This window comes from Mobula birostris, chromosome 14, assembly GCF_030028105.1.
Source record: "Mobula birostris isolate sMobBir1 chromosome 14, sMobBir1.hap1, whole genome shotgun sequence".
NCBI classification, from domain to species: Eukaryota; Metazoa; Chordata; class Chondrichthyes; order Myliobatiformes; family Myliobatidae; genus Mobula; species Mobula birostris.
Genome location: NC_092383.1, coordinates 94,452,835 through 94,597,013, shown reverse-complemented (window position 1 = coordinate 94,597,013; position 144,179 = coordinate 94,452,835). Strand labels below are relative to the sequence as shown.

At 45.7% G+C, this 144,179-nt stretch overlaps 2 protein-coding genes across 2 annotated transcripts; one reads left to right on the top strand and one right to left on the bottom strand.

Moving 5' to 3' along the window:
• The first annotated feature begins 38,109 nt into the window (after positions 1–38,109).
• On the top strand, positions 38,110–65,583 carry LOC140209562 (calcium/calmodulin-dependent protein kinase type 1B-like). Its single transcript, XM_072277828.1, has 12 exons — positions 38,110–38,305; positions 42,567–42,689; positions 43,720–43,794; positions 45,379–45,517; positions 48,723–48,846; positions 49,866–49,941; positions 52,010–52,122; positions 52,656–52,734; positions 55,533–55,620; positions 58,003–58,409; positions 60,533–60,663; positions 65,409–65,583. The coding sequence occupies exons 1-11, from the start codon at positions 38,220–38,222 to the stop codon at positions 60,621–60,623; spliced, it is 1,401 nt and encodes a 466-aa protein (XP_072133929.1). The 5' UTR covers positions 38,110–38,219; the 3' UTR covers positions 60,624–60,663; positions 65,409–65,583.
• Positions 65,584–71,908: 6,325 nt separating this feature from the next.
• LOC140209561 (laminin subunit beta-3-like) lies at positions 71,909–119,798 on the bottom strand. Its single transcript, XM_072277827.1, has 23 exons — positions 119,742–119,798; positions 119,314–119,393; positions 117,116–117,279; positions 110,164–110,290; positions 107,055–107,128; positions 104,681–104,866; positions 104,139–104,202; positions 101,029–101,228; positions 99,026–99,146; positions 97,023–97,211; positions 95,765–95,920; positions 93,743–93,939; positions 91,867–91,975; positions 88,584–88,947; positions 85,546–85,715; positions 84,552–84,760; positions 83,782–83,970; positions 82,722–82,866; positions 80,563–80,770; positions 79,200–79,341; positions 77,543–77,719; positions 74,172–74,322; positions 71,909–72,265 (listed from the first exon to the last, which is right to left on the bottom strand). Exons 2-23 carry the CDS (start codon positions 119,336–119,338, stop codon positions 72,126–72,128), a joined length of 3,507 nt encoding a protein of 1,168 aa, XP_072133928.1. The 5' UTR covers positions 119,339–119,393; positions 119,742–119,798; the 3' UTR covers positions 71,909–72,125.
• Between the last annotated feature and the right edge of the window lie 24,381 nt (positions 119,799–144,179).

Below are 144,179 nucleotides of genomic sequence, written 5' to 3'. Positions count from 1 at the left end.
AGGATCAGACTCCACAGTTAGTGTGACTGTAGAGCAGTGGTCCCCAACCACTGGGCCGCAAAGCATGTGCTACCAGGCCGCAAGGAAACAATATGATTTGGCGATATGAAACGATAGGAGTCAGCTGCACCTTTCCTCATTCCCTGTCGCTCACTGTTGAACTTGTACACGCCCGCCACCCCGTCGGCCGGTCCGCAAGAATATTGTCAATATTAAACCGGTCCGCGGTGCGAGAAAGGTTGGGGACTCCTGCTGTAGAGGATCAGACTCCACAGGTTAGTGTGACTGTAGGGGGTCAGACTCCACAGGTTAGTGTGACTGTAGGGGGTCAGACCCCACAGGTTAGTGTGACTGTAGGGGGTCAGACTCCACAGGTTAGTGTGACTGTAGGGGGTCAGACCCCACAGGTTAGTATGATTGTGGGGGGGGGGTCAGACCCCACAGGTTAGTGTGACTGTAGGGGGTCAGACTCCACGGGTTAGTGTGACTGTAGGGGGTCAGACCCCACAGGTTAGTGTGACTCTAGGGGGTCAGACCCCACAGGTTAGTGTGACTGTAGGGGGTCAGACCCCACAGGTTAGTATGATTGTGGGGGGGGGGGTCAGACCCCACAGGTTAGTGTGACTGTAGGGGGTCAGACTCCACAGGTTAGTGTGACTTGAGGGGGTCAGACCCCACAGGTTAGTATGACTGTAGGGAGGGGGTCAGACTCCACAGGTTAGTGTGACTGTAGGGGGTCAGACTTCACAGGTTAGTGTGACTGTAGGGGGTCAGACTCCACAGGTTAGTGTGACTCTAGGGGGTCAGGCCCCACAAGTTTCTGTGTCTGTAGGGCATCAGACACTGCAGGTCAGTGTGATTGCAGGGGACATGGGGGAGTGAGCAGGAGCCGGTCAATGTGAGGTTTGTTTTAGATCTGGTATAATCTGGTACATTAACACAAACATCCCAGCAACGTTTAACCTGCGGTGCAGGAGCTGATGCTGGGGTTGAACTATGTCAGTAAAGGAACTTGTTTTTCTGGATGTGCTAAACCTGCCTGAGGAAGCTGGGCCCAGGTTCTAACTGGTTTCGCGTCTCCAAACTGGTGAAGTGATTAGTCATTAATAGTTCATGGCTGTAAACTGCACTGCTTTCCCCCTACTGAAGCTGCAGTCAGAGTCATTCGCAGGAGTGTACAATTCCTCACACCAGTCCTTCCACATACAGCTCTGGGTATCGCATCTTCTGCAGCAGGAGTGAAGCACCATCCTGTGGTCTAATGTGAAGCCCATCTATTGCAGGGACTCGTTGAAAAGGAATGCCATAAATTGGGCAGGAAGCCAATCAAAAATCTCCTGAGTCGTAGAGCTGGCTGCCATGACCTGAGTCGTAGAGCTGGCTGCCATGACCTGAGTCGTAGAGCTGGCTGGCATGACCTGAGTCGTAGAGCTGGCTGCCATGACCTGAGCCCAAGTTGGTGTGGTCTTCCATTGATCCTGCCCTGGTTACTATTCTCGGTTTATTGAGTATGCCTGCAAGAAAATGAATCTCAGGGTTGTGCATCATGGCATATATGTACTTCGATAATAAATGTACTTTGAACTTTGATCTCTAACCCTGAAGAAAACCTACCCAATCCCTATAAACAGGTCATCTGGTTGTAGTATCCTTACCCACAAGATGTCATATTTGGGTTTGGGAATCATGGTAAGTGAGCCACCACAAAGCCAAACAAGAAGGGAAATTAGGTGGGGTCTAAAGAGGCACAAAGTGACTATTTTATTTAACTTAAAGCTTTTTTCCTTAAGACTTAATGTCGAGTTCAAAGTCTTGGGGCTTTCTCTACATGGGTATCAGAGGTGGCTTGCTCTGTCGTGGAACATATCCCTGAGGTATCGGCTCAGACTGCCTCTCCACTACATACAGCCTGTTCGACCTATTTCTTGCTGCTTGGTATTTCAGCTTCTGTTTCCGTCTCTCCGCCCTGATGCCGTACTGGTTACGATCGTCTGCTATGTTCTCCCTCGCTAACTGCTCAGTAACGATCAATAACTTTATCAACAGTTTCTTCCCATGGCATAAGGGAGGCAGGGTGGAGATACATCTTGATCAAAGGAGGTGTAAGGTGCTCCTTCCCTCCGCTAGCCTGCTGGTCACCCTTGTGCGAGGTGTAGCACCTGCTTAGCCCCCCGATCAGGGTCACATGAAGCCATGTTTTTATGAGCAGCTGGTGCATATCACAAGTCCTGGTTATGTAACCACTGACACCAGGCAGACAACCTCTGAAGAGTATTGATAATGGCTGGGGGTCACCCGTCTTGTAAAGACACTGCCCAGAAGAAGGCAATGGCAAACCACTTTTGTAGAAAAATTTGCCAAAGACAATCATGGTCATGGATAGAGAAAAGAATAAGCAGATTAGAGACAGATGGGAGACTGTGATCACCCACGTCATGTGACCCGGCACATAACGATGATGATGGTGACGATCCCCATGGCAACGCTGGCCTCACCTTTTCAGAAATATCCCCCTTGTTTCCTCAACCCCTCCACCACTGCCTTTGCCACTTGAAATTGTGTAACATACACAAGATGCTGGAGGAATTCGCCAGGTCAAGCAGCTTCTGTGAAGGGAAACGATCAGTTGACGTTTCGGGCCAAAACCCTCCATCGGGACAGGAAATGAAGAGTTGGGGTTGGGGGCAGAAGCCAGAATGAGGCTTGTTGGGGAGGGGGTGAAGCAGGACCTGGCAGGTGAGAGGCAAAAGGGGATTCATGATAACAAGACCTGGGTTGGAAAATCACCGAGGGATGTGGGGGTAGGGCGGGGTTGGGGGGAACATGTATAAATTTAGGCAGCAGAGCAAAGGCAGGGAAAGGGTTAATGATGCTGTAGGTTAACTTGGGAACATTTAATGGTGTGCATCTCAAATAGCCTGTTACACCCACGTCCAGTTCCTGGCCTTCACCTGCACCTTAGTTACTGAGCCTGGCAGAGCTGTTTCTACTGACAGGAGAAGGGGCAAAGGTGGAATACCGACAACTTAAAACCGGTCACTTCGGGCAGATGGGGCTCATCAGCCTCGGAGAAGAAAAACTGATCTCAAATATCTGCTGCCTGGAAGCTACACCCACTTATCGGCAAGGCGTTGGGAATAAACCCCCAAGGGAAGATCCGGAGCTGGTGTCTCCAAGGTGGTCCTATGTTGAATTGAACACTGACTGGCAACTCCTGCGACGCCGCTGGTGCCAAGCTGTACCAGCCTCTGCTGTTCCTTTGGATTCATCAGCTGCGTGGAGAGGAGGAACCTGCTCTCCATATCGTACTGCCCTGGCTGGCGTATCTAGACGGCTAGGATGCAGCATGGGGAGCGGTAGTGCAGAGGGTAGCACATCGCTTTACAGTACCAGCGACCTGGGTACAATTCCTACTATTGCCTGTAAGGAGTTCGTACGTTCTCCCTGTGACTGCGTGGGTTTCCTCCGGGTGCTCCGGTTTCCTCCCACAGTCCAAAGACCTACCGGTTGGTAGGTTAATTGGTCATTGTAGATTGTCCTGCAATTAGGCTAGGGTTGAACTGGGGGATTACTGGGCGGTGCGGCTCAAAGAGCTCGAAGGACCTCTTCTGTGTTGTATCCCAATAAATAAATAAACAAACAATTAATTCATTCATTTAAAAAACTCCCATGCTTGACCCCAGCCAACGGAGGTGAGTTTGAAGGAGGGGTTTGTACGACCCAGCAATGACTCCAGAGTGAATGGAGACACCACAGCTTCGATTGGAAGCATTTCTCCAAGTCTAGAGGCAGAGAGAAAGGAGAAGGCCATTTGGTCCCTCATGTTCATTCACCAATCACCAGGATCATGGCTGACCCCTGCCTCAGCACCACTCCCCTGCACTAACTATCGATTTCTTCCAGACTGGGCGTAATTCTATCGATAGAGACTGCAGGCATATGGACGGACACACTGTCTGCTGGAGTTACTCTGTGGGTTGAGTGGCGTCTGTGGGGGAAGGAAGAACTATTGACATTTTGAGTTGAAACCCTGCATCAGGGCTTCTTGTCCTCTGCCATCAGGTTTCTGAAGGGCTGAATGGCCTACTGCTGAACCTATTGTCTATTGTCTATCGAATGCCCCATGGACCCATGAACACTGCCTCACTACTTGGCTCTTTTTCTGCACCACTTACAATATTTTACATATTCTCACTGTAATTTATATTAATGTTTTACATACCGCACTGTACTCCTGCTGCAAGACAACAAGTTTCATGACTTATCTTAGTGATAATGAACCGGATTCTGATTCTGAGTGTGGAGACGGGAGATGGGCAGTGTAAAGATGGGAGTGAGAGGGGCAACACAGAAATCTAACAAAGTTGTTCAAGGTGAGAGGCGGGTTGTGCCAGGGGTGGAGGTGCAGTCGGGAGACTGTGGCATGTGGGTGATAGATGAAGGCAGACAGAGAGAGGAGGAAATGAGAGGCAGACAAAAGGCTGGAGGGTGAAGGTCAGAGATCGCTTCTGGAAGGAGATAAGCAGAACCGCAAAAAATTAGACAAGTGACAGAGGTGAAACTTCGAATGATCTATCATCCGCTTTATTATTGAATCAATCCCTGCCTTAAGCACCTGGGCAGAGAATTCCAAAGGTCCCTCAGCCTCTGAGTGAAGACATTATCCCCTCTTCCTCCTTGAATGGCCAACCCTATATTTTGAGACACCGCCATGTGGGTGGCGGGGTGGAGATACGTCTCTACCAAAGGAGGTGTAAGGCGCTCCTTCCCTCCGCTAGCCTGCAGATCACCCTTGGGCAAGGTGTAGCACCTGCTTAGCCCCCCGATCAGGGTCACGTGAAGCCATGGGATCAGGTGGTGGATGGTCGTATGAGCAGCTGGTGCATATCACAAGTCCTGGTTATGTGACCACTGACGCCAGGCAGACAATCTCTGAAGAGTATTGATAATAACTGGGGTCACCCGTCTTGTGAAGACACTGCCCAGAAGAAGGCCGTGGCAAACCACTTCTGTAGAAACATTTGCCAAGAACAATCATGGTCATGGAAAGACTGTATCTGCCCATGGCACATAATGAACGAACGAACGACAAACCCCTTGGTTTTTGACACACCATTGAGGGGTAAAATCTGCCCTGTCAAGCCTTGTTTGTGTTTTGAAACTTTGATTTGTACACCTACGTGAGATTGTACTCAGTTCACACACACTGTCCGTGCAGATGCACCCGACACTCCCAGAAAAACCCATAAACACAACCTAAAATATGTGAGCTCCACCCTGCCAAATCGTCTCAATAATGCAATTACATTTGATGAAGCAATGTCATATGGGTGTGTGGATTAGCTGGCAGGTAGTTAAATTTAGAATCACGGAAACATGTGCACAAGAGGAGGTACTTCATGCCAGCTAAAACAGGATCTGTAGAAATGCTGGAAATGTTTACCAGCATATTCGTTCCCAGCAGGGTCTCCCACCTCTCTGTGCCATGGACCTGCAGATTGTAGCCTCCTCCCGGACACCATCTGCACACGAGGACCCTCTGCCTCCAGAGGTGTACAGAAGAGAAAAGCAAATTGGGACCACAAATGGCAGCAAGTGCTGAAAGCAGTCGGCAAGTCAGACAGCAGCACTGCAGAGGATCAGAATCAGGTCCGTTATAACGGAGGTGGCACGTTGGTGTAGTGATTAGCTCACAGCTTTACAGTACAGGTGACGTGGGTTCAATTCCCGTCACCTCCTGTAAGGACCTTGTAGCTTCTCTCCATGACCTCATGGGTGCTGCCAGAGAAACCCATAAACCCAAGACATACCGACATACCGGCTGGTAGGTTAATTGGACATTGGAAATTCTCCTGTGATTAGGCTGTAATTAAGTCAGGGGTTTGCTGAGAGGTGCGGCTCAGAGTGCCAGCAGGGCCTGTTTCTCACTGTATCTCAATAATTAAATAAGTGAATCAACAGCTGACGTACGCCAAGAAATTTATTGTTTTACAGCAGCTGTACAGCGCAATGCATAAACATTGCTATAAGTTACATTAAGAAATTTATATATATATAAGATTCAAGATTTAAAAAAAAATTAAATCAGTGCAAAAAGAGAGCAAAAGTAGTGATGTAGTGTTCATAGAAATCTGATGGCAGAGAGGAAGAAGCTCCTCCTAGAACTTTGAGTGTGTGCCTTCGGGCTCGTGTATCTCCTCCCTGATGGTAACAATGAGTGGTGGAGGTCCTTAGTGATGGAAACTGTCTCCTTGAGGCATCGCCTTTTGAAGATTTCCTCGTCTGTGGGGAGGCTGGTGCCCATGGCGGAGAAGGCAGAGTTTAGTGATTTCAGTACAAGCTTAGTGTTTGGGACGTCAGAACTGGGGCAAGCAGATAAGCAAGGTAATTTTAAGTTGTAGAGAAGGTAAGCGTGCATGTGCAGGACAAGGGGAGTATCTGTGACAGGGCAAGGCCTGAGGCATTCCGAGGGTGTGTTTTGAGCTGCTGGTAGGAGGGCTGTGGATCGTGACCAAGAATGTACCAGTGGAGAGAGAACTCAGAAATATCACCCATGGCTCGGGGTAGAGCTACCATGTTCTGATTTGGAAAAGGTACAGTGAGTGAGGGGGTCCCAGATTTGGTGAGGGGAAGCAAAAAGTCTGGGGAGGAGAGAAGCTGTGCATCTTCCAAAACAACCCCAGCAGATGCAAAAGCCTCCCTCTTCCCACCGTCAAAGCCTTTGTCCTGTCTGTCTCTCCAACAAAATGGTTTCCCTCTCCACAGATGCTGCCTGATTTGCCGTGTTTCTCCGGCGTATTCTGTTTAATTCAGGTTTACAGGATCTGCAATTTTTGTTACTTTCATCCCAAGTCAAGGCTCTGTTGCCGCCCAGACAAGGTGCTGGAGGAATTTTGGGCGATTTAGATTGGCCTGGCCTACGGATAGTGCTAGACTAGACTGAACTGAGTTGAACTGAATATGCCTGGACTCCTTCGGTTTTGTTTTTTTTTGCTGTTTGGACAATTTGTTTTTTTTGTGCGTGGAGGGGGATGGGTTCATGTTTTTCTTTGAATGGGCTCCAGGGTTTTCTTTGTTTTCTGGCTGTCTGGAGAAGATGAATCTCAGAGTTGCATACTGCATACATTCTTTGCTAATAAATGTACATTGAACTTTGACATTTCTGTACGGTGCCTGGAATCCCTTCTCTGTCCCTTAACGCTTCCCCATTCGCACTTAATGGGCACCCATTAGTCTACCAACCATCGCATCATTGTGATGTCAGAGGAAATGGGAGCTTGGGGGAAACAGCGAGCGGGTGCAAACTCCACACAAACAACACCCGGGATCAGAATTGAACCAGGGTCTCGGGAGTCGGGTGTCTTCCATCATCACGCGATGTGTTTGAACCAGTGCGAACCAGAGGGCGAATTTATTTATTGGGATACATTGTGCCTTCTGGCCCTTCAAGCCATGCCACGCAGCTTTCCCTGATTTCACCCTCGCCAATAAAGTTTTGGCACAGACTAGAAGGGCCGAATGGCCTGTTTTCTGTGCTGTAGTGTTCTATGTTCTATGTTCTATGTTCTATGTTCTAACCACAATGACCAATCAACCTATCAACCGGTATGTCTTTGGACTGTGGGAGGAAACCAGAGCACCCGGAGGAAACCCACGCGGTCACGGGGAGAACGTACAAGCTCCTCAGAGGCAGCGGTGGGAATTGAACCCGCGTCACTGGTACTGTAAAGTGTCGTGCTGACCACTGTGCTACCATACTGCCTCTCGATGGTAGGATTTGGGATTTCAATCCTGGAACAATGAATGAGTGAAACTGAGTGTTGCGGTGGTGAGAGGGGGTGTGGGGTGTATTGTTTAACAATGAAATAATGCTGATTGAGAAAAATCAGAAACAGGTTTACCATCACTGGTGTATCACTGTGAAATTTGTTATTAAAGTGGCAGCAGTACATTGCATTACACAGTAATAAAAACTGTATATTACAGTAAGGAGTATACTGTATATTAAAAAGTATTAAAAGAAGTATTTAAAAAGTTAAAATAATTAAGTAGTGCATAAAGAGGAAAGAAAGCAGTGTGGTAGTGTTCACGAATTCAATGTCCACTCAGACTTCCGATGGCAGAGGGGAAGAATTGAATTGAATTGAATTGACTTCATTACTTACACCCTTCATATACATGAGGAGTAAAAATCTTCACGTTACGTCTCCGTCTAAATATGCAATGTGCAATTTATAGTAATTTATCAAAAATAGTATGTACAACAGGACGGTCAATATAACATAGAAATACAATTGTATCAGCATGAATTAATCAGTCTGATGGCCTGGTGGAAGAAGCTGTCCCGGATCCTGTTGGTCCTGGCTTTTATGCTGTGGTACCGTTTCCTGGATGGTAACAGCGGGAACAGTTTGTGGTTGGGGTGACTCCGGTCGTCAATGATCCTACTGGCCCTTTTTACACACCTGTCTTTGTAAATGTCCTGAATAATGGGAAGTTCACAACTACAGATGCGCTGGGCTGTCCGCACCACTCTCTGCAGAGTCCTGCGATTGAGGGAGGTACAGTTCCCATACCAGGCAGTGATGCAGCCAGTCAGGATGCTCTCAATTGTGCCCCTGTAGAAAGTTCTTAGGATTTGGGGGCTCATACTAAACCTCTTCAACTGTCTGAGGTGAAAGAGGAGCTGTTGTGCTCTTTTCACCACACAATCGGTTTGTACAGACGACGTGCGATCCTCGGTTCCTGAATCACTGAGTGTGTGCCTTCAGGCTCCCGTAACTCCTTCCTGATGGTAGCAATGAGAAGAAGGCATGTCCTGGGTGGTGGGGGTCCATAATGATGGACACCGCCTTGCTGAGGCATCGCTCCTTGAAGATGTCCTGAGGCTAGTGCCCATGATGGAGCTGATTGAGTTTACAACCTACTACAGGTTACTTTGATCACATGCAGTAGGCTCTCCCCACCCCATGCCAGACAGTGGCACAGCCAGTTGGAATACTCACTCTCCACAGTACATCTGTAGAAATTTGTGAGTGTCAATGGTAACATACAAAATCTCCTTAAACTCCTAATGAAATACAGTCACTGTCATGCCTTCTTTGTAATTGTATCAACATGTTGGGCCCAGGATAGATCCTCAGAGATATTGACATCCAGGAACTTAAAATTGCTCACACTTTCCACTTCTGATCCTCCAATGAGGTCTGGTGTGTCTTCCCTCTACTTACCCTTTCTGAAGATCACAATCAATTCCTTGGTCTTACTGACGTTGAGGCCAAGATTGTTGCTGCGATACCACCCAACCAGCTGATCTATCTCACTCCTGTATGCCTTCTCGTCACCATCTGAGATTCTGCCAACAACAGTTGTGCCATCAGCAAATTTATGATGGCATTTGAACTGTGCCTAGCCATACAGTCATGATTGTCGAGAGAATAGAGTAGTGGGTTCTCCTCTCTATACATTATCTCTATTAAACAAGCAGTGTAAAAAGAGAATGAACGAAGAAAAGCAAATAGTCAGTTAGTATAGTTAGAATTGAGACTCTTCATCAGGACTGACACATTGACTATTGATCTCCCTTCCTAGATGCTGCCTGGTTCCCTAAGGTTGTTATGGCCTGGGGGAGGAGTGGTGAGGAGCTCCCGCTACCTATTCAATGCTCCCAATGCTGTGCGTCTCCAACAGTCTTCGACAACCAAGTCCACTTCCTGGCTTCCACGTGTGGCTTAGCTACTAAGCGCAGCGGAACATCTACAGATTTTCTCATGTTTGTAAGCCCAGCGGAACCGTTTCTACTGACAGGAGAAAGGGCAAAGCTGGGTCACTGGCACCTTAAAACTAGTCACTTTGGGCAGATGGGGCTTGTCAGCCGCTGCTTGCAGCTCATCTAGGAGAAGGAAAACACCGATCTCAAACCTCTGCTGCCTTGCAGCTATCCCACCGATGGGGAAGGCTTCGGGAGTAAACCCCGAGGGAAAAGTCCAGAGCTCGAGTCCCTATCTTGCATTCATTGCTGACTGGTAACTCCTGCGACCAAACTGTATTGGTCTCTGCCATTCCTTTGGATTCATCAGCTGTGTGGCGAGGGGGAGCTTACTACATGGGCAACAGCTTGCTCTCGGTATTGTACTCCCCAGGCTTGCTGATCTAGACAGGAAGGGCACAATATCTATGGTCGAGCCTGACCAATGGAGGCCTCCAAAAGATGCTGCGTGACTTGCTGAGTTCCTCAAATACTCCTGGCCACAAGTTTGATTTTATTTCTGACTAGGCTGTTTCGTTTCCACTCTCAGGAAGCTTTTGAAACTGCCTAGCCCATTCCTCAGTTAGGTAAACCAACCAAATCAGGACGGGGTTGGCTAGAGATATCCCCAATATCCCTCAAGGTCATTTCCAATGGCGGAAAACACCCATGGGCAGGATGGTGAGACTCATCCCTTTTAGTGTCATAGGGTAATGCAGGTAGGGTAATAAGATATCCCCAATGTCCCTCAAGGTCATTTCCAATGGCAGAAAGCACCCACGGGCAGGATGGTGAGACTCAGCAGAAGGGATGGTGAAATTAGTGTCATAAGGTAATGCAGCCCAGAAACTGGCTTTCTGCCCAAACTGATCCATGCTGGCAAAGATTCCCTTCAAAACTAGTCCTGTTTGCCTGTGTTCAGCCAGCTTCCCATCCAATGACCTTATCCATTCAGGATACAGTAGGTAGTAAATCGGATTAGAAATTGGCTTTGTGGGAAAAGCCAGACAGAGGTAGTAGATGGTTGCCTTTCTGATGGGAGGCCTGTGGTTAGTGGAGAGCTGTAGGGATCAGTGCTGGGTCTGTTGTTGTTTGTCATCTACATCAATGACCTGGATGATAATGTGGTTAACTAGAGCAGCAAGTCTGCGGAAGACACCAAGACTAGAGGTGTAGTGGACAGCGAGGAAGTCTATCATCGCTTGCAGGGGGATCTGCACCAACTGGGAAAATGGGCAGAAGATGGCAGTTTAAGAGGAACATGCGGGAAATCTTCTTCTCTCGTCAGAACTCAGACTGGGCAGAAGAAGTCAATAGGAAAAAGACAGATAGGGCAAATTTATGCCCCTCATGAAATTAATTATATTTTTGTCATTTATAATTAGCCAGTGATCTTATAGTAAATTGAAAAACACCTCAGAATATCTGTGAAATAAGGAAGAAAAGTCTTCCAAAAGGACCACAACCTTGTCGTAGGGTTTGGAGGCTTGCGTGTTTCAATGAACCAGAGGGCTATGTTGGCTGGAGTCAGGGCTTTGTGCTTTAGCTCTTGGTAGGGTCACCCATGCCAAACAGGTCAAAGGGTGGAGGTTGGATTAAGAGTGATCCACCGACCCTCCAGGTTGGGTAGTTCAGCTCAGGGCTAACAACCCTGACCGGTAAAACAAAACTGTTACGGAAACAGCAACGAAGAATCCTTCTCCATCTGAATGCAGCAGTATTCCTGAGTCTCCACCCGGATCATGGACAGTGGTGAAAACTGAGAGGCAGCTCCTGACGCGATGAAGGAAGCCCTGAACACTGCCGGAGATGGAGGACCTTCATTGCTGCCCGAAACGCCAGCGGTGGTAACGGGTAGGAAGTAAATAGGGAAGAAAAGTGGCCAAATTTGCGTGAATTCCTGCTCTTTGAAATGTTTTAAATAATCTTGATGGAATACTCTTGTCCTCTCTTTGAATGTGTGTCCCTGTCTATAAAGTTGTTTAAAGCCTGATATCAAAATAAACTTTATTGATAATAATAAAAAATATTTAGAAGACTAAACTGTGCAAAGCCTCATTCTTACATTCAGTCGCGTTATGAAGAAGGGCCTCAGACCGAATCTTCGATTGTTGATTCCTCTCCACAGGCACTCTCTGCTGGTTCCTCCAGCATTTTGTGTGTGTCACAATATAAAGTGTGCTTTACATTCATTCAAACTATTAGGACTGTTGACACTCATGTGCCTCCTGGGGTGGTAATAGAGGGGCTTCCTCATGCAACCCAGCCCCTCCCTCTCTAGCCTATCGTGTGGTCCTGCGTTGAATGCTATACAACGTAGGATGGGGCCTGAAGAAGGGTATCGGGCTGAAACGTCAACTATCATTTTGTATCCTGGACTTCGCTTCCATAGGTGCTGCCGTGGAGGGAATGGAATCTGTCACGCCCCACATTCTACACACGGTGACCCTGGAGATGACAATGAGCAAGCTCGGCCAGCTCAGAGAGACACTCGATCTGGGTGTGTGCAGGGGCCATGGAACCAGGAATGTTCTGCACACACTTCCAGACATGCTTAAACTGCGTTGTTTGAACTGAGCTAAACAGCTGGACAGAATGTAATGCAATTGTTTAAAGCAATCAGTGGTGTGGAATTGTAAATGGAAAGTCCCGAAGAGGGAAGGAGATCACATCACAGCTGATTTTAGCCAGAGGCATTGAAGGTGCTGGAAGTTGATTTGAAATTGGACACAGGAAGCCTTGTTTCTGTAGGTTGGTGTTTCTTTTTAACACTGGGAGTGGTGGGTGCATGGAATGTGATGCTAGGGTTGGAGGTAGAGGCAGATACATCAGGGACATTTAAGAAGCACATGGGTGATAGAAAAAATGGAGGACTATGTAGGAGGGAAGGGTTAGATTGATCTTGGAGTAGGTCAGCACAACATTGTGGGCTGAAGGGCCTGTGCTGTCCTATATTTTATGTTCTATGCAGGACGATGATTGTAGATACACACAGCCATTTGGGAGACAGCTGTGTGCACTCTGGGTCCGACTTCCATCGGAGTCCATGCAGAGTGATAGGGTTCTGTGCTCCAAGCATTGACTCCATTCTCTCTGCTGGGTTGTAAATGCTAAGAGGATGCAGGGTGACTTGGATAGGTTGGGTGAGTGGGCAAATTCATGGCAGATGCAATTTAATGTGGATAAATGTGAAGTTATTCACTTTGGTGGCAAAAATAGGAAAACAGATTATTATCTGAATGGTGGCTGATTAGGAAAAGGGGAGGTGCAACGAGACCTGGGTGTCATTATACACCAGTCATTGAAAGTGGGCATGCAGGTACAACAGGCGGTGAAAAAGGCGAATGGTATGCTGGCATTTATAGCGAGAGGATTCGAGTACAGGAGCAGGGAGGTTCTACTGCAGTTGTACAAGGCCTTGGTGAGACCACACCTGGAGGATTGTGTGCAGTTTTGGTCCCCTAATCTGAGGAAAGACATCCTTGCCATAGAGGGAGTACAAAGAAGGTTCACCAGATTGATTCCTGGGATGGCAGGACTTTCATATGAAGAAAGACTGGATGAACTGGGCTTGTACTCGTTGGAATTTAGAAGATTGAGGGGGGGATCTGATTGAAACGTATAAAATCCTAAAGGGATTGGACAGGCTAGATGCAGGAAGATTGTTCCCGATGTTGGGGAAGTCCAGAACGAGGGGTCACAGATTGAGGATAAAGGGGAAGACTTTTAGGACCGAGATTAGGAAAAACTTCTTCACACAGAGAGTGGTGAATCTGTGGAATTCTCTGCCACAGGAAACAGTTGAGGCCAGTTCATTGGCTATATTTAAGAGGGAGTTAGATATGGCCCTTGTGGCTACGGGGATCAGGGGCTATGGAGGGAAGGCTGGTGCAGGGTTCTGAGTTGGATGATCAGCCATGATCATAATAAATGGCGGTGCAGGCTCGAAGGGCCGAGTGGCCTACTCCTGTACCTATTTTCTATGTTTCTACGTTTCTATGTTTCTATCCTCGATGCTGTTGGCTCCGAGATGGTTCTGATCCCACATCCTCCTCATCGGACTGCTTACTGTACTTCAGTTATCTGATTGGACCTGTGGCTAGTGAAGAATGACAGATCTCTGCCAGGGCCCCGGCAATCACATCCCAGGGTACCTGGGCATTTATCTTTCTCTCCGATGTCTAGCATATCTCTCCTTCCAGGACATCACCACCCTCCTTCATAAATTCTTCAGCTGGAAAGTCCTTCTCCTTAATGAACACAGATGGTAAGATCTCAACTATGTGTTCTACGCCTTTTGTCTTGAATGGTTCCAACTCTCTCCCTAGAGACAACGTTCCCTCTAATTTTTTTTTACAGCTGCGTGGACCAACCGTTGCTCTGAGCAGGAAATTTTTACACGGCCTGAAAACTGAGTGGCACTTTAAATATTTTTCTTGTAGTATGTGTACGATGAATATTTAGAATGAAAATTGGAAAATCACACACTTATTATTTATTAATTGCAGGATATAATGGAACACAGTACAACAAACAAAATCTTTCACATTTCATAAACTCTTTCTCATCTGTCTTTATTTCAGCTGTGTGTCAACGAAGGCTATGTGTGTGGGAGCATTTCAGTTACTGCATGGCTGTGCATCCGTGCTGTTTAGAGGGAACAGTGGCCTCGTTACCCTCCTGCCTTTATTATACATACAGAATGATTTGGGATTCACCTTCAGTTTGTCTGCCAGTGGTATATCGTGCCCCCTCTTTGCCTTTCTCCATCGGTGGTGGAATCAGTTCAGGGCTGAGCTGAGTGAAGTTATCCACACTGGTTCAGGAGCCTGATGGTTGAAGGCCTGCTCCTCTGTCTCCTTCCGATTGTTATGTCTAAAGTACTCCCTCAGAAACATAATCATCCCTGTTTTGTTTTTAAGTGCTTTACCCCAATGAGCTTAATTACTCTCTTGTTACTACTGTAATTAACACCTCAGTGCCAGCTCCCTCTGAAGCTCTGTAGCTTGGACTGTTGATTCACAAGTCAAAGAAATGGTTGTTCATCAGGTTAATGTCCCCAGGAACACAGTGCCAACATGAATGGTTCCCTGTGCTGTTATAATATGCAAGTCACAAAGGTTCTGATGAAATAATCCAGGGAGTGACAGTGGGAGCCCCAGTCGGGAGCTGTGGTCACAGCCCTGAGTATCATTGTCATCGAGGTTCCAGCCACCATTCACAGCAAACTTCCTCTCACTTCTTCAGACTTGAGGACCCAGTCCTGATGAAGGCTCTCGGCCCGAAACGTCAACTGTTTATTGCAGCACACACAAAATGCTGCAAGAGCTCAGCAGGCCAGGCAGCAGCTATGGAAAAGAGTAAACAGTCCATGTTTCGGGCTGAGGCCCTTCTTTAGGACTGAGAGGGAAGGGGGGAGATGCCTGAATTAATAGGTGGGGGAAGGGGAAAGAGGCAAGCTGGAAGGTGATAGGTGAAGCCGGGTGGGTGGGAAAGGTCAAGGGCAGGAGAAGAAAGAATCTGATAGGAGAGGAGAGTGGACCACAGGAGAAAGGGAAGGAGGATGGGCAACGGGAGAAGTAATAGGGCAAGTGAGAAGAAGAGAGAGGTCAGAGTGGGGAATAAAGGAAGGGTGGGGGAAATGTTTTCACCGGAAGGAGAAATCGATATCCATACCGTCAAGCTGGAGGCTACCCAGACGGAATGTAAGCTGTTGTTCCGGGCCTCATCTCGGCATGCTGGAACGGGGATGGGAATGGGAATGAAAATGTTTAGCCACCAGGATGTTTAGCAAATGTTTATTCCTCTCATAGATGCTGTCTGGCTTGCTGGGTTCCTCCAACATATTGTGTTGCTCCTCAACATCCCAGTTTTCCTCTCTCCAACCAGGCAGATAGTTTGTCGCATTCTTCTCTGAAGCACACAATATGATACTTTGAGCAGTTGTCTCAAATGAGGTAACAAGTGCAGAGCGCCTTGACAGTTTCTCTTGTTAAGGATTTTGGAAATGTAAAATGGTGAGAGATCAGAATCAGATTTAATATCACTGACTTACACTCAGTGGCCACTTTATTAGGTACACCTGTACACCTGCTCTTAATGCAAGTATCTACTCAGCCAACCACGTGGCAGCAACTCAATGCATAAAAGCATGCAGACATGGTCATGAGGTTCAGACCAAATAGCAGAATGGAGAAGAACTGTGACCTAAGTTACTTTGACTGTGGAATAATTGTTGGTGCCAGACGGGATGGTTTGAGTATCTCAGAAACTGCTGATCTCCTGAGATTTTCGCACACAACAGCCTCCAGAGTTTACAGAGAATGGTAAGTAAAACAAAAAAAAATCCATTGAGCAGCAGTGCTGTGAGCAAAAACGCCTTGTTAATGAGAGAGGTCAGCACGGTAGCGTAGTGGTTAGCACGACGCTTTACAGTACCAGTGACCCGGGTTCAATTCCCACCTCTGCCTGTAAGGGGTTTGTATATTCTCCCCGTGGTCGCGTGGGTTTCCTCCAGGTGCTCCAGTTTCCTCTCACAGTCCAATGGCACACTGGGCGGCAGATTAATTCGCCATTGCAAATTGTCCTGTGATTAGGCTCGGGTTAAAGCCTGACATATACTTGTGCGTCAACTTGACGTTGTAACCTACGCAAGTGGCCTACACGCGTTGTGAGCATTTATACTTGTGCGTTGGTGTGTCTACGTCGCTCTGCAATTCAGGCACGTCACGCATGCGCACACACCTGCCCACGCAAGGCTTCGTGGTCATGGTAGTCTTTAAACAAGTTTAAAGCAAGCATCTTTTTTTGTAAAAACGAAATGTTCCTTCCGGAATTTCGGAGGTCTGTAAAGCTTTATGGAAAGCATTGCAGCCAGAGTTCCTTCCCTGCCCCTCATTTGCCCAATGGGAAGCTATTGTAGCGTAGGAGGAAATGGATGCTACCAAGCCGACCAATCACAGTTGTTGCGGTCTGCGTTGCTGCGATGCGTAGTTACATTTCGGGAGAGGTGCGCGTCAGGCTACGGCGTAGGGATCTGCATCGGCTCTGTGTAGGGTTCGCGGTGACGCAGTACTTACGGTGTCGAGTTGACACAGAAGTATAAATCAGGCTTAAGTCAGGAGTTGCTGTGTGGCACGGCTCAAAGGGCTGGAGAGGTCTATTCCATGATGTATTTCAATAAATTGATAGGTCAGAGGAGATTGACCAGACTGGTTCAAGCTGACAGGAAGGTGACAGTGACTCAAGTAACCACACGTTACGACAGTGGTGTGCAGAAGAACATCTCTGAACACACATCACATCAAACCTGGACGTGGACGGGTTACAGCAGCAGAAGATCACAACTGAGTGATTCCTTCATTAGGTACAGTGTACCCACTGAATGTATGTCAGGAAATTTGCTGTTTTACCTCAATAGTGCAGTGGAAAACATAAAATTTACTGTAAGTTACAAAAATAAATAAATCTTGCAAAAGAGGAAGAGAATGAGTAGTGTTCATGGGTTCATGGAGCATTCATAATGCAAGCTGATGATGCCCGACTCAGGTAACTCCCACAGATTTCTCTCCAGATTCATTTAGTTCTTTCTGACGTCCCTGGTTATTTTTGTGTTCTGAAACGTCTAACCCTGCCATGGCTCTGGCATTAGCCCACTCTGGCACACCTCCTTAGGAACAGAATCAGAATCAGGTTTATTATCACCAGCGTGTGTCGTGAAATTTGTTAGCTTAGCAGCAGCAGATCAATGCAATACTTAATATAGAAGGAAAAAAGTAATAAATAAATAAATTAATTAATTACAGTATATGTATATTGAGTAGATTAAAAATTGTGCAAAAACAGAAAAAAATATATATTAAAAAAGTGAGGTAGTTTCCGTGGGTTCAATGTCCACTTAGGAATCTGATGGCAGAGGGGAAGAAGCTGTTCCTGAATCACTGAGTGTGTGTCTTCAGGCTTCTGTACCTCCTTCCTGATGGTAACAGTGAGAAAAGGGCATGCCCTGGGTGCTGGAGGTCCTTAACAGTGGAAGCTGCCCTTCTGAGACACCGCTCCTTGAAGATGTCCTGGGTACTTTGTAGGCCAGTAGCCAAGATGGAGCTGACTAGATTTATAACCCTCTGCAGCTTCTTTCGGTACTTTGCATGTTCGATGCTGTTTTCCCACTGTTGGTTTCGGTGACAACTTCAGCTTTGTACATCTTATCTCAATTAGATACAGTAAAAGTATCAGTGGCTGCTGTAATGATCACTCAGAGTTAATCTTGTTCCCCCGGCAAACCTTTGAGCCCTCTGACTCACCCAGTTAATCATCAACAAAAGGGATTCTGCAGGTGCTGGAAATCCAGAACAAAACATACGCACACACAGAATGCGAGAGGAACTCAGCAGGACAGGCAGCATCCATGGAGAGGTTAAAATAGTTGGATGTTTTGGTCCCGATGAAGGGTCTCAGCCTCAAATGTTGACTCTTTATTCCCCTCCATAGATACTGCCTGACCTGCTGAGTTCCTCCTGTGTGTCATCCAATTAATCATCCACTTGTGCTTCGCCCAAGCCCTTTGTTCTTCATATCTGTTATTGTTGCTGCAAATCTATGTCAAAGATGCAGGGTGACAAAACCAACAGGAACTCTTCCAAATGACACCTCATTTCCATGTCCTATTCTGCCAACTCATGGAATTAAAATGGCTGGCCACACATCCCAGAAGGTTTAGCTGGATCAACAGATCTGAACTGAAAACTCCCTGGATAATTACAACACCTAATCTAATTAAAGATATTTGGTTTTCAATGGCTGCTTCGGAATAAACATAACAAGATTTTTTTTTAGACTTTTAAGCCTGTCTTGTGGAAAGTATTGCCAATCAGTAATTAAATAAACTCCTTCAAACGAATGTGGCTTCAATTAAAGAAGGAGAAGCTGCACTTGGGGTTTTATTCTGAAGAGGTTATAGTGGCCCGGTGTGAGTTGAGTGGGTAGGGACTAACTGTGTGGTTGGAAGCTGAGTATTCACTTAAACCAAGGTCCAGCCTGCCCAAACCTGAGTTATGTTGTCAATGGGTTCTCCAAGATAAAGCTGAGAAACTTCTCAAAGTTATTTGCCTGAGGAACTCAGTAAGTCAGGTAGCATGTACTGCCACGATGAGGCCACTCTCAGATTGGGGGAGCAACACCTCATATTCTGCTTGGGTAGCCATCAGCCTGAAAGCATGAACACTGATTTCTCTAACCTCCAGTAATTTCACTCCACACCCCCCTCTCTTTTTCCATTTCCCCACCTCACCCCTTCTCCTCACCTGCCCATCACCTTTCTCTGATGCTCTTCCTCCTTCCCTTTCTCCCATGGTCCACTCTCCTCTCCTGTCAGATTCCTTCTTTCTCAGCCCTTTACATCTTCCACCTATCACCTCCCACCTTCTTACTTCATCACCATCCCCTGGTTTCACCTATCACCTCCCAGCTTGTACCCCACCATCTTATGCTGGCTTCTTCCCCCCGTCCTTTCCAGACCAGATGAAGGGTCTTGGCCTGAAATTTCGAAGATTCCTTTCCATGGATGCTCCCTGAACAGCATTTGTGGAACCTCCTGTGTTTACAAAATATGACAGTTACAGGGAAAGTGCAGAGTCGGTGGGCAAGAAGGTGCCAGGTGGAAACGAGGACCACTGTGAGCTGAGGACTCCACCTTATCGTAGAAGGGGATCTTTCAGTAGTCCTACAATAGTGGGGTAGAACCTGTTGTTGCTCCAGGTGGTATGTGCTTTCAGGCTTTTGTATCTTCTGCCTGATGGGAGATGGGAGATGGGAGAAGAGAATGTCTGGGCTGGGTGGGCCATTGATCACGTTGATTGTTTTGTGAGACAGAAGGAAGTGTAGTCAGTTTCCATGGAAGGGAGGCTGGTTTCCACGATGTGCTGAGTGGTATCACCATGTTGCAGCTGCTTACAGTCATGTATCTGGATAGGATGCTTTCTATGGTGTAAAAACATGGTAAATGGTAGGGCATTAAAGAATGCTTTAGAACAGAGGGATCTAAGAATAGTGGTGCATAGTTCCCTGAAGATGGAATCTCATGTGGATAGGGCGGTGAAGAAAGCTTTTGGTTTGCTGGCCTTTATTAATCAGAGCATTGAGTATAGGAGTTGAGATGTAATGTTGAATTTGTATAAGGCATTGGTAAGGCCAAATCTGGAGTATTGTGTACAGTTCTGGTCACTGAATTATAGGAAAGATGTCAATAAAATTGAGAGAGTACAGAGGAGGTTTACTAAAATGTTGCCTGGGTTTCATCTCCTAAGTTACAGAGAAAAGTTGAACAAGTTAGGTCTTTACTCTTTGGAGCGTAGAAGGTTGAGGGGAGACTTAATAGAGGTGTTTAAAATTATGAGGGGGATTGATAGAGTTGACGTGGTTAGACTTTTTCCATTGAGAGTGGGGAAGATTCAAACAAGAGGGCATGGGTTGAGAATTAGAGGACAAAAGTTTAGGGGTAACATGAGGGGGAACTTCTTTACTCAGAGAGTGGTAGCTGTGTGGAACGAGCCTCCAGCATAAGTGGTTGAGGCAGGTTCGATGTTGTCATTTAAAGTTAAATTGGATAGATATACGGACAGGACAGGAATGGAGGGTTATGGGCTGAGTGCAGGTAGGTGGGATAGGGTAAGAGTTCGGCACAGACCAGAAGGGCCGAGATGGCCTGTTTCCGTGCTGTAATTGTTATATGGTTATAATACAAAATGGTAAGGGTCAAGAGGGATAGGCCAGATTTCTTTACTTCCCAAGGAAGTAGAGGCTTTGGTGAGCTTTCTTGGCTGTGGCATCAATGTAGTCGGACCAGGGCAGGGTATTGGTGATGTACACATCTGGGAACTTCAAGCTCTCAACCACCTCCACCTCAACCTCAACAACTGCTGACGTAGACAGGGACTCATGCATCACGCTTCCTTTTCTGTTCTGATGATATTGAGGCAAAATTTGTCTCTATCTGCTCCTGTACTCCATCTATTCAATATTTCAAATGCAATCCACTATGGTGGTGTCATCTGCAATTTGTAGATGGAGTTGTGAGTATATAGGGAGTAGCGTAGAGGGTTAGGGATGTAATCTCCTGGACACCGGTGTTGAGGGTAACCATGGTGGAGGTGTTGCTCCCTAGCCATACTGATTTATGTCTGTTTGTCAGGAAGTCTGTGATCCAGTTACAAAGAGAAATGGTGAATCCCAGGTCTAGGAGCTGGGAGATGAGTTTGCTTGGAATTACAGTACCGATACCGACTCAACCTGCAAATTAACCTTTAGGGAATCCTGCTCGAGGATTCTCAAATCCCTTTGCAGCTCAGAGTTTTGAATTTTTCTCCCCATTTAGAACTACAGTGTAGATACAAGAGACTGAAGGCCCACACTCAGTGATTTAGGAACAGCTTCTTCCCCTCAGCACCATCAGATTTCTGAACGGTCCAGGAACCCATAAACACCATCAGAGTTCTGAACGGTCCAGGAACCCATAAACACCATCAGAGTTCTGAACGGTCCAGGAACCCATAAACACCATCAGAGTTCTGAACGGTCCAGGAACCCATAAACACCATCAGAGTTCTGAACGGTCCAGGAACCCATAAACACCATCAGATTTCTGAACGGTCCGGGAACCCATACACACCTCCCCAGTGTTCATCTTCTGCACGGCTTCTCTATTTAGGGAGGCACAGTGGCCTACTGGCTGGCGTACCACTATTACAAGGTCGGCAGCCACGGATTAGGGTGTAATTTCCATTGTGGTCTGTAAGGAGTTTGTACGTTCTCCCTGTGACTGTGTGGGTTGTCCGGTTCCCTCTCACATTCCAGTGACATATGGGTTAGAGTTAGAAAGCTGTGGGCATGCTGTGTTGGCACTGGAAACATGGTGACACCCGGTGCACTGCCCAGCACGTTCCCTGCTGATTTGATTTGACACAAACAATGCTGTTGCTTGTATATTTTGATGTACTCGTGACAAATAAAGCTAATCTTTAAAATCTTTATAGTAATGTTTATGTATCGCACTGTTCTGCTGCTCTAAAACAGGAGATTACATGGCAGGTCATATTGAATACTGCCCTCACCAAACAAGAAGCAGTCCACCCAGCTCACTTCACATCATAGTCGGGGGCTTCAGTCAGGGATGTTTGAAGAAATCTCTGCCCATTTATCATCAGCATATCACCTGTAGCACCAGGGGTCCAAACACACTAGACCACTGCAACACTACAGCAAGGAATGCCTGCTGTTCCATGCCCAGATCGCATTTCAGGAAACCTGATCACTTGGCTGTCTTTCTCCAACCTGCAGACAGGCAGAGGCTAAAGGGCAAGGCTCCAGAGATTAGAACAAAGAGGTGATTGTGGGAGGCGGAGGAACGGCCACGGGATTGCTTTGAGTCCGTGGACTGGGTCGTGATCAAGGACTCATCTGTGGATCTGAACTATTACACCATGATTGTCACGGACTTTACTAAAACCAGTCGTACATGAGCGTGTTCCCACAAAAATATTTGGAGTCTTCCCCAATCAGAAGCCCTGGATGAACCATGAAATCCACACCTGCTGAGGGCCAGATCAGAGACATTCAGGTCTGGTGATCAAGGAAGTTACAAGAGGTCCAGGTATGATCTCCAGAAAGCCATCTCACGGGCAAAGTGGCAATTCCAAAGTCAACTTGAAGGATGCTCAACAGTTGTGGTAAGGCTCGAATGCTATCAGCTCTTATAAAGTTAAGTGAAGCAACAAAGGTGACAACGGGGCTTCACTTCCAGACAAGCTCAATACCTTCTGTGCTCACTTTGACTATCAAAACATGGAGGAACCCTCATGAATGCCCATAGTCCCCGATGACCCTGTGATTTCAGTCTCTGAGGCTGACGTAAGACCATCATTCAGGAGGGTGAACCCATGGAAAGCATCTGGCCCAGACAGACACCTGGGCAAGAACTAAAGACCTGTGCTGGTCAACTGGCTGGAGTGTTCACCGATATCTGTAACCTCTCACTTCGGCTGTCTGAGGTACACACTTGCTTCACGCAGGCTTCAATCATGCCGGTGTCTAAGAAGAGCATGATAACCTGCTTCAGTGTCTGCCGCCCAGCAGCACTTACATCCACTGTGATGAAGTGCTTGAGAGGTTGGTGATGAAACGTATCGACCTCTGCCTGAGAAGTGATTTGGATCCACTCCAATTCGCCTACCGAAGCAACAGGTTCCACAGCAGATGCCATCTCACTGGCTCCTCAATCAATCCTGGAATATCTGGACAGCAAAGCTGCATACATCAGGATGCCCTTTATTGACTACAGCTTGGCATCTGATATCACCATCCCCTCAAAACTAACCAATAAGCTTCTTCAAGACCCATGCCGCTGCAATACCTCCTTGTGTAATCGGATCCTCGATTTCCGGAGTTGCAGACCCCAGAGTGTTCCGGTTGGCAACAACTTCTCCACTATCTCCATCAGCACAGGTGCACCACGAAGCTGTGTGCTTAGCCCCCGGCTCGACTCACTTTATGCTTATGACTGTGTGGCTGAGCATAGCTTCAGTGACATATTTAGGTTTGCTGATGAAATCACAATCACTGGCTGAATCAGAGGTGGTGACAAATCAGTGTATAGGAGGGAGATTGAAAATCTGGCTGAGTAGTGCCACAACAACAAATGTTTGCAAGACCAAGGAGCTGGTTATAGAGTTCAAGAGGACGAAACCAGAGGTCCATGAGCCAGTTCTCATCGGGGGATCAGAGGACGAGAGGGATTGCAACTTTAAATTCCTATTGGGTGTCACTATTTCAGAGGATCTGAACTGAGCCAGCGTGTAAGTACAACAATGAAGAAAACATGGCAGTGCCTCTACTTCCTTTGCAGAGATTTGGCATGACACCTAAAACTTTGACAAACTTCTCTAGATGTGTGGTGGAGAGTATATTGACTGGCTGCATCACAGCCTGGCATGGAAACGCCAACGCCCTTGAATGGAAAATCCTACAAAGTCATGGATACGGCCCAGTCCATCGCAGGTAAAGCCCTCCCCACACTGAGCACATCCATACAAAGCAAAATCAGAATCAGGTTTATTATCACCGGCATGTGACATGAAATTTGTTAACTTAGCAGCAGCAGCAGTTCAATGAAAGACATAACCTAGCAGAGAGAAAAAAAATAAAATTAAAATAATACTGTTAATAAATAAATAAATCAATTATGTATATTGAATAGATTTTAAAAATGTGCTAAAACAGAAATACTGTATATTAAAAAGAAGTGAGGTAGTGTCCAAAACTTCAACGTCCATTTAGGAATCGGATGTCAGAGCGAAAGAAGCTGTTCCTGAATTGCTGAGTGTGTGCCTTCAGGCTTCTGTACCTCCTACCTGATGGAAACAGTGAGAAAAGGGCATGCCCTGGGTGCTGGAGGTCCTTAATAATGGATGCTGCCTTTCTGAGACACTGCTCCCTAAAGATGTCCTGGGTACTTTGTAGGTCAGTAACCCAAGATGGAGCTGACTAGATTTACAACCTTCTGCAGCTTCTTTCGATCCTGTGCAGTAACCCCTCCATACCAGTGATGCAGTCTTTCAGAATGCTCTCCATGGTACAACTATAGAAGTTTTTGAGTGTACTTGTTGACATGCCAAATCTCTTCAAACTCCTAATAAAGTATAGCCTCTGTCTTGCCTTCTTTATAACTACATCGATATGTTGGAACCAGGTTAGATCCTCAGAGGTCTTGACACCGAGGAACTTGAAACTGCTCACTCTCTCCACTTCTGAGGATTGGTATGTGTTCCTTTGTCTTACTCTTCCTGAAGTCCACAATCATCACTTTTGTCTTACTGTCTCAGAAAAGCAGCCTCCATCATCAGAGGCCCCCACCATTCAGGACATGGTCTCTTCTTGCTGCTGCCATCAGGAAGGAGGTACAGGGGTCTCAGGAACAGTTCAGGACTAGGTTCAGGGACAGTCATTACCCCTCAACTATCAGGTTCTTGAAGTAGAGGGGTTAACTTCTCTCAGCTTCACTCACCCCAACACTGAATGGCTCCTACAACCGATGGACTCACTTTCAATGACGCTTTATCTCATGTTCTCGATATTTACTGCTTATTTATTATTATTACTTCTTCCGTATTTGCAGTTTGTTGTCTTTTGCACATTGGTAGTTTGTCCATCCTTTCATTGATTCCATTATGTTTTTCAGATTTACTGAGTATGCCTGCAAGAAAATGAATCTCCGAGTTGCTAATGTACTTCGCTAATAAATTTACGTTGAACTTTGATAGTAAACCTGATTCTCTGCACTTTAGCTGATGGTTTCCAGCATTTGCCATTTGTGTTTGTGATCCTGAGCTGTAGGAGTGGCCAGGAAATATTTCTGCAGATTGTTCCCCCGCCCCACCCCGCAATCGAGCCGGAGTCTTGTGGTGCAGCAGGTCATTTTCTGTGTGAAGTATTCTGCTGGTTGTGTCATTGGCTGGAGATCCTGGTAGGCAGGCAGTTCACCATTTTGTCAAGCCTGCCCCCTGGTGGCGTCTGGCGGGTTTGCAGCGTCATCGGGCCATTTTGCAGACGCAAGGGTCTGCAGGAGCTGGGAAGGGAAAGGGATGGTGGGGTTGAGACCCCGGACCAGAACTGAGAGTGTAGAGAGGAGATAGTCAGCGTGTGGAAGTGAGGGAGCAGGTGACAGGTGAGGAGGGAGACGATGGCTGAGGGAGGGGATGGTTGTACTTTGTTGTCCTGCATGGCAGCACGACAGCGTAGTGGGGTTTGTGTAACACTTTCTAACACCAATGGTCTGGTTCCATTCTGCTGCTGTATGTAAGGAATTTGTACGTTTTCCCCGTGACCCTGTGTGTCTCCTCTGGGTGTTCCGATTTCCTCCCACAGTCCAAAGCTGAATGGTTCAGGGCTAGTGAGTCGTGGGCATGCTATGTTGGCGCCAGAAGCATGGCAAAACTTGCAGGCTGCCCCCAGCACATCCTCGGACTGTGTTGGCTGTTAACACGAACCAACGCATTTCACTGTATGTTTCGATGTTCCGCTGTACACGTGACAGATGAAGCTGGGAGTCATTGAGCCTTGGGCTGTAATTTGAATTCTGAAGTTTGCTGAGATCCAGTCAACCAGGTCGACAGGAAAAATTTCCTTCTGGGGGTCTGCGGGCAGCCGGACGTCTGGGTTCTCCCTTCTTCTCCACAACATGGGCTTCTGCAGAACCCCACACCTGCTCTGCACGGCTTTATTCCTGAGGGATCCTACCTCCACGCTCCATCTCTCCCTGCTGGCAGTCCTCTGCCTCTCACACCTACCCCTGCCCAACGCTCTACCAGGGGTTGAAGCAGTGTACAGAACCCAGATATAACCTTGCTTTAAACAGGCAGGCTGCCCCGATCTCCTGCCAAATAGCTTGTTGTTCACTGGTGCTGGATTGCGTTTGGTCAGACCATGTTTGGAGTATTGTGAGCAGTTTTGGGCCCCTTATCTGAAAAGGATGGGCTGGCATTGGAGAGGGTCCAGAGGAGGTTCACAAGAATGATACCAGCTTGACTTATGAGGAGTGTTTGATGGCTCTGGGCCTGTATTCGCTGGAGTTTAGAATAGTGAGCAGGGTTCTCATTGAAACCTATTGACTATTGAAAGGAAAGCACACAAAATGCTGGAGGAACTCAGCAGATCAGGCAGCATCTATGGAAATCGATGTTTCAGGTCGATACCCTTCTTCAGGACTGGAAAGGGGGAAGACACCAGAATAAAAAAGTGGGGGTGGGGGAAGGAGACTAGCTGGAAGGTGTTAGGGAAGATAAAGGGTTGGAGAAGAAGGAATCTGATAGTAAGAGGAAGGGAAGGAGGAGGGGATCCAGGAGGAGGTGATAGGCAGGAGAGATGAGGCAAGAGAACAGAGTGGGGAATAGAAGAGGGAGGGAGGGGATTTTTTTAATCGAAGGGGAAATTAATATTCATGTCATCAGGTTGGAGGCTATACAGACAGAATATATGATGTTGCTGCCCCACCAGAAGATGGTGAATCTGTGGAATTCATGACCACAGGCGGCTGTGGAGTCCAAGTCATTGGGTATATTTAAAGTGGAGGTTGATAGGTTCTTGATTAGCCAGGGTGTCAAAAGTTACAGGGGGAAGGCAAGAGATTGGGGTTGAGAGGGATAGTAAATCAGCCGTGATGGAATGGCAGAGCAGACTCAATAGGCTGAACAGACTAATTCTGCTCCTGTGTCTTATCCCCAAAATGCTATTAACATCAACCTTTGGGAGTCTGGGATACCTGAGGTCTGCCACGTGGTGATGAATGGGTGACCTCTCTCCGAGAACCTGGGGCCGCGGACATGTGCGGACAATCCCCGTCCCATGTGCCTCTGGTGTGTAGGCACAGCACAGTCAGGCCGGCAGCAACGTGAGGGGAAGGCTAGAGCCTGCTGACGTTGGTGAAAGGACCACTCCCACCCCTCACGTACCCTCTGCAGCAGAAGGTCATTAAAGATTAAAGAGGATTTATAAGCTTAACATCAGCTGCTTGTCGTGTTAGTGTTAAAGCATCTCTGTTTCACCCTTGTTGATTCAGAAACCTTGGACATGTTTTCTGCCCATTTCCTATTAGTGAACTACGTAAAACTGGTCTGTGTTCCTTCAAAGTACCATGAGTACCAGAGCTGACAGGGGTTCACCTTCCTCCTCACTATCTGTTAAATGGGTGATATGTACTTGGTGCATCGGAGCACCTGTTGGCGTGTCTGGGTTGAAATTATCAGAGGCTTCTGTTGGTCAGGGTCAACCATGGATGTTGTGTCCTAGCTGTCGAGAAACACAAGCCAGGGCAGTACAATATGGAGCGCGAGCTGTTCCCACGTAGTGCAGCAAGCTCCCACCTCTCCCAAGTCTTCGACTTGGAGGCCAGACCTGTATGCAACATTTCAACACCCCAAACAGTCCTTCCAGGTGAGGCAACACTTCACTCGTTAGTCTGTTGGGGTTGTCTACTGTATCCGGTGCTCCCATGTGGTCTCCTGTGAGACCCAACATAGATTGGGAGACTGCTTTGCCCAGCACCTACCTCCATCCATTAGAAAATGCAGGATCTCCCAGTGGCCACCCATTTTAATTCCACTTCCCATTCCTATTTCAACATGTCAGTCCATGGCCTCCTCTACTGTCGCAATGAGACCACACTCAGGTTGGAGGAGCAACACCTTGTACTCCACTGATGGCATGAATATCGATTTCTCGAACTTCCAGTAATCCACCATCCCCTCAACATTTCCCATTCCCTTTTCCCTCTCTCACCTTATCTCCTGTCCTGCCCGTCACTTTCTGGTGCTCCTCCCCCTTCCCTTTCTTCCATGGTCTTCTGTCTTCTCCTATCAGATTCTCCCTTCTCCAACCCTGTATCTCTTCCACCAATCAACATCCAGCTCTTTACTCCAACTCTCCCCCTCCCCCGGTTTCACCTATCACCTTGTATTTCTTCCACCCCTCCCCTCCCCCCACCTTCTTACTTTGTCTCCTCACCTACTTTTCTCCAGTCCTGCTGAAGGTTCTTGGCCCGAAACGTCGACTGTTCACTCTTTTCCATAGATGCCGCCTGGCCTGCTGAGTTCCTCTAGCAGTTTCTGTTTGTTGCTTGGATTTTCAGCATCTGCAGAAATCTCTACTCTCGCACACACATCAAGTGGAGTTTATTCCCACATGCACAAATCTTGCACTTTATCATTTACCTGCACCGCACTTTCTCTGTAGCTGTCACACTTTATTCTGCACTCTGTTATTGTTTTACCTTGTTCTGCCCCAATGTACTGGGTAATGATCTGATCTCTATCGACAGAAGGAAGACAAGCTTTTCACTGCATCTCGGTACATGTGACCACAAGAAAAACAACTTCATTGAAAAACTTACCTGCTGCAGCATCACAGGCATATCGGATTAGAGACACAATGTTCACAAGAAATAAAACATAAATTAGCTATAAATTGAAGGTCAAAGTGAATTTATTATCGAAGTACATACGTATCTGTCTTCATTTTATTGCGGGTACACTCAATAAATCCAGTAATCATAATAGAATCAATGAAAGACCGCACCAACAGTCATAGTCATAGTCAGACTTTATTGATCCTGGAGGAAATTGGTTTTCATTACAGTTGCACCATAACTAATTAAATAGTAATAAAACCATAGTTAAATAGTATTTAACAGGTGTGGACAACCAGTGTGCAAAAGACAAACTGTGCAAAGACATAAAGAAAGAAATAATAATAATAATAAACAAATATGCAATAAATATTGAGAACATGAGATGAAGACTCCTTGAAAGTGAGTCTATAGATTGTGGGAACAGTTCCGTGTTGGGGTGAGCGAAGTTATCCCTCTGCTTCAAGAGCCTGATAGTTGAGGCTCCTGTATCCTCTTCCTGATGGCAGTAGTGAGAAGATAGCGTGACCTGGGTGCGGAAAGTCCCCGACAGTGGATACTGGGAAGATTGTACAGAATTATACAGGAAAGAACACAATTACAACTAAAGAAACATTCAAAGCTGTTGTGTCTGTACAACTGCATATCAATTAAACAAAAGCACACACGCAGAGAGGTTAACTGGTAGATTCACTTTGGAGAGAGAGGACAACAGATCAATGCACATGGTTAAGGTATCGGTCTACAAGTAGTGCACGTGGGTAAGGTATCAGTCTACAAGTCTACAGGGGGAGTCATAGGACTAAATGAAATAGATCCATACATTACACTTCCTCGCCCTTTAGATTAATGTAACATAAAACTGTACGTGTAACAAAACATCCAATTTCCCTTTAACAAACGTATATTCCGATACACATGCTTTCACAATCACAGTCCATACGTAACTTCACTACACTAAAGGTTCGGTCTTTTGGGTGATAATCTGTTTCTTTCAGGATAGCGCCTCTGGACCTGTGGAGTGGCATTGGGTTTGGCAGGTGTCTTGTCAAAGACAACTTTCTCTGTTGCAGGTGTCATGTTGCCGTTAGTGACATGATCATCACTGAGAGGCAAGTCTGGCGGCTGTGATGTGTCTGTCTTGATGGATGCTGTCGGCTCAGGTGCTGAGCATCCAGCGCCTGGTCCACATGATGTCTCCATGTATAATTTCCAACATCCATTGGGTACAGGTCATGTAGCTATCCTACCGGGTGTCCACTTGTCTCCTTGGTGCTAGAACTTCCTGTCCAAGCTTGAAGCTCCTTGTACTTCCCTCCAGAGGTCTGGTTTCAGGAGATCTCAGATTCCTGCTCGTGAACAGCATTGCAGGTGTTTGATTAGTCATTGCATGAATAGAGTTTCGATACACTAAAAGGAAGTTGTCCACCTTGTGCTGTAGAGAAATGCTCTCCTCGTCCATCACTTTAATGGACTTCTTGAAGGTTTGGACAAACCTTTCAGCTAACCCATTCATTGCTGGGTGGTGAGGAGATGACCTGAAATGTTTGATGCCATTTTTCTTCATGAATAGTCTGAATTCTTCTGACGTGTATTGTGGTCTGTTGTCACTCACAATTTGTTCTGGTAAGCCATTTCAGGAGAAGGTAGTCCTCAGAATCTTCTCTGAAGTGGTTGGAATGACCTCTGGTCACTTCAAATGAGCATCTACAGTAATCAGAAACATGGAGTCCATGAATGGCCCAGAAAAGTCAATATTCTCTCTTTGCCATGGTGAAGATGGCCACTCTTATGGATGAAAATGTGCCTGTAGGGGTGCATTTTGAACTTTTTGGCATCTTGAACAACTTTTGGTCAAGTCTTGAATGTCTATTGATTCCTGGCCACCACACATAGCTCCAGACAAGACTCCTCATCTTGACTGTACTCAGGTGTCCTTCATGCAGATTCTCTAACACTCTGGTGTGCAGTTTAGAGGGAGCCACAATACAAGATCCAGACATCAGTGTTCTTTGACATACAGACAGTTGGTCTTGTCTCACTGAGAACTCCAGAAACATAAGATTACCATGAGCTGGCCACACTTGCAAAGTGATGTCATTGACTTTTGACAATGTCGGGTCATTCCTTTTACTCTTTGTATTTTAGAATTTGTTACCGGCAACTGGTCCACCAATGCGGTGTGGAACACGTCTGCTGGGTCACAGCATGAAGACTTTTCTTCTTCAGTTGCCAACAGTGGAAGACGTGACAAGCCTTCAGCATTGCTGTGTTGTTTGGTACCCTTGAACTCTATGTTGTAAGAGTGGACTCCTGTGAAAAGTGCCCAACATTGCAACCAGGTAGCAGTCATCGCTGAGATTCCAAACACAAGGGGTTGGTGATCTGTCACTGGAGTAAACTTTCGTTCATAGAAGTAGGGATGGAACTTTATTCCCCATACTAGACTATGGACTTCTCAGTCAGCCTGGGTGTAGTTGCACTCTGCGCTCCTCAGTGGTCTTGAAGCAAATGCAATTGGACATTCAGATCCATCTTTCATAACGTGTGACAAAATGGCTCCTATGGCATAAGGGGATGTATCGCACACCAGTCCGATGGGCAGGGATGGGTCATAATGGGTGAGCAGTTCACCTAATATTATTAGTCTCTTTGTTTCCTTGAATACTCTTTCACATCTTTCTGACCACTCCCACTTTGCCCATGTTTGCAACAGTGCGTTCAATGAATGTAGCACTGTAGCAATGTTTGGGAGAAACTGGTGGTGGTAGTTTACAAGGCCCAAGCTTGACCTGAGTTGTGACACATTTTCTGGTTTGGGTGCCTGTAGCACTGCTTCAATCTTCTCTTGTGACTTATGTAAGCCCTGCTTGTCAATGACATGTCCACAATATGAGTTTTCATTCTTAAAAAACTCACACTTCTCTCTCCTTGCACACAGACCACACTCACTCAGCCTGGTAAGCAATCTACCAAGGTTCTGGAGGTGCTTTTCATCATTTTCTCCAGTCACGACGATGCCATCAAGGTAACATTGTATTCCTGGGATTTCTGGGAGCACTTGGTCCATTGCTCCTTGCCAAATTGCTGGAGCTGATGCAACACCAAAGTTGGGTTATTACTGGAACAGTCCCTTGTGAGTGTTGATTGTGATGAACTTCCTGCTTCACTCCTCAATCTCCATTTGCAGATAGGCTTGTAACAAGTCAATCTTTGAAAACCTTTCCTTGCCTGCTAAAGATGCAAAGATGTCTTCTATTTGTGGTAGGAGATATTGCACAGGGATGATACTCACTTTGAAAACCCAGCATATACAAGCAGCTCCAGGCTTCACTTTTTTTGATTACTAGGACAATGGGTGTAGTCCAATTGCTGCATTCAACCTTGGGGAGAAGGCCAGACACCTCCAAGCTCTGAAGTTCACCATCCACTTTAGCATGTAGTGCGTAAGGCACTGGATGCACTTAATGGAATCCTGGTGTTGCTGCTTCATCCAGTTCAATTCTGGCCTTCATGCCTCTGAGTTTACCAATCCCCTTCTCAAACATCTTCTGATTAGCATTAAGCAGCTGTGACAGTCTCTGGTTAGTACCAGCTTGCAGTTGCCTGTTGATGACACTTTGAGAAATTTGATTGTGTGCCAGTCTGGTTAGATTTTTCTCAACTATTCACATCCAAAAGGTGCTGGCTCTTCACATTTTGACACATAAAACTCTAAGTTCTATGTTTTGTCCTTATACATTATATTTACTTCCAGTTGCCTTTGGGAGACATTTGTTCGCCTGTGTAAGTCTTCAGCATCACTGAGGTCTTTTCTAATGGTAGCTTAGAAAACAGTCTGTTGTAGTTAGCCTCTGAAATAACAGACAAAGCTAACCCTGTATCCAGCTCCATTTTCAGTTCTACACCAGACATATCTGTTGTGATCCATATGATTTTGTGATCTGCTTCAATAATGTACGAGGCATGACAGCTCACCTTTGTCAAACTCTGTGTTTTCTGATTCAGTGTCCCGTTCAGTCACTTTGTGCATTTGTTTAGTTTTGAGTTTGAAACTTTTCAGTCTATGTGGTTTTTGTCTTTGGTTGTGCTTTTTGTAAGACTTGCACACTCTCTCTATGGGACTTTAGAAACTTTTTTCCTTTGAACCAACAGTCATTTGCTTCATGGGAGGATTTACCACATCGATAACATTTTGGTTTTTTGCACCATTCAGGTACATTTTCTGTGTTTCACACTCTAAACTCTTTTCCTGTAGTTCTGATGCATCTTTTTTTGCTGTCTCCAATGATATTACAATGGTCAGTGCCCATTCTGAGCTGAGGTCTCTTTCTAACAGTAGCTACAAGCCTGTCTCTTAATGATCAGAAAGTCCATTTCCAAAGTCACAGTATTGGCAAAGTTTGCACGGTTTTGCAATGTATTCGGAAATATTTTTATCTTTGCCTGGTTCCTTTTGTGAAATCTAAATCTCCCAGCTATTACTCACAACACGCTGGAGGAACTCAGCAGGTCGGGCAGCGTCAGTGAAAACGATGAGTCGACCGTTTCGGGCCGGAACCCTTCGTCAGGACTGAAGAAAGAAGGTGGGGGAGGGATGTCATAGGCAGGAAAACAATGGGTAGTAGAAGAAGGAGGCGGAACCATGAGGGAGGTGATAGGCAGCTGGGGGAGGGGGTAGAGTGAAATAGGGATAGAGGAAGGGAGGGGGAGGTAATTACCGGAAGCTGGAGAATTCTATGTTCATACCAAGGGGCTGGAGACTACCTAGACGGTATATGAGGTGTTGCTCCTCCAACCTGAGTTTAGCCTCATCATGGCAGTAGAGGAGGCCATGTATGGACATATCTGAACGGGAATGGGAAGCAGAGTTGAAGTGGGTGGCTACCGGGAGATCCTGTCTGTTATGGCGGACGGAGTGGAGGTGCTCGACGAAGCGGTCCCCCAATCTGCATTGGGTTGAAAACGTGGCCTCCTCTACTGCCATTACAATACATTTCAACCCTCTCAATATAAGGTTCCCAATCCTCATTAGCACTATCAAATTTCCCGACTAAGGCAATTGTCGCTTTATTTTCACTTTAACTTTGCGAGTTGTGCATCTCTCACTGTGTACTGTGCACTATTACTCATGCATCCCTTTGTTAGTGTCTGTGACGGCCTTCTCCACACCCCTTTCCGAATTCTGTCATCTTGTACCTGTCTGTGTAGTTGGTGATATCCGTTGACATTTAGGTTCATACTCATCGCCAATTTGTTGTGGATGTGTAACTACATGTCAATAAAATAAAAGCGCACACAAGGAGGAGAGGTTACCTGGTATATCCACTTTGGAGAGAGGGGGCAACAGATCGATGCACATGGGTAATGTATCAGTCAGTAAGTAGTGCTAAGGGGAGTCATGTGGTAAAAGAAATAGATCCATACCTTGCAAAAACCTCTTACATTACACACCAGCATATTGCTTGCAGCCTTGTATTTGCAGTATAAGTAAAAGTCCTAGGCACATGTAAAAAAATTCTGTAAGCATAAGAAACATAAGAGATAGGAGCAGGAGTAGGCCATATGGTCTGTCGAGCCTGCTCCACCATTCAATAAGTTCATGGCTGATCTGGCCATGGACTGACCTCCACCTGCCTGCCTTTTCCCCATAACCCTTAATTCCCCAACTATGCAAAAATCTATCCAACCTTTTCTTAAATATATTTACTGAGGTAGCCTCCGCTGCTTCATTGGGCAGAGAATGCCACAGATTCACCACTCTCTGGGAAAAGCAGTTCTTCCTCATCTCCATCCTAAATCTACTCCTCTGAGTCCTGAGGCTATGTAAAGTGAACATGCTCGCAAATATAATGAAATCAGAAGTTTCTATATTCAAAAAAATTACTGTAAAGAGCAGTAAACAGTAAAACTCTAAATCAAATCAATGTCTCGTGTGACCACCATTTTCCCTTAAAGCTGCATCAATTCTCTTAGGTACACTGTCGTGAAGTTTTATAAGAAAATCGGCTGGTAGGTTGTTCCAAGCATCTTGGTGAACTTGCCACAGTTGGTCTGCAAACTTTCGCTGTCTCGCTTGCTTCTGTCTCTCCAGGTAATCCCAGACAGCCTCAATGATGTGGAGACCAGGGGTCTGTGGAGCCACGCCATTGGAAGCTATGTAAAAATCGGGGGTGCCCAATACTTTTGCACAGAACTGTACCTGCTCAATGTGGCTGACCTGACATGTTTACTTTCACTAGGTTCATTACACCAAGGTCTCTCTGCACACCAACACATTCAGCATCTCACTATACACTGTTGTATTCCTTTCTGCCAAAAATATATTGTACTCTGGTCATATATTTGGACAGCTTTAGGCCGGAGGCCTGTCCTGGGGTTGGACGATGACTGTGTGTGTGTGTGTGTGTGTGTGTGTGTGTGTGTGTGTGTGTGTGTAAGGGAGGGAGGACTGTGTCTTGCTTTGCTCATGTATTGTTGCTTGTTGTGTTCTGTGTTGTCCATAAGACCTTAAGAAATAGGAGCAGAATTAGGCCATTTGGCCTGTCAAATGAATGACTCCACCATTTCATCATGGCTGATCGGTTTTCCTCTCAAACCCATTCTCCTGCCTTCTCCCCATAGCCCTTCACACCCTGACTAATCAGGAAGCTATCAACCTCTCCCTTAAATATTCCCAATGACTTAGCCTCCACGGCCATCGTTATTAATCAATTCCACAGATTCACCTCCCTCTGGCTAAAGAAATTCCTCCTCATCTCTCTTCTAAATGGATGTCCTTCTATTTTGAGCTTGTGCCCGCTGGTCCGAGACTCCCGCCCAAAGGAAACATCTCCATCACATCCACTCTATCTCGGCCTTTCCTGCTGGGCATTGTGGGTATGCTGTTGGCATTGTGTGACAACACTTGCACCCAGCACAGTGTTAGGTTGTGTTGATTGTTGACATAAACAACGCGATTCACTGTATGTTTTGATATACATGTGTTAAATAAATCTGAATCTGAATCTACAGATGATTAAAAAATCCTTTTCAAGCTGGGGACAGTTGCAGGTCTGTTTCTGTGAGGCTGAACACCCTAATCCTCTCAGGTTATACACAACCTTTCCAGTCATTAAATGGAACATAGAAAACTACAGCACAGTACAGGCCCTTCGGCCCACAATATTGTGGTGACCCTGTAACCTACTCCAACATCAATCTAACCCACCTTTCCTGCATAGGCGTCCATGGGAGAACATTACATAAATTAACAAGTAGCCACTAATCCAGCAAAAATATAATATTATTTTGCCTCATACGAATTCCCAGTATCATCCTTAATATGCAGCAGCTGAACTCCCGTTTGCTTCACGTTCAGTAGTATCTGTATCAAGGATAAATGGCTAATCCCACAGCTTTTTATGTTATCGAATTCTAGGCCGGGTCAGTCAGCTTTAGTTATCTAATTCTAATCCAAAGTATAAGCTATTTGCAAATGAATTTTACAGAGGTTATGGGGGTATTGGATTCTGAGGTTTTTGATTGAAAGTTCTTTCAGAAGTCAAGAAAGAGGCTCAAAACATGTTGCTTTCTGAGTGGTAGTAGATGGTGGCCTGTGATTAGAAGTTTGCAGCAGGGATCAGTGCTGTGTCCATTGTTGTTTGTCATCTATATCAATAGTGTGGATGATAATGTGGTTAACTGGATCAGCAAATTTGTGGATGACACCAAGATTGGGGGTGTAGTGGACAGTGAGGAAGGCTATCATGGCTTGCAGCAGGATCTGGACCAGTTGGAAAATGGGCTGAAAAATGTCAGATGGAATTTAATGCAGACAAATGCGAGGTGTTGACCTTCAGTAGGACAAGCCAGAGTAGGTCTTACACAGTGAAAGGTAGGGCATTGAGGAGCATGGTAGAACAAAGGAATCTGGGAATACAGGTTCATAATTCCATGAAAATGATGTAGACAAGGTTGTAAAGAAAGCTTTTGGCATCTTGGCCTTCATAAATCAATGTATTGGGTACAGAAGAGGGGATGTTATGTTGAAGTTGCATAAGACATTGGTGAAGACTAATTTGGAGTATTGTGTGCATTTCTGGTCACCTACCTAGAGGGGAGAGGTCAACAATGTTGAAAGAGTACGGAGAAAATTTACAAGCATGTTTCCAGGTCTAGAGGACCTGAGTTATAAGGAAAGATTGAACAGGTTAGGACTTTATTCCTTGGAATGTAGAAGAATGAGGGGAGATTTGGTAGAGGTACACAAAATTATGAGGGGTATAGACAGGGTAAATGCAAGCAAGTTTTTTCCACTAAGGTTGGGTGGGACTACAACCAGAGGTCATGGGTTACAGGTGAAAGGTGAAAAGTTTAAGGGGAAATTTCTCAGAGGGAGGTGAGAGTGTGGAATGAGCTGCCAAGACAAGTGGCGCATGTAATCTGGATTTCAGGAGTTCAACGTTTAAGAGAAGTTTGAATAGGTACATGGATGGTAGAGGTATGGAGGGCTATAGTCCCTGTGCAGGTTGCTGGGAGTTGTCAGTTCAAATGGTTCAGCACAGATTAGATGGGCCCAAGGGCCTGTTTCTGTGCTGTACTTTCCTATGATTCTATTATCATTTTATCAAGTGGTAATACAACAAAGGAAATTGGAAATGTAGAGCTGCAAAAGTGTGGACCCTTCCCCAGCCCCTCCCTCTATCTGCTATCCTCCATCCCTCCGTCACCCTCCCCCGTCCCCGCTCTCCCTCCCTCCCTCCCCCTCCCCCATCCCCGCTCTCCCCCTCCCCGTCCCTCACCCTCCCCTTCCCCGCTCTCCCTCCCTCCCTCACCCTCTCTCTCCCTCCCTCACCCTCCGCGCCCTCCCTCTCTCCCACCTCCCTCTCTCCCCCCTCCCTCTCTCCCCCTCCCTATCTCCCCCTCCCTCTCTCCCCTTCCCTCCCCCCTCTCTCCCTCTCTCCCCCTCCCTCTCTCCCTCTCTCCCCCTCCCTCTCTCCCTCTCTCCCCCTCCCTCTCTCACCCTCTCTCCCCCTCCCTCTCACCCTCCCTCCCCCTCCCTCTCTCACCCTCCCTCCCCCTCCCTCTCTCCCCCTCCCTCTCTCACCCTCCCTCCCCCTCCCTCTCTCCCCCTCCCTCTCTCCCCCTCCCTCTCTCACCCTCTCTCCCCCTCCCTCTCTCCCCCTCCCTCTCTCCCCCTCCCTCTCTCACCCTCTCTCCCCCTCCCTCCCTCCCCCTCCCTCTCTCCCCCTCCCTCTCTCACCCTCTCTCTCCCTCCCTCTCTCCCCCTCCCTCTCTCCCCCTCCCTCTCTCACCCTCCCTCACTCACTCCCTCCCCCGCCCCGCTCTCTCCCTGTTGTAATCCCCTGCCGAGGATTTGACTCTAATCCGCGCCGCTCGCAGCCCGACCGGACTCAGCCTGTGGCGGGGATTGCGAGCTCGTTGTCCGGCCAGGCTGACCCCCCGGTGCCGCGTCCACGGGCACTGACCGATGGTCCAGGGCGGTGCGCTCCCCGGGGGTTCGGCTGTGGGAACCCCGCGATGGGTCGCAAGGAGGAGAGCGTGTGCTGGAAAAAGCAAACGAGCAACATCGCCGACATCTTCCAGTTAATGGAACTCCTGGGCTCGTGAGTGTGGTCACTGCGGAGGGGAGGGATAGAGGCGATTGGATGGGGAGAGAGGGATAATGGGGGAGGAAGTGGAGGGAATGGGAGTGAGGAGGAGGAAGGGAGGGTTGATGGAGCGGTGCGAGAGGGATGGGGAGGGATGAGGATAGGGATGGGGAGGGATGAGGCAGAAGGGAGGAGTGTGATCGGGTGGGACAAGCTGGGATGACTAAGGTGGGAGGAATGTGAGGAGGTAAGGCAAGAGTTCTATGACTTTGGCTGTAACCCCCCCCCCCATATCATAGCAGAAAGTGCTGGAACAGCAGGTCTGTCAGCATCTCTGGAGGGAGAAACAGTTGAAGTTTCCGGTTGAAGCTTATTGGTTGGAACTGCGATAGAGCAAACACAACAGAGACACCGGAAACTGCAGGTTCTGGAATCGATCTGCCGGGGAATCAGAGGGTTGAGCAGCGTCCGTGAGAGTCTGATGCAGGGTTTCAACCCAAAGTATCGACAATTCCTTCCCCCCTGACCCCCCAGGGTCAGCATGGAAACAGGCCCTGTGGCCCAGCTGGTCCATGCTGACCACAACATTAAACAGTTGGTAGTTTGGACTAAGATCGTTCATCAGACCACAGGACATAGGAACAAAGTTAGGCTATTCGGTCCATCAAGTATTCTCTGCCATTCGATCAGCCAATTTATTATCCCTCTCCTGCTTTCTCCCCGTAACCTTTGACACCCTTACTAATCAAGAACCTATCAACCTCCACTTTGACTTTGTATGTTAATTTATTTATGGAGATACAGTGTGGAAAATGCTCTTCTGGCCCTTCGAGCCATGCTGTCTGGCAAACTCCAGTTTAATCCTAGCCTAATCACAGGACAATTTACAAAAAGCAGTTAACCTACCAACCAGTACATTTTTGCACTGTGGGAGGAAACCGTAGCACCCGGAGGAAACCCACACAGTCATGGGGAGAAAATACAAACTCCTCGCAGGCAGTGGCGAGAATTGAACCCGGGTCACTGGTACTGTAAAGCATTGTGCTAACCACTGTGCCACTCATATTTGCCTCATATAAATAGCAAATGTAATTATAATAACTTATTAGAACAGTTGAATGAAGGATCAGATAGTTTGCGGTTGTTATTATTTAGATTCTCTTTGGTTTGACTTTGGTCAGACCCCACTTGGAGTATGGTGCTCAGTTCTGGTCACCTCACTACAGGAAGGATGTGGATACTATGGAGAGAGTGCAGAGGAGACTTACAAGGATGTTGCCTGGATTGGAGAGCGTGCCTTCTGAGAACGGGTTGCGTGAACTTGGCCTTTTCTCCTTAGATTGACGGAGGATGGAGGTGACCTGATAGAGGAGTATAAGATGATGAGAGGCATTGATTGTGTGGATAGTCAGAGGCTAACACGAGAGGGCATAATTTCAAGGTGCTTGGAAATAGGTACGGAGGGAATGTCAGGGGTAAGTTTTTCACACAGAGAGTGGTGGGTGCGTGGAATGCACTGACAGTGAAGGTGGTAGAGTTGGATATAATGTGTCTTTTAAGAGACTCTTAGGTACATGGAGCTTAGAAAAATAGAGGGCTATGCAGTAGGGTAATTCTAGGCAGTTACTAGAGTGGGTTACATGGTGGGCCGAAGGGCCTGTAATGTGTTGTGGATTTGTTTAATTCGTTCTGTGCTCGGTTTGTCTGCGTCTGTCTCTCACATGTGAGGCACGTGTTTCACCGTGTGAACCAGCAATGTTCACTGCTACACTGCTCTGACAGCTGTAAGCAATTCCTTTAGGTGAGCGATACCCAGTGCTGGCTGTGTGAAGTGAGATTAAAACTATCGAAAACGTGAGATCCCTTTCCTTTTTAATCTGATTAATTCCTTTCTCTGGGAGTTACGTTAATATTAGAGCATGTTAAAGTAAAATTGTTTTAGTGCACGGAGAGCGAGGATGTGAATTACTTGCGGACTAACCTGATAAATCTGTAGTAGTGACATCAGGTACTATTCGTGCCCCTGGCTACTTACCAATCACTCTGACACTGCAAAATTGGAATTAAATCAACAACACTGTCACTTAGAAATGGCAATAAGCTAATTTGAATTTTCCAGAATTCAGGCACAAATAATTTATTTTCGAGAAGGAGACCCAAGAGGCTGCAGATGCTGTAGGCAACTGCTTTATTTCCAAATTGCATTTGTCAAGAACAATTTGATTTCAGAGCAACACACAAAATGCCAGAGGAAGTCAGTGGCTCAGGCGGCATCGACGGAGAGGATTGGACAGTTGGCGTTTTGGGTCAAGACCCTTCATTCAGACGTTGCCAACCTCGGGTCAAGGGTCCTCTTGCTTAGTGGTGTTGGCCCACGGCATAAAAAAGATTGGGAACCCCTGACAGATGAACCGTCGATTGTTGATTTCTCTCCACAGATGTTGCCTGGAGTTTTCCACACCAGTTCAAGAGCTTGGTTGTTACAGGGTAGTAACTGTTCCTGAAGCTGGTGGTGTGGGACTAGAGGCTCCTGTACCTCCTGCCCGATGCAGCAGCGAGAAGAGAACATGGCCCGGATGGTGGGGGCCCTTGATGGTGGATGCTGCTGGCTATACAGAAACAAGAAACCCTCATGTTACCAGCAGAGCAACTGAAAAAAAGCCCAGAAAACACTGGAAGAGCTTATTAGATACGCAGGCTATGACCAAAGGAAAAATGGCTGGAGTTGCTTAACACTTTAGTGCAAGGGTTTTTATTAGGTGCATCAAAAATCAAACTTACAAAAATACTGAAAAAAAACTGCCAATATTTATAAAAAGATATCTACCAGAAATCACAATAATAGCTCTGGGCTATATTGTCCAGTGTGAATTCCTGGCAGCCCTGATCTCTCTCCCCTTCTGAGGGCGATCAGTTCCTTTTAACACACTAGGACCTACCATCTTTAATTACCGACAAAGTTAACTTAAGACTACACATGAGTTAGAATATGATGCACCCCACAATGTAGTTACAATCATATTACAAAATAAATAAGTACAGTATAAGTTCGGTGGTGAAGAAGGCGAATGCAATGTTGGCATTCATTTCTAGAGGAATAGAGTATAGGAGCAGTGATGTGATGTTGAGGCTCCATAAGGCGCTGGTGAGACCTCACTTGGAATACTGTGGGCAGTTTTGGTCTCCTTATTTAAGAAAGGATGTGCTGACGTTGGAGAAGGTTCAGAGAAGATTCACTAGAATGATTCTGGGAATCAGAGGGTTAATATATGAGGAATGTTTGTCCGCTCTTGGACTGTATTCCTTGGAGTTTAGAAGAATGAGGAGGGACCTCATAGAAACATTTCGAATGTTGAAAGGTATGGACAGAGTGGATGTGGCAAAGTTGTTTCCCATGATGGGGGAGTCTAGTACGAGAAGGCATGACTTAAGGATTGAAGGGTGCCCATTCAGAACAGAGATGCAAAGAAATTTTTTTAGCCAGAGGGTGGTGAATCTATGGAATTTGTTGCCATGGGCAGCAGTGGGGGCCAGGTCATTGGGTGTACTTAAGGCAGAGATTGATAAGTATCTGAGTAGCCAGGGCATCAAAGGTTATGGTGAGAAGGCGGGGGAGTGGGACTAAATGGGAGAATGGATCAGCTCATGATAAAATGGCGGAGCAGACTCGATGGGCCGAATGGCCGACTTCTGCTCCTTTGTCTTATGGTCTTATAGTGTACAACAACGTTACTAAAGAAATGGAATATTCTGCTGCGTATGTCAGGAAAAGCACCATAAAGCCAACCCAAGTGAATCAGCTTGGATTAGGGCCCATTATGAGAATATACCGGGGAAGACATTGAAGTGCGCACACTCAGCACCATGGTGGCAGAATGACAAGGCAGTGTTTGTGTGTGTGAACGCACGTGTGTAAGGAGCGTGTTTACCGAGTGCTCTCTGTCACAGAGCTCATCCATTCAAACAGCATCTGATGAAAGTGAACCCTGTTCTGAAGCATTGACTGGTTTCTCTTTCCACAGATGCTGCTTGACTGCCTGGGTTCTTCCAACACTTCCAGTTCCAGTATCTGCAGTTTTATTTATTTTGAATGTTTTTAAATACTCTGCCTCTTGGTCTGTGGGTTAAGGAAACTGGAGACCAGCAAGGCAGCTCACTGTTACTGAGTGGGCATGCAGAACGACTGGCAGCTCCACAGCTGTGCGTCATATGTTAAGGCCTCACTGTTGCCGATTACAAATGATGTGTGTAACAAAATTGTTCCTTTCCTTTGCAGAGGAGCCTTTTCAGAAGTGTATCTGGCTAAGGAGCGGGCAACGGACAAACTGGTGGCCCTGAAGTGTCTTCAGAAGAAGAAGGATGCTGTTGTGTTGGAAAATGAAATTACGGTTTTGAGAAAGTGAGTGAGGTAGAATGTGGAACTTTACAGCACAGGAGCAAGTCCTTCAGCCCACAATGTACTGCCTAACCAATTCAAATAGCTATCATATGGTCAGCTAAACTAATCCCTTCTGCCTACACAATGTCCATCCTTCCATTTTCCTCATATCCATGTGCCTTTCTAAACATCTCTTGAAAGTTCCTAATGTATCTGTCTCTGCCACCACCCCAGGCAGCACATTCCAGGCACCTGCTGCCACTGCTCTCCGTGTAAATAAAAAAACTTGCCCCTCACAACTTCTTTGAAATTACTGCTTCTCACCTTAAATGCTTGCTGTCTATCAGCCATTTCAACCCCGCCAGAAAGAGCAGGTTTGTAAATCTGACAGGAGCAAAGGTTGCTGGGAATGGCGAGATTGGAGTGCTGCGGGAGGGGTGTGGGACAGGGGGCAGAGAAGGAGTGTCGGGTGGGGGGGTGATGAGGGTGCAGACACACCCACCCCTGAGACACCAGGCAAGGTCATTTGATTCCAAACAATTGGCTTATTGGTCATTACAGAATGTCCCTCTGGTGCTTCCCGCTCCCTCCCCTCTCCCTTCCCCTTTTCCAAACCATGATTCCCCTCTCCCTGTCCCCTTCCCACTCTCAGTCCACAATAGAGACCCAGATCAGAATCAGGGTCATCATCACTCACAAACATCACGAAATGTATTTTTTTATGACAGCAGGACAGTGTAATACATAAAATTACTGTGCAACAGACTTGGGCACCCTACATATGTGCCTGAGCTCTTTGCACAATACTGTATATATTCTACAGTCCAGAAGAAGGGTCTCTGCCCAAAATGTCGACTGTTTATTCATTTCCATAGCTGCTGCCTGACCTGCTGAGTTTCTCCAGCATTTTGTGTGTATTGCACTGTGTGTGTGTGTGAGAGAGAGAGAGAATAAATAAATAAGTATATTTTTTAAATTAAATAGGTAGTGCAATAAGAGTGGAGCTGTAATGTTCATTGTCCGTGCATTCACTTCTGACTTTGGATTTCAGGATCAAACACGAAAACATCATCGCTCTGGAGGACATCTATGAGAGTCCCACCCACTACTACCTGGTCATGCAGCTGTGAGTGCTCCCTCTGGTCCACTAGTTTATAGAGCTCCTCACTTATGTTATGGCCGCAGCCTGGTGTGGAGATCACTGGATTGCATTTATATGCTGCCTGGCCACATCCTGACATGTTTTACAAGAGTCATGTGAGGAGGTGTTGGGAGAAATGACCAGAAACTGGAATGTTTGAAAGTGAGTCCATTGGTTGTGGGGACGGTTCAGTGATGAGGCGAGTGAGGTTACACCTTTGGTTCAAGAGCTCGATCACTGGGGGGGTAATAACTGTGCCTGGACCTGGTGATGTAGGTCCTGGGGTTCCTGTACCTTCTTTCTGATGGCAGCAGCGAGGAGGGAGGACGTCCTGGGTGGTGGGGCCCCCAACGTTGGATGCTGTTTTCCTACAACAGTGTTCATGTAGATGTTGGTATCTTTCCATTTTCCTCACAGTCATGTGCCCGTCTAACTGTCTCTTAAAAATCTCCAATGTATTGGGCTCTGCCAGCACCCCAGGCAGCACAATCCAGGCACTCACCCACTCACTGTGTAAAAAAAAAACTTGCCCCTCACATCTCCTTTGAAATTCCCCCCTCTCATATTAAATGCATGCCCTCTGGTATTAGACATTTCAACCTGGTAAAAAGATACTGTCTACTCTATCTCTGCCTCTCACAATCTTATACCTCTATCAGATCTCCCCTCAACCTCTGCCATTCCAGGGAAAACAACCCAAGTTTGTCCTTCTATGAAGAGGAATAAACAGTCAGGACTGGAAAGAAAGGGGGATGAAGCCAGAAAATGGGGAACACTTCTCCTTTCTGCTGTGCCTCTAAGGTTTCTGCTGAAGTTATATTGGGAAATTAGAAGAATCCATGCAGAAAATTACACCAGAAACTATTTTATTGACACAGTTCTCAGGCAGAAGAACTCCTGTTACTGGAGCTGTGCACTTTGGCGGATGGTGGGGTGGAGATATGTCTCTGTCAAAGGAGATGTAAGACGTTCTTTTCTTCTGCTAGCCTGTAGGTCACCCTTGGACAAGATGTAGCACCTGCTTAGCCCCTGATCACAGTGACGTGAAGCCATGGGATCAGGTGGTGGATGTTCGTTTGAGCAGCTGGTGCAGATCACAAGTCCTGGTTATGTGACCACTGACGCCAGGCAGACAATCTCTGAAGAGTATTGAAAATGGCTGGGGTCACCCATCTTGTAAAGACACTGCCCAGAAGAAGACAATGGCAAACCACTTCTGTAGAAAAATTTGCCAAGAACAATGATGGTCATGAGATCATGATTGCCCATGTCATATGACACAGCTCCTAATGATAACATTTTGATTCATTTTGTGGGGTGGGGTGGCCCTGATACAAATGATGTGAATTCCAGGTATTTTATTCCCTACACATTGTGGTAATTGGTTTGTTAGTGTCACATGTGCCATAATGCCAGTGATTTCTGCAGCAATGCTGGATAAAAGTATGACCTGTGTTCTGTGTCGCGTCTGCCTCAGTACAACGTCTGTGTACTTTTCCACGTGGACACGCTCGTTGGCCGAAGGAACTCCATTCTAGATGAAACATGCTGGTTCACCTTTCTTCCCAGGGTGTCTGGAGGAGAACTTTTTGACAGGATTCTGGATCGCGGAGTTTACACGGAGAAAGATGCCAGCTCTCTGATACGACAGGTTCTCGAGGCAGTACGGTATCTCCATGAGAACGGAGTGGTACATCGAGACTTAAAGGTATGAAATCATTTCATTGTCAAGATATTTGAACCACTAATCATAAATAAACAAGGTTAAAGTTCACAGGATGAATTTTGTACACTTATATTATCACATGGGTGATGATCTTTACCAAAGAAAGTGTAAGGTGCTCCTTCCCTCTGCAACTTCATTTATTTAGAGATACAGCACAGTCACCAGCTCTTACGACCCAGTGAGTTTGCATTGCCCAATTTCACTCATGTGACTAATTAACTTACTGACTAGGTTGTGGGAGGAAACCAGAGCACCTGGAGGAAACCCACACAGTCACGGAGAGAACATACAAACTCCGTAGAGGCAGCGGTGGGAATTGAACCCGGGCTACTGGTGCTGTAAAGTGATGCACTAACTGCGACGCTACCGTGCCACCCAATCTGCGGAATGGATTAAAAACACCCCACTCAGTCTGTCTTGTCCATGCCTCACCAAGTTGCCTAACCTTGCTATTCCCATTTTCCTTGATGCCTCGCTAAAAAGAGAAATGACAAGGTGAACAAATCATTAAAATATTCCAGATTATGTCTCCAATTCTGTTCTTCACAAGTCCATCCCCATGACATCTGAAGACACAGAACATCCTGGTTCCCTTGATCTCCTTCACTTTCTCTGCGATCTCTTGGAACTGCAGAGTTAGGCCGAACCGTTATTACAGTGTTCTGGATGCAATTTTGCTGAGCTTCTCTGGGTTAACGCAGGATGGGTAGTTCCTCAGACTGGTTACTTAGAACCAGAGGTCACAGTCTTAAAAAGAAAGGGCCTGGTATTCAGGACAAAGTTGAGAGAAAGAATTTCTTCACAAACAGGAATGAATCTTTGGAATCTTCCACCCAGCAAAAAGTTCAGTCAGAGTTCAAAGTAAAATTTATTATCAAGATACATCTATGTCACCACATAGCACCCTGGGATTCATTTTCCTGTGGACATACTCAACAAACCTATAGAAAAGTAACTATAACAGGATCAGTGAAAGATCAACCGGAGTGCAGAAGACAACAAACTGTGCAAATGCAAATATAAACAAATAGCAATAAATAACAAGAACATGAGATGAAGAGTCCTTGAAAGTGAGTCCATTGGTTGTGGGAACATTTCAATGTCGGGGTATTTCACTGACCTATAACCGTATAAAAATTACAGCTTGGAAACAGGCCATCTCAGCCCTTCTAGTCCGTGCCGACCTCTTACTCTCACCTAGTCCCACCGACCTGCACTCAGCCCTTAATCCTCCATTCCTTTCCTGTCCATATACCTATCCAATTTAACTTTAAATGACAACATCAAACCTGCCTCAACCACTTCTGCTGGAAGCTGGTTCCACACAGCTACCACTCTCTGAGTAAAGAAGTTCCCCCTCATGTTACCCCTAAACTTTTGCCCTTTAACTCTCAACTCATGTCCTCTTGTTTGAATCTCTCCCACTCTCAATGGAAAAAACCTATCCACGTCAACTCTATCTATTCCCCTCATAATTTTAAATACCTCTATCAAGTCCCCCCTCAACCTTCTATGCTCCAAAGAATAAAGACTCAACTTGTTCAACCTTTCTCTGTAACTTAGGAGATGAAACCCAGGTAACATCTTAGTAAACCTCTTCTGTACTCTCTCAATTTTATTGACATCTTCCCTATAATTCGGTGACCAGAACTGTACACAATACTCCAAATTTGGCCTTACCAATGCCTTGTACAATTTCAACATTACATCCCAACTCCTATACTCAATGCTCTGATTAATAAAGGCCAGCAAACCAAAAGCTTTCTTCACCACCCTATCCACATGAGATTTCAGGGAACTATGCACCATTATTCCTAGATCCCTCTGTTCTACAGACGTACAATAGTATGTAGGACAGAATATCACAGTACAGGCCCTTTGGCCAGAATGTACATAAACCTACTCCATGAGTAATCTATCCCTTCCCTGCTATGCAATCCATAATCTTTCATTTTTCTTTCATCCATGTGCCTATCTAAGAGTTTCTTAAATGTCTGTAATGTATCTGCGTCTAACACCACCCCCTGCCAGCACGTTCCACACACCCAACACTTCCTGTGTATGTAAAAAAAAAACTTTCCTCTGACACCCCCCTATACTTTCCTCCACTTACCTTATATTGATGTCCTCTGGTATGGGCGCTGCTGTCCACTGTAAATAGATAGGGGCTGATAGATTTGTGCTATTAAACGCTTAGTGCAGGGAGTGATGCTGAGGTTAAAGGTCAGGTGGGCTGGGACAAGTACTGGGGCAGACCGGCCTTCTCCAGCTTTACAACTACTGAAGCAGAAGGGCTGAAAATCACAATCAGGACTTTCCAGGGGAACGTTAAATCAATATCAGTGTTGTATCATGAGAGTTTCCTCCTCTTCTGCCTCAATGGGGGCAGAATCAGGTTGGAGGAGCAACACCTCATTTTCTGTCTGGACAGCTTCCAACCTGATCACGTGATCATTAATTTCTTTAATTTCTGGTTATTTCTCTCCCTCCTCCCTGTCTCTCTTTTTCCATTCCCCATTCTGGTTCCCTTCTCACCCCTTCTCTTCTCCTCACCTGTCCATCACCTCCCTCAGGTGCCCCTCCTCCTTCCCTTTCTCCCATGGCCCACTCTCCTCTCCTGTCAGATTCCTTCTTCAGCCCTTTATCTTTTCCACCTATCACCTCCCTGCTTCTTACTTCATTCCCCCACTCCCCCACCCATCCACATCTCCCCCTCACCTGATTCTCACCTATCACCTGCCAGCTTGTACTCCCCTATTTGAGTAATTATATATGATGCTTAAGCATTCCTGTTTATTTAAATAATTCATTACAAGTTATATGTACAAATACGTGATTTTCATATGTCATCACGCTACCATGTGTTATGTGCGCGCTTCACTTAAAGTAAGCACGAAGTTAGACTGCATTCCCAGACTTGCGTGTCTTCTTTTGAATTTGTTTAATGTTTTGAAGTTACAAAACATAACAGTATTAATATTACACGCACAAAATACTGGAGGTACTCAGCAGGCCAGGCAGCATCTATGGGAAAGAGTAAACAGTCGACGTTTTGAGCCGAGACACTCCATTCGGATGCTGCCTGGCCTGCTGAGTTCCTCGAGTATTTTGTGTGTGTTGCTTTGGATTTCCTGCATCTGCAGCTTTTCTCGTCTTGGCTGTTTTAATGTTGCCTTTCTACTTTCAGCCTGAAAACCTGTTATACTACAACTCTGATGAAAACTCCAAAATCATGATCAGCGACTTTGGCCTGTCCAAGATGCAGGACATGGGGGTGATGTCCACAGCATGTGGCACTCCTGGCTACGTGGGTAGGTCTCTGTGGTTACGCACTGAATCATGAATTAATTCTCATTAACATCCACTAAGGCGCACGTGAACGGCGATGATGCATTAGGAAGGAAGAGTACCACTGACATTTAACCTTCTGTTACTAACCTTGTCTCGAGCATTGAGTTATCTTTAGAGTGGAAGCACTCACCTTTTCTCATCGCTTCGTTGAGTGCTCTACCAAGCCGTGATGCATCCACGTAGGATTCTACCTGCGATACATCAACAAATATTGGTGATGGTCAAAGCAGCCATGCCAACTGAGGAAGTGGAGGTGTTAATTAGTTTTCTTGGCTGTTGCGTCAACCTGGGTGGACCAAGGCAGGCTGTTGGAGATTGGTGGGAAAAACAAAAAAAAAACATCCAGTGAGCGGCAGGAGTGCCTTGTTAATGAGAGAGGTCGGAGGAGAATGGTCAGACTGGTTCAAGATGACAGGAAATAAGCAGTAACTCAGATAATCACACGTTACAACAGCGGTGTGCAGAAGAGCACCTCTGAACACACAACATGTTGAATATTGAAGTGTTCAACACAGCAGCAGAAGACCACAAACATACACTCAATGGCCACTTTATTGGGTACAGGAGGTATGTGATAGACTGGCCACTGAGTGTGTATGGCAAATGAAGTTGCTCCCAGATGACAATAACCAATCTGTCTCATAGAGTCATAGAGAAGTACAGCACAGAAACAGGCCCTTCGGCCCATCTAGTCCATGCCGAAAGCATTTAAATTGCCTACCCCCATGACTGGCACCATAGCCCTCCATATCACTACTATCCATGTACCTACCCAAACTTCACTTAAACATTGAAATCGAGCTTACTTGTGCTGGCAGTTCATTCCACACTTTCACGACCCTCTGAGTGAAGAAGTTTCCCCTCGTGTTCCCCTTAAACTTCCCACCTTTCACCCTTAATCCTGTCTCTCTGACTTGTCTCTGTGTGAATGGCCACGACGATTGTTTTCTAAGCAACTAACCCTTTCTTCTCTCCCAAGCTCCTGAGGTTCTCCATCAGAAACCCTATGATAAAGCAGTGGATTGCTGGTCTATTGGAGTCATCGCGTACATCCTGTGAGTACAACACAGAGCTTGGACCATTATGTTAGAAGATATTGATGTACCACCGAACTGTGATTCACTTTACCAGCTACGCAAACAGCCAGTTAGAACACAGGAGTCACAAACAAACTATGTGTAAAACAGAGTCAATAAATCACATAACTATCAACAATATGGAAACTAAACTTCTTCTAATAAAGATATCTTTTTTAAGCTCAATTGGATAGAGATAGCAGGTTGCATTCCTGATAAATTAATTTCTAGAGTACGAGAATAAAAAAAGTAAGGATGCAATTCTGAGGCTTTATTAGGCACTGGTCAGAGCACATTTGAAGTATTGTGATCCATTTTGGCCCTATGACCTAAGAAAGGCTATGCTGGCATTGGGGAGAGTCAAGAGGAGGTTCATGAAAATGCTCAAAGGAATGAAAGGGACTATTGTATGGGTCTGTACGCACTGGAGTTTAGAAGAACAAGGGATGGCCTAATTTGGAGTATTGGTGAGGCCCAATTTAGATTAGATTATGAGGACGCGCAGTCCTCTTTTATTGTCATTTAGTAATGCATGCATTAAGAAATGATACAATATTCCTCCAGTGTGATATCACAGAAACACAGGACAGACCAAGACTGAAAAACTAACAAAAACCACATAATTATAACATATAGTTACAACAGTTCAACAATACCATAATTTGATGAAGAACAGGCTATGGCAAAGTAAAAAAGTTCAAAGTCTCTCGAAAGTCCCACATCTCACGCAGATGGGAGAAGGAAGAAAACTCTCCCTGCCATGCCCGACCATAGTCCGACTCTGAGTCGTCCGAAAACTTTGAGCTCTGATCAGCCCACCGACACCAAGTACCGAGCACCATCTCTGCCGAACATTTCGACCTCAGTCTCGGTTGCCAGCAGCAGGCAAAGCCAGGGATTTTGGGGCCTTCCCTCCAGAGATTCTCGATCGCACAGTAGCAGCAGCAAACTGGCATTTCAGAAACTTCTCCAGATGTTCCTCTGCTTCTCAGGTCTGTCTCCATCAATTTGGAGTATTGTGTGCAGTTTTTCTCACCCACCTACAGGAAAGATGTAAATATGGTTGAAAAAGCGCAGAGAAAATTTGCAAGGATGTTGCTGGGTCTGGAGGACGTGAATTATAAGGAAAGATTGAATAGGTTAGGACTGTATTGCTTGGAATGTAGAAGGTAGAGAGAAGATGTGATAGGGGTATACAGATCTATGAGGGGTAGAGAGAGGGTAAATGCAACTAGGTTTTTTTCACAGAAGTTGGGTGGGACTACAACCAGAGGTCATGGCTTAAGGGTGAAAGGTGAAATGTTTGAGGGGAAATTTCTTCACTCGGAGGGCAGACAGTTATGAGAGTGTGGAATGAGCTGCCAACATAAGTGGTGCATGTAAGCTCAATTTCAATGTTTAGGAGAAGTTTGGATAGGTACATAGATGGTAGGGGTATGGAGGGCTATGGTCTCGGTGCTGGTTGATGGGAGTAGGCTGTTTAAATGATTCAGCATGAACTAGATGGGTTGAAGGGTCTGTTTCTGTGCTGTACTTTTTCTACGACTCCATGATCTCATTAATATCTATCAAATATTGAAAGGCCTAGACAGAGTGGATGTGGAGAGGATGTTTCTAATAGTTGGGAGAGGGAAGAAAGGGGAGGTCTAGGACCAGAGGGCACAGCATCAGGATATAAGGATGTCTCTTTAGAACAGAGATGAGGAGCTTATTTAGCCAGAGGATGGTGAATCTGTGGAATTCATAGCTACAAATGGCTGTGGAGGCCAAGTCAATGGGTATAGTTAAAGTGGAGGTTAATAGGTTCTTGATTAGTCAGGGCGTCAAAGGTTATGGGGAGAAGGCAGGAGAGTGGGGTTAAGAGGGATAGTAAATCAGCCATGATGGAATGGTGGAGCAGACCTGATAGGTTGAATAGCTTAATTATTCTGCTCCTATGTCTAAGTGGAGAGTTGGCAGCCTGACACAATGTGCAGAACCTGAGGTGTATCTGTCATTGGTCACACCCCAGAGAACCTGTAATAATACTCGTGTTTTATTCCCGCAGGCTGTGTGGTTACCCTCCTTTCTACGAGGACACCGACTCAAAGCTCTTTGCTAGGATTTCGAAGGCTGACTATGAATTTGACTCTCCGTTTTGGGACAATATCTCAGAGCAGGGTAATGCGCTCGAGCGTTGATCAAATCTCTGCGCTTGCAAAACTTCTGTTACACCAACGTTCAGAGTCAAGCTCACAAATTAATAACAGAGCAACACACAAAACACTGGAGGAGCTCAGCAGTTCAAACAGCATCTATGGAAAGGAATAGATAGCCGACATTTTAGGCTGAGACCCTTATTCTGATGATGGGTTTTGGCTCAAAACTTTGACTGTTTATTCCTCTCCATAGATGCTGCCTGACCTGCTGAGTTCCTCCAGCATTTTTTGTGTGTTACTTTGTGTTTAAAATTAACAACAGTATGTTTTTGTTTGAACTGCCATTTCACGATTCAAATCTTTATTTAAGTAATTCCAGAACAGCTTGCTCTTTACATTCATGGGAGCTCTGAATTCCACCCCGCCTGCTCTCAGGAGCAGTTTACCAGGGGCTTTCAGCTGGTGAAGGATTTTCCCAAATTAGCCTCAAAGGTGAATGTGAAATCTGCGTGAAAATGCTTCAGTTTAAACTTGCTCTGTTTTTTCCTCAAACAGCAAAAAGTTTTATCCGTCACCTGCTGGAGAAAGACCCGAAGAAACGGTTCACTTGTGAGCAAGCTCTACGCCACCCCTGGTGAGTACATCGGTCAGACCAGGGCTCTTTCAGTGTCAGCGGTCACTAACATTCAGAAAGAAAAGTCAAAAACCAAACTGCAGGGTGAGCTCTTCAGGTGTTAGCTGGTCTCTGGTGAGATCCACCATCAGTCATAGTCATACTTTATTGATCCTGAGGGAAATTGGTTTTCGCTACAGTTGCACCATAAATAATTAAATAGTAATAAAACCATAAATAGTTAAATAGTAATATGTAAATTATGCCAGGAAATAAGTCCAGGACCAGCCTATTGGCTCAGGGTGTCTGACCCTCCAAGGGAGGAATTGTAAAGTTTGATGGCCACAGGCAGGAATGACTTCCTATGACGCTCAATGCTGCATCTCGGTGGAATGAGTCTCTGGCTGAATGTACTCCTGTGCCCAACCAGTACGTTATGTAGTGGATGGGAGACAGGTTGTTCTTTCACTCCGGATTCCAGCATCTGCAGTCCCTTTGTCTCTGGAAGCAATTAGAAATTTGTTGGGGAAGACCAAATAATTGAACTCAAAATTCAGGATTCAAGTTTATTTGTTACGTGCACTTCAAAATATACAAGGTGTAGGAACTGTGTATTCTGTGTTACGTGTTTATTATGCTAAATAGTCACTGTGAAAGGAGGGCACTGAGGAGTGAGATGGGACAGAGGGATCAGGGAATACAGGTCCATAATTCATTGAAATGGTGTCACAGGTAGGGAGGGCCGTAAAGAAAGCTTTTGGCACATTGGCCTTCATAAGTCAAAGTATTGACTACAAGAGATGGGATGTCAGGTTGAAGTTGTGTAAGACTTTGGTGAGGCCTAATTTGAAGTGTTGTGTGCAGTTTTGGTCACCTACCTAGAGGAAAGATGTAAATAAGGTTTGAAAGAGTACAGAGAAAATTTACAAGGATGTTGCTGGGTCTGCAGGATCTGAGTTATAAGGAAAGATTAAATAGGTTAGGACATTATTCCTTAGAAGATTGAGAGGACATTTGATGGAGGTATACAAAATTATGAGAGGTGTAAATAGGATAAAAGCAAGCAGGCTTTTTCCACAAAGATTGGATGGGACTACAACTAGAGGTCACAGGTTAAGGGTGAAAGGTAAAATGTTTAAGGGGAACATGAGGGGAAACTTCTTCACTCGGGGGGGGAATGAGCTGCCAGCACAAGTGATTTCAACGTTTAAGCGAAGCATGATAGGTACACGGATGGGAGGGGTATGGAGGGCTTTGGTCCCAGTGCAGGTCGATGGGAGAAGGCAGTTGAACTGATTTTGGCATGGACTAGATGGGCCAAAAGGCCTGTTCCTGTGCTGTATTTTTTGATGACTCTATGACATGTCCCACTGCTTCCCTAAGCACCTCCGTGTAAATGTAATCCTACTGATCTACAATTCATAAAGTGATATGGAGCTGGGGTCAGAGGGCGGTGTAAGTGTGGATGACAGGGAGGATTGGGGCTTCTGTTTGCTTGTTGTGTTCTGTGTTGTTCTGCTGAGTATCGTTGGCGCCGGAATATGAGGCAACCCTTGCGGTCTGCCCCCAGCATGTCCTTGGGTGGGTATATTGGTTGTTAACGCAGAAGACGCATCACAACGTGTAGCGGCAGAAACAAATCCGAAGATCAAACGAAACAACTGCCGCTGCCTGCGACCGCCGCGGGGTTGTTATACCCGCGTGACATGCCCATAACTCCTTGCTTCCATATTCTAGTTGTATCAAAACGAATGCTAACTATGCATTTGCTTTTCTCGCCACCAACTCAACCTGCAAATTGACCTGTAGGGAACCCTACACAAGGCTTTCCAAGTTTCCTTGCAGCTTGGATTTTTGAATTCCCCCCCCACCATTTAGAAAATAGTCTATGGTTTTATTTCAATACTGTTGACTTTTATTTTAAAAAACAGTCTAATCATCTCCAGTTTTCACATAGTTATCTAGAGTAGAGATGGGAAAGATTTATAATGGACATCACCCATCCATTGACAGTCACCCCCATTTTATTCTCCCACACTCCCACAGAACCTACCCCTCGCCTTACACATTAGGGGACAACTTACAACAGTCAACTACGTCATTGGGACATAGGAGGACACGGGAGCACTCAGAGAACACTCACGTGGTCACAGGGAGAATGTGCAAACTCCACGTACCCAGACAGTGCCGGAGGCTGGGATTGAACCCTGGTCTCTGGGGCTGCGAGGCAGTGTCGCTACCCACTGCTCCACAGTGCCACCTTCTCATGATGCATCTCAGATAGGGTGCTTTCTATGGTGCATCGATTAAAAATGGGCAAGGCCAATGGAGGCATGCCAAATTTCTTTAACCTCCTGAAGAAGTAGAGCTGTTGGTGGGCTTTCATGACTGTGGTGTCTACTGCTTGGCCCGGGACGGGTAACTGGTGATGTTCACACATAGGAACTGGAAGCTCTCAACCGTCTCAAGTTCAATCCCATTGATGTAGACAGCAGCACACGCACCACTCTTCCTCCACTCCTTCCTGAAGTCAATGCCCAGCTCTTTTGTTTTATTGACAATGATTAAAGGGCCATGACACCATGTCGCTACGTTCTCTGTCCCAATACCAGGTGCTGGAGCGTGTGTCAACACTTGCGGGCTGATCCCAACACATCTTTAGATGCCATGGTTGTTAATGCAAATGAGACATTTTGCTATATATTTTAACATATGTGTGATAAATACTTCTGAATCTGAATCCGTAGTTGCTAGCACTTCTTGGAAGCCTTTACTAACCTGCTGCTCTGTGGGCTTCCCTTTGACCTCTGTCTGCGCAGGATTTCAGAGTACCGTGCCCCACTGCGCAACATCTTCCGCTCCGTCAGTTTGCAGCTCACCAAGAACTTTGCCAGGAGGACGTGGAAGGTGAGTCTTTCAGAACTGGTGTTGGTCCTGCCCCTTCTGTGGGCTGGCTGACGCTGGCAGTGTCCGGGGCTTCGTGTGACTGGTAAATGAATCCAGAGCAACACGCACAACATGCTGGAGGAGCTCAGCAGGCCAGGCAGCGTCTGTGGAGAGGAATTAACAGTCAGCGTTTCAGGCCAAGAACACTCCTCAGGACTGGGAAGGAAGGGGGAAGAAGCCAGAATAAGAAGGTGGGAGAAAGGAGTTCAAACTGGCAGCTGACAGGTGAGACCAGGAGGTAGGTGGGTGAGGAAGGGGGGGGGAATGAAGTGAGAAGTTGGGAGGTGATAGATGAAAAAGGCAAAGGGCTGAAGAAGAAGGAATCTGATCGGAGAGGAGAGTAGATCATGGGAGAAAAGAAAGGAGGAGGGACACCAGAGGGAGGTGAGGGGCAGATGAGGAGAAGGGAAGGGGGAAGAGGGGAACCAGAATGGAGAATGCAGAAAGAGAAAAGGAGGATGAGGAAGAAAATGCTGTAAGTTATATTACCAGAAGAGAATGGGAAGGAAATCAGAATGGGGAAAAATTAGAAGGTAGTTGGATTAGAGGGTGGTTGAGGAAGTATGCCTGTTTTCCCAGAGTTTTGAGTCAGGAACCTCTGCCAGAAGGTGTGGTGGAGACAGACATGTTCTGCATTGATGGGAGGTACTTGAGTGTGGGTCGTCTTCTCCTTGAGCCCTTAGCTCCTGGTGGAACATAGTCCCTCGATGGTACATTGTGGGTGCGGGAAGCCGGAATCTGCCGTGGGATTGGGTGTGGGGGCCATAGAGGTGTGACTGGGAGTGCCCGGGGTCACTCGCCCATCAACAGGTCTTCAGGGGAAGGGCGAGCTGCAACACCCTGTCAGCCCAGGGGAGGAGAGAGCTGTGGTCATCCCCAGGGCTTGAGCCAGCCCCCGTTCAATGGAGAATCTCACTGAAATCTGCCACTCACTGACAAACCTGGATAGAATAGACATGGAGAGGATGTTTCCATGAGTGGGGGTCGTATGGAACAGAGATGAGGAGGAATTTCTTCAGCCAGAGGGTGGTGAATCTGTGGAATTCATTGTCACAGACGTCTGTGGAGGCCAAGTCATTGGATATATTCAGAGCAGAGTTTGATAGGTTCCCGATGGCAAGTTGATTAAGGGTTACAGGGAGAAGGCAGGAGAATGGGGTTAAAAAAATTAAATATTAAAGATGAGCTTTATCTGTCATATGTACGTCAAAACATACGGTGAAATGTGTTGAAATGTGTTATCCTCTGTCTGAGGGCAGCCTGCAAGTGTCGTCACACTTCCAGTGCCAACATAGCGTGCTCACAGCTTAGTACCCTAACCCGTACGACTTCGGCATGTGGGAGGAAACTGGAGCACCCGGAGGAAATCTGCATTGTCACAGGGAAAGCAGAAAAACTCTTTGGACACAGTAATGGGAATGGATCCCTGATTGGTGATAGGAGCTGCTGTAGTGAGTGACGTTGACTGCTACACTCCAGTGTCGCCATTATTCACTCAGCCATGACTGAATGGTGGGGCAGGCTAGATGCTGCTAATTCTGCTCGTTTATCTGAGGGTCTAACGAACATTCCCACCCCCTTGCCACAGATATTCTACCAATATACCCTGGACTGGACACATCCTTGACTCCATCCTTTCTGTGACCCTCAGTCCCACTGTGTGACCCAGAGGGTGACTGACCTTGTCCCATCCCTCTCCCGGCTCCAAACTTGCACTCTCCCCCACGTGACTTGGTGTGACCTTTCTCAGAGACTGGAGTTGGAAAAGAAATTGGAATTGGTTTATTATTGTCATATGTACTGAGGTAGAGTGTATAACTTGTATCTACTGTTCATGCAAATTAAATCAGTACATCATCTCTCTGTGTCCCTCTCGCTCCCACTCTCTCTGTCGCTCTCCCACTCTCTGTGTCTCTCTCCTCCTCTGCAACTCTCTCTCCCTCTCTCCACATCTCCATCTATCTGTCTCTATCTCTCTATCTTTATCTCTCCCTCTCTCTTTCTGTTTTGCCTCTCCCTGTCTCTGTCTATCGCTGTCTGTCTATCACTATCTGTCTGTTTCTCTCTCTCTCTCTCCCTCCCCTTCCCTGTCTTTCTCTCCTTCTGCTCCCTTTCCCTCTCTCTCTGTCCCCTCCCCATCTCTCTCTTTTCCCTCCCCATTTCTCTCTCTCCCTCTCTCCCCACCACTCTTTCTTTCTCTTTCTCTCTCCCTCCCTGTCCCTCCCCATCTCTCTCTCTTTCCTCTCCGATTTCTCACTCTCTCTTTCCCCCCATCTGTCTCTCTCTCTCTTTCCCCACCACTCTTTCTTTCTCTTTCTCTCTCCCTCCCTCTCTCTCATACAGCGGGTAATCAATGCTACCCTAATAGTTCAGCACATTCAGAAACTGCATTCAGCTTCAGATCAGAGGGTGGCCAATTCCAACTGCAATCGAGGAGACTCCAAGCTGGCTTCTGCAGACACCTCCAAGGAGTTGCAACAGACAAGAGTCAGACAACATTCTGCTCCGTGCCTTCTGACCAACAGCCAGGAGGACAGCGGGAACTTGACTGCAGACCTTGTTCCAAAAGCGCCCCTTCATCGGGGAGTGAGTGGGGAGGCATGGATCGCAGGTCGGGAGCCAGATGTCTCACCCGAGGAGGACACACCCATCAGCTGTGTAGCACGTGAGGACCTGCTGACGGGAGCGCTGGAGGACGGAGACCGCGCAACCGGATCTCCTGGGCCAACTGAAGCCGGTGCTCGAGACATGTACGTAGCTGGCGCATCAAGGAATTTGGAGAGGCTCCTTTGAGGTCAATTTCTCTCATTATTGTAGAAGTGTGTGAAATCACCTGGTCCTGGCCTGAGACACAAGCTCCAACTTGTGTGCTGGCAGTTTGGTGGGTTTGTTTCTCCCGAGGAGGTTTCTGCACCCTGGTGTCACCTTCCCCCACACCCCAGAGAGGTAGCTACGTAGTATCGCTTCTCATTGAAAGAGAACAGACAAAACTCACAAGGGTGTTTCCAGGACTTGACCTGTTATAGGGAAATGTTGAACAAATTAGGACTTCATTCCCTGGAGCGCAGAAGAATGACAGGAGATTTGATCGAGGTATACCAAATTATGAGGGCTACAGATAGGGTAAATGCAAGCAGGCTTTTTCCACTGAGGTTGGGTGGGACTACAACTAGAGGTCATGGGTTAAGGGTGAAAGGTGAAAAGTTTAAGGGGAAATGAGGGAAAATTTCACTCAGAGGGTGGTGAGAGTGTGGAACGAGCTGCCAGCACAAGCCGTGGATGTGATTTAAGGGAAGAATATTTAAGAGAAGAATATTTAAGAGAAGTTTGGATAGGTGCATGGATGGGAGGGGTGTGGAGGGTGCAGGTCAGTGGGACCAGGCTGTTTTTATAATTCATCACGGACTAGATGGGCCAAAGGGCCTGTTTCTGTGCTGTACTTCGCTATGACTCTATAACTTTATTTTCTGGCATGGGATTTGAGGAAATAAAGCGAAGCATGGACTGTTCATTAATTATTCAAATGTTTTCAAAATATTAGTTATATTTGAGCAAGGTGGGATATTAAATTAAATTTGGTTGGATTGTGAGTCCAGAGGTGTATGAAAGCGGCAAGGGGATTGGGTCATCTTGGTCAGTATGGTCCAGTTGGGCCGAAGGGCCTGTTTCTGTGCAATGTGACTCTGTGAGTGAATGAGCAATGAAGAAGATAGAACATAGAAGATAATGTGGAAAAAGGTTGATGCTTTCCACTTTGTACAAGAAATAGGAAAGCAGAATTTATTTTTAATGGTGTAAGATTGGGATTGATTGATCATTGTAAATTGTAAACCAGGTGCTCTGGTTTCCTCCTACATTCCAAAGATGTTCCAGATAGTAGGTTAATTGGTCATGGCAAATTAGAGTCATAGAAAAGTACAGAACAGAAACAGGCCCTTTATCTCACCTAGTCCATGCCAAACCACTTAAGCTGCACCAGAACCATAGCCCTCCATATCCCTACCATCCATGTACCTGTCAAAAATTCTCCTAAATGTTAAATCGAGCTCATATGCACCACATGCGCTGGCAGCTTGTTCCACACTCTCATGACCCTCTGAGTGAAGAAGTTTCCCCTCATGTTCCCCTTAAACTTCTCACCTTTCACCCTTAACCCATGACCTCTTAGCTGCAGTCCCGCCCAACCTCAGTGGAAAAAACCTGCTTGCATTTACCCCTACCTATACCCCTCATAGTGTTATATACCTTGTAAAGTAGCTCTCAGTTTTTTTGTGATAAATCCTGATCCGTTTCAATCACCAACACCAACCCCAACCCACCACTGTCTGTGGGGGGACATACAGGTCGTCATGAAAATTTCATTTGAGCTTCCCCCCCCTCACCTTAAAGCTATTCCCTCTGGTATTTGACATTTCTACCCTGGGGAAGAGACTTTTTACTAATTTATATAATTATGAGAGGTACAGAGTAGAGAGTCAAAGACTTTTTCCCAAGTTGGGAATCAGAGCCTCTACCTCTGACGCTCCAGAGAAAAACACCCCAAGTTTATCCGCCGGTTCCTTATAACTAACATAAATTAGTGTAAATTAGTGTATTGAAATGTTCAAAGTTCAAAGTAAATTTATTACCGAAGTATGTATGTGTGTGTTTGTTTATGTATATATCACCATATGCAACCCTGAGATTGATGATTTTCTTGTGGGCATACTCAATAAATCCATAATAGAATAATAACCATAATAATAATAATAATTAATAACAGAATCAATGAAAGACTGCACCACCTTGGAGTTCAGCCAGTATGCAAAAGGCACAAACTATGGAGTATCTGAAGTGTTTTCGAGAATCACTTACAGCTTCACCTTTCAAACAGGTCAGCTCCCTGCCAAGGTATGAAGCTGAAGGGATGGAACAGCATCGAACGTGTTGAGGTCAGGCAGACGGGAGTGTGCTTACTGATGTAACTTGGACACGGTGGCTTCACGGACCAGTGAGTGATCGAAGGTGAGACGCGGTGCGTGAGGGAGGGCAAACACAACTGTCTCATTCCTGAAGCCAGCAGAATGAGTGGGTAAGGATGGTTCAACTGACCTCCCTGAAGGCCGGTTCAGCTTGGACACCAGGACTGCAACGTTCCTCAGTGAAGTTTTGGCTCTCTTCAACTTCCCTGAGGTTGGTGTTGGAGGACTCTGGCCCACCTGTAATCAGATATTATATTCTATATTTTACTCTATATATGATACTTTCCCTGTTGAATCCAATGATGATAGTTTGAAACCTGTGTGAGGAGGTTTCTGAAGTGGGAAAGACTTAGTCAGAGAAAAGTACAGCACAGAAACAGGCCCTTCAGCTCATCTAGTCCATGCCAAGCTATTTAAACAGCCTACTCCCATTGACCTGCACTGTGACCATAGCCTCCGTACCCCTCCCATCCATGTACCTATCCAAACATCTCTTACAAGTTGAAACATTGACTTGCTTGATGTGAAATCTCTTTTGCGGCAGCAGTATGGTGCAAAGGCATAAAAAATTACTATAAATGGCAAAAATAAATAATTAGTTCATTTATAAAGGAATAAGGAGGTTGTGTTCATGGGTTCACGGACATTTCAGAAAATTAATGGCAGAGAGGAAGAAGCTGTTTCTAAATTATTGAGCGTGTGTCTTCAGGCTCCTGTACCTCTTTCCCAATGGTAGGAATGAGAAGAGGTCATGTCCTGGTTGGTGAGGGTCCTTAGTGATGGGAACTGCCTCTTGAAGATGTCCTCAGTGATAGACCCCTTGACTATATTGATGTCAACAGTAGGGAGTCTGTTTTTAATTCCTGGTTCAAACGGGTTTATGTGAAGGAAATTGTGTGGAACAATCTATTTACTGTACCACACTGAGCCAGTTTCTCAATGTATGCTGAGATTGCAGTCCACCATTCTGTCTTTCAATAGTTGAGTTTCACCTCATTAAGGGGAAAAGTTATTTTAACACTGGTGATATGATCTGTTTACTGTTCCTTGCTGTGGTTATTCCCAAAAACGGTGCTGAGAATCGATGGCCTGGGTTTTGTAACTGAAATGTCGGTGAAACCATCATCGTCATTACGTCGTGAAACCAGCAGGGACTTCATAGTTTCTGCACTCGTGTCTTTGATTGTGAAAGCTGCTCTCTGTGATCTGGTACCCCTGCACAATTGGAGAAATGAAAGATGACTGACGCTGTAATCTGGAGCATCAAATCCTGATGCAGGGTCTCATCCTGAACCGTTGAGCTTCTTCCCCCACAGATGCTGCTCGACCTGCTGAGTTTCTCCAGAGTTCCTGCACACTTCTGCAGTCTCCATTCAGTTAGGTGATGAAATCGGCACATGGCTACAAACTGCAAACTACATACACTCAGAGTATCTCTCACAAACACAAGAAAATCTGCAGATGCTGGAATTCCATAGCAACACACACACAAAATGCTGGGGGAACTCAGCAGGCCAGCTAGCATATGTGGAAAAGAGTAAACAGTTGTCATTTCAGGCCAAGACCCTTTGTCAGGACTGGACAAGAAGGGGAGAAGTCAGAATAAGAAGTTCTGGGGAGGGGAGGAAAAATAGAAGGTGGTAGGTGAAACTGGAGAAGGGTAAAGAGTTGGGATTTGATCGGTCAAAGAAACAAAGGGCTGGAGGAGGGGGAATCTGACAGGAGAGGACAGAAGACTATGGAAGAAAGGGAACACCAGAGAGAGGTGATGAGCAGGTAAGGAGATAAGATGAGAGAGGGAAACAGGAATGGGGAATAATGAAGGAGAGGGAGCAGTTACTGGAAGTTTGAGAAATCGATATTCATGCCATCAGGTTGGAGGCTACCCAGACGGAATATAAGGTGTTGCTCCTCCAACCTGACTGTGGTCTCATCCTTGCAATAGAGGAGGCCGTGGACTGACAGAATATCTGTCAGTTGATTACATGAGATGCTTGTGAGTCTTCAGCATATTAAACCATAATCCCTGCTTAATACTACCTGTATGTAAAAGAGATCATGTTGTATTTGTGAGGTACAATTCCCTGTGTAAACATTTCAACCTCTGATGGATAATATTTATTCCTAGATATTTCAACTTTCACCCCAACTTTGACCTTTATTCAGAAGGCATATATTTGTATTTTTCTTTATTGTTTGTTTCCTGAGGAAGCCCATTAACATAATAATTGGCTTAATTAATGAGACGACAACACGATGCCAGAAAGGGGAAGGGTGAACAACAAGGAGAACAGAGACACGGGGACGACATCATAAAACATCGAAGCAGAACTGGAGCATTTACTGGCTGATTCATTTTTCCCTTTCTCCTGCCTTCTCCCTGTAATCATTGTCACCCTTACTAATCAAGAACCTATCAATCTCCATTTGAAGTATTTATTTATTTAATGAGATACAGCAAAATTTATTGAGGCCCTTAAGGCTACACTGCCCAGCAATCCCCTGATTTAACCCTTAGCCAAATCACGGTACAATTTACAATGACCAATTAACCTACCAACTGGCCTGTCTGGACAGGGGAGGAAACCAGGGCACCCGGAGGAAACCCACACGGTCATGGGGAGAACGTACAAACCCCTTATAGGCAGTGATGGGAATTGAACCAGGGTCGCCTGTACTGTAAAACGTTGTGCTACTGACTGTGTTACTGTGCCTCCCAGTGACGTGGCTTCCACAACAATCTGTGGCAGTGGATTCCGCAGGTTTACCACCTTCTAGGTAAAGAAGTTGCACTTCAGCTCGGCACTAAAGGGTCGTTCGTGTATTCTAAGGCTGTGTGCTCTGGTGCTAAATTTCACCATTATTAGAAACATCCCCTCCACATCCACTGTATTTAGTACTTTCATAACAGCAGGAGGAACAGAGACACAGGGGATAACATAACACCAGGGGTAACAGAGACACAGTGGGGAACACATTGGTTTATTATTTGGAATCTGATTTTCTCTGTCCAGATCTGTATTTATCATCTGTTCTTACCTACATGCCCTCCAGAAGGGGGTGACTTTCCTGGACAATGCTCTTGTTAGTCAGTTACTAAGGGACACACATCACAGTTGCTGGTGAACGCAGCAGGCCAGGCAGCATCTCTAGGAAGAGGTACAGTCGACGTTTCAGGCCGAGACCCTTCGTCAGGACTTCGTCAGTAACTAAGGGGTTGCTTTGGCACTCTCTGCCAGTTCGGACACAATGCAACATCACAAGGTGGCTCTGAATTCAGCTGATCTTATTTAAAGGCATAGCCTTTCTGTTGGGTAAGGTGGTAAATTGAGCACTTTGTCAAGAGTGTCCTGTCTGGCTGCATCATTGTGTGGTATGGAAACTTTAAGGCATCGTGCAAGACCCTACAGAGGGTAGTAAAATCTGCAGAGAGGATTACCGGGGTCTCCCTCCTCCCTATTTGTAACATTTACTAGGTGTTGTGTATGAAGGGCACGAAGATAAGGATCCATACCACATTGTAGATGATCCCTACCACCCACCCCACAATCTCTTTGACCCACTACCACCAGGAAGGAGGTACAGGAGCATCAGGACTAGAACTGCCAGACTGGGAACAGCTTCTTCCCTCAGACTGTGAGACTAATGAATACCTTGACACCACCGAGATCTCGCCACTAGGACAGTGAGCTGTTTACTGTTTACCTGTGCTGTGCACCACATGCATTTTGAATGATTATTTCTGGTAATACTTTGTTTTATGTGCTGTGTGTGATGTACATTTAGTGGTGCACTGTGGTCTACAGGATCATTGGCTTATTTGGTTGTATATAGTGTATATACAATGAGTTTACAATGAACCTGAACTTGAAGGGCCCCGGCTCCGTGAACTGGAAACATTTCTCCTTAATGCTAAGTCATCCACTTGCAACCTCTCACTCAATGTCAACGAGACGGAGGAACTGATTATAGATTTCAGGAGGGGGAACCAGAGGTCCATGAACCAGTAATCATCGGAGGGTCAGGGGTGGAGAGGGTCAGTATCTTTAAATTCCTGGAGGTCAGTATCCCAGAGGACCTGTCCTGGCCCCATTATGTAAATATAATTGCAAAGAAAGCACAACAGTGCTCCTACTTCCTCAGAAGTCTGCGGAGATTCGACATGTCATCAGAAACCTTGGCAAACCTCTATAGATGTGTGGTGGAAAGTGTGCTGGCCAGCTGCATTACAGCCCGGTATGGAAACACCAATGTCTTTGATGGAAAGTCCTACAAAAGGTAGTGAATTCGGCCTAGTACATCACAGGTAAAGCCCTCCCAACCATTGAGCACATCTACATGAAACATTGCTGTAGAAAAGCAGCATCCGTCATCAAAGATCCTCACCACCCAGGCCATGCTGTCTTCTCACTGCTGCCATCATGTAGAAGGTACAGGTGCCTCGGGACTCGCACCTCCAGGTTCAGGAATAGTTACCACCTCTAAACCATCAGGTTCTTGAACAAAAGGGGATAATTACACGCAGTTAAGGACTCAGTTATATTGTTTTTTCATGCTTGTTATTTATTGCTATTTATTTATATCTCCATTTGCACAGTCTCTCTGCAGTTAATAGTTCCTGATGTTTACAGTTACTGTTCTATAGATTTGTTAAGTATTCCCGCAGAGAAAGAATCTCAGGGTTGTATGTGGTGACATGTATGTACTCTGATAATAAACTTTACTTTGAACTTTTGTGTGAGCACACTGATGCTTTATTCATTAAGCAAAGATTATTCCCTATTTCAGGCTGAATGGACAGATGCTCGATAACATCTGGTTGACATGGAGAACTGACCAGAACTGAGGGACGAGAAATTTAACAACGCCATGGGGTCTTCATTGTTACTGATCCTCCTGGTCTGAGTGAGAGACCTGCACCGTGGAAGTAAGGATTGGATTGGAGAGGATAGACAGCAGACAAGACTGGACCCAATGCAAATACTTAAGTCCATTTGAACTTATTGTTGACCATAGGCAGTATGGTTTTAGATTTTCAAATTATGCATTAAATGGCAGAAGTGAATATTTATGCTCAAATAACATGTTTGGCTTTTGTAGGTTGTTTTTAATTAATGACATAGTCAGTCTAGGTGGAATTCTGTATAAGCTAGTGGATGCCAAGCAATTTGTATAGCCTCCCACAACTGTTGAGAGGTTTGGTTTAATTAGGGACTCGGACTTGCTGGACTTTGCAGAGGTAATATTATGGGTAGAATAGGTCCATCTCTTCACGTCTTTAGGTGATTACTGGGAGTCTGACCTTCAACTCTCTAAACTTTGTCCTTGAGCTCGTGATCACAGCTCGAGAGAACGTCAGGGCTGCCCACTTTACTTAGAAAGGGCAGCAAAGCTGTTTCAGGGATCATGTTCCTCCCACACAACAGAATTACCGTACTGTCATAACTATGAAGTGGAAATGCAAAGCAGGACTGACAGGTGTGTCTCAGCTATCTAGTATAATCGCAGGAGATAATGTTTTTGTAGGCTTCGCGGACTAACTTTGTGAATCCCTACATTTGGCTCTGGTAAGGGTCTGTTAAATGACACAACCCTTGTATATTCTGTGAGTTCTATGTTCCTGTGTTGCTTTGTAAGGTAGCCAGGAGGGCAACATGAGGATTGGACCAACAGTGGATCTGAGGAAGAGAATCAGCCTTTAGTCAAGTGCTCCTGCTTCCTCTCTCTCTGCTTCCACAGAACATAGAGCCAAGATGCTGCCTGTCCCACTGAGTGTTTCCAGCAGCTGTTTTATTTCAGGTTTTCAGAATCTGTGGTTTATTTATTTGTCTTTTGTTTTCATCTTCGGTTTTTGGAATCTGCAGATTTTTACCTGTACACTCTGTTTATATTTCAGGTTTCCAGAATCTGCAGATTTTTTTTCCTTTGTATTTTCTGTTTTTATTCCAGGTTTCCAATATCCGAAGATATTTGCTTGTATTCTGTTTTTGTTTCAGGTTTCCAGAAGCTGCAGCTTTTTGCTCCACACCAGCAGGCTCCATTTGTAAAACTCAAAGGATTTTGTTCTATCTTGTTGGCTTTCAAAGCTGTGCATTAATTTGGATGGTGAATAGCTGTGTAGGGGCTCCTAACATCATGGTCCTAGAAAAGTTCAGCACAGAAACAGGCCCTTTGGCCCATCTAGTCCATGCTGAAACATTTAAGCTGCCTACTCCTGTCAGCTGGCATCCCTCCATAGCCCTCCCATCCAGGTACCTATCCAAACATTTCTTAAACATTGAAATTGAGCTTGCATGCATTCAAGATCCTCTGAGTGAAGAAATTTCCCCTCATGTTCTGCTTAAACTTTTCACCTTTCACCCTTAACCCATGACCTCAAGTTGCAGTCCCACCCAACCTCAGTGGAAAAAGCCTGCTTGCATTTACCCTATCTATACCCCTCATAATTTTGTATACTTCTATCAAATCTCCCCTCAATCTTCTACATCCGAAGGAATAAAGTTCTAACCTATTCAATCTTTGCTTGTAACCCAGGTCCTCCGGTCCCAGCAACAAGGTTGTAAATTTTCTCTGTACTCTTTCAGTCTTACGTCTTTCCCGTATGTAGATGACCAAAACTGTTCTGTGAGCTTAAGAGCTAGTTCATGTGTCTGCATTGCTTCGTAAGGTAGTCAGGTAGGCAATATGGGGATTGGACCAATGGTGGATCTGAGGAAGAGAATTAACTGTGTGGCCAACAGCTCCTGCTTCCTTTCTCAGCTTCCATAGTACATAGAACGTTTAAGCACAATACAGGTCCTTCGGTGCACCATGTCCTGCCAATCTTTAAACCTACTCTAAGGTCAATCTAATCCTTCACTCCCACACAGCACTCCATGTTTCTATCATCCATGTGCCAATCTAAAAGTCTCCTAAAATGCCTCTAATGTATCTGCCTCTACCACCACCCAGGCAATGCATTCCAGACACCCAACTCTCTCTGTGCGAAAAGCCTATCTCTGACACCGCCACCACCCCCCCCGCCAAACGTTCCCTAATATTATGCCCTCTGGCATTCGCCATTTCCCCTGGGGGATAGGTCTCTGGCTGTCCACTCGATCTATGCTCCTTATCATCTTATACACCTCTATCAAGTCACCGTTCATTCGTTTTCACTCCAAAGAGAAAAACCCAAGCCCGAGCCCTAGCTTCCAGTTAATGAATTGAAATTTAGAGAGGAACTCGGGATAGACCACCATTCTGACAATGGCTATTGACCTGAAATGTTGACTCTGTTTCACTGTAGGTTCTGTCCAAAATGCTCAGTGTTTCCAACTTTGCATTTTATTATGGAAAGGAAAACTGAGTTGATGACTCACCGTGTTTCTGGCCCTGAAGTGTTAATTGTTTCTATTTACGAGATGTTGTCTGTCTGTGTGTTTCCAGCACCATTTTTATTTCAGGTTTCTAGAATTTGCAGCTTTCTATATGTATTACCTGTTTTTGCTTCTGGTTACTAGAATCTGCAGTTTATTTACTTGTATTATTTTTATTTCAGGTTTCCAGAATCTGCAGACTTTGATTTGTATTCACAGTTTTTGTCTCAGGTTTCCAGAATCTGCAGACATTTTATCTGTATTCTCTGTTTTTATTTCAGGTTTCTAGAATCTGCAGACTTTGACTTGTATTCAGTTTTTGACTCAGGTTTACAGGATTTGCACATCTTTGCTCCACACCAGAATTTCTAAAATTCAAGGGATTTTGTTCTATCTTTTTGGTTTTTAAAGCTATGCATTAATTTGGTGGATGAATAGCTGTGTAGAGGCTCCTCATATAACTTATATTTGGATTTAGCTGGAAGGTTTTGCATACAGTGTCTTATAAAAGTAGCCAGCCGCCATTACAAACAGGGATTTAACTGAGAATTTTTATTTCCAAATCACATGCTCTATTTTTTCCACAGGACATGTCAGCAGTTCAAAAGTATTCACCCACCCCACCCCCCCCCCCACCTTTGCTCAGTAAGTAGTTGAACCTCCTCTTGCATCTGCTACTGCCAGTAGTCTTTCTGGATAAATCTCAGTTAGCTTTGCACAACATGATGGAGCAAAATTTGCTAATTCCTCCTTGTGAAATTGCTCAGGCTGTGCCAGGTTAGTTGGGGAGCAGCAGTGGACAGCAATCTTAGGGTCTTGCCAGAGGCGTTTAATTGGGTTAAGTTCTGGGATCTAACTGGGCCACTCAAGGACATCAATTTTCTTCATTTGAAGCCACTCTGACAGTGTGCTTTGGGTTGTTATCCTGCTGAAAGATGAACTTCCTCCCCAGTTTAAGCTTTCTGGCAGAGGCCAATAGGTTTTTATTCAGGATCTATCTGTATTTAGCAGCATTCATCTTCCCGTCAATTCTAACCAGATTTCCAGTCCCTGCTGCTGAACAGCATCCCCATAGCATGATGTTACCTCCACCATCATTTATAGTTGGGATGGCGCAACCCAGCTGATGCGTAGAATTAGATTTACATCACACATATCGCTAAAAAAAGCACAAGTTTTCCTGTAAGCACTTTGCAAAGTATCATTTAGAAGATACTGTAAATATGTGGAAGAAAGTCTTGTGGTCGGTTGAGACTAAAGTGGAATTTATTATCCTCAACACCAAGTGTTGCATATTGTGAATGTCTCCATTTATCATGGAGGCATTCACCTGCTCCGGCTAACAATAAATCAAACCCTCGCTAATCGAGGTGCTCAGCTTCCGAGCTGGTGATGGTGGATGGTTGAGAGACCTTGCGGTTGTCTCTGCCTGGTGATGCCCTTTAAATCTGAGCATCGGTTTTAATTTTCTCTTAAAACTGCATTTGAAAACTCAAAGTGAAGTACATTTCGCCTTCCAGTTGCATTCTGTTGAACAAAATTACCAAAATCGCTTCTGAGAAATGTTTCTGTAGATATAAAGATTAAAGTCTGTGTGATGACATTTGCTTCAAGTTTCTGTGTGTTCATTGGATTAGATTACATGTACATTGAAACATTCATCATTTGCGTCGATGACCAACACAGTCCGAGGATGTGCTGGGGGCAGCCCACAAATGTTACCACACTTCTGGCACCAACATTGCGTGCCCACAGCCTACTACACCTTTGGACTGTGGGAGGAAACCAGAGCACCTGGAGGAAACCTACGTGGTCATGGGGAGAACATACAAACTCCTTACAGACAGCAGCAGGCATTGCATCGCTGATCGTTGTAAAGCACCGCTCTAATCCCTATGCCATGGCAAGTCATTCTGCTTGCTTCTGGACACCATTTATTGTTTGAAGGAGGAAGGTTGTATTGAACGCAAACAACAGGAATTCTGCAGATGCTGGAAATTCAAGCAACACACATCAAAGTTGCTGGTGAACGCAGCAGGCCAGGCAGCATCTCTAGGAAGAGGTGCAGTCGACGTTTCAGTGTGAAGGTTGTATTGAATATTCTTTTGCCTTGTGAAAGCCAGGTCAGGTTTACAAGACACAAGAGATTCTGCAGAAGCTGGAAAATTCAGAGCAACACACACAAAATGCTGGAGGAACTCAGCAAGTGAGGCAGAAATCTATGGAGAGGAATGAATAGAACAGTCAGTGTTTCGGGCCAAGAGACTTTGAAATTGTTTTTGTCCTGAAACATTTGACACAATATGAATCATTCCAGTTCTCTTCAGTGTCCCAACACATCAGGGACTTTTAGCAGCCTGGGCAACATATTATCCCTGAGTGGGAGATGCCTCCTTCCCTGCCCACACGTTGTTGATACAGATCACCCTCTGTGTGGAAAAAGTTGTCCATTAGCTTCCTATCAAACATCTTCTCTCTCGTCTTAAACCTACCTCCTCTAGTTCTTGTTTGCCGAACCCTGGGAGCATTCACCCTATCTACACCCCTCATGATATTATGCACCTCTGTAAGATCACCCCTCACTCTCCAATTTTCCAAGGGGGGAAAGCGTCCTAGCCTGTCCAATTTCTCTCTCGAGCACTGGCAACATCCTTGTAAATCTTTTCTGCACTCTTTCCAATTTAACAGCAACTTTTCTACAACAAATGGACCAAAAATGTTGTCTCAGGGCACCAGTGGGATAGAAGATATTTGTTTGCCTACGAAAAAAATCCACCTAGAATAAAGGTTGCAAAATCATTAGCTTATTCTGGTAAGATGGCGGCACACAGGTACAGTGGCTTCTCTGGGTCTGGCAAATAGTGCAAATGTTTGTCTTTAAACATTTTTCTTGTGATCACAAGATCCTGTTGGACATTGGTAATACAAAATACTGAAAGTCTGGTTCATTAATTCATTGGCGAGACCGATGGCAGAAGAACTGAGTGGTCTTGGGTTGTTGCATGGACCAAGCCCTCATACCACAGTGTTGCCAGTTGCAGCCACCCAGGGGAGGAGGTGAGGGAGAGTACAGAGGCATGGTGGGGGCACTGGAATCCATGCTGCTTCTGGGTCTGGGCCCTGCTGGGTGGTGCTCCCGTCAGTGCTACTCTCCTGTATTCGCTCCCTGGAAGACAAGCTATATTGCCTCCCTCTTCACTGACCCAGCCCGAGATGAGTAACCGCCACATGATCGTTCTTGCAGAAACTTGGCTCCAGGACAACATCCTGTGCACTTTCAACCTTCAGGCCATGACACTCAGGGACTTGTAAGAATATTACTCTGTGACAGTATGTGGTATTGTAATGATATGTGTTGTATGTGACTATACGTGTTTTGCATCTTGGCCCTGAAGGAACAGTGTTTTGTTTGGCTGTATATATGTGGCTGAGTGACAATAAATTTGAACTTACTCTCTCAGAGGAGGTGGGACTAGTGTAATACTTTCTCCATGAAAACTGCTGGCCCATTCCCACCACCTAATCAACATTCATAAGCAGTCCCTAATATTCTGTGGAGAGGGTGTTAGGCACCAATGTGTACACAGGCATAGGAATTAATTCAGACTGACTGACTCACCTGATCCTCTGCCATCATTCAACATCAAATGAGAAGCAGTGGTTCAACATGGAAACATCTCAGTTACCCCACACTGCCCAGAAGGTGGCAATGGCAAACCACTTGTTTAGAAAGATTTGCAGGAACAATCACAGCACAAGATGATAACCCCCAAACACCATTGTTGCTTCAGGAAGTGAACTCTACAAGTAAACCAGGGCTTTCGCTCCATCTACTGAAAAGCTGATTGTTTTAAATTTATTGCATTTTAATAAGTTAATACAACACTGTGTAATTAGCTTCCAATAGAAAGCTTTTCATTTGCTACCCATAAAACAAAATTGAACACATTCCAGTTAAAAAAAAGTGGAGAAATGCAAGTGAGAATGAAAATATTCATGATGGATGTTTTTTTAAAAAAAAACTGCTTGGGACAAAGTCATTTTTGAATAAAGCAAAGTCAGAGTCTCGTAGTTCAAATCCTAATCTGAATTTTGAATCTTCAGAAACAAAGAAGCTCTTCAGCAAGCCTCATGCGATGCCCATGTAGTGTTATGGTGTGCATTGTCTGTAGTACCGTGCTTGAGATTCAATATACTCCTTGATCTTGGCTACTTTATTCTGATGATCTTCTAGCTGTGCAGACTTGCTCTCCAGTTGCTTGGCTCCCAGTGCAAGGCTCTGTTCGGTTGCTAAAATGAAAGCACATTCACAGTGTCATCAAAAGATTCCGAACAAGGGCCACTGTACGAGACACCGCAACATCAACTGGACAAGGTAAACCATTGTAAGCATAGCCTTCACTTTCTTCTTCTTCTTCTCTGTCTTGTTTTATGGCGGTTGGCACCCAGCTTAATGGTTCATTACCGCCACCTTCTGCTCCAGAGTGTGCAATAGACTTACATTCTAAATCCTTCCACCCAATCTCTCTCAATCTCTCTCTCTCTCTCACACACACACACACACACAAACTCTTTCTCTCTCTCTAACCTACACCTTATCCTCCCATCTTTGGCCGTCCTAGTACCCTATTCCTGCTTATCCGTCATATCCTATAAAAAATACCCTGTACCCCTTAACCCTGACCTGTGCTCTCTCACCCATGCCCAGCAACCCTTTTAATGTGATTTCCTGCACCCCCAATTCCCTTAGATTAATTCTCATCATCTCTCTCTGTACCCCATACTTCCTGCAACTCAGAACTACATGTTCTATTGACTCCTCTTCCCGACATTCCTCACACAATCCTGTCTGGTGTTTCCCTATCATATTCAATGTTTTGTTTAATGCACAGTGCCCCATGGCCTTCACTTTACTGACCATACAATTCGCTGCTTCACAGTATGGAACCCAACTTAATTTCATAGAACTCAGAACAGTACAGCACCAGGCCCTTCAACCCACAACATCTGTGCTGACCACAGTGCAAATTAAACTGATGATCTTCTGCTTGCACACGATCCACACCCCTGCAGTCCCTGCAGACTCCTGTGTTTACGTGAACTGAGCTGAGGAGGAATTTCTTTAGCCAGAGCGTGGTGTGTCTGTGGAATTCATTGCCACTTGGAGGCAAAGTTACTGGGTATATTTATTTATTAATGGAGATACAGTGCACAATGACCCTCCGAGATGCACCACCCAGCAACCCCGATTTAACTTTAGCCTAAGCATGAGACAATTTTCGATCACCAATTAACTTACCAACCGGTGGACTGTGGGAGGAAACCAGAGCACCCGGAGGAAAGCACACAGTCACAGGGAGAACGTACAAACTCCTCACATTCGGCAGTGGGAATTGAACCTGGGTCGCTGTTACCGTAAAGTTTTATGCCAGCCACTACACTACCGTGCCGCCCCTAAAGCGGAGGTGGCTGAGCTCTTGATTAGTAAGGGCGTCAGAGGTTACGGGCAGAAGGCAGGAGAATCGGGTTGAGAGGGAATATAAATCAGCCACTCTTCTAAACTCCAGCGAGCCTTCAAGTGGCCCTTATACATTAACCCTTTCACTTCTGGGATAAGTTTTGTGAACTTTCTCTGCACTCCTCCCCAATGCCAGCACATCCTTTCTTAGATAAGGACCCAAAATTGCTCCAACACTCCAAGTGTTGTCTGACCAATGCCTTATAAAGCCTCAGCATCACATAGTCTCCATTCAAAATCTCCTTGGCGCCAAAGGTGGCATGAAAAAACTGAGACACCAATGCAGGAAAAGTGAGTATCAGACACGAGATTGCCCTTCCCAATGATGAGGTCTCAGTGACCATGTGCCACCCACACTCAGTCTGCCGAAGCCCATTTGACATTCTGCCTCTCTGGTATTAAGAGGAGAGTCTGACCTCCTCTCTCTGGATCTTTTGCCCCACCTAGGAACTGGTTGGAATTAGAACAGGAGCAGATGGGTGCTGACCTGCCTCCAAAGAGGAGAGGTAGCTTCACTGGACAACAGCCTGGAGCAAACTGAACTCTGCCATTGGTTCCCAGTACACCAGAGTGGAATTCACAACAACACAGCCTTTCTCCACCATTGGACACTCTCCTGGCACATCCCCTCCATAAATATTCATCCAATTTCATGATAAAGGACAGCCAGTTACTTACCTTTAATCACTGCCATTAACTCCTCATACTTTTTAAGGTACTGTCCAGCCTCAACTTTAATCCGATTGACTCGGTCCATTATGTCCTGCGGGAGAGGTTCTGGAACCTTATTTCGAAGTTTCTCATACTCAGCAAGGAGAAGTTTCAGATCCTGGGGAAGGAACACATTGGAAACGGTGACACACTTTACACGCTGCTGTACCATGTCACACACGACACATTTGTGCAAGATGGTTCCTTTGTCATTCTCCAGCACACGAGTGTAAAGGAGAACGAATTGATTGCTACTCCAGATCCACAAAAACACAATTAGCATAAAGAACACAATAAAAACCAATAAATTTAAAGATAAAAGCAATCCTATAAAACATATTGTGCAAGTAACGGTTATATACTGTACATAGACTGGTAGAGTGACACTGTGTATGTAGTGGTGGTTGGGCTGGTGGGATGGGTGAATTAGCTTGGTGGAAGGAACTGTTTTTGAGTCTGGTGGTCCTGGCGTGGATGCTACATAGCCTCATCCCCGATGGGAGACAATCAGTCCATGAGCAGAGTGGGTCGGATCGTTCATGATGCTGCTGGCCTCTTTCTGTATCTGTGTCCTTGATGGAGGGTAGGCTGGTGCCAGTGATGTGTTGGGCAGTTTAAACTACCCATTGTCGAGCCTTCCTGCCTGTCGCAGTGCAGTTTCCATGCCATGCTGTGCTGCCACTTGTTAGGATGCTCTCCACTGCGCCTCTGTAGAAGGTCGCGAGTACTGGTGTACATAGTCCAGCTCTCTTCAGCCTCCTCAGAAAGTAGAGGCACCAGGGAGCTTTCTTGACTGTATAGGACGTGTTCTGGGACCATGAGAGAACTCGTATTCTGCCTAGTCCAATTGAACTGAACCTGGACCATATCCCATTTCTCCCATCCATGTACCTATCCAAACTTCTCAAACGTTACAATCAAACCCACATCCAACATTTGCCGTCAGCTCGTTGCAACTCTCTTACCACCCTCTGAGTAAACAAGTTCTCCTTAGGCTCCCCTGAAATACTTCTCCTTCCACCTCTAAACTATGACCTCTAGATCTAGTCTCTCCCAACCTCAGTGGTAAAAGTCTGCTTGTATTTCATCATCACTGTGTGCCATGTCGTATGACATCATTATGTGCCGTGTCATATGACATGGGTGAACAAGGTCTTTCTATGGCCGTGATTGTTCCTGGCAAGTTTTTGCTACAGAAGTGGTTTGCCATTGCCTTCTTCTGGGCAGTGTCTTTACAAGACGGGTGACCCCAGCCATTGTCCATACTCCTCAGAGACTGTCTGCCTGGTGTCAGTAGTCGCATAATCAGGACTTGTGATCTGCACCAGCTGCTCGTACGACCATCCACCACCTGCTCCCATGGCCTCACGTGACCCTGGGGCATTGGTGGCTAAGGAAATGCTACACCTTGCTCAAGGGTGACCTGCAGGCTAACGGAGAGGAGCACCTTACAACTCCTTTGGTAGAGACACATCTCCACCCTGTGACCCATTTACCCTTTCTATAACCCTCATAATTTTGTTTACCTCTATAAAATCTCCCCTCATTCTCCTACACTCCAGGGAATAAAGTTCTAAGCTGTTCAATCTTTCCCTATAACTTGGGTCCTCAAGTCCAGCAACATCCTTGTACATTTTCACTGCACTATTTCAACATTATTCACATCTTTCCTGCAGGTAGGTGACCAGAACTGCACACGAGCCTCCAAATTAGGCCTCAACAATGTCTTACACAACTTCAAAGTAACACCTCCAGAAGACAGCAGACTGGCAGACTGGCAACTGATGACCAGTCAGCCGGCTGTGGGATCTTGCAGTGCAAGTGTCTGATGAGATTACAACAGACAACACGTCACAAATACTTCACTGGTGACAAAGCTGTTAGAACGGATTCAAAAAGCACTTTCGAAATGCAAGATGGCTTTGACAGAGCAGTTACAATTGAAACCTATCCGATGTTGAAAGGCCTCGATAGAATGGATGTGGAGAGGATGTTTCCTATAGTGGGGGAGTCTCGGACCAAAGGCACAGCCTCAGAACACAGGGATGTTCATCTACAGTGGAGATGAGGAGGAATTTCTTTAGCCAGAGGGATGGTGAATCTGTGGAGTTTGTTGCCACAGGTGGCTGTGGAGGCTGAGTCATTGGGTATATTAAGGCAGAGGTTGATAGATTGTTGATTGGTCAGGGTATGAAGGGATACGGGGAGAAGGTAGGAGATTGGGGCCGAGAGGGAAATGGATTAGACATGATGAAATGGCAGAGCAGACTCAATGGGCCAAATGGCCTAATTCTGCTCCTGATACTATATTCTGGTTTAAGCCTGAATATCCCATTCGAACTAAATACAAGAGGGATTTGTCTAAAACACCAGGGCACTGATTGCACTCAGTAACAACTTCCAAGTCAAGTCTTGAAAGGAGTAAAAAAAATTAAACAGTAGTGAATTAATTCCCATTGTACATTATATTATGTTTTATTCAATGTAAACTAAAGGACATTCATTTAAGAAGGGTGGAGGAGTGTGGGGGGGGAAGAAATATCAACAGTAATTTTTTTTTAAATTCACAAACACACACACACACACTCAGACAGTGGTGGGTTTCTGGAACACACTGCCAGGGGTGGTGGTAGTAGCTGATAAAACAGAGACTTTTAAGAGATTCTGACAGTCACAAGATGGGTGCGGCAGGATATAGAGATGAAACTAGGTTATGGGCTGTGTGGGAAGGAAGTGAAAAGATGTCCAAATAAAAGGGTGTTGGGGTGGGGGAAAGATGCCCAAATTAAAAAAAGGCATCCTCCCTCCCCCCCCCCCACCACCTTCCTTCTCCGTGCTGACGAAGGGTCTCGATCCGATACTTCGAATGCTTGCTGTTTTCCATAGATCCTGCCTGGCCTGCAGAGTTCCTCCAGTATTTTGTGTGTGTTGCTCTGGATTTCCCGCAACTGCAGACTTTCTCGTGTTTGTAGAAGAAAGTGTTAGACTACGGCAACACACACAAGATGCTTGAGGAACTCAGTAGGCCAGTTAGACTAGTCCTGGACTAGGTTTATATAGGTCAACAGAACCTAGAACACACTGCCAGCAGTGGCGATCGAGGATGACACAAGAGAGACATTTAAGAGGCTCTTGGTTAGTCTCAAGATGGGTACAGAGAGTGATAGAGATGGAAATAGGTTATGGGCTGTGCAAGAATGAAGTGGCAGACTGGTCCTGGAGTAGGTTTATAAAGGCAGGCCCAACACTGTGGGCTGAAGGGCCTGTACGGTAATGTTCTCTGTTGTTTGAAAGCTAACTAACATCTTTTCTTCCCGTTAGTTTTTGCGAACACCTACCTGCTGAGCCTCCTCCCCCGTTTCATATACATTTTTAGCAGTCCACTCCAGCTCATGGGCCTTCTGCAGATTTGCCTTGTTCTGTGTCAGCAGGCTGTTGATCTGACCAGCAAGACCTCTCAGTCGTGCAGTCATGTCCTGCAGGCTGGCCTCTGTACTCACCAGCTTGTCCTCGGTCTGTAAAACACAGCAAACCGTTACCACCATGGGCAGTAATGTACTTTATTTTATGCATTACCGAGCACAACAATGAATAGTGACAGTAAACATGACAGATTCTGGCGTAATTGGATAATTAGATCGTCACAGCACACAGAGAGCTTTGGGTGTCAACTAACTGCTAAATATACACCCACACATTTCATGCAGTGCACCATCTTTATCCCGGCGAAAAGGAACCAAAAACCAGAGGAAACAGGCTTAGGGCGAGAGGGGAAAGATTCTAAAAGCTGGGTATGTGGAACAAGATGCCAGAGGAAGTGGTAGAGGGGAGTACAATTATGAAGTTTTAAGGGGCAATCTGTTGAAGGAAGTCAGCAGGGCAGGTAGCATCTGTGTGTGTGGGGTGTGGGGGGAGGAAGGGAGAAACTGTCAGCTTTCCGGGTCACACCCCCACATCAGGACTGAGAGTGGGGCAGGGAGAAAGGAATGGAAAGGGGGAGTGGTGAGACAAGATGATAGGCATTGTGACTCCAGTTAGGGGAGGGGAGGAATGAAGTAGGTCGATGTTTTGGGGTTCAAATTGCAGTAATACGTTTCACTTTCATGTTTTATTTTATTGAAATGCAGCAATCCCGATTTAATCCTAGCCTAACCACGGGACAATTTAAAATGAGCAATTAACCTACCAGCCAGCAGCGGGAATTGGACCCTGGTTGCCTGTACTGTAAAGCGTTGTGCTAACCACTACACTACCGTGCCCCACTACGTGTGGCGGCCGTACAAAACGCACTGTGAACATTGTGTGCAGTTCTGACGGTCGCATTACAGGAGCGATGTGGAGGCTTGGGAGAGGGGCCTGAAGAGGTTCACCGGGATGCTGCCTGGATTAGAGAGTGTGAGCTATAAAGCGAGCACGGACAAACTTCCTCTGGACTGTCAGAGGCGGAGGGGTGACCCGACAGAAGTTTATAAAATTTACAATAGGGTAGACAGTCAGAATTTTTATCCCCCAGGGTTGAAATATGGGGCATTAGAGGACACGAGTTTCAGAGCAGAGGAGAAAGATTTTTAGAGTGATGTGTGGGTCAAATTTTTTTATTATTAGACGCACACAGATACACGCAGAGTGGTGGATGCTCGGAACGTGTTATGTGCTGCCAGGGATGGTGGTGGAAACAAATACGATAGTCGCGTTTCAGAAGTTTTTGGATTGGCGCCTGAATATTCAGGGGATGGATAGATACGGAGCACAGAGAGGCAGAAGAGACTTTGCTCAATTTGGCATTGTGTTCAGCACAGACACGGTGGGGTGAAAGGCCTTTTCCTGTGCAGAATGCAGATTAAAGGCCGGTTATCAATAAAACCCCTGCTCTGACTGGGCTATATATTGCACTGACAGAGGGCCTCCTTAAATCAAAGGAGACTGGCCTGGTGAGATACTGTACACAGTCAAATTTGTATGATTCACTGACTGAAGGAGTCAGAATTAACTCACCTCTCTGACACGATCCTGTGTAGAGGTGATGGCCTCTCTGATGTCACCGATCTTATCGTTCACCTTCCCCAGGGCATCGTTAGTGTCTCGCAGAGCATCACGAGCTTCACCAATGTTGTCCTTCACTTCATCAGCTCGTTCCCTGCAGCATAGCACAAGGCGACACAGAAAAAGACCGATTTAAATTGACTGCGGTTTCATTCAAAGGGAGAACTGAACATAGAAAAGTACATCCCATGATGTTATGCCAGCCTTTTAACCTACTCCAAGATCAATCTAAGCCCTCCCTCCCTCATAGCCCTCCATTTTCCTATCCTGTATGTGTCTGTCTGAGAGTTTCTTACATCTCCCTAATGTATCTGCCAATACTAGTAGTATGTTCCACACACCCGCCACTCTCTGTATAGAAGAACTTGTCTCCAACAATCCCCTATACTTTCCCCCAATCACCTTAAAATTATTCCCTCTGCTATCAGCCACTTCCACCCTGGGAAAAAGTCCCTGACTGTTCTCTTGATCTATGCCTCTTACCATCTTGCACACTTCTATCAAATCACCTCTCACACTCCTTTACTCCAAAGAGGAAAGCCCGAACTCCCTCAACCTTTCCTCATAAGATGTGCTTTCTAGTTCAGGCAGCATCCTGGTTAACCGCTGAACCAATCTGTTGGGATTGTAGGATAGAAAGGCCTTTTCTAAATATTCCCATAATACTGCAAAGGTACATGGATGGGAAAGATTTGGGACGGCGGGGATTATCAGCCAAATGGGACAACTCAAACACACACAAACTGCTGGAAGAACTACAAGGAAGGCACCTTGGCCAGCATGAATAAAAGTTGGCCCGAAGGTCCATTTCCATATTGTACATGGGAGAAGGGGGTAATATATTTGACAATGGACTTAACTTTAGATGCAACATTATTTATTTTTTGGAGATACAGCGTGGAATGGGCCTTTCTGGCCCTTCGAACCACACCGCCCAGCACCTCCCAATTTAACCCTAGCCCAACCACAGGAAAATTTACAATGATCAAACCGGTATGCTTTTAGGAAAGCTGGAGGAAACCCATGCGGTCACAGGGAGAACTCCCTACAGAGGGCACCAGAATTGAACTCTGAACTCTGACTCCAAGGTGCAACGGTGTCACACTAACCGCTGTGACACTAGTGTGGTGTTTCTACAACCACATTTTAATTCATTTCAGATCATTTATTAACTGGGACAAGAGTGACGTTCCTAAATACTCCTCTAAAAGTGAGATGGTTGGAAACACAGGAACATTCACAGCGACCTCGATGCAGCAACTCATTGGCTGATATCAGACTGGAAGGGTTGGCCCCCACCACACAGTCACACTACCTGGCTCTCTGTGCTTCATTAAGCAGGGCCTTGGCTGTTTCAACATCCTCCTGGGTATCCGCCAGGATGTTGGTGACGTCAGGAAGGCTGGCTGCGATGTTGCGCAAGGTGTTGATCTTGCTTCGGATGGTGGCGGCGTCCGTGGGCAGCCTGAGCGAAAGGACGCTTTCGCTGATCTTCTGAATTTCATCTGGGTCGGCCTGGGCTGCTGCAAGATTCAAGTTGTGTGTGGCTTATTAAAAGGGTTCGAGGAAGTAAACTGGACCACCTGACTGTTTCTATACAGTGGCATCCTGGATTTTAATAAAAATACGTTAAAATATGGTCACAAAATCAATTGTCACTGCCTCAGAGGCAGAACTCTCAGAGAAGATCATTGTGTGATTTGAGTGATGGGGGCACGGAACTAGTGCTATGGTTAGGGTCCTGAGACACACAAGTTCAAATTCCTTTTAGCAGATATTGTTTAAATTCAGTTGATATTCAGAAAAGTTTTAAAAAGTCAATAATTGTCAAAAATTGTTCACCAGCTTCCTTTAACCCAAACCAGCCTGGTCCAATAGAAATCAACGTTGGATCACAAACTCATTCATGTGATGTAATAATTTATTTTATTAATTACTTTATTTACTTAGTGATTCAGTGTGGGACAGGCCCTTTTGGCCCAGCGAGCCATGTCATCCAGAATAATTTAACCCCCACCTAATCACAGGAAGGTTTACAATGACCAACTAACCTACTAACCACTATGTCTTTAATTGAAATCAACGTCGGACCACTGACTGATTCCTGCGGCATAATAATCTACTTCAGTGGTAACTATCTGCAGAAGGATAAATCTCAGGTTGAATATGACATACATACTTCGCACTGGACAACAAAGATTTTGCTTCCTGAATACTTTTGGGTGTATCTTATGAATTTTAGGCTTCTGATCATGAAAATTACCATGAAATTTCCCTATCATGCACCATTAAAAATTGCCTATATTTGTTATTTCAATTCATGATTCATGTCAATTAAAATGTTGCCCACAGTGTAAACTGAAACTGTGAAGTGCAACATGTCACTAAAGATTCATTTTCTGCATTCCATTTAGACTCTTCCCTGCAAATCTTGGCGCTGTCAGTAATGAACATGGTGAAAGGTTTCACCAGGATATTGCGGTCATGGAGAAACGGTATCAGGGCAACTGGAATCCATCAACACTGGCTGATTATGGTTGGACACTTAAGTGAGAAGCCTCAGACACTGAGTACAAATGAAAATCATCCACAAAACGTTTTTAGTTTAGTTGAACTATTGCAAAGTGTCACATCTGGTATGCAATTAAATGCGTTATATTCAATAAAAGTTAATTTCTTGTTTATCCAAATTCCTATGTGATATAATTTCAGACTAGTTGTATTTGTGTTCAGCTTCAACTGGTCTATCATAAACAAAAAAAAATTCTGAGGAAGCAACACTTTCAGAAAAATTTGTTGTCCAGTGTAATAAATAAATGTACTTTGCATCTTTATTTGCTTAAATAGCACAGATTTTGACTTTATTATGGTACAAGCGGATAAAATCCGGGACCATATATTTGCAAAATTCTTATCCGCTTGTTTAAATAGTTCTCTATCCTTATCAGGGTGGTGTGGTGGAAATTATCTCTAACAGAAGAGGTGTAAGTCGCTCCTTCACTCCACTGGCCTACAGGTCACCCTTGGGCAAGGTGTAGCACCTGCTTAGCCCCCCAGTCTGGGTCATGTGAAGCCATGGGAGCTGGTGGTGAAGTATTCTACATAACATGAAGCCAATCCCCAGCGCCATGTATAGAATGCAAAACTCCAATACTTGCAAGAGAAATGTCTTTCTACCAGCTTCCTGTGTAGTTTTTTTTATATTAGCACTTCCTGTTCCAGACACACAAATAGGTACTGTGGTTGGTGGATGAGTTGGTATGCGCACTGCCTACGCCCCTTGTCAATTGAGCTCTGCCTAGAACACAGAACACTACAGCACAATACAGGCCCTTCGGCCCACAATGTTGTGCTGACCTTTTGACCTCCTCCAAGAACGATCTAACCCTTCCCACTTGCATAGACCTCGTCATGCGCCTTTTACAGACAAGACCAATTAGTTAAAATAGACTAAAATTTTGAGAAGCTGCTCACTTGTCAGAAAGTCTTTGATTTGGCTGATGAGGTTCTTGATGTTTGCGAGGTTATTTTGCATCTGATCCTTGGCTGAGACAACTCGATTTGTCAGACCTAAGGCATTGTCCTTAATCCTTTGAGCCATTTGTTCAGTATCTTCAAGCTGAAAAAAAATCACAGGATATCTTGGTTCACACACAGCCTAGGATCAGTTTTGAGACCACTATACTTAAAGACATCCAGCCCTCAGAATTGATAGGTAGATTCAGTCAATGAAAGCATTGTACAAGACACTGGTGAAACTGTACCAGAGATTTGCATACAGTTTTGGTCACCTCGTTATAGGAAAGATGTTATTAAACAGGAAGGAATTACAAGAACGTTGCCAGGACTTCAGGAACTGAGATATAGGGAGGAGTTGTGAAGGCTAGAACTTTATCCCTAGGTGAGCAGGAGTCTGAAATGATCTTATAGAAGCAACAGGATTATGGAAAGGGCAAATCTGCTCAGCCTTTTTCTCCAGGGAAAGGGAATCAAAAATTAGTGGCAAACATTTAGGGCAGGTGATTTGGGGTCCACAGACCCCTTGCTTAATGATATTTGTTCCATGGCATAAAAAAGGTTTGGAATCCCCGGAGAGAAGGGAAAGATGTTTTAAAAAGGGACAATGTTCACCCAGAGGGTGGTGGGTACGTGGGACGAGCTGCCAGGTGAAATTGGTAGAGGCAGGTACATTAACAACATTTGGAAGACTTGTGGACAGGAAAGGGTTGAAGGGCTTATTGCTATGCTGCACTCTATTCTATACCGTGCTGGGGGTGGTGGGGTGTTTACTGTGGGATCTCCAGCCTGCACTGTGGAGAGACTCACGAACACTTCAAGTATCAGAAAGCAGGTGGTAACCACAACAGATCAAAAGGGCAGCTGGATGGTTCAGATTTCTGGGGGGGACTCCAGGACTCCGGAACTCCGGGACTCCGATTTTACACCAAATGACTTGCACTGAAGAACTAAGAGCATTAAGCAAAATGGTTTACTGAGCAATGTCAATTCCAAACAATCTACAAACCCAGCTTACCTTGCGGGAGAGCTCTGCAATCCTGTTGGTGACACCTGGGATGGAGGTACTTCCTCTCTCAGCGTCTTCGATCGCTTTGCGTGCCAACTGAAGAGCACCCTGGCAGCTGCTGCCCTGACAGACCTCCGGGCATAGCTCCCCCACGCATCGCTCTGCAGTGCAGGGCTCTTTCCTGGAGTCACCACAGACCTACAGGAAAGGTCAGGCATTTATCTTACACACTGCCATCATGGTTCAAATTGTCACCCACCGAATGTTGAGCGGACATGAAGAGAATCTTTCCAATAGTGGGGAATGCTAGGAACAGACAGCACAGCCACTGAGTACAAGGTCATCCCTTAGAACAGAGATGAAGATGAATTTGGTTAGGTTTTGTAACCTCAAAACATTTAACTAATTCAAAGGAAAGCAAGAGAGAACATATATACAAGATTACTCAAGTATTACTGAAATATTAAATATACAAATTTCTTTAGCCAGAAGGGCCAGAGGGTGGTGAATCTGTGGAATTCATTGCTGTGGAGGACAAGTCATTGGGTGTATTTAAAGCAGAGGTGATAGTTTCTTGATTAGTCAGGGGGGTCAAACGTTATGGGGAGAAGGCAGGAGAATGGGATTGAGAGAGAAGATTAATCAGCCATGAATGATGGCACAGCAGACTTGATGGGCTGAATGGCCTATTTCACCTCCAGTCTCTTATGGTCCTATAACTGATTACAGCAGTGCACAACAGGAGGACAGCAGGTCCTCCTGTGGAAATGATGCCTTACCTTGTGGATGAGCGGCAAGACATCCGGGGTCTTCAGGCCATCCTTCAGCACCTGCAGCTTGTCCCTGTTGTCTGTGCTTAGTCGCGTCTCAAGGTTCTTTGCGGTGAAGCGAGCATCTCGAGCTTTAAGGATAGTGGGTTCGACGGCAGTGACTCGGTCTTTGGCTCCCTGGGAGCGTTGGTACGAGGAGAGAATGCTTGTGAAGGTGCCTGAGAAAACGGAAGTTACCACGATGCGTTCAGGGTGAAGCAGAGGCTGCTTGACGTTGTGCAGATACTAACATGGATTTCCCTCATTGAATAAATGGCTGCTTCAGGCAACCTCCTAACCATGAGGCCCGTCACAGAACATGAAACAATGGAGTTGTTACAGAGCAGAACGAGGCCAATCAGCCTATCGATCTTCTAGCAGAACTGCCCCATGTTTTACCCCGATCCCCGCAAACTACTTCCATCAAATGCCTTCCCAATTTGCTTTCAAAAGCTTTAACTGACTCCGTCTCCACCATACTGTGTTCAAGATCCAGAGCATTAATTATCACTCTACACAAAATACATTTCCGCCACCCTTCCTTGTAGATTTGCACAGAATCTGAAATCTCTGAGCCAGGTACCGAACCAACGAAACAGACTCCTTCTCTATACTTTCCACGGTCTCATCTACCTCGATCTAATCTCCTCCCAGCCGGTGCACTGGGGAGAATGACCCTAGCTTTTCCAGTCTGACCCAGGAGCTCAAATCCCTCTTCTCTAGGACCATCCCAACAAGTTCTGATCGCCTCATTATTGGAAGGATGTGGAAGTTTTAGAGAGGAGATTTACCAGGATGCTGCCTGGATTAGAGAGCATGTCTTATCAGGATTAACAGCCAACCTGAAACGCTTTCTCTGCATCGACTTCCTCGTGTTACTTGAGCTGATGAGTATTTCTGGGGTTTTATTAGGGAGAGGAACCGATCACTCACTGAAATCTAACCCACACCCGCTGCTCCGTACCTTGATTGCCCTCAGAGCCTTCAGCAATGTAGCGGTCCACCTGCTCCCTCTTCATCTGCACTTGGCTCTCCATGTCTCTCATGTCACTCTTCAGCTCATCCAGTTCTCTCTGCAGCCGGAAACTTTGATCCACATTACTGAAATCAGTGTTGATGTTGTTTGACGCCAATCTGTGAATACATGAAACAAAATCATCGAACATCAGAGCACAGTACAGGCCCTTCAGCCCACAATGTTGTGCCGACCTTTTAACCTTCTCCAAGATCTATCTAACCCTTCCCTCCCACTTTGCCTTCCAATTTTCTATCATCCATGTGACTTTCTTACATGTCCTTAATGTATCCGCCTCTACCACCACCCCTGGCAGGATGTTCCACCCACCCACCACTGTCTGTGTATAAAAAAAAACTCTTGCCTCTGATATCTCCCCTATACCTTCCTCAAATTTCCTTAAAATTATGACCACTCATATTAGTCATTTTTGCCCTGGGGAAAAAAGTCTCTGTCAACGCCCTCAGTCTGTGCCTCTTATCATCTTGAACACTTCTATCAAGTCACTGCTGTGCTCCAAAGAAAAGCTCACTCAACCTTTCCTCATAAGACATACTCTCCAATCCAGGCACAGATTCGCCCTCTGCACCCTCTCTAAAGCTTCCACATCCTTCCTATGCTGAGGCGACCAGAACTAACTAACACTCCAAGTGTGGTCTAACCAGGTTTTTATAGGGCTGCAACATTACCTTGCAGCTCGAACTCAATCCCCCGACGTATCCCCTGAATGCACGTAAACGACTAGGTTTTGGAATAAGGATCTGTTCCTGGTCCACAGCTGTTGTTTAGTGTCACTACAAGCAACTCTCACTGTGATTACCTGGTTCATTCCCCTCTCTAGTCTCACCTTGCATACAGCAAATAGGAGATAATGTGACCACAAGATATAGGAGCAGAATTAGGCCATTTGGCCCATTGAGCTTGCTCTGCCATTTTATCAAGGCTGATCAATTGCCCTTTCAGTCCCAATCTCCTGCCCTCTGCCTGTAATCCTTCATGCCCTGACTAATCAAGAATTTATCAGCCTCTGCCTTAAATATACCTAATGACTTGGTTTCCACAGCTGCCTGAGGCAATGATTTCCACAGATTCATCACCCTCTGGCTAAAGAAATTCCTCCTCATCTCTGTTCTAAATGGATGTTTTAGTATACCCATTGACTTGGCCACCACAGCTGCCTGTGGAAATGAATTCTACAGATTCACAATCCTCTGGTTAAGGACATTCCTCCTCATTGCCATTCTAAATGGACATCCCCCTGTCCTATAATGAGTCTGATCTACCTCTTGTTTTGCGTCAAAGTCCATAAATTCCTCCAGATGTGGAGTTTTTAAAAGTTTTCAAAGAGGAAACACTGGCGTGGTTTAAGAAAATACATGCTGTTTGCAGCTGGTTCATTTCTACCACCAGAGGGAACCGACACGTCACTTCAGCCATTCTGTGCCTCTTTCAGGGCTTCAGCCTAGACTTGGCTCTGCCAACTCCAGGTGACCCTATCACCCCATGGCTCAGACCATCTCCGGGTGTCCGGGTGACTCTACCACCCCTCGGCTCAGATCGTCTCCGGGTGACCCTGTCGCCCCACGGCTCAGACCGTCTCTGGGTGACCCTGTCGCCCCACGGCTCAGACCGTCTCCGGGTGTCCGGGTGACCCTGTCGCCCCACGGCTCAGACCGTCTCCGCGTGACCCTATCACCCCATGGCTCAGACCGTGGCTGACAACGAGAGGGCACTGCCTTGTGTCTGAGGAGGGTTGTGTCCATTATTGAAAAACCAAACAGGGATGAAGTGAGAGATCGCAGAGTGTTCATTTACAAAGATTATATTGGCAGAGTAAAACAGCATGGGTACAGGCTCCGCAGTCCCACCGGTCCATGCCGACCCAGCTAATCCCAATTTCCTGCGTACAATCCATATGCCTCCAAGAACCACCCCTCCATGTACGCGTCAAGTGGCTCTTCAGTGATACTATCATAACTGCCTCACCACTCCCTCGGGCAGCTCGTTCCTTACCTTCTGCATGAAAAGGTTGTCTCTCACGCCCCCTTTCAAATCCTTCCCCTAGATCCACACTCCCTAGTTTTGGTCTCCCCCACCCTGGGGAAAAAAATTGTTACTGTCCATCTTATCTACACCCCTCAGTTTAAGCAGTTTTAAGGTCACACCCATGCTGCAAGGAATAGAGAACTAGCCCGGCAAACCTCTCCCTATAAGTCAGGTTGCAACTAGTCCTGGCAACGTTCTTGTAAAGTTTTTCTGCTCTCTTTCCAGTTTACCCACATCATCTCTACAACAGGATGACCAAGGCGACACAGCATTCGAAGGCAACACACACAAAATGCTGCAGGCCAGGCAGCATTCATGGAAAGTGATAAACAGTCAACGTTTAGGGTTGGGAAGGAAGCGGGAAGATGCCAGAATAAAAAGGTGGGGGGAGAGGAAGGAGGATAGCTGGAAGGTGATAGGTGAATCCAGGTGGCTGGGAAAGGTCAAGGGCTGGAGAGGAAGGAATCTGATAGGAGAGGAGAATGGACCACGGGAGAAAGGGAAGGAGTTGTCATCCCGGGGGGAGTAACAGTGAGGGGAGGTAAAAAGTCAGAGTAAGTTGAAGTGAACGTTCATGCCATCAGGTTGGAGGCTACCCAGGCGGAATATAAGGTGTTGTTGCTCTACTCTGAGGGTGGCCTCATCTTGGCATGGATATCCGAATTAAATTGTTTGGCTACCGGGAAATCTCGCTTATGGTGGATGGTGCAGAGGTGCTCGATGAAGCAGTGCCCCAATTTCCAACGGCTCTCACCAATATAGAATGAGGCCATGTGAAGAGCACCGGAAGATTGTTGGTGCAGTAGAACTGCATCGTAATATCCCAGCTCCTGTACTCAGTGCCCGGACTGATGAAGGTAAACGCCTTTTTCACCACGCTCTGTATCGATGATGCAACTAGGCACTATTGTGATCAACAAACTCTAACAGTGGACCAGTACCTGAGGCGCTGAAGGTTGTCGTACACTTCTGTGATGGTGCTGTTTCTCACGGCGGGGTTGCTGATGATTGCCTGGATTTGCCGCAGCTTGTTATCCAGCGCACTAATCTCACCGTCGTACCGACTGCTCGCTTCACCTGGCAGCTTGACGTTCAGCAGGGCCTTGTGCCGCCTGGTGATCGCGCCCAGCTCGTTGTCCATCATCTGGAAGCACGGGTGGCACTGCTTGCAGTTCGGGAAGTCAGAGCAGTAACCACGCTGGCACTCGTTGCAACATCTGCCCGTAATCCCTGGCTGGCACAGGCACTGACCTGTACTCTTGTCACACATGGCAGTCTCAGAGCCGTGACGGTCACAGTCACATCCTGTCCGGGATGGAAGTTCAAAGAAAATTCAGTTACTGTTGCCATAACATCTGTCCTTTGAAGTCATAGAGTCATACTGCACAGAAACAGGACCTTTGGCTCGACTGGTCCATTCTGATCAACGTCCGTCAAAGCTAGTCTCATTGGCCCAGCGCCTTCTAACCAGGGATGGTGAACCTATGGCACGTGTGCCCAAGAGGGCACACGCAAAAGTTCTGTTGGCACATGGCCATGAAGTGATGCCCCTCAGTTCTTTAAACCCCACCCATTTCAATCTGTCTCTGTCATTCTTCTGTTAATAATAAAACATTAAATATACACAAATAAACAAGAGGACTCAGCCTTTTTCCTCAAAAAGTCCATAATTATTATTACTAATTCATTAATCAATGATAATCTCTGCTCAAAATTACCATGGCAAGTGAGAGAATCTTTTAGAAGGTATCACCGGTTTGGGCACACACACTCAAAAAGATTCATAACCACTGTTTTAAGCCTTTCTTATCCACGTACAAGCCCAAAAATATCGTTAACGTACCTACCTCAATCATTTCCTCCAGCATCTCATTCCACCCTCCGGGTGAAAAAAATTGCCCCTCTGGTTCCTATTAAATCTTCCTGCTCTCACCTTAAACCTGTGCCCTCTACCCTCTTTCACCTCAGATGGTTGAAGAAGCCCCCAAATCCTAAGAACTTTCTACAGGGGCACAATTGAGAACATCCCGACTGGAATGGGAACTGTACCTCCCTCAATCGCAGGACTCTGCAGAGAGTGGTGCGGACAGCCCAGCGCATCTGTAGAAGTGAACTTCCTATGATTCAGGACATTTACAAAGACAGGTGTGTAAAAAAAGGGCCTGAAGGATCATTGGGGACCCAAGTCACCCCAGCCACAAACTGTTCCAGCTGCTACCATCTGGGAAATGGTACCACAGCATCAAAGCCAGGACCAACAGGTTCCAGGACAACTTCTTCCACCAGGCCGTCAGACTGATTAATTCATGCTGATACAACTGTATTTCTACGTTATATTGACTGTCCTGTTGTATACACTGTTTATTATAAATTGCTATAAATTGCACATTTAGACAGACATAACACAAAGCTTTTTACTCCTCATGTATATGAAAGATGCAGGTAACGAAGTCAAGTCAATTCAATTCAATTCCTGATTCCCCGACCCGTGGAATCAGGAACCAGAGGCCTCTACATTCCATGACATTGGACTATGCCTTACCAAGCCAAGGTAACTCTGGATTCAAGTTCACTTCAAAGGAATCTCCAGGTCAATAATGTAATTGAATTGAAATTAAATGTCTGATGAAGGGGCATCGATCTCAATGTTACGGAAACTGCTCGACCTGCTGAGCGTTTCCAGCACTGCCTGTTCTTGTTACAGAGATGAAACTCATGACCTCACAATCAACCTCGTTGAGACCTCACACCTTACTGTCTGCCTGCACTTCCTCTGTAACGGCTACACTTAACTCTGCATTCTGTTATTGTTTTACCTTGTTCTACCTCGGGGCACTCTGCAATGATTTGATCTGAATGAACAGTATGCAAGACAAGATTTTCACTGTATCTCAGTAGGTGACACTAATAAACCAATATCAACATCATCATCATCAATGTTCCTCAGCAGCCGAACATGGGCAGCAAGCCAGAAGTTTTCATCTCATCGCCCCCCTCTACCCTTCTGTTCTCTATTCTGGGCTCAGGAGAGGGACTTATGGGAGGCTGGTGTACCAGACTTAGCCCCCGACACCACCACTGGAATTTACCCCTGGGTGTGGCAGCAGAGACACCGCGGTGACGAGCTGCGGACAGCGACTTAGCTGTGCGAGCTCACACCTCTCAACTTCAGCACGGGTAAACGTGAGCAAGCTGGGAGGTCATGGGATACTTGGAAAATTAGAATAAAAATGGCATATCATAGAGCAATAGAAGAAAACAAAACCAGAAAATGTGATACCCAGAGAACTCTGAACTAGAGGTCAATCTCGGAAAGAAAATTTGTTAATCTAACAGATTCTGCAGATGCTGGAAATCCAGAGCCACACACAGAAAATACTGGAGGAACTCAGTGGGTCAGGCAGCATCTATGGAGATGAGAAAACAGTCAACACTTCAGGCAGCAACCCTTCATCATGACAGTTTGCTAACAAACAAAATTTGCTCAGTTCTCATCACCTTGTTCGGACGATATTGTGGACCATTTTGGTCACCAGCAGAGGGGCTGCAAAGGAGATTCCAAAGCAGAGACCAGAAATTACATCCAGCAAGGAATATTGAGCAGCAACTGAGCATCATGCTCAGCACAGATATTGTGGGCCAAACGGCCTCTTCCTGTGCTGCACTGTTCCATGTCATAGAGCATTACAGCACAGAAACAGGCCCTTTGGCCCATCTAGTCTGTGTTGGGACTGGCCTTCTGCTTAGTCCATAACACCATAAGACATTGGAGCAGAATTAGGCCATTTGACCCATTGAGTCTGCTCCACTGTGTCTGATTTATTTTCCCTCTCAACCCCATCTACATGCACCCAGACCACGGGTCTCCATGTGTCTCATACATCTACTTATCCAGACCTCTCTTCTACATGCTACTTGTTGTGATATCTTTGGTGATAACAATAGAACAAATAGTTTTCCCATTTACTAACCTTTAGCCAGGAATTCTTTCATAACTCCAACAGTCATGCAAGAACTTCTCTCTGACAAAGGCTATCAACTGGAGTAAAGACATAGATACTTGTTCCAATTCTTTGCAGCAGAACATTCTTCTCTACGTCTGAGGACTGGACTTGCTCAATTGTTGCCAATGGACACAAATTTTTTCCCAAAGGGGGTTCTGGAGGAATGATAAATCCCCAGGCTCAGTGTCAGCCAACTGGACGGTAATGACCGAGTACTCACGCACGCATTCTGTCCCCAGACGGTAGTAGTAATCTGGGCATGTCTGCAGATCTGACCGGCTGCAAGTCCTCCCACTATTGGCTGTTCGGCAGGGGCATTGACCTGTAACCTGGACAACACAACAAACAATTAAAATACACAAGGAAAGTAAGAACTTCCCAATGCGCACCCTCTCAGTCCAGCAATTAAACTCTGTTAACCGAACATTACCTTCCTTTTGTCACTGAGTAAGCATTCATTTGCTCGTTATGTGCCGTGTTGTATGACAAGGGCGATCGTGATCTTTCCACAACCATGATTATTCTTGGCAAAATTTTCTGTAGAAGTGATTTGCTATTGCCTTCTTCTGGGCAGTGTCTTTATAGGAAGGGTGACCCCAGCCAGTATCAATACTTTTCAGAGCCTGTCTACCTGGCGTCAGTGGTCGCATAACCAAGAAAATATGCACCAGCTGCTCATACGACCACCTGCCACCTGCTCCCATGGCTTCACATGACCCTATGGGGAGGCACTAAGCAGATGCTACACCTTGCCCAAGGCTAACCTGCAGGCTAGTGGAGGGAAGGAGCACCTTACACCCCCTTTGGCAGAAACGCATCTCCATCCTGCCACCCAGAGTAAGCATTACTAGCCCAAAAAAACATCAGATTTCTGAATGAACCACGAACACCATCTCATTATTCCTCTTCTTGTGGGTGGTGGGGTGGAGATACGTTTCTACCAAAGGAGGTGTAAGATGCTCCTTCCCTCCACTAGACTGCAGGTCACCCTTGGGCAAGGTGTGGCACCTGCTTGGGCCTCTGATCAGGGTCACGTGAAGCCATGGGAGCAGGTGGTGGATGGTCGTACGAGCAGTTGGTGTGTATCACGAGTCCTGGTTATGTGACCACTGACGCCAGGCAGACAATCTCTGAAGAGTATTGATAATGGCTGGGGTCACCCGTCTTGTAAAGACACTGCCCAGAAGGCAATGGCAAACAACTTCTGTAGAAAAATTTGCCAAGAACAATCATGGTCATGGAAAGATCATGATCACCTACATCACACAATATAGCACACATGGTGATGATTATTCCTCTTTTGCACTTTTTTTGTAACTTTTTTAGTAATTAGATACATCTTCAATCCACAAAACGACAAAATCCATGTCTTCTGTCAGTGATAACCAACCTAATTCTGATTTATAACTTTCTCGATCTCAAAAACAAAGCTGTGAAATCTACCAGAACGGATGCTTGAGGAACAGCACTGGTCAGTAGCCTCCAGGCAGAATACCCTCCATCTACAACCACCCTTCTGTGGGCAACGCAATTCTCAATCCACGCAGCCAAGTTTCCCTGGACCTCAACCTCCTGACTACCATATGGAACCTTATCAAATGCCTTTCTAAAATCAATATAAACCACATCCACTGCTCTACCTTCATCAACGTGCTTTGTCACATCCTCAAAGAATTCAGTCAGGATTGTGACGCATTCTCAAGCCAAGCTGACCATCCCGAATCAGACTAAGCTTCTCAAAATGCTTGTAAGAGTCTGAGAATCCTCTCCAGTAATTTGCCCACCACTGAAGAAAGACTCACTGGCTGATAATTCCTACAGTTATCCCTATTCCCTTTCTTGGATAAAGGAATATTATTTGCCACTCTCCAATCATCTGGTGGTAGCCAGTGAGGATGGAAAGATCATTGTCAAAGGTGCAGCAATCTCTTCCCTCTGTAATCTGGCAATATCCCTCTGGGCCCAGGGACTGATCTATCCTAATGCCTTTTCAATGTTCCAGCACATTCTTTTTCTTTAACATCGACATTTTAAGCATGCCACCTTTCGTGAGGGGAGGCCCTGAGCTTTCGGGCGTGACGGGAGTTACGCCGTACCTCATCGCAACGCTGACTGTAGGAGTTTGTAGGATCACAGCTGCAGGGAGTGCAGCCAACTCCACTCCTCAGGTTCCAGAAGCCTTCGGCACACCGGTCGCAGCTGGAGCCCACCACGTTGGGGAGGCAGGCGCACTGGCCCGTCGTCGGGCTGCAGAGCCCTCCCGCCTGAGAACCCCGCCCATTGCACGTGCATCCTGAAAAAAATAACACACATTCCAGTCGGATCCATCGCGGGGAATATCCCATTCCCTCAGCCCATGGGCATTTCATTAACATCTGGTGGAAATGAATGGGTGAGGTGTCTGGGATAGTTGGCAGCAGCCAGCACTCTGGCCCAGCCATTCTTACTCCTTGGATAGTATGTTTTCGGCTTGAGGTGGAGTCCGAGCCCATACTGGGGAAAGGTGGCCTTTTCTGGTAAAACAGCTTATACAGCCATGCAGTGCTACAGCATAAAAACAGGCTGTTTGGCCCATTGTGTCTGTACTAACCACCCTGAGAACACTTTACCTATTACTGGCGGTACATTATTTTCCAAAAAACCCAATTCCCACACTTGGTCCATTGCTTCCTTTGCCTTAATGATACAAGGGCTTGTGGAGGTACTTACTGGAGGAAGGATTTGGAAGCTTTAGAGATTTGCCAGGATGCTGCTTGGTTTAGGGAGCATGTCTTATGAGGATACATTGGACAAGCTCAGGCTTTTCCCTTTGGAGCAATGGAGGATGAGAGGTGACTTAAGAGGTGGTGAAGATGATAAAGAGCATGGATTAAGCAAACGGCCAGAGACTAATACGAGGGGACATAACTTTAAGGAGATTGGAAGAAGGTGCAGAGAGTGGTGGAACATGCTGCCTGTGGAGGCGGTAGGGGCAGGTATTTAAGGGGCTCTTAGATAGGCACATGGATGAAAGGGAAATGGAGGGTTGTGTGGGAAGGAAGGGTTAGACTGTTCTTAGAGAAGGTTACAAATTTGGCCAGAGGGCCTGTACTGTGCTGTATTGGTAAATGGTCTAGTTACTTATTTATAGGTACAACACAGAACAGATCCTTTTGGCCCAATTAGCAACACAGCCCATCAACCCACCTATTCTACTCACAGGGCAATTTACAATGACCAATTAACACAAATGGGAGCCTCCCAGTCTGGTAAAGTGTTCCTTTATAATTTAGAGGTACAACACGATAACAGCCTCTTCCATCTCAAAGAGTCCGTGCTGCCTAATTACACCCATGTGACCAAATAACCTACTAACCCGTACACCTGGAACGGGTGAGGAAACTGGGGAAGCCGGAGGGAATCACAGGGAAGATGTACAAACTCCTTACAGGCGGCGCCAGGATTGAACTCCAAACTCCAGTACGCCTCAGGCTGTAATAGCGTCGAACTATCGTGTGTCCCCCCCATGTTCTACGTGCTTTGAATAACTCAGCAAGGAATCAGGCCCTTCAGCCCAACTGCGATGTCCCGTCACCTCAGGTCACAAACTTCTCTCAGGGATTTACATTTTCCCCTTTCCCTCTTATGTTCATTCCTCCTGCTTCCTAGTTCCCTCTGTTCTGGTAACAGACGTCAGGGTGAGTTTGGACAAGAGGAAAGGCCGATCACAGGGTGCCATTAATCCAGCACACAGCACTCATGTCTGAGATCATTTGGAACATACTTATCTAATTTCAGTACTATAAACCACAATGTACATTTGTTATAAAGACCACAAGACATTGAAGCAGGTAGGGCCATTTGGCCCATCAAGTCTTCTCTACCATTCGATCATGGCCGATTTACTATCCCTATCAACCCCATTCTCCTGACTTCCCCCCATAACCTTCAATGCTCTAATGAAGAGCCTATCAACTTCCGCTTTAAATATGCCCAATGACATGGCTTCTGCAGCTGTCTGTGGTAATGTATTCCACTACAGTTCAGGCTGGGGCACGGATCTATCAGGAGAAGCCAGTGAGCCTTTGCTACAGCCCCTGACGTGGCACAGAGCCCCAGAGGTGGTGGCTGGTACTTACTCCGACAGCCCGCAGGGTCACTGGCATCCAGTCCGTAGAAATCAGCTTTGCAGCGGTCACACCGAGCTCCCTCCACATTCTCCTTGCACCTGCACCGTTGTGTCACAGGGTCGCACATCCCGCCGTCAACCGAACCCGAGGGATCACAGTCACAAGCTAACGGTAATAAAAAATAATAACAAAAGAGATGGAGAGGATAGTGCTGCACGTGTCCTCTGCTGGGCCAGAGTTCAGGGGAGGGCCAAGAGATGCTGGTCAGTCTGAGGAAAGCTCGCTAACACAGTGAAAGCTCAGGATCTGCAACCACTTGTCTCGTTCTGTGTACATAGGGTTGCCAACTTTCTCACTCCCAAACAAGGGACAAAAGTAGCAGTCAAATATGGGACACTTGTGTTTACCCCGAGAAAGACTACCATGACCATGAAGCCTTGGGCAGGCACCTGTGTGCGCGTGCATGTACGTGCCGATTTTTTTCTACAAATCAGTTTTGCCTTAATCTTTCCAATTCTGCTTTTACTATATGTTAGTGTTATTTTAGGTAGTATGTGTTATTTGGTATGACTTGTTAGGTTATTTTTTGGGTCTGGGAACGTTCAAAAAATTTTCCCATATAAATTAATGGCAATTGCTTCTTTGGTTTCCGCCATTTCGGCTTATGAACCGTTTCATAGGAACGCTCTACCTTAGCGGGGGAAATACGGGATAAGGGCGGTCCCATATGGGACAAACCAATTTAGCCCAATATACAGGATGTCCCGGCTAATACGGGACAGTTGGGGACCCTATGTGTACCTTATGATTAAATCAAAGTTTTCTGAAGGGCCTTGGGAAACAGCCGGAAAAAAAACTGCAGAGCAGAGGGAAAGAACGAGGAGAGGGACTAACTCAGTGGCTTTTCAGAACTCAGGGTGCCTATCCAGGTCAGTGTACGTCCGTGTGAGCAAAGGCCAGTTGGTGGACGATGGCTAATCTGGGCTCAATACTGAAGATTGAAGTCAAAAATCAACCAGAAGTCTGGAACTCGTCACCTTGTTCCTGCCATAGATGGTACACGACCTGCTGAGTTCTTCCAGCATTTTGTATATGTTATCTCAGCAAATAATTGTTTTGTGCTATTGCAGGGAAATTGGCACGGCCGAATACAGATCTCTCTGGGAGTGGAAGGACTTGCTGTTTTGTGGATGGTAGGACGTGGTGGGGCGTTTTACGCTGGTCTCAAATTCCCTGAGCAATGTGAGATGGAAGAGAGCTCACTCACCCACACAGGCATCCACGGCACTGATATCTCGCTGAGGGTGTCGGTAGTAGGGGGGTTTGCACCTCTCACAGTTCTTCCCCATGGTGTTGTGCTGACAGTCATCACAGACTCCTCCGCTGGCACCTCCGCTGGCCTGGTACACCGCGGGGTCAAAGTGGCATTTCTGTGAATGGTTGTTACAGTTGCACTCTGCAGGGAACGGAAAGCCAAATGACAAAAACCCGAGAACGTGTACCAACGGGCTCAAGGGCAGCTTCTACCCTGCTGTTCTCAGGAAGTTAAACAGAACTCTTCCACGGTGAAGATAAAGTCTATGTTGGCTCGGTCCTTACACCTTGTTGTCTACCTACACTAGCCCTCTTCACATTACCACCATCAGGACCGAAGTAGAGCGCATCAGCGTCTTCCTCTCTGCCATCAGATTTCTGACTGTCCCATGAACGATACTATATAAGACTGTGTTCTGTGTGTGTGTGTAATATATTGATCAATCGATCGAAATACAGCATGGAATAGGCACTTCCGGCCCTTCGAGCTGCATCACCCAACAACCCCCCAATTTAACCCTGGCCTAATCACTGGACACGTGGGCATGTGGCCAAGTGGTTAAGGCATTGGACTGACAACCTGAAGGTCGTGAGTTCGAGCCCCAGCCGAGGCAATGTGTTGTGTCCTTGAGCAAGGCACTTAATCACACATTGCTCTGTGACGACACTGGTACCAAGCTGTATGGGTCCTAATGCCCTTCCCTTGGACAACATTGGTGTCGTGGAGAGGGGAGACTTGCAGCATGGGCAACTGCTGGACTTCCATACAACCTTGCCCAGGCCTGGAGAATGAAGACTTTCCAGGTGCAGATCCATGGTCTCGCAAGACTAACGGATGTCTTTAAATCACCAGACAATTTACAATGGCCAATTAACCTATCAACCAGTACGTCTTTGGACTGTGGGAGGAAACCAGGGCACCTGGAAGAAACCCACGCGGTCACGCAGAGAGCGTTCAAACTCCTTACGGACTGTGGCAGGAATTGAACCTGGGTTGCTTGTGTTGTAATAGTGTTACACCAAAAGAAAGGAGTTTTAGAGGGGATTTGGGGGAGAAGTTTTGTTCTCCATATAAAAAATGTGATTGAATTAGGAATAGGCCCTTTGGCCCACAAAGGGGCTGTTTTCTCTGGAGCAGCAGAGATCTGATGCAGGCTGGTAAGGATATGAGAGGCATAGATAGAGCAGACAGGGAGTATCTTTTTCCCAGCGTAGAAATGTCTAATACCAAACGGCATGCATTGAAGGTGAGGGGGGTAGGTTCAAAGAGGATGTGAGGGGAAAGTTTTTTTACTCAGAGAGTGGTGGATTCCTGCTACGGTGGTAGAGGCAAATATCATGGAGGCTTTTAAGAGATGTTTGGATGGGCACACAAATGTGAGGAAAATGGAGGGATGTGGACATGGTGTAGGCAGGAGAGATTCGTTTTTGGTGGGTTTTGATTTACTTTTTAGCCGGTTTGGCACAACATTGTGGGCTGAATGGCCTCTCCCTATGCTGTACTGCTCTATGTTTAATATCCCTGCTAAACATGGTACCAATAAATTAACCGACTGCTGTAGACTACCAGGAGTGCAGCTTAATGGGAAAAAAACTCCAAAGGGAGCTGATAGACGAGTGTTGGATAGAACACATTGCAGAGATATTGGGAAATCAGGGGAAGGGGACTGATGGGATAGCTCCCTTGGAAGCTGGCAGGAACCAGATGGATCGAATGGCCTCCTCTCATGCTGTTGCAAGTTAAGCAGTTGGTGCGTTTGCATGCCCTCAGCCAAGAAACTGATACAAAACGTAGGTCGGAAAACCCAGCCATTTACAGCGGTGGTGAGACATTTAGCAATAAAATGTGACTAATGAACACCAGGTTCCTTCTAATCATTCATTTTAGTCTTTTATAACTAGACCCTAACTGCAAGCCTAGGCCCATGGAGAGGGACAGAATGCAATGTTACTCACTCTTGCACACGTTGGGACTGTATTCGTCTGCTGGCTTCCATGGCTGGTCATTGTAGAGGCTTGCACACATCTCACAGTTCTTGCCTACGGTATTGTGCTCACAGGCACACTGTCCATAAGCCTGAAGGAAACAACCAAGAAAAGCTAAAGTTACACGTAGAAAATCATAAATGACCTGGATGAAAGTGTGGGTGGGTGGGTTAATGAGTCTGCAAATGCTACAAAGATTGGTGGCATTGTGGATAGTGTAGAAGATTGCCAAAGGATTGATTGGGATATAGATCAGCTGCATATATGGGCAGAGAAATGGCAGATGAAGGTTAGCCCAGATAAATGTGAAGTGTTGCACTCAGAGTTGGTAGGTCAAATGTAAAAACACAGTGCACCATCAATGGCAAGGCGCTTAAGGGTGTTGAAATGCAGAGGGATCTGCAGATCCAAGTCCATAGTTCTCTGAAAGTGACTGCACTGGGAGAGGATTCAGAGGAGGTTTATGGAAATGATCCCAGGAATGAAAGGGTTAACATACATTTGATGGCTCTGGGTCTGTACCTGATGGAGTTTAGAAGAATGAGGGTGGGGGGGGGGATCTCATTGAAACCTATTTATTTTAAGGCCTGGATAGCTGGACATGGAGAGAATGTTTTCCAGGCAGAGTTTGCTTTATTGGGGGAGTATAGGTTAGGAAGGCACAGCCACAGAATAGAAAGATATCCTTTTAGAAGGAGATAAGAAGGAATTTTGTCAGCAGGAGGGTGGTGAATCTGTGGAATTCATTGCCTTAGTCATTGGTGTATTTAAAGTGGAGGTTGATAGGTTCTTGGTTAGTGGATTGAGAAAATAATAAGAAAAATCAGCCATGGAACAGACTTGATGGGCCAAATGGCCTAATTCTGCTCCTATGTCTTACGGGATGCGGAGCTAGAGCAGAGAAGATGGATTTCATGGCAGAGACTGGGGTTGAAAATGTGAGACATCACGGTTCAGGGCAAGTGCTGGGGGTAACGTGATTTACAGACTGTAAGACTGAACACCAGTACTGACAGTGCGGCTGTAACAAGGCAGGATGTGGCACAGATAAATGGCTTTTAGAATGACTGCCACTGTGAAGGACAAAGTTGAAAGGCAACACACAAAGCAACTGGGGGAACTGAGTGGGTCAGGCAGCATCTGCGGAGGGAAATGGACAGTCGATGTTTCGGGCTGAGACCCTTCATCGGGACTGGAAAGAAAGAGGGGAGACAGCCAGTAAAAGTAAGTGGGAGGAGGGTTGGAACAAGAGTTGGAGGACGATAGGTGAGGGGTGATAGGCAAATGAGGGCAGGAATGGTGTGGGGGCTGGGGGTGATGGAATCTGAGAAGAGAGGATGGCGGAGCAGGTAATTAAAGAGTGGGAGGCAAGGAGTGGAAGCAGTGAGTAGGGTGTGGAGAATGGGAGAGAACGAAGAGAAGGGGTGACGGGACCAGGTGGATTTGGAGGCGAGAGGAGGGAGGAAAGGGTCAGAAGAGGGAAATGAGGGAAATTGATGCTCATGCTGTCAGGTTAGAGAGGAGGTGCTGTTCCTCCAATTTACGCTGAGCCTCAACTCGCCTGTGGAGGAGGCCGTGGACAGAGATGTCAATACAGCAATGGGAAGTAGTAGATTTGAAATGGCTGGCCACCAGAAAACCCTGACTCGCACTGTGAATGGAGCAAGCAGTTCCCCCAATTGGTGTTGGGTCTCAGTGATGTAGAGGAGGCTGCATCAGGTCCACCGGATGCAATAACTGACCTCGATGGCTGAGGTTGGCTTTTGCAGACTGTAATAATTAGCCCCCGTTTCAGTCGGACCTGTCCTGTGCATATTGCCGCGAAATGTGAATTTCTACCGTCCGGAACTACGCCAGGGTTGTGGGATAATGTTGCATTTCATCACGGAGTCAGGGCTCCGGTCCACACGCTGCCAATGCAAGCAGTCAGCACGCGGCATAATCGGGACACGGAACGGCAGAGCGACGCTTACCCTTGGCCTGGGGCCCCGCGGGGTGAGCAAGGATGTGCTTCCTGAAGCACATCTGGAGGCGTGGCCGTGACAGAAACAGCTGCCCTGCACCTTGAGCTCGTACACGGCGTAGAAGGTGTTGACGTTGCTGAGCTGCTGAGATGAGGGCGACTTGTAGGGTTTGATAAAATTAATCCTTAGGTTTGTAAATGGTGTTAAATCTTAAAAAAAAACAAAAGAATGTTCATTGAGTGACAATTACAGTGAAACTCTCTCATTCTTCTCAAGGTGATTATTTATCAGAACCTTTTGTTGAATGTGTTGGGCACGTGGCCAATTGGTTAAGGCGTTCGTCTAGTGATCTGAAGGTCGCTAGTTTGACCAGTCCCCTATCCCACCAGTCCCCTTCGACCTTTGCACAGTCTGCAAAACTCAGCTGTGGCAGTGTGTTTATGTCCTTGAGCAAGGCAGTTAACCACACATTGCTCTAGTGTCTGTGCGAGGAGTGGCCCCCCCCCCCACACAGACTTCCAATCTGCGCCTTGTAAGACATGAAAAAGCCCGACGCAGGCCTCTCATGGTCTGAGTCGACGTTCCCCCCTTTGCTGAATGTGATTTGTATAATCACAACAGTAATAGCGTATTAGTCTTCATTATCTCTTACTTAGAGTAACAGTTCAGAACAGGCCCTCCTGACTCACTCGCCAGAGTGATGGACTGTGGGAGGAAACTGGAGCACCTGGAGGAAACTCAGATGCTCACTGGGGGGAGACGTACAAACTCCTTACAGACAGTGTCGAAATTCAACTCTGAACTCCGGAATGCCCCCAGCTGTAATAGCGCCGGCCCAGCTTTCAAGTGACCATGGCGTCCCTTGAATGAGGCCTGGAGGCTAAAGTGAGTGGAACCATTTGAAAAGAATTCCCAGGCCCTATCCACTGGGTACAAACCCGGAGGCAACCCGTCCACCATTTTGTGCTTTCACTCTTTTTTACAGAGTTGCGTTTGGTATCACCTCCCTCCGGTCGGCCCGAAACCTGTTAGTCTCCCAGCACAGCAATGTGTCCGTCAGGGAACGCTGCCGAGTGGCAGCATCCAGGCTGCAGGGGGACGTGTCGAATCTCAGCGTAAAGGCTCTGTGGAGAAAGGCTCCTTCCACTAAAACACATGGTGGGAGAGGGGCTCAGCTGGGTGGGGAAGCCGCTCAAACTATGTAATATTTAAGTAATATCTATGTAACTCTTATTATTCCGGGGCCAGATGAGTGGCAATGGGGCTATGGTTTCTTTCTTCTAAGAATTTCACTCAATGCAAGGACCATGAAGGCAAAAGTTTTGCACCGTTTCTTCTACTGTATACTTCTTTTTAAAAAAAATTCTTAATAATGTCCATTTCTGAAAAAGAACTGTCTTTGTACTTTCATTATTGAGTTGACAGCCAGAGACCTTTCCCCAGGGTGTCAATGGCTAACACAAGGGGTCATAGTTTTAAAGTGACTGAAGGAAAGTATGGGGTTGGGGGAAATATCACAGGTAGGTTTTTTTTTTATAAAAACACGCAGCAGTGAGCGTGTGGAACGCATTTCCAGGGGTACTGGTACAGCAGGTACATTAGGGGCATTTAAGAGACTCGTAGGTAGGCACATGGATGATAGAAAAGTGGAGTGCTAAGTGGGAAGGAAGGGCTATATTGACCTTAGAGCCAGTTAAAAGGTTTGCACAACATTATGGGCCGAAGGACCTGTTCCACGTTGAACTGTTTTATAATCTATTGTTGCTCTCTGTACTCAGGGATTAATAGTTACTCCTGTCTGCTCTTACTGAAAAATCTATAATTGTATACAACAAACAACCAGAAGGAGGAACACAATTTGAGTCAAGCGAGTTAGGAGAAAGGAACTATCAATGTTTTGGGCTCGGACCCCGTATGTGGCTTATACCCTGTTCTGTCTCCTCACTGAAATCTGAGCAGAGAAAAATATTACTCTAAAGACTCTGAGACAGTCATGAAGCCGTGAGGAAATGACAGTCCCTGAGCTGCCCACATTGGCTGTAACCAGAGCACCATGAACGCCGACTCCTACACAGCTACACAGTCCTGGGGAGAGCATACAAACTCTGTACGGACAGCGGCAGAACTGAACCCAGGTCGCTAGCACTGTAATAGAGTTTCACTCACTGCGACATTACCGAGCTCTGGGATTCCCCTGCTTTCTCTTTGCCTTTAAGACCGTGTCCCGACGAAGGGTCTTGGCCAAGAACGACAACTGTACACTCCCCTCCATAGACGCTGCCTGACCTGCCGAGCTTGGCAGCATTTTGGTGCGTTACCTTGTCTTTAGGACTTTGACGCAAAGCTTCACCCTTCATTGATGTTTTGATCTCTTGCGTGAGACCCTCCTGCCTCACTGCCAGATCCAGATCATGACCCTGAGGGATGGGCCTGGCACATGTTCACCAGGCCCACATTTGCCTGGCACATTGTGGGCCAAAGGGTCCTGTGCTGTAATGGTCCACGTTACCCATCAAAGTGCATTTATTATAAAGTATGTATACTTTATACAACCTCAAGAGTCATCTCCTTATGGGCAGCCACAACACAAAGAGACCCAATAGAACCCATGTTAAAACACCCAATGTGCAGAGAGACAAAAAACAAATCATACAAACATAAAACAGTACAGCACAGTACAGGCCCTTTGGCCCACAATGTTGTGCCGACCTTTAAACCCTGCCTCCCATATAAGCCCCCACCTTAAATTCCTCCATTTACCTGTCTAGTAGTCTCTTAAATTTCACTAGTGTATCTGCCTCCACCACTGACTCAGGCAGTGCATTCCACACTCCAACCACTCTCTGAGTAAAAAACCTTGCTCTAATATCCCCCTTGAACTTCCCACCCCTTACAATAAAAGTTTTCGGTGCTCAGAACTGAAGTTCACGAAAGTGAGTCCACAAGCACGAAGCCGGTCACCACTGGAACCACAGCCTCAGTTCAGCACAGAGACCAGCAAACCTCGCAAATAAACCTCCACAGGGCCTCTGGGAAGGTTTAACCATTTCAAAAGCTCCGAGTTTGTTCACAAGATCATTAAGGCAAGGTATAATTTATTAGATTGAAGAAAACCTTACTGTTAATCTTGTCGCCCTTTGTGGCGCTGATGTAGTCAGCCAGGCTGAGGGGGTTAAATACAACCTGGAAGGCAATAGAGAGAGAGGGGAGGATCAGTGGGGAAGACTTCTTTCACTGGAGTAATTGAGCTTATCTGGACGCTACGGTAGCCCAGTAGTTAGCGCGGAGTGTCGGAGCTCAATTCTGATGCCCTCTATAAGGAGCTTGTATCTCCTCCCCCTGAACGTGTAGGTGTCCTCCCACAGTCCAAAGACGCACCAGTTATTGTGTTAATTGGTCATTGTAAACTGCCCTGTGACTAGGCTAGGGTTAAATAGGCAGCGCGGTGAGACTCATTGGGCTGGAAGAGCTCTTTCTACACCATCTCTCTAAATAAATAAATAAATCTGGGTGTTGCTCTGTTGCCTGTTCTACATATTGAACTATGGGCTGTCTTTCTGATGTTAACGCTCCCCTCTGAACGCGTTGTGGTTAGTACAACAGCAGCCAGTTTCCTGACCCCTTATCAGGTCACCGAGGAGTGGACAGCTTCGACCAGTACCTCCTGAGCTGACGGACCGTGTGTCCGAGGTTGCTCCTGGCAACGGACGTCATCAAAGCTTTGCGGCCGGCCAGCCGCGATGTGAGGGAAGGTGGCGGCACAGTCGTCGGCGAAATACTGGTAGGGTTTCCAGGTCTGGCCATTGTCCTCTGAGCGCTCGATCATCATAGCAGCAGGGCGAGGAGACTGCAGGGAGCAGGAAGGAGGAGGCTTCAGATCCAAGATCACCAGAACGTGCTCACTCAGAGCTGAGGCAGTGAACCCAGAGAAACCAAGGCAGCCATTACCCCCATCCCCTCCAACCCCAACACTGATCATTCCCACTAAACATCCCTGACCCTAAGCAAAGCACCACCCCCACCCCACATACACGATTCTAAACAATCTATCTCTCTACCCCCAGCCCTTTTACCCCCCCCCCACCTTGCACACACAAACATGTGACAATACCTGGCACCCCTTCACACTCTTCATATAGAGGATAAATAAGCATTGATCCCAAGAAAGGCAATGGAATTGGACCAGGTTAATGAAAGTGTGGGCCAGATCAAAGTGACAGTGTCCAGTGATACTGAATCTCCAGTAAAAAAGATCAAACACAAGAGTTCATTTTCCCACTACCTGTACACCAACACCTCAACTAATACTGTTGTTTAGTGTTGCTAACTGCAAGTGCTCTAGTCAGCTACAGATGGTCTACAAGAGATCCACTTAACTGCAAATACTTGAGCTAATTTTAAATCATCTGGCTAATTACAAATAATTTAGCTGAGCACCGGTGATCTGGTTAACTATAAAGGTCTAGTGGGACATGCCTGTCCTAGCATCCAAAGTCAGGTCCGGAGGACTGGGCAGATGAGATCTACAGTAAGATCGAATGGGCAGGAAGGCATTATTGTAATGTTCTGTGGACAGCGAAGGGCGTGATAAGGCACAGAAGATGTTCTGGACATTCACTGCAAACTAGGGAGGCCGCAGTTTGTGACACTTGTTCATACCACTGGACTTCTCCCACAAAAGGTCTCCTGTCATTCAGGCTTGGAGATGCCAGAAATGGCAGGGAGTGAAAATGAAATGATTTTACTAGTTCAGCAAGTTAGAAACTACAAAGAATTTGAAAGTATCAACCATCATCTTGAATGTTGCAATGAAAATGAAGGTTTAGAGGACATAATTGTCGATAGCATTGTATGAAGGCAGTCCATGATCTACACTAGGTGTCTGCGCTGATTTTGTTCATTTACAGCAAATCAAAAGAACACTGCAGCATACACTGGATAAATTCCTCCGTTGATAACTATTAGGAACTATTCCAGTTTTATAGTGTTGGTAGTGTTCTAGTTTGTTCCGTTATTTCATTTAAGTACAAAATTTACCACTCAGTTAAACGATAGCTTGCCTTTTTTAAAAAAATACCTTTTTAACTATTTCATGAACCTTTGACTAATTGGAGATAGCTGTTTAATTGTGTCAAAGTGTACTGGTTGCGATGTGTCCCAATTAACTGGAATCCACTGTATTAATAATAACAATATTTCTTTCCAACAAAATCAGAAAGTTCAAGATCTTTACATGTCACTCCCTGACTAAGTAGTTAATCCAAATAGTAGAAGTTAGTCTTTTTGTGTTTAGCCATTTTCATGAAAATAATATCCTACTGGATTTCTGGGAGAAATATCCTTTGAGGCCAAGTCAACACATACAAAATGCTGGAGGAACTCAGCAAGTCAGGTAGCATCTACGGAAAAGAGTAAATAGTTGACATTTCGGGCTGAAACCTTTCATCAGGATGTAAAATGAAGCATTGGCTGTTTACTCTTTTCCATAGATGCTGCCTGACCTGCTGAGTTCTTCCAGCATTTTGTGCGTGTTGCTTGGATCTCCGGCACCTGCAGATTTTCTTGTGTTTGAAGATAGGGCAGTGGTGACTTAGGTCTTGGGATTTGGGATTCTTGACTATCTGAGACTGGAATTGGAATATTATTGTCACATGTACCGAGATACAGTGAAAAACCTGTCTTGCACAATGCCCACACAGGTCAATTCACTACACGGTGCATTGTGGTAGTACAAGATAAACAAGTAGCAATGTAGAATGAAGTGTAACAACTACAGAGAAAGTGCAGTACAGGTAAACAATAAGGTGAATCCCAATTTCAAAGCTTCCCCGCCCCCCCACATTCCTTGGTCCAGGTTGGCAGTGGGATGGAAGGTGAGTAAGGACCCTTCTACATCTGCTGGATCTATGGCGACTCGCGTGTATTTGCTTTGATCTGGCTTGCACTCCCATTGAGGACAGGAAGGAGGTAAATGGTGCAGACAGTCTGGAAAACATCATCTAAGTTACCTGCTTTACAAAAAAAAAGTCTCTCACCTTAAATTTGAGCATGACTTCATTCAGTTGGAACTTCTCAGCCATGTCTAACTGTATGAAGACTTGATCCTGATCTGCAAACACAAAGACAGAGCAGAATAAAAGATCAAAAACATTTGTTAGGATTATGTCAATTTTCAAGCTATGAAACTAGGGTAGATAAAGGGAAGTTATTTCCTTTGTCCAGTGCCCAGATATTAGGACTAGCCTTTTTGTGAGTTTATAAAGCACCGAAACTGGCCCCTCGGCCCAACTGGCCCATGCTGAGCAGGATGCCTCATCCAAGCTAATCTCATTTGCTAGTGTTTGGCCAATATCCCTCTAAACTGGGGGGGTTCCCAACCTTTTTTTACGCCATGGACCCCAACCATTAACTGAGGAGTCTGGTTGGGAACCCCTGCTCTGGAACCCCTACTCTAAACCTTTCCAATACACGAGTCTTTTAAGTTCTTATCGTTCCTGCCTCAACCACTTCCTCTGGCAGCTCATTCCTTAGAAATATCACCCAACAAGAAGTTGTCTCTCAAGTTTCTCTTAAATCTCCACCCTCTCACCTTAAACCTGTGCCTCTAGTTCTTCATTCCCCAGCCATGGGTAAAAAGGTGAGTACATTCATCCCATCTGTACCCCTCAGGTACAGACTTTATACACCAATATGTAGGATAGTACAGCGCAGGAACAGGCCCTATGGCCCACAATGTTGTAACAAACTAATTAAATTAAAATTCCTAGCTAAATTAATCCCTTCTGCTTACACATCACCCATCTCCCCCAATTGCCTGTACAGCTATTTGCCCACCTAAGAACCTCTTAAACAGCTCTATCCTACCTGCCTGTACACCACTTCTGGCAGTGCATTCCAGGTGCTCGGCACTCTCTGTGTAAAAAGAAACTTACCCCTCACATCTCCTTTGAATTTACCTTCTCCACCTTAAATGAATGCCCTCTGGCATTCGACATTTCAACCCTGGGAAAAGTGTACTGGCTGTCCTCTCAATGTTGTAAACCTCTATCAGATCTCCCCTCAGCCTCTACTGCTCCAGAGAAAACAACCCAAACAACCTCTCGTTATAGCACATGTCCTCTAACCCAGAGCAGCACCCTACTAAACCTCTTCTGCACCCTCTCTGAAGCCTTGACATCCTTCCTATAATGAGGTGAGCTGAAATGAATGCAATACTCCAGACAAAGGCCTAACTAGAGTTTTATAAACCTGCAACATAATTGCCAAGCTCTTGAACTCACCTCCTTGACCAATAAAGACAAGCTTGCTATGTGCCTTCTTTACCATCTGTGTAGCCACTTTGAGGGAACTTGGACCCAAAGATCCCTCTGTGGATCAACACTGCCATTAACTCTGTTCTGACCCTTTATATTTGATTTAGAACATAGAATAGTACAGCACAGTACAGGCCCTTCAGCCCACAATGTTGTGCCGACCCTCAAACCCTGCCTCCCATATAAGCCCCCACCTTAAATTCCTCCATATACCTGTCTAGTAGTCTCTTAAACTTCACTAGTGTATCTGCCTCCACCACCGACTCAGGCAGGGTACTCCACGCACCAACCACTCTCTGAGTAAAAAACCTTCCTCTAATATCCCCCTTGAACTTCCCACCCCTTACCTTAAAGCCATCTCCTCTTGTATTGAGCAGTGGTGCCCTGGGGAAGAGGAGCTGGTTATCCACTCTATCTATTCTTCTTATTATCTTGTACACCTCTATCGTGTCTCCTCTCATCCTCTTTCTCTCCAAAGAGTAAAGCCCTAGCTCCCTAACTCTGATCATAATCCATACTCTCTAAACCAGGCAGCACCCTGGTAAATCTCCTCTGTACCCTTTTCCAATGCTTCCACATCCTTCCTATAGTGAGGTGACCAGAACTGGACACAGTACTCCAAGTGTGGCCTAACCAGAGAATAATGGGACAACACTTCTATACGATCATCTCTCATTCTTCTTTGCTCTGAGGAATAAAACCCTAGTCAGCCAACCTCTTCCTGTAACTCAATATCTCAAACCTGCACAGCATCCTTGTAAGTCTTAAATCTATATCCTTTAGTGTCAGATTCCTCCACCCTAGAGAAAGCACAGACCCAGTGTTGGAAAGTGAGGAGCTCTTTACTCTGTTACATTGACATTGAAATATAATGACAAGGGATGTGGGTAGGATGTTCTTTATAAGTTGTTACTGTACTCTTCTCCACGTAGATGCAACCCTTGTGTAAAGATGTTGGCCCTCTTCCTATTAAATCTCTCCATTCCCATGTTAAACCTATGCCCTCTGGATGTTGATTCCACAAGCTTGGATGCATTCACCCTGTCTATGTCTCTCAAGATTTGATACAGTCGGCTATGGCTATGTGCCAGTGAAAAACGTCCTCACCTGTCTAACCTCTCTCTATAACTCAGTTCCTCAAGTCATGGTAACATCCTCGTAGATTTTCTCTGCAACCTTTGCAGTTTAATGACACCCTCGCTAGAGCAGGGGTTCCCAACCTGGGGTCCACAGATAACTTGGTTAATGGTAGGAGTCTGTGGCTTTAAAAAAAAAGGTTGGGAACCCCTGTGCTAGAGGAAGGGTGACCAAAACTGAGCACAAGTTGTGTGAAGACCTCACACAACTGAGTGAAGTCTAGTAAAACAGAAGTTCTTTAGGTGGCTCAATTCTAAGGTAATGGATACCCATCTTACTGTGGAATTTTCAAGAAGAGGAATTCTGATAGAGTCAGATTTCCACAGCAGAGAAATGGGCCCTCTGGCCTGTTCAGTCTATGCCGAACTGTTACTCTGCCTGATTCCATTGACCTGTACCTCTCCATACCACTCCCACCTGTGTACCTATCCAAACTTCTCTTAAATGTTGTAATCAAACCCATATTCATCACTTCTGCTGGCAACTCATTTCATACTCTCTCACCACCCTCTATGAGGAGAAATGCCCTCTCATGTTTTGCTTAAATATATCACCTTTCACCCTTAACTTCTAGCTCTAGTCTCACCCAACAGCAGTGGGAAAAGCCTGCTTGCATTTACCCTATTTGTACTCTTCATACTGTTGAATGCCTCCATCAGATCTCCCCCCATTCGCCTACAGCCCTGGATCATACCATTTTCTGATTGCCACCAGCTTCTCAGGGAGTCTGAGGCAATGACGTTGCTGATACGGTGGCTGTTGGTGAAGTACAGGGGATTGTAGTCGTTCCTGGAGTCACAGACGCAGCACTGCAGTAATTCCTGTGGGAAAATCCATGGGCACAGATCACTCACCATGCACACAAAGCAACTGCTCCCTCCCCCAATGTCTTTATTCAACCCTATTATTCAGTTCTCTGGCTTACAGCTGTACATAACCACAATTACTTTCATAGAACAGTACAATACAGAACCTTTGAATCAGCTCCTTTGATCAATCTAACCCTTCCCTCCCACATAACCCTCCATTCTTCTATCATCCATGTGCCTATCGAAGAGTCTCTTCAATGTCCCTGCTGTATCTGTCTACACCAGCACCGTAGGCAAATGTGTTTGATGCACCAACCACGTACTAAAAAATTCTACCCAAGACACCCCCCTATATTATCCTACAATCTCTATTGAATTATATTGTATTAACCATTTCTTCCCTGGCAAAAATTCTCTGGCTGTCCACTCAATCTATGCTTCTTATCATCTTAACCACCTCTATCAAGTCACCCCTCATCCTCCTTCGCTCCAAAGAGAAAAGCCCTCGCTCACTCAACCTTTCTTCACAAGAAACGCTCTCTAATCCAGGCAGCATCCTGGTAAATCTCCTCTGCACCCTCTCTGAAGCTTCCACATCCTTCCTGCAAGGGGGTGGACAGTTTCAGTTCAGGATCTGAAGAGAACATTCAAAACCAACCCATCCTCATCCAACCCATTGAGAATTCCTCCAATCCCTTTGGGTTTCACTCCCATCCATAGGAGATTGTTTCAAATGTATTCGTTCACAGAAAGGGGATGTCACTGGCAAGACTGGTACTTTAGATGTGGTGTCAATATAAGATGGAATGCTTCCTTGTCAGTCATCAGTCAGTGAGATCAGCATCTCAGCCAAGTGTCTTGCAGGCTGTCAAAGAGGTGAAATACCTTCCGCTGGTGCCTGCTACCCAGCCAGTCTGGGTTTAACTGAAATGAGTGATCTGGGCTTTTTTGTTTTAAAACAAATATCACTTGTTTTCCACTCAACTTGCTGTTCGACTAGAAAAGGGAAGTATGCAAGATGCCTTCTTAGCGTAGCGGTTAGGGCAACGTTATTACAGCTCAGAGTTCGGAGTTCAATTGTGGCACCGTCCTGTAAGGAGTCTTCTGACCTCCCCATGGAATGCATGGAGTTTCCCCCCAGGTCCCTGGTTTCCTCCCACAGTCCAAAGACATATCAGATACCTTAACTGGTCATTGTAAGTCGCCCCGTGATCAGGTTAGGGTTAATCGGATTTGACAGGCGTTTCTGGGGCGGTGAGGCTCAAAGGGTCTGTTCTGTGCTGGATCGCTAAATAAATAAATTTACCACCTTATCAAACCGCATAACCACTTTCAGGGAGCTGTGGACTTAGACCCCAAAGTCCCTCTGTACAGCAACACTGTCATTAACAGTGTAAAAGCCCTTTACATTTGGCCTGCCCAAGTGTAACACTTCACTTTTGGCAAGAGGCATGTTACATTTTCATTCTGGTTTCTCTGAAATGGCCAATCAAGGCTTTGTGTTTTAAAGCAAGTGCAGGCTCAAGTTACAACACTAAAATGGGCACAACGCAGCATCACCTTCTCCAAACTTGCCCTATTTCTCTGCCATAATCTGACAGCCGAGTTACTGAGATCCCAATGCCGACTGTTGTGTAACATTACGCTCTGATGAAACTGTGACTGATTTATCCTAAGTACACATCATTGAGAAGCAACGTCCTCAATACTCCTCATGTAGTCATGGCCATAAAAATCATTACTTTCTGCTGCTCTAAGCTAATTTTGCAAATGTTTGGCAGACCTTCTGGGTGAATCCAGTGCCAACAATTTAGTAACTGTGTCAACTTCTCCTCCCATGAACCAGCTGTCAGAATTTTCTGTCTCTGCATGAACGCAGCTGATCTGACTGTAAGCTGCTAACTCAAACCACAACCTTTAAATGTCTAATTCTGAGACTTATCCCCAATCACCCTGATACCCTACATTCTCTTGTTGGTGATGACAGGATTCACAGCTCACGTTAGAAGATGCAGGCTTAGGGAAGCCATGGGCCAAAAAATATTCAGCCAAAAAAAAAAACCAGGGGCTTTCCAGTCTGACAATGTGTTTCATAATCAGATTTAATATCACTGGCATATGTCTGGAAGTGCGTTGTTTTGCAGCAGCACATTGCAAAACATGGGTTCATTGTCCATTCAGAAATTGTCCTTTTCGAGATACAGCACCATAACAGGCCCACCTCACCAAACGAGCCAGCGCCACTTAATTACAACCATGATCAATTAACCGGGTAGCGGGGTGAAGATACATTTCTACTAAAAGAGGTGTGAAGTGCTCCTTCCCTCCACTAGCCTGCAGGTCACCCTTGGGCAAGGTGTAGCACCTGCTCAGCCCCCGATCAGGGTCATGTGAAGCCATGGGAGCAGGTGGTGGATGGTCGTATGAGCAGCCGGTGCAAATCACAAGTCCTGGTTATGCCACCACTGACGCCAGGCAGACAATCTCTGAAGAGTATTGATAATGGCTGGGCTCACCCATCTTGTAAAGACACTGCCCAGAAGGCAGCAATGGCAAACCACTTCTATAGAGAGATTTGCCAAGAACAATCGTGGTCATGGAAAGACCATGACCGCCCACGTGATATGACACGGCACACAATGATGATGTCATACAACATAGAGTGCAATGTGCTGTTACGTCAATGACCAACAAACACAGCCTGAGGCTGCGCTGGGGGCAGCCCACAAGTGTTGCTACACTTCTGGCTCTACAACACAGGCTGACTACAATTTACTAATCCTAATACGCTCGTCCTTGGAATGTGGGAGGAAACCAGAGCACCCTGAGGAAATCTACACGGCCACAGGGACAACATAGAAACTCCTTACAGACAGTTACGGGAAATGAATTCCAATCACTTGTGCTGTGAAGCCTTGTGCTAACTGTTATGCTGCTGTGCGGCCCAACTAAATTATTGAAATTAGATCTTGTTGTAGAATTAGGCTATTCGGCCCATTGGCCCTGCTCCACCATTCCATCATGGCTGATTTATTATCCCTCTCAACCCCATTTTCCTGCCTTCTCCCCGTAACCTTTGAAATCCTTACTAATCGAGAATCTATCGCCATCCATTTTAAATATACCCAAAGACCTGGCCTCCACAGCCATCTGTGGCAATGAATTCCACAGATTCACCATTCTCTGGCTAAAGAAATTCCTCCTCATCACTGTTCTAATTGGATGCCTTCCATTCTGAGGCAGTGCCCTCTGATTCAATTATAGGAAACATCCTCTCTACTTTCACTGTATTTAGGCCTTTCAATATGATTCCAGGATTGAACGGTTTGCCAAGTAAAGAATGTTTGACGGCTCTGGGGCCTGTATTCACGAGAATTCAGAAGAAGGAGTGGTGAAACCTAATTGATACCTATTAAATGGTGAAAGGCCTTGATAGAGTGGATGTAGAGAGGACATTTCCTATGGTGGGAGAGTCTAAGACCAGACACAGCCTCAGAATAGAGGGGCATCCTTTCAGAATGGAGATTAGGAGGAATTTCTTTATTCAGAGAGTGGTGAACTTGTGGAATTCTTTGCTACAGGTAGCTGTGGAGGCCAAATCTTTATGTATTTAAGGCAGAGGTTGACAGATTCTTGGTTGGTCAGAGCATGAAGGGATGTTGTGGTGGGAGAAGGCAGGAGATTGGGGCTGAGAGGAAAGTTCGATCAGCCATGTTGAAATGGTGGAGCAGACTTGATGGGCCAAGTGGCCTAATCTTATGGCCTTATGTTTTGAATATAATTAATAATATAGAAATATATTATAGATCAGGGGTTCCTAGCCTTTTTTTTAATGCCATGGAGCCTTACCATCAACCGAGAAGTCTGCGGACCCAGGTTGGGAATATTTTTAAATTACCTGAAAACTTATTCAAATTATTAATAGTTCCAAAAATGTCAGGATTAAGTCCTTCTTTGTTGCATTACAATACTTTTTTGTATCATTAGTTAAGTCTATAGAGCAAAATAAATAGAGCTGTTGCCATTATACTCCCCACAGCCAACGTTTATTTCTCAGCTAACATCACTGGTGCAGGGTATTGGATCATGGGACAATCCCTAGTTGACACGTTTTTCGTATCAGTATTTTAGAGAGCTCCCAACAGAGTCAGACCCTGTTTGGTTCACTGTCTACCATACTCATCACTGCAGTGCAAAATTTGCCATGTTCCTTGTCAATGCTTCAGAATGGTTGCATTTCTACATTATCTCACAAATATCTCAATTCTCAAAAATGACCTTGTAGAGTGTGCCTTTTCTCACCTACCTATCACCTCCCCCTGGTACCCCTCCTCCTTCCCTTCCTCCTGTGGTCCACTCTCCTCTCCAATCAGATTCCTTCCCCTTCAGCCCTTTGCCTTTCCAACCCACCTGGCTTCACCCATCAATTTTTAGCTATCCTTCTTCTCCACCCTGCTCCCCCCCAGCATCTCTTCATGCTCTGACCAAGCAAGAATCTATCAACCTCTACCTCGTATACCTAAAGATTTGGCCCCCACAGCTGCCTGTGGCAAAGAATTCCATGGATTCACCACTCTCTGAACAAAGAAATTCCTCCTCATCTCCATTCTAAATGGATGCCCCTCTACTCTGACATCTTCCCCCTCATTTTCCTGTCCTGAAGAAGGGTTTCAGCCTGTAACGTTGACTGTATTTATTTGTGGGTTAACCTGCCATCATGGATCATTAGGAGAAACTGAACCAGGACCCAGCCAGTCTGATTAAACAGGAAAGTCCCAGCAAAGTGTCTGCTGCCAATAAGCAGCTCGACGTTGAGACAGGAGGGAGAGGGTGATTAAAGTGGGCGAGGCAGTGTTCGAGGAGGAGGTGGGTGGTGTTTGCAGAGCAGTCGCACCAGGAGAGGAATCACAACCCAACTGCGAGTGCAGGGTCAGTAGGAACAACACCAACCAGACTCTCCTCACTTCCCGATTCACCACAACACACTCTGATTGCAGAGGATTCCACGGATCTTTTCTGGAGTGAGCTCCTCCCATAAGGGAAGAATATATTAGTTGATACATATGCTACTGTACAGACAGTATTACATGTGAAGATTTTGATGTTAATGATGCCGTATTGAAATACTCAGTCTCTGAGAGTGTGAACTGGTCAGTGCGATGACACTGGATTGTGGAAATCCAAGGAACGATCCGATTGCGTTTTGAGGATATTGGATTGAGAGGAACTATTTCACAGGGAGTCTGGCACGCGGGGTGGGAGCAAAGTCTGAACTAGAAAACAATATCATTTATATCTATATTTTAAAAGTCAGTTCGGGGTAGCACGGCAGAGCATAGCGGTCAGTGCAACCAACACTGTTACACCAGCAGCGACCCGGGCTCAATTTCCACCACTGTTGCTGCCTGTATAGAGTTTGTACCTTCTCCCCGTGAGCACGTGGGTTTCCTCCGGGGGCTCTGGTTTCCTCCCACAGTCCAGAGGCACATGGGTTCGTAGGTTGAGTGGCCACACGGGTGTAATTGGGTGGCGTGGGCTCATTGCACCAGAGGGGCCTGTTACCGTGCTGTGTCTCTAAACAGGTTTAAAATAAGTAATCCATTCTGCACTCTGCTGAGCTCAGACCGACCCCGAGCTCCTCGCCAAACCCACAGGGAAAGGGTTAGGGTCGGTGAGTCGTGGGCATGCTACGTGGGTGTCGGAAACATGGCGGAACTTGCGGGCTGCCCCTCTGCCCCTCGCACAGCCCATCTCTGTGTTGGCTGTTCACACAAATGACGCACGTGTGATCAATAAAGTTAATCTATCCAGCACCGCCCGACAGATACTCGTCCTGTTTTACTTTGACGCTATACAGGCAGACTCAAGATACCGCACAGAGGAATTGGGAATCTGGAGCAGCACACGATCTGCTGGAGGCACTTGAGTGTTCGAGAGGCATCTGTGGTGGAAAGGGATTTTCAGATCGAAACACTGTTCCTTTCCCCTGCTGCTCGACCTGCTGAGTTTCTCCAGTAGACTCTGTCTCTCAAATGTTTGGTTTGTTTATTTATTTATTTACAGCACAGAACAGGCCCTTCTGACCCAACGAACCACACCACGCAGCAACCCACCTGTTTAACCCCAGCCTACTCACAGGACAATTTACAAAGACCAATTCACTGACTAACCGGTACGTCTTTTGAAAGTGGGAGGAAACTAGAGCACAAAGAAAAAAGCCCACACGTACAAACCCTGAACTCTGGAACGCCCCAAGCTGTAATAACATCACACTAACCTCCACACTACTGCGATGCCCCAAAGCGACCGCAGCAGGATTTGAACCTGCGACCCTCTGATCTGAAGTCAGATGCCTTACCTACTTGGCCACATGGCCAATAAGAAACTACAATGACTTATTTACTTTATTGAGATATGGAGTAGGCTGCGTTGCCCAGCAACCCCTGATTTAATCCTAGCCTAATCACAGGACAATTCACAATGACTAATTAACCCACCACAGGTACATCTTTGGACTGTGGGAGGAAACCAGAGCACCCGGAGGAAACCCACACGGTCACGGAGAGAATGTACAAACTCCTTACAGACAGCAGTGAGAATCAGTGGTACTGTAAAACGTACGAACCACTACACTACCGTGCCACTCCAACTAAAATAAATCTGATACTGATTCTTTGCACTGTTGTTATCTGACCTGCTGAGTGTTTCCAGTATTTGCCATTTTATTGGTGAACTTGGTCAAGTTAGCCAGATTTAATGCATTGTGACTTATTAGGCAACACAGGTACCAGGTTGATTAAAGTGTGCAGGTTATTGAGACTGGTTAACATTACTTACCCGCCCATATAATGTCTTTGCACTGCAGTATTTCTCAGATGCCTGGAGCCCGCACGTCGATGAAGCTTGAAGCTTACTTACTGGTCCGATGGTTAGATCTCTGAGTTGGGGATAGCACGCTTGTCTGGAGCAGTGCCCCTGCGCGGATACACAGCTGGCCAATGCTGACAACACAGAAATAACAAATTTACAACACTCCAGCTGTCTGCACGATCACTGTGAGATCTTGCTGTGTAGGCATTTGCTGCCTTGCGATAGTGAGCACACTCAGGGAATTCTCTGTGTCTGTGAAGTACTTTGGGAGATCCAGCAAAGTCGCGTTAAAAAACAAAGCAAATCTTCCCTTCTGTAAAATAGTCATTGTGCCAACTTGAAGCAACAACACCCTTGAATAATACCAGATTTAATAAGAACAAGGGGCAACCTCTTTTACACAGATGGTGCCCCATATTTGAAATGAAGTGCCTGAGGAACTGGTTGGGCCAGGTATAATACTGACTTGCAAAAAACATTTAGACAGGTACATAGAGTCATAGAACAGTACAACACAGAAACAGGCCCTTCGGCCCACTAGTCCATGCCAAACCATTTAAATTGCCTAGTCCCATCGACCTGCCCCATAGCCACCCATACCCCTATCATCCAGGTACCTATCCAAACTTCGCTTAAATATTGAAATCGAGCTCGTATGCATCATTTGCACTGGCAGTTCGTTCCACACACTCACCAACCTTGCAGTGAAGAAACTTCCCCTCATGTTCCCCTTAAACTTTTCACCTTTCACCCTTAACCCATGACCTCTGGTTGTAGTCCCACCCAAGCTCAGTGGAAAAAGCCTGCTTTCATTTAACCTATCTATACCATTCATAATTTTGTATATCTCTATCAAATCTCTCCTCAATTTTCTACTTTCCAAGGAATAAAGTCTTAACCTATTCAATCTTCCCTTATAACTCAGGTCATCCAGTCCCAGCAACATCCTTGTAAATTTTCTCTGTAGTCTTTCAATCTTATTTACATTCTTCCTGTAGTTAGGTGACAAAACTGCACACAATACTCCAAAATAGGCCTTAACAATGTCTTGTACAATTTCAGCGTAACATCCCATCTCCTGTACTCAGTACTTTGATTTATGAAGACCAATGTGCCAAAAGCTTTCTTTATGATCCTATCTACCTGTGTCACCACTTTCAATTAATTATGGATCTGTATTTCCAGATCTCTTTGTTCTATGACACTCCTCAGTGCCCTACCGTTCACTGTGTAAGTCCTACCCTGGTTGGTCCTACCAAAGTGCAAAGTGTAAGAAGATTACTGCCCATTGCTGACGGGATGGGTCATTGTTTTCTCATCAGTATCACAGCCACCTGCCCCATCCTTGGCCGGTCCTTTCTACCTTTGCCTTTCTACTGAGTTTCTCCTCGATATGAAACTTCTACTATTCTTGTTCAAATTCAGATTCCTCTTTATGATGGAGAATGCCTGAGATCTCAAACATCTTCTCACCACTCTTTGCTATATTTGCAGTTTAGGAGGAACATTAATGGTCAGGTGTGGGACCTAGTGGGAGATTCAGTTGATGGATGTCGGTGATAGTTTCAAAGCACCAGTACTTCAGGTAAGATGTAAGTACGTTCAGAATCAGAATCAGATTCAGGTTTAATATCACCGGCATGTATTGTGAAATTTACTAATTTTGTGGCAGCAGTTCAATGCAATACATGATAAATATAGAAAAAAAACTGAATTTAGTGTAAGTACATGTGTACATTAAATAGTTAAATTAATAAGCAGTACAAAAACAGGAATAAAAAAAAGTGGTGAGGTAGTGCTTATGGGTTCAATGTCCATTCAGAAATCAGATGGCAGAGAGGAAGAAATTGTTCCTGAATCACTGATGGTGTGCCTTCAGGTTCCTGAACCACCTTCCTGATGGTAACAATGAGAACAGGGCATGACCTGGGCAGGGGGGTCCTGAATAATGGACGCCACCTTTCTGAAGCTATAATGGGACTGACTAATTTTACAACTCTCTTCAAACCAACACATTTGTCAAACTCATTCACTCACAAGTTCCTGAGACATCTTCATTTACAAGTTGAAGCATAATAAAGGCTTTCAAGAAATAGAATCACAACAGAACAACATATTTAATAACCGGTCTACCTGATGCTCAGCGCTTGAACTTTTAAACTCACCCAGGCTCAGGATCAGCAGCAGCATCTTCACACTCAAAGGCAGCTTCTTATTGTTCTTTGACTTCTTAAAAGTATACGCCCTGCAAAAAGAAAAACACAAAACTATCAATATTTTTAAAGAAACATTCGGACGTTATTCAAACATTTGGAGAACCATCTGCCAATACAGAATTACTTTAAAACTAAAGTCAACTTTTGCAACTGAAATCAAAACACAGTCATGTCAGAACGTATGTTCGTGGTTTCCAGTACTGAGCAATCCCATGCTCTTGAACGTTTCCAGATCATTGTAATTTTTCAATCCAATAAGATAATTCAAGTAAACAGCATTTTGAAATCCATAAATTGGATTTTCCATAATTTATTGGGAAGTGTTTATTCAGAAAAAACATCTCCCATTAATCCGGAAAGTCTGACTGCTACATTACCGATGGTAAACTCTCCTGTCCCAGTGGTTGCCTGTCTTGTGATGTGATCCCACCTGGCGCAGCCCCGTCTCTGCCTCGACATGTGTGAGCTTCTGTTTTTAACTGACACTCCTGTCTGGGAGTGTCTCAGGTGAACTGAGTCCGCCGGTGATGAAGGAATGTCTCAGGATTATTCACGCACACGCCCTGTGTTATCCTTGCCCTTGGGTCTAACACTTAAACATTGAGCAGATCTCTCCGGTCTTTCCAAAAAATAACTAAATCACGCGTTCCTTTCCTTTTGTAAGAAAGATGATTAAAACGCTCTAGTATGTTTCGTTGCGTTCATTTTTAAAAAATTTAGCACTAATATTTTCAAGAACTTTTTACAGTTTATATTTCAGCATTACTATTTCAGTCTTTTGTACATTGGCTGTCAGGCTATATATAGAGATTTTTCTAACTTTTTTACTTCTCTCCAAATGCCTGCAAGAAAATCCCGCCTGGTACGGGGGTGGGGAGAAACATTGCACAGGATCGAAATAAGGGGCAGAGAGTTGTAAACTCAGTCAGCTCCATCGTGGTATCCAGAACATCTTCAAGGGGCGATGCCTCAGAAAGGTGGGGACCATCACTCGGGACCCCCACCACCCAGGACACCACACCGCTCTTCTCAACAGGAAGGAGGTACAGAAGCTCGAAGGCACGCACTCAGCGATTTAGGAGCAGCTTCTTCCCCTCTGCTATCAGATTTCTGAATGGACATTGAACCCGTGAACACTTCCTCTCTACCTTCTTTATTTCTATTTTTGCACTGCTTATTTAGTTTGACTGTTTGATAATTCCCATATTTGCATGCATTGCAATGTACTGCTGCCGCAGCGCTAACAAATTTCACCACATATGTCGGTGATATTAAATCTGATTCTGAAGAAAATGAATTGAAGGTAGCATATTTTTAATTTTTTTTATTAAGTGCAATCGTGAGCAACAGCCAGATCAGAAATGCTGATCAAGTCAACTAGTTCTCAAAGAGAACTTCCGATAGGCCAATCAAATGGTTCACTGCGGCTCAGCGATAGAACACAAAAAAAAATCACACGTACAATTAAGAAACATTTAAAAAAAAGTAGAAATGCCGGAGTCATGATGATCACGATGAAGTCTGCTGGAGAGAGACATTTATACACATGTTGTCCTCCATAATTCAAAGAGATTGAAGGATAAGGCTGCAGGGTGACAAAACGTGACAGGAGCACTTGGAACTAAAAACTAATCCCTACCGGGAGAAAACAGCACCTGTTCTTTCCGCACTGTTCTCCAGCAGTTTAAGGACTAGGTCCAGCCATGTATATGGTAACATGTACGTATTTTGATAATAAATTTACTTTGAACTTTGACTCCAAGCAGTGCTCGGGGAACTTTCAAGCAAAGGGCTTTGATCAAATGTTTGATTTAACACAAGATGGGTGTTTCACGGCCGGGGTGACGAAGAAACGTCTCTGTGAGATGTAGAGTACCCAGCAGAACGCCGAGGATAGGGCAGCCTGCTGAGCGGTGTTGGAGATCAGAATATTCACGTCAAGGTTGTGACCGGGGCTGCTGGGCCCGTGTTTAAAGTGGAACACGTTTTGGTGATTGTGTGTTGAGGAATAACAGGGCTCTCTGTTCCGGGAATGGCGGGCCTTTAACAACCGAACCACACGCCTCAGCTCCAAGTACAACAGATGACACACCTCAGGCGGGGCTCCGACAGCTGGTGTAGACGGGAAACTGTGTCGAGATTTAACCTGAGCGGTAGGAAAATTCTCGCAGAGAAAGCAGGGACAGAAGCTAGATAGAAGATTCGTATAACATAACGCTAATATTGATATACATACATCAACGTGTGTCTGCAACAGAGACAGAGAGACTGGAAAGAGGAGAGAGATGAGAAGACTGCATTTTCCAACCATCTACCACCCTCTGTAAAAAATCTGTCCCTCACACCTCCTGTGAAAATATGCCCTCTCTCCATGTTTACCCATAGTAGTCCCAGCATGAAAATACACACACACTTCAAACTATGGTCTGGTCCTATCTATTACTTTCCTCCTGTCTGTTTTTATTGACCCTGACATCTACCTTTTTTCTCCGTCCCTCCAGCTTTCCAACCTGGTGCTCTGGTCCCCATTTCCCCTGCCTAACTAATTTAAACACTCCCGAGTAGCACCAGTGATCCTCACATCCGGGATATTGGTTCTCCTCCAGTTTAGGTGCAAGCTGTCCCTCTTGTACAGGCCATCCCTTCCCCAGAAAAGGTTCCAATTATATCCAAGAACCTGAAACCATGTCCCCTGCACCAGTTCATCAGCCACTGGTTTATCTATACTATTATCCTATTCCTGCCCTGACTAGTTCATGGTACTGGGAGTAATCCAGAGATGACTACCTCAGAGGTCCTGCTCTTCAGCCTCTTTCCTAACTCCCTAAGGGACCTCTTCTCCTTTCTACCTACAGTATGTTATTGGTGCCAACGCGCAACACGGCCGCTGGCTGCTCTGAAACCCCCTTGACCTGGGAGGCAACACACCATCCTGGCATCTCTTCCACCGTCACAGAAAGATGAGAGAAAAAGAGAGTGGTGGGGGAAAGAGAGAGTGATGAGAAAAACAGAGAAAGAGTCTCTTATATATGCCTAATGAAAGGGTGCAGAGGAGATTTACAAGGATGTTGCCTGGATTGGGGAGCATGCCTTATGAGAATAGGTTGAGTGAACCTGGCCTTTTCCCTTGGAGTGATGGAGGATGAGAGGTGACCCGATAGAGGTGTGTAAGATGATGAGAGGCATTGATTGTGTGGATAGCCAGAGGCTTTCTCCCAGGGCTGAGATGGCGTGTTGTGTCCTTGAGCAAGGCACTTAATCACACATTGCTCTGCGACGACACTGGTGCCAAGCTGTATGGGTCCTAATGCCCTTCCCTTGGACAACATTGGTGTCATGGAGAGGGGAGACTCGCAACATGGGCAACTGCTGGTCTTCCATACAACCTTGCCCAGGCCTGCGCCCTGGAGAGTGAAGACTTTCCAGGTGCAGATCCATGGTCTCGCAAGACTAATGGATGCCTTAATTTGATTTATTATTTCAAAGGGATTCTTACCATGCATGGGCAGATGGGATTAGCATAGATAGGCATGATGGTTGGTAAGGATGTGGTTGTCCAAGGGGCCTGTTTCTGTGCTGTTCCACTTGATGTGAGTCCCTCATCAATAGTCTTCGTCACTGGGATTTCCAAGAATGTGGGACCAAACCTTACCGGAAGTAATGATGGGTTTTCAGATGAAAATGGATCTTAATCAGTTATGGAAGTGGGTGAGGAATGGGAAATGGATTTCAATACAGATAATTGTGAGATGACAATCCTGGAAAGTCAAACTAGTATAGGATTAGTACGATGAACAAATCGTGAATGGAACAGAAGGGCCTAGGGATACAAGTACAAAGTTTGTTTAAAACCATCTTGCAGGTAGACAGAGTGGTAACAATGGTGTTCACTGGCCTTCATCAGTCCAAGCGTTAGGTACAAAAGTTGAGAGGTTAGGTTGCAGTTGTATAAACTGTTGGTGAGGCCGCACTTGGAGTACAGTTTTGGTTGCCAGGTTGTAGGAAAGATGTGTTTAAACTGGAAAAGAGTTCAGAAAAGATTAATGAGGATGTTACCAGGACTAGAGAGCCTGAGTTTTAGGAAGAGATTGGCCAGGTCAGGAGGTTACTCCTTAGAATGTAGAAAAATGAGAAGCGACCTTATAGAAAGGTTTAAAGTTATGAGAGGCAGGGATAAGTTTGATGGTAACAGTATTTTCTCTAGGGTAGGGAGTCCAAAACTAGGTGGGGGGGGGCCATGGATTTAGGCTGAGAGGTGAAAGGTTGAAAAGGGACCTGAAGAACAGCATCTCACCCAGAGGAAGGTGAGTATTTGGAATGAGCTGCCAGGGGAAGTGGCTGATCAGGTGCAATAGTATCATTTAAGAAGCACTTGGGCCAGGGCTTGGAGAGATATGGACTGGACGCGGGAAATTGGCACCACGGTCAGCAGGATCTGGTTGAGGGGGAGGAATAGGCCTAGTTTTGCTGCTGTTGTTTTGTTACTTGTTGCATTCTGCATTGTTCTGCTGAGCATTGTGGGTATGCTATGTTGGTGCCAAATGTGTAGCACACTTGTGGGCTGCCCCCAGTGTGTCCTTAGGATACGGTAGTTGTTAACGCTAACGATGCATCTCGCTGTTTGTTTTGACGTACGTGTGATAAATAAGTCCAAATCTGAATCATTTTGATCATTTTATGGGATCGTGATTTACTGCTGATCACATTCTGATTAATCTGTCCAGACAAGCTCCCCGGATGTGGGTCAGGTTAATGATTATCTCATAAGTAAACACACTGCCACCCTCCCCTCCCTGTTCAATGAGGCAATAGACAGGTGTTAAAACCTGTCTGGGAAAAGTTACCACAAAAACCTGAAAGCATACTTGTAAGATATGGTTATCTGCTTGTTAGAAAAATGGATTTCATCTGGCATAATACATCCATTTAGATCAGGATAAATCCGGTGAAAGTGAGCAGACAGAGAGGAAGAGAAATGGAAGATGCAGGGGTGAGCTGCAGCTACATGTGAGCCAACTTAGGGTCGGTCCAGAGAGAGGGAGGATCAGACTGAACACACAATACGGGGAGGTAGAATTTACCTTCATGACATATTCCCTGTCTCACTCACTAACTCTACTCCTGTTTTCCTTAAGCAGCTCTCCACAATAGCCTGAAACGTCGACACTACTTCATCCCAACGGCTCTACCTTGTTATGAGCTTGAGGAGATTTAGTACATCACCGAAGACACTTGCTAATTTCTCTAGTTGTACGATGGAGGGAAATCTCCCTGGCTGCAACACGGCCTGGCGTGGAGGCGCCAATGTGCAGGATCGAAAGGGGCTGCAGAGGACAGTGGGCTCTGCTGGCTCCACCATGGGTACAAGCCTCTCTCTTGCAAAGGACGTCTTCAAATGGCGATCCCTCAAGAAGCCATCACTAATCACACACTCAAAGTTTCTGAGCAGCTCCACCATCAGATTTCTGAATGGTCCATGAATGTGACCATGAATGGGTGTCAGAGTGGAGATATGTCTCGATGAAAGGAGGTGTAAGGCTCTCCTTTCCTTTCGCTAGCCTGCAGGTCCTCCTTGGGTGAGATGTAGCACCCGCTTAGCCCCCCCGATCAGGGTCACGTGAAGCCATGGAGCAGGTGGTGGATGGTGGTGTGAGCATCACAAGTCCTGGCTATGTGACCACTGACCCTAGATGGACAATCTCTGAGGAGTATTGATAATGGCTGGGCTCACCCGTCTTGTAAAGACACTGCCCAGAGGATGGTAATGGCAAACTACTTCTATAGAAAAATGGCGAGAACAATCACAATTGCCTATGTCATACAAAAGGCACATGATGATGATATTGTAACATAGTAATGTTTTTATTATGTCTTGCACTGTACTGCTGCTGCAAAACAACAAAGTTTACAACATGTCAGTGATAATAAACCTGAATCTGATTCAAATTCCTTGGCAACTCTGGTTTGTAACTTTGCTTCCCCCAGGGCTGGTAATTCTTCAATATTCAGTTTTGCCAGGACCTGTAGATGAAATGGTGCAGTTGAACTTTACCACCAGCTGACTGAGGCCAGACTGACAGACACAGCTACCTCACCGATGAGTCAGTGTTGAAAATCCAGTCATGTAAGCATGAGTCACCCTAAACTCTGCCATGGACGGTCCCAAGCCCAGCTGCCAAGGAGGAGGGATGGGCATGGGGCTACCAACACCATCCTGTAAAAACCCAGTGCTGCAGAAATGCCAACAGGAGCTCCCGAGGCCTCGTCCCTCAGTTAGGAAGGACCTTTGCCTAGAAGATGTGAAATGGGCCACACCTGGGACAATTTGGAAGACTGGCCCAGAACAGAGGTCTCTGGTGAGCTGCCGTCAGCGGCCTGTGCCCCAGCAGGGGCGATGGGCTGAAGACGGACAGATCATCCCAACATGAATGAACACTTTTCATGTTTGTGCATAACGTGCACGGTGAGGATGTTCTCTTCTGATGTATTCTGGATTTCTAGCATCTCTTGTGTTTACCATCTTCTCCGTTGTTTCTCACAACATCTGAGGATACACCTAGTCACGCCCAGGGGATTCATCCACCTTAATAAACACAAGAGGTTGTGTAGGTGCTGGAAATCCAGAGCAACACGCACAAAACACAGGTCAGGCAACATCTACAGAGAGGACTAAATAGTCAATGTTTTGTGCTGAGTCCCTCAGTCCTGACGCAATTTTTGTGTGAGTGTTGTTAATGCATTTCAAGATCACCGACAGCAATTCTTTCATAATTTTTATTTATTTGTTTTAGAGATAGAGTACAGAACAAGTCCTTCTGGCCCAATGAGCCATACCACCCAGCAACCCACCTATTTACCTATATCCTAATCACAGGACATCTCCAAGAGGACCACAAACTCGTCGTAGGGTTTGGAAGCTTGCATGCCTCAGTGACCCAGTGAGCTATGTTGGCTGGAGTCAGGTCTTTATGCTTTGGCTGTTGGTAGGGTCATCCATACCAAACAGGTCAAAGGGTAGAGGACAGACTAAGAGTGGTCAACTGGTCCTCCAGGTTTGGGGGGTGGCGTGGTTCAGCTCAGGGCTAACAACCCTGACTGGTCAAACAAAATTGTTATGGAAACGGCAATGAAGGACTCTTCTATATCTGAGTGCGGTGATCTTTCAGAGTCTCCACCCGGGACTTGTATGACCGACAGTGAAAACCGAGAGGAAGCAACAGCCATGATGAAGGAAGCCCTGAACACCACCAGAGTTGGAGGACCTTCATTGCTGCCCTAAACGCCAGCAGTGTAATCGGCAGTAACAATCATAATCACAGGACAATTTACCATGACCAATTAGCCTACTAACAGTGGGAGGAAACCAGAGCACCTGGAGGAAACACAAATATTCTTGGGGAGGAATGTACAAACTCCTTACAGAGGGCGCCGGAATTGAACCCCGAACTCTGGGATGCTCCCAGCTGTAATAGCAAGGCCCTAACCGCTACACTACTGTGCCAATACTGTCTGATACGTAAATAGATGTAATGTGAGTTTTGGTATTAATCAGAGTTATATCCAGTAACCCAGAAAAATCTACCAAGTCCACGCTGCCCGATTACACCCGTGTGACAAATTAACCAGCTAACCCGTACGCCTTTGGACTGTAGGAGGAAATGAGAACACTGGAGGAAACCCACATGGTGAAGGGGAGAACATACAAACTCCTTAGAACCTGTGTCAGAATCGAACCCCTGTTGACATGCTTCAGGAGAGACTGTTCCCTTCCCCTCAATTCACACAACATCACAACCTCACCCATTCCCTGCAGCTCCACACATTGATTACCTTAAGGGAATCTACTCTCTTCCCAGAAATCCTTCTGCGCTTAGTGTACTACAGAATCCTTTAGGTTTTAGTATGCTTTGTTATCTTATCTGCCCAGAATATTTAATTATCCCCTGCTTCCTCCTAATTTACTTTTTAAAAGTACCCCTACATCTGGCAGGATAGCATCGTGGTTAGCACAACGCTTTAGAGTACAGGCGACCCACGTTCAATTCCCGCAGCTGCCTGTAAGGAGTTTGTACTTTCTCCTGTGTGGGTTTCCTCCTGCTGCTTTGGTTTCCTCCCACAGTCCAAAGATGTGCCAGTTGGTAGGTCAATTGGATATTATAAATTATCCCTTGAATATGCTAGGATTAAACTGGGGCTGGATCACTGGGTGGTGTGGTTCGAAAGCCAGGAAGGGCCTAGTTTGCATTGTATCTCTATAGTTAAATAAATAAATCCCTCACGTAGAGGAGGAAGCCTGCTACCCCAGGGACGGTTGATCCCAGCAGCCTCCACCTGACATATGACTCCTCCATTTCGCTGGCCAGACTCTGAGCATTGCCTGTCAACCAAAGTGCAGTGAGCTAGTTGGACAGACTGTACACTCAGTGCCACAATACAAGTACACCTGTACACCTGCCTGTCAATGCAAGTATCTAATCAGCCAATCACCTGGCAGCAACTCAATGCATTAAAAGCATGCAGACATGATCGAGAGGAGCAGTTGTGGTTCAGACCAAACATCAGAGTGGGGAGGAAATGTGATCTGAGCGACTTTGACCCTGGAATGATTGTTGGCACCAGACAGGGTGGTTTGAGTATCTCAGAAACTGCTGACCTCCTGAGATTTTCATGCACACATGTAGAGTTTACAGAGAATGGTCTGAAAAACAAAAAAAATCCAGTGAGTGGTAGTTCTCTGGATGAAAATGTCTTGTTAATGAGAGAGGTCAGAGGAGTGTGGCCAGACTGGTTCAAACTGACAAATAACCATATTTGGCATGCAGAAGAGCACCTCCGAACGCACAACATTTTGAACCTTGAAGTGGATGGGCTACAACAGCACTGAGTGTGTCATGAACATACACTCAGTGGCCATTTTATCAGGTACAGAAGGTACCTAATAAAATAGCACAAACAAAACGCTGGAGGAACTCGGCAGGCCAGGCAGCACCCATGGACAAGTGTAAACAGTCGACGCCTCAGGCCAAGACCCTTCATCAGGACTCCAAGCCGAGAAGCCTCAAAACGGATCTGGAAGCCATGTGGCATAAGATGGCGGCAAAGGCAAGTTCCCAGGAAGGATGCATGGCCATGGTAGTGTGACCGTGGCTGAGGGAGCACGTGGTCAAAGAGTCAGCGAGCAGCAGAGATCAGAGAGAGGGAGCAATGAGACAGGGTCTCACTGAACTCCCGTCGAAGGGAAGATTTAAATTTCTCCAGGGCGGGCATCCTTCGAAGAGTTTGCAGTCGTCGTGGTATCACAAAGATGAGAAGGTCTGCCACTGGCTGTACATTCACCCAGTGTACACTTTGGATAAAAGCACATATCACTTACGGGAATTGGGTTTGGTAACATAAATACAAGCTTCAAGTTGCTTAATTTTCTTTGTGATTGGTCACTCTGACTCAAAATAGTTTACAAATGAGGAAAGTAGGTGAAAGGTGAGTGGGGTCAGAGTACCTACATATTGGTTAGAATGGCTTGGGATTGACAAAGATAAGATCGTTCTGGAATCGTAAACAACCCGTGGAAGATAACAGAACCTGCAGAAATCACCGGGGATCCAGCCTTCCTGTTTCAAATGAGAAAGTATGGTGCTGGGCAAATTGAAATCAAAGTATCACTAATGTATTTGTGTGAGAGTTGAAGTTTGTCATGATTCAAATTACAATTCAAATGGTGTCATTCAAACTTACTTCCTCTATCCTTATTTATGCAAGAACAGGCAAGTTACTTTTCTGAATGTTGTTGTTCCTCTCTGTGCCTTGTGGTGCATCAGACAGCAGCTTTGCTGTTTTAGCATTTTTGTCTGTTTTTTGTTTACAAGGCTAAGGTGCTAGCTGAATACTCAACCTAGCACTGATGGAAAGCAGGCAAGGAGTGTAGCCGGGACAATGGGCCTTGAAGTGTGGAGTGGATGCCACAACATCACAGGCCAACTTTTTTCTGAATGTGTTTGTTCCCTTACATCCAATAACTCAGGACAGGGATACACTGTCATGGGAGTTCCAAGAAACTTATTATCAAAGTGTGGATATGTCACCATACACTACCCTGAGATTCCATTTCTTGCGGGCATTCACAATAGAGATACGTCTGCACCAAAGGAGGTGTAAGGTGCTCCTTCCCTCCATGAGCCTGCAGGTCACCCTTTGGCAAGATGTACCACCCACCACCCCCTCCGATCAGGGTCACATGAAGCCACGGGAGCAGGTGATGGATGGTTGTTTGAGCAGCTGGTGCAGATCACAAGTCCTGGTTATGTGACCACTGACACCAGGCAGACAATCTCTGAAGAGTATTGATAACGGCTGGGGTCACCCATCTTGTAAAGACACTGCCCAGGGGAAGACAATGGCAAACCACTTCTGTAGAAACATTTGCCAAGAACAATCATGGTCATGAAAAGACCATGATTGCCCACGTCATACAACAGGGAACATAATGATGATGATTCACAGCAGTACAGAGAAATACAATGGAATCAATGAAAAACTGCACACAAAGGCAGACAAACAGACTGAGATTGAGCAGAATGTCAATTGATCAGTAGGGTGGACAGTGGTAGGGGTACATTCTGCCTTGTCTTGCCCACGTGAAGTGTCAAATCCCCAGATGAGCACACTGGTGACTTGCATTCCTGCAAGGCCTGACTCTCCAGCTTTTTAAAGATTAGCTTTATTTACCACAAGTACATCGCAACATGCAGCGCTACTCATCGTTCTGCGTCAATGACCAACACAATCCAAGAATGTGTTAGGGACTAACCACAACTGTCGCCATGTTTCCTGCGCCAACTTAGCATGCCCACAGCTCATGAACCCTAATCCGTACGTCTTTGGACTGTGGGAGGAACATGGAACACCCGGAGGAAATCCACACAGTCACGGGGAGAGTCTACAGACTCCTTATAGTCAGCAGCAGGAATTGAACTTTGATTGCTGGTGCTGTAAGGTGTTATAAGAACATAAGTCCATCAGACATAGGAGTAGAATTAGGCCACTTGATCCATCAAGTCTGCTCCACCATTCCATCATGGCTGATTTATTATCCCACTCAACCCCATTCTTCTGCCTTCTCCCCGTAACCTTTGACACCCTGACTAATCAAGAACCTATCAACTTCTGCTTTAAATACATCCAATGACTTGGCCTCTACAGCTGCCTGTGGCAATGAAGTCCACAGATTCACCACCCTCCAGCTGAAGGAATTCTTTCTCATCTCTGTCCTAAATGGGTGTCACTATATTCTGAGGCTGTGCCCTCTGGTCCTAGACTTCCTCACTAAAGGAAACACCCTCTCCACATCCACTCTATCTAGGTCTTTCAATCTTCAACAGATTTCAATGATATCCCCTTCATTCTTCTAAACTCCAGTAAGTACAGGTCTAGAGCCATCAAACATTCTTCATACATTAACCCTTTCATTCTTTGAATCATTCTCATGAACCTCCTTTGGTCCCTGCCCAATGCCGCCACATCTTTTCTTAGGTGAGGTACGAAAACTGCACACAATATTGCAAGTGCAGTCTGACCAATGCAAACTTGGCCAAAGAGCCACCAATTCTGTCATTAAAATCAATGACATATAATATGAAAAGAAATGGTCCCAATACCAGTCCCTGATGTACAGCACCAATCATCAGCAGCCAATCAGTAAATGCCCCTTTTATTCCATCTCTTTGCCCCTGTCCGTAAGCCAATCTTCTATCCGTTGGTAACCTTCCTGTAACACCATTGACTCTAATCTTGTTAAGCTGGCCCACTTACAGAACCTTGTCAAAGGCCATCTGAAAATGCAAGTAAACAACATCCACTGACTCTCCTTTGTCTAGTCTACTTGTTATTTCATCAGAGAACTGTTAATTCCCCTTAAGGAAACATTGCTGACTTTGGGCTACTTTATCATGTGCCTCCAAGTACCTTGAAATCCCATCCTTAATAATGGACTCCAACGTCTTTCCAACCATTGAAGTCAGGCCTGGTGGCCTATAATTTCCTTTCTTCTGCCTTTTTCCCTTCTTGAAGAGTGGAATGAAAATTGCAATTTTCCAGTCCTCCTGAACCATCCCAGAATCTACTGATTCTTGAGAGATAATGACTAATGTCTCCACAGTCTCTTCAGCTACCTCTTTCAATATCTTGGGGTGTAGTTCATCTGCTTCAGGTGACTCATTCACCAGAACTTCAGACCTTTCAGCTTCCCAAGCATCTTCCCCTTAGTAATAGCAACTACACTCACTTCTGCCCCATGACACTCTCGAATTTCGGGTATACTTATGGTGTCTTCCACAGTGAAGACTGACTCAAAATACTTTTTATGTTCTCCTGCCATTTGTTTGTCCCCTGTTACTACATCATTTTCTAGTGGTCCAATATCTACTCGTGCCTCTCTTTTGCTATTTATATATTAGAAAAAAGACTTTTGGTATCCTCTTTGGCTAGCTTACCTTCAGATTTCATCTTTTCTCTCTTCATGTTTTTTTTCAGTTACCTCTGTTGGTTTTTAAAAGCTTTCCAATCCTCTAACTTCCCACTAATTTTTGCTGTATTATATGCTGTCTTTTACTTTTATGCTGTCTTTATCTTCAGTTATCAGCCATGGTTGCCTCATCTTGCCTTCCGAATACTTCTTCAACTTTGGTATGTATTCAAATCCAAATGTGCCTTCCAAATTACACCTAGAATCTCCGGCCATTGCTGTTCTGCCATCATCCCTGCTAGTGTTCCCTTCCAATCAACATTGGGCAGCTCCTCCCTCATGCTTCTGTAATTCCCTTCACTCCAATGTAATATACCGATACATCTGACCTTACCTTCTACCTCTCAAACTCCAGGGTGAATTCTATCATATTATAATCACTGTCTCCTAAGTATTCCCTTACCTTAAACTCCCTAATCAAATCTGATTCATTACACAACACCCAATGCAGAATTGCCTTTCCCCTAGTCACAAGTTGCTCTAAAAAGCCATTCTACAAATTCCCTCTCCTGGGATCCCGAACCAACCCGATTTTCTCAATCTACTTGCATATTGAAATCCCCCATGAGTATCGCAACATTGTATTGCCCTTTTTACATACCCTTTCTATTTTCTATTGTAATTCGTATCTCACATTCTGGCTACCTATTTGGAGATCTGCATATAACTCCCATTAGGGTTTTTTTACCCTTGCAGTTTATTAACCCTACCCACAAGATTTCACCTCTTTCTAAGGATTTGATTTTTATCAGCAGAGCCATCCCACTCCCTCTGTCTACCTACCTGTCTTTTCAATACAAGGTGTATCCTATTTACACTCAAAGGCCCCTTTATTAAATACACCTGTATATGTGCTTGTTAATGTTGATCTCCTGGGAATTTTACACACCACAGCTTCTAGAATTCACAGGGAATGGTGCAAAAAATTAAAAAAAAATATCCAGTGCAAAAATGTCCTGTCAGTGAGATCAGTCAGAGGCGAACGGCCAGATTGGTTCAAGCTGACACGCGTTACAACAGTGGTGTGCAGCAGAGCATCTCTGAATGCATGACATATTAAACCTTGACATGAATCGGCTACAGCAGCGAAAAACCACAAACACACACTCAGGAGCCAACTTATTAAACACAGGAGGTAACTAATAAAGTGACCTCTGAATGTGGGTGTATATATATGAACAAGCAACACACATCAAAGTTGCTGGTGAACGCAGCAGGCCAGGCAGCATCTCTAGGAAGAGGTGCAGTCGACGTTTCAGGCCGAGACCCTTCGTCAGGACTAACTGAAGGAAGAGTGAGTAAGGGATTTGAGAGTGGGAGGGGGAGATCCTCCTGTCTTCTCCTATCATTTTGGATCTCCCCCTCCCCCTCCAACTTTCAAATCCCTTACTCACTCTTCCTTCAGTTAGTCCTGACGAAGGGTCTCGGCCTGAAACGTCGACTGCACCTCTTCCTACAGATGCTGCCTGGCCTGCTGCGTTCACCAGCAACTTTGATGTGTGTTGCTTGAATTTCCAGCATCTGCAGAATTCCTGTTGTTTGCGTATATATATGAAACAAGTATTGCAAAGAGACCTGCATTTATTTGGTATTTTGATAAATGATTCTGGATTTAAGGTGCAAAAGCAGTTAAGATGCCTTTAACTCAGACCTGGGACGCTCACGGTGACATTGCGTTATTTGGCACCTTACTGAGAGGGACACTGGACCATTTCTCTGTTAGGTGATAAAGTTGAGATCTATTTTCAGATGAGAACCACAGATCAAGCTTTTCCAAACAGGTTGCTTGTTTTGATGTTACTTGTCCCACTTGAAGTGACCTTTCTCCTCAAACTTTGTGATGTGGCGCTGTGGGGAGGGAGAGGATCATCCTCAATAATGACCGCCAAGTCAGTGCATGTTTCCGGTATCACACTCCTGCTGGTGGGAGCTTTCTGTTTCCAGGTTTGTGACTGTATTCCCAAGATCACAACAAGGTTACAGAACCTCACCCTTCAGCCCAACTAGTCTGTGCTTGCATTTATATTCCACGTCAGTCTCCTCCCTTCTTTCCTCACAACTAGATCCATTGGTCCCTTATTCCCTTCATGCTCATACCTTTGAACGATAGAACATTACAGCACAGTACAGGCCATTCGGCCCTTGATTTTGTGCCGACCGTTTAACCTACTCAAAGATCAATCTAACCCCTCCCTCCCACATAGCCCTCCATTTTTCTATCATCCATGTGCCTATCTAAGAGTTTCGTAAATGCCGCTAACCTATCTACATTTACTACCACTTCCGGCAGAGTGTTCCACGCACCCACCACTCTCAGCGTAAAAAACCTGCCTCTCACCTCCCCCATCCCCATATACTTTCCTCCAATCACCTTAAAGTTATGCCTGGGAAGGAGGTTTCTGGCTATCCACTCGCTCTAATCTTATCATCTTGTACACCTCTATCAAGTCACCTCTCATCCTTCTTCGCTTCAAAGAGAAAAGCCCCAGCTCATAAGACAAAGTTTTTTTTTGAATGTTTATCCAGTCTCGTCTTAAAGACATCAACACCATTCAGCTCAACCACTCTCTGGCAGACAGAGTGCCACACTCTTGGGTAAAGACCTCTCTTGTCAGTTCTCTGTTCTAAGCAACATTCCCTCTTAGTTTTTTTCTACAACTGCGCGGCCAACCGTTGCTCGGAGCAGGAAATTTTTACATGGCCTGAAAACTGTGCAACACTTTAATTATTTATTGTTCAATATGTATACTATGAATATTTAGAATGAAATTTGAAAGATCACATACAACAAAGGAAATCTTTCATGTTTTGTAAACTTTTTCTAGCTGCGTTCAATTCCAGCTGTGCGGCAACAAAGGAGCATTTCAGTCACTGCACAGCAGTGCACCCGCATAGCTTAGAGAGAACAATGACTCTAACACAAAGCCATGAGATCACACATACCCACATGGTAGACAGGTGTTTGAATTAGCGTCCACACTGAAAGCCGGACTTTTTGTACTTTTCAAACCCATTTTGATTGCAGAGACAGTAGCGCTGCACGTTTAGAGATAACAGACTGAAATCCTGTTTCACCATGAAGAGTGGAAAAGATTTACAAATGATTGATTTTGGTGCATTGCAAAGTTGTAATTAGCTGTGAAATGATCAGCTGATATTCCCCTATCCCATAGTTTACAGAGCCCACTTCATCTACTTTCCACACCTCTCCTCTGTACTGGTCAGAGCAAGAACTGAGTTCTTCTTGTCCTCACCTTACTGGGTGTCAGAATCTCTGAGGATCTATCCTGGGCCCAACATACTGAGTCAATTACAAAGAAGGCACGACAGTGGCTATATTTCTTTATGAGTTTGAGAAGACTTGGCATGTCACCAAAGACACTCACAAAGTTCTACAGATGTAATGTGGAGAGCATTCTAACTAGTTGCATCACCGACTGGTATGGAGATGCCACTGCACAGAATCAGAAAAAGTTGCAAATTCAGCCACCTCCATCATGGGCACTCGCCTCCCCAGCATCGAGGACATCTTCAAAAGGCGATTCCTCAAAAGGGCAGCATCTGTCTTTAAGGACCCCCAACACCCAGGACGTGCCCTCTTCTCATTGCTACCATCAGGGAGGAGGTACAGGAGCCCAAAGACACACACTCAATGTTTTAAGAGCAGCTTCTTCTCCACTGTCATCAGATTCCTGAATGGACAATGAACCCATGAACACTACGTTATTTCGTCTTTCTTTTTTCTTGCACTCTTTTTGCACAACTTACTGGACTTTATATATATATATTTCTTACTGTAATTTATAGTTTTGTTATTATTATATATCGCAATGTACTGCTGCCACAAACCAACAAGTTTCACAACATATGCTGGTGATATTAAACCTGATCCTGACCAAGTCTTCATTCAAAGGACCAGTTGAGATTTTGGTCAACAACGACACCCAGAAAGCTGAATTCAGACGACTCAGAAACCTCGACTGTTTATTCTCCTTAGAAGCTGCCTGACCTGATGAGTTCCTGCGGTACTTTGTGTGTCATCTCATTATTTCCTTTTTATTACACTATTTATTTACTTTTTCATCAGATATATGAAGTGTAAAAGAGAGGTGAGAATAGATATCGGACCACTGGAAAATGATGCTGGAGAGGTAGTAATGGGGAACAAGGAAATAATGGATGAACTGAATAAGTATTTTGCAACACACATAAAAGTTGCTGGTGAACACGGTATTTTGCATCAGTCTTCACTGTGGAAGACACTAGCAGTATGCCGGAAGTTCGAAAGTGTCGGGGGCAGAAGTGTGTGAAGTTGCCATACTAGGGAGAAGGTCCTTGGGAAAGCTATGGTCTTTTACAAAGTATAGCAATTTTATACCTTTGCCTTGTACTGCTGCCTCCAAACAACAAATTTGACATTATACAAAGCAGTGATAATAAATTTGATTCTATTCTTTCAGTCTCAGTAAATGTCACTTGTTGATGCCATTGTTTCCAATTCATGGTTTATGACACACAGATCACCATTCAGTTATCTGTGTAAGAAATGTTCAAGAATCCTGGTGTGGTTTTCTGAATCTCTCTTCATCAAAGTAAAAAGACATCAGTGTTTTACTGGTTATTGGAACAAAGTTCAGATAAAGTCCGAACTGCAGGCCATGGATTTGGGAGAGCCTTTCTATGGAAGTGACTAGGGACTCTCAGGACCAGATGAACAACAGGCTGAAAGCATTTGTCCACATCGTTGTGCAAGAGGCGGTTTGTCAGTAATGAGGGGTGAATGAGTTTATTTACTTCTCACTGGTTGGGAATGGAAATTCACAGCAAGATCTTGTTTCACTTCAGATATGGGTGAACTTTCACCTACTTCTCTAAACTTTCCCTGAGATGTGTAATCCTGTTTTCTGTGGGCTAGGAACAAATAATAGCGGCAAAACAAAATTAAATACATCTCTACTATCTAAGAATCTGAAGCTGAAAATAAAAATTCAGGAAGCAGGTCCTTTTATAAATAGAAGATCTAATGCTACATACCGGGTTTAGATACTGTATACAGTCAGTGTATCCTTCTCTGTGGATTGTCACCTTGTCGTGGTGGAGAAGCTTGTGTGGTCCTGAGATCACGACAGTGATGCCGTCTGGAGCTAAGCTCCTGGTAGGGTCACCCATGGCGGTAAGGTCGAGGGTGAGGTCCCTGACAACGAACAATCCAACCAAGACCTCAACAGTGGAACAGGCGGACGAAGTTACTTCGAACTCAACGGCTGTGAAGGCGGATGAAGGCTGCAACAAATCCATCAGCTCCAGTCGTCGTGGTTTCCATGCCATTGGAATCAGTTGGGTGATTTGTGAAGTATTGTGTGCTTCTTGGAGTGCAACATCAAGTACACGTTAAACAAATACACGCACAGGCGTCTTCGCTCTGTGGGCCACTTCTCCAAGATTGGACTCATAAGCCACTTGAGAGCCCATAAGTAGATCAACAGAACGAAGACCATCATCCTTGACCTCGAGGGACAGCCACGACGACAGTCAGTGTCCATTTTATTAGATACAGGAGTGAAACTCGGTGCGGTCTTCTACTGCTGTAGCCCATCCACATCAAGGTTCAATGTGTTGTGCATTCAGAGATGCTCTCCTGCCCACCACTGTTGTAACACATGGTTCCTCGAGTTACTGTCTCTTTCCTGTCAGCTTGAACCAGTCTGACCATTCTCCTCTGACCTCTCTCATTAACAAGGCATTTTAGCCCACAGAACTACTGTATACTGGATGAGTTTTTAAAAAAAAAAATTTTTACACCATTTTCTGCAAATTGTAGAGATTGTTTGGGCATGAAAATCTCAAAAGATCAGCAGTTTCTTAAATACTCAAACTACCCTGTCTGGCACCAACCATCATTCCAGTGTCAAAGTCTATTAGATCACATTCTTCCCCATTCTGATGTCTAGTCTGAACAACAACTGAACCACTTAACCATGCCTGCATGATTTTACACATTGTGAGGTGAGGGCCTCTGTCGGTCAGAGTTGACTATGGATATTGTACCCTAGCTGTCTAGATACCCGAGCCTGGGCAGTACGATATGGAGAGCAAGCTGTTGCCATGTAGCAATCTCTCCATTTCCATGCATCTGATTAATCCAAAGGAACGGCAGAGACCAAAACAGTTTGGTAGCAGCAGCGTTGCAGGAGTTGCCCGTCAGCATTGAACTCAATGTAGGTCTGCCTTAGGGACTCCAGCTCCGGATTTTTCCTTCAGGGTTACCTCCCAAACCTTCCCCATGAGTGAGTATCGCTGCAAAGCAGTGGAGGTTTGAAATCAGAGTTTTCCTTCTCCTCGATGAGCTGCCAACCATGGCTGACAAGCCCCATCTGCCCGAAGTGACTGGTTTTAAGGTGCTAGTAACCTGCCTTTGCCCCTTCTCCTGTCTGAAGAAATGGTTAAATAAGTTACATGTGAAGGCCAGGAGGTGGACTTGGTTGTCAGAGGCTATTTGAGGCGCACACCATTGGGAGCATTTAATAGGTAATGAGAGCTTGTCCCCATTACCACCCCCGCCCCCAGCTAGAACAACCTTAAGGAACCATTGAGCTGCTGTCAAATAATTGGCTGATTAGATATGTAACGCTCAGGGCTATCGGCTCGTGTTTACCTAGGGGAAACCCTGTCTGCCTGGCAAACCATGTGTCTCACGTTTGCATAGCTGCTGTGTAACGCCACCTGGTACAAACTCACACATCAAATATCAGACAGCACACAATGTACGATTTACAGATTACACTTTATAGATCTTACTGGAACTGTGTAATTAATAGAGATACAATATAAAAGGAAAGTAAAAGGCACCAAACTTAGCAGAGTTCAACCACTTTGTGCACAACCGTTGGAGCTCAATTAACGGGGTCTTTGTTCCACCATTCGATACCCGCTGACCTCCTTGACCTGCCACCTGGGACCAACCACGGTGGTCGACCAGAGCGTGCCCAGCGTGTCTTTCCTCTTCGGTTCTCCTCCTGAAAAGCCCGCGATCCTCAGCTCAACACACACATACAAGATAGCATAACATGACTTCCTTTGGCTAGCAAACGAATACAATTTCCATTATCACTAAGTATAACCCAAACATGCTGCCACAGAGAACTCCTTACTCAGCAGTTAACAGTACGAGAAACCATTTTATTTTAACACTTCAGAGAAGCCATTTTGTAATAGGCAATTAACAGGTAACAGTCCATCTAATATTACTGAGAACCCTACAGATATTTGCATAAACGTGCAGATGTACCCAATAAAGCAGACACTAAGTGTATTTGATCAGAAACAGGCCTTTCATCCCAACTAGTCCATGCTGACCAAAATGCCCCATTTACACAAATCCCTTTTTTTTTCTGCTTTTGGCCTATAGCCCTATATATCTTTCCAATACCTGTCTAACTGTCATTCAAAGTTGTTGATGTCTCAACCAAGTAGATACCATCCTTTGAGCAAAAGGTTGCCCCTGAATTTTCTATTAGATCTTTCCCCCCTCACCTTAAACCTACATCGTCTAGTTTGATTCCACAATCCTGGAAACCAGACTGTGTGTATTCACCTGATTGATACTCCTCGTGATTTTATGAACCTCTTTCAGTTCACCTCAGCCTTCTACACTCCGAGGAATAGAGTCCAACATCTCCCTATAACTCAGTCTCTCATGTCCTGGTAACATCTTTGTAAATCTTTTCGTCTGGCATAAAAAAGATTCGGTATCCCTGCTCTAAGTGTAGTCTCACCATACTGTGTACAATTGCACCCGTCTTACTTACTTCCCATTGTGCTGCTGGCGTTTAGGGCAGCAATTAAGATCCTCTATCTCTGGTGGAGTTCAGGGCTTCCTTCATCCTGTCAGTAGCTTCCTCTTGGTTTTCATTCCTGTCAATCATGCAAATCCCAGGTGGAGGCTCTGAAATACCGCCGTGCTCAGACGTAGAAGGATTTTTCATTCCTGGTTCAGTAACAGTTTTTTTTGACCAGTCAGGGTTCTTAGCCCTGAGCTGAACCCCTGAACCTGGAAGACTGGTGGACCACTCTTAGTCTGGCCTCTACCCTTTGACCTGTTTGGCATGGGTGACCCTACAAAGAGCCAAAGTATAAAGCCCTGGCTCTAGCCTACATAGCTCTCTGGGTTATTGAGGCACGCAAGCCTCCAAACCCTACAACAAGGTTGTGGTCCTCTTGGAGGTGCATCATGACCTCCCAACTTTCATATCAAAGCCCTGATTGATGAAGGCCAGCCTTCTCCCTCACCTACCAGTGACTCCATTTTCAGGACACCGTGTACTTGTATGCCAAGGTCCCTCCATTCCACAATGTTCATCAGGGCCTTGTCATTTTCTGTGAAAGTCCTATCTGGATGTGACTTTCCAAAGTGCAACACCTCAGACTTATCCTCATTAAACTCTATATGCCATTCCTTGGCCCACTTACCCAGCAAATCAAGATCCACTAGCAATTTTTGACAACCTTCTTCATTGAGTACGATACCACCTATAGGATGTGGAAACTGTAGCAATGGTGCAGAGGAGATTTACAAAGGTGTTGCCTGGATTGGGGAGCATGACTTATGAGAATAGGGTGAGTGAACTTGGCCTTTTCTCCTTGGAGCGACGGAGTATAAGAGGTGACCAGATAGAGGTGTATTAGATGCTGAGAGCATTGATCGTGTGAATAGTCAGAGGCTTTTTCCCAGGGCTGAAATGTCTAACACGAGAGAGCACAGTTTTAAGGTGCTTGGATGTAGGTACGGAGGAGATGTCAGGGGTAAATTTTTTATGCAGAGAGTGGTGACAGCGTGGAATGGGCTGGCGGCAATGGTGGTGGAGGCGGATACGATAGGGCCTTTTAAGAGACTCCTGGATAGGTACATGGATCTTTTAAAAATACAGGGCCATGGGTAATCCTAGGTAATTTCTAAAGTACGTACATGTTCGGCACAGCATTGTGGGCCGAAGGGCCTGTATTGCGCTGTAGGTTTTCTATGTTTCTATTGCAGTGTCACCTGCTAAGTATTGATGATTTTGTTTTTGTTATTTTTATTATGCCTTTCGTTCAATACTCCACAAAAAAGCACATGGAGTGGATGTAATCGGTGTCTTGATGCTGAGACTGTTGACTACTGTGCCTAGAGATGGGACTGAAGCCCTATTTGTGGGAGCGTTTCAGTAAACCTCTATCGGTTTCCACATACTTCAACCTTCCTGCAGTCTGGCCCAGGGCATCTGCCAGGTGTAGAACAACAAGTGTGGTTCAAAGAGCAGGCTGTGTCTCACAGCTGGGGTGAAGGGTTTGTTTATGGTGAACAAACATGCCACGGTAGCAGGCATTTCACTGCGGTAAACTTTGTGCTGAAGGCTGTGTGGAACTCCACCACATGAGGCTTCCAACAAATTACAGAGGAAAATAAAATACTAAAAAAACATTATATACATCAGGTAGGGATGAATAGTTGTTCCTTCCTTGTGACTGGCACACAAAATTATCCGTCTTTTTTTTTAAAAGCAAGTTTTTAAATCAATTTTTAAACCAGTCCTGAGAAAGGGTCTCAGCCCAAAACATCAGCCCGTATTTCCCTCCATAGAGGCTGACTGACTTGCTGAGTTCCTCCAGCATTTTGTGCATTGCTCATGATTTCCAGCATCTTGAGAATCTCTTACACCTAAGTTTTTCTTCTCCTCACCTGCCCATCACCTCCCTCTGGTGCTCTTTCTCCCATTAGATACTTTCCTGTCAGATTCCTTCTTCTCCAGCACGTAACCATTTCCACCTATCACCTCCCAGCTTCTCACTGGTTGACTCTGAAATGACCCAATCAGCTAATTACTGGGTAGAAACGTTGAAACTCAGAACAGTATAACACAGACACAAGGAATTCTGCAGATGCTGAAAATTCAAGCAACACATATCAAAGTTGCTGGTGAACGCAGCAGGCTAGGCAGCATCTCTAGGAAGAGGTACAGTCGACGTTTCAGGCCGAGACCCTTCATCAGGACCATTTGGCCCACAATGCTGTGTTGACCTATATAAACCTACTTCGCGATCAATCTAATCCCTCCCTCCTACACAGCCATAACCCTTCATTTCTCTTTCATTCATGTGCCTATCTAAGAGCCCCTTAAATGTCCCTATTGTATCTGCCTCTATCGCCACCCCTGGCAGCCCATTTTACACACTGTGTGAAAAACTTATCTCTGACATCTCTGCTAAACGTTCTGCCACTCAGGTTAAATAGATGCTGTGAGGTATTGTCCATTGTAGCCCTGGGTAAAAGATTCTGGCTGTCCACTCTATTCATGCCTCTTATCATCTTGTACATGTCTGTCATCACCTCTCACCTCTCTTCACTCCAAAGAGAAAAGCCCCAGATCATTCAACCTTTCCTCTTAAGCCAAACTCTCTAATCCTGGTAAATCTCCTCTGTACCCTCTCTAATGCTTCCATGTCCTTCCTATAATGAAGTGACTAGAACTGAACTCAGTACTTCAGGTGTGATCTAACAAGGGTTTTACCATAGCACCCCTACCTGATGGCTCTCGAACTCAATCCCCTGACCATGTCTACATTGGGAGAGGGATCTCACAGGTCAGACCAGCAACAGCCTGCCGCAGCCTTCCTCACAGAATCTAACCTGACAGACTGGCTGATCCATCACAATTCCACGGGCTGGACCCAGCAGAGATGGTAGCACCAAGCACCATTCCTTAGGGTGGCAAATACCGTGGCCGTGACCACAAGAAACTGTGAATACAGCCCAGTGCATCAGAAAAATAACCCGCTCTCCATTCATCTTATCTGCACTTCTCTGTGCCTCGGGACAACAACAAACATAGTCAAGGACTCTACTCTCCCAAACATTCCTTCTCCTGCCTGCGCCCCCCCATCGGGTAGATGATACAAAAGTCAGAATACACGTACCACCAGGCTCAAGTCAGCTTCCATCAGTACGTATGGAATGATTTGTCACAGCATATACAAACTTTTCACTCTCTCTCTGTGCATTGGTGGAACATTTGATCATATCAGTTGCTCCCCCGAGGCAGCACGAACAGTCAGTGACGGGGAGGATGAGTATGCCAAAGCTGGAACGTAGTATCCAGTCCTGCGTGCCACGCTCTGGGGAAGACAAGAATGTTTAGAGGAGTTTTTGAGCGGATCATAGAGAGGAGGTTAAAATAATGAGGGGAACAAAGGAAAGAGAATCTGTTCCCACCGCAGAAAATGCCGTCGATCAGCAAAGCTACCCAAGCTAGCGTGAGATAAAGGAATACCCCTTCACTTCTCCTCACCTGCCCCTCACCGCCCTCTGATTCCCCTCCTCTTCCCCTTTCTCCCATGGTCCACGCTCCTCTCCTATCAGATTACAAAGTTTAAAAAGTTCAAAGTTCAAAGGAAATTCATTATCAAAATACATATATGTCACCATATACTACCCTGAGATTCCTTTTCTTGCAGGCATTCAAGGTAACTACAAAGAAACACAATAGAGTCAACGAAAAACCACACACAAGACAGACTAACAACAAATGTGCAAAGGACAACTCTGCAAATACAAAAAGAAAGAAATAATAATAATCAATAAATAAGCAATAAATATCGAGAACATGAGATGAAGAGTCTTTGAAATTGAGCCCAAAGGTTGAAGGACCAATTCTTCAGCCCGTTTTGTCTTCCACCTATCTTCTCCCAGCTTTTTACTTCAACCCCCACCCCACCCACCCACCTTCTTATTCTGACATCTGCCCCATTCCTTTCCAGTCCTGATGAAGGGTCTCCCTGCGAAACGCCGACCGTTTATTTCTCACCATGGATACTGCTGATTTCCTCCAACACCTTTGTACATGTTGTGAGATAAAGGCGTTACTGTACAAGGTGCATTACTGGGAAATGGAGGCAGGTTCACCTATTGCCCTTAATAGATGACTATCTGAACAACTAGGATCTGCAGCACTGTAATGGAGGATGGAAGGCTCTTACATGTGGTCAGTACAGTCTCAATGAACTGAGTGGCCTCAGCTCACGGTGTGAATCTGCTAACGCTGTGAAGCCAGTGGAGCTCTCCCTCCCCAGCGGTAACTTGAGATGAACACTGGCTAGAGATGTCTAGAGAGCGAGAACCCCACCCCCCTAGGCATCGGAACCATCCAGCCGCCCTTGAGGTGAACCCTGGCTGGAGATCTCCAGAGAGAGTGAGACCCCTTTTGATCTGCTGGTAGTCACCACCTGCTTTCTGAAACTTGAGATGTACACGGATGGAGAT

Coding starts and splice junctions, on each gene's coding strand:
- LOC140209562 (XM_072277828.1), top strand. CDS start 38,220: ATGGGTCGCAAGGAGGAGAGCGTGTGCTGGAAAAAGCAAACGAGCAAC. Junction 43,795..45,378: donor TACTACCTGGTCATGCAGCT/GTGAGTGCTCCC, acceptor CTTTCTTCCCAG/GGTGTCTGGAGGAGAACTTT. Junction 52,735..55,532: donor CAAGCTCTACGCCACCCCTG/GTGAGTACATCG, acceptor CTGTCTGCGCAG/GATTTCAGAGTACCGTGCCC.
- LOC140209561 (XM_072277827.1), bottom strand. CDS start 119,338: ATGCTGCTGCTGATCCTGAGCCTGG. Junction 79,342..80,562: donor AATGAAGCACAGAGAGCCAG/GTAGTGTGACTG, acceptor GCTATGCTGCAG/GGAACGAGCTGATGAAGTGA. Junction 74,323..77,542: donor CGGGGGAGGAGGCTCAGCAG/GTAGGTGTTCGC, acceptor TTCCTTCCCCAG/GATCTGAAACTTCTCCTTGC.